Here is a 108,615-nt window from a genome sequence, read left to right on the forward strand (position 1 = left end):
TGGTGCAATCTGGTGCCTTGCCCAACTTATCTCTCATCTTTCCAATGTTGATGGAGAACTATTCATCAAACCCAATCAAGTTGATAGGAGGAGTATCTTCTTCCTTCTTTTTAGTATTTTAATGGCTATAAATACCAAGGTTATTTTCAATAAGAACAAGCTTAAAAATCCAAAACAGAATTCTCCTCTGCTACGTTTCTTCTTTGTTAAAAAATCCATTGCATTTCACTGAATAATAAATACCACATCTTCCATTTAATTTCTGGAGGTTCCCCATTTTATATTAACCAGCAACTGATAGATTCACAGAAAGGTACGTATTCCTCCTATCCAATCATAATCACGAATAGAATTCAAGATTTTCCAATGAAGGCTCATTCGCAATTCATAATTCAGTTGTTGTGGTAGTATGAATATCCAATGCCATCCCTCCTGGATTCATTTTGTAAATCAAAACCCACAGAATCCTGTTCTATATTTCAAATTATTTGGTGGACCGAAGAAAGAAATATATTGCCGCATTGCTTGCCTTCCCTGTTCAATGGCCAACCCATACCTGCCGGCCGACTTCATCTCGTCTAGAGTAGATAGCAGTCATCAGCGCTTCCTCCTTTTCCTTTTCCTTCCCTTGGCCCAACCAATTAAACAACATTCACAAAATACCCTCAGCCGACGTCGTTTATGAGTTCCCTATAAATACAAATAAAGCAGGCTATTTTATCAATCTGCGGGCCCCTCCTTCTAGAGAGAGACTAGAGGAAGAGAGAGAGAAAGGAGGACAGAAAAGAAGCGAGGAGTGGACTATCTATCGCAAGGGAGCACACAGCAATGGATTCCCAGACGCAAAACACATCTCTGCAGCGCCTTCAAAACGTCGAAAAGGTAATTTATTTGTTTAATTGATTTGACGACTTGAAATTTGGTTAGCAGAGATTAGTTATTTGTTTTGGATGGGGGCAACAGACAGTGGTTAGGGTTTTGGAGGTAGCAGGAGCAGTAATGGATGAGCTTTCAAATCCAACAGGTCCTCGAAAAGAATTCATCAACAATCATTGCCGTGACTTCATGCAAATGATCAAGGTCTAACCCCTTCTTCCTCTTTTTTTTTTTAAAAAATTTTATTTTCTTTCAGTTATTATAATTTAATTGCTGTAACGAGCAGGATATTCAGTTTACTTTGAGGAATGAAATAAAAAGTGCTTGTGAGTATCGTCCCTTCGAGAAGAGTGATTACACTTGTAGAATCTCTAATGAAATCTGTCTCAGCAAATTGGAACACATCCTTTCTCAATTGGATCTCATCACCCAAACTATCACTCCTCAATACCACCATGCCCATGATTCTACTGCTTCTTCTGCTTCCTCTCCCATGGATTTCTAGGTACTCTCTATCTCCCTGGGCTCTCACCTTTACTTGCTTCTTTCCCTCAATGCAATCTTTATTTTGCAGGTCTTGGAGAGGAGATTCTACTTTCTGGTTTTTCCAATATCTGTAAGCAAGTGCCTTTGACTATGCTGATTGTTTCTTGATCATCAGCTACTTCACATGTGGGGTCTCAATGTTGTCAAACAATCACCCTTGTTCTTTTGTTACTGCCACCTTATCTAAACCTCCTGTTTAAATTTTCTTCATCTATCCATCCACTTTATTGTAAGTTTTCATCTTAGACATGTGCTAGCTCCTCGATAGACTAATGAGCTTTTTTCATACATTATTGGCGTGTACTCATCTATTTATCTATTCCATTTCTGATATTGATTTTTCGAGTTGCCTAAATTTTTCAAGCAAGCTCACCTTGTCTTTCCCGGTTCTTTTGGTTTTCCATTTGAATATAAGAATCATTTGTTTATACAAATAGCTAAAGAGTGTAAATTAACTAATGATGATTGTCATTCAACTATCCTTTTCTCAATATTCTCTAATACTCTATGTAGTAACTACAAATTGACGACTTTAGGACTCCCCTGCATTCAGATGTAGTTCCAGTTAAGTGTGGGGCTGCTCTGAGCTGACACGGGGGGGTAACAATGCACATGATAAAACCTTTTGCAAATCATGGGGCTAGCTGGAGATTGTTGGTGTTTGGGTTCTAAGAAAATGAGATCGGGGATCACAATGCGGATATGATGAAACCATTTCGGTTGCAGTTATCGCTCTGCAAGAAATAGCTTTATGGCCTTATTGCAGCGGCTGCAAATCATGGGCCGGAGATTGTTGGTGTTTGGATTTAAGAAAATGAAAGCTAGTATTTGGTGAGCCAAGTTTTGTAACCATCCAAGAGATAAGCTACGTTTGCGCTGTCACATGTTTGTTTCTATCAGCAAAATAGCTCTGAAACTTGCTTATATCTGCATATTCATTTCATGGAGCAAGTGGAGCAAGGTGAGCCCGTTTTGGTACCCATTTTTTTCGTGTCAACACCCATTTCATGGAGCAGAGCACGCGTTCCATCAAAACTCACATGGCATTTTGAAATATCAGAAGGCCCTTTTGTATGTAGGTGCGAAACCGTCTTGATAAGGTTAGTCATCCAGCCCATCTTGTAGAAAGCCAGACTCGATTGCTTGAGGCCTTTGTTGTATGGATGGATGCATGCAGTCACTAGTTGGGTGCCTCGCTCAACCAAAAAAATGAAATGGTACTTCTCTTCATTAGAAGGCTTAATGGTTAATAAATCTCAGGGGCCTTGATAAATTGTAAACTGGTGAGAGTGAACCCATAGGACTGGTTTCATTGTTGGGGCAGAGTGAGTGTATAGCAAGAAGACCATGGCACATCGACCCAGTGAGGATCTTGCTCGGTCCAGAAAGGGTTCTAATAGCCCAAACTATTACACAACAGAGAAAAAAGAAAAAATGGAGACACCTTTGTTGCAAGTACATTCAGCTTTGGTTGCAGCCAGGTTGCCTCTTCAAGCTCGGTGAGTTCCTACGGCATCAATCATGAGACCTGAGTATTCTACTCTAAAAGCTTTAAGCACTTTTCGCTAGGTTGTTAAAATCGTGATTTTAACACGGCACGAAAAATATAAAATAAATTCGAATCATAAAAACAGATCGTAAAATTATAAAATCGTAAAAAATTTTAAAATAGATATGAAAATGAATTAAATTAACAATTTTAATTATTTTGCCTTTACAAGAATCATTCTTTGCTTCAGTTAATTTCATGGCAGACCCTTTGTATTTCTTAGTTTTTTGTCTTGTATTGATTCTAGCTGCAACTGCCCATAATCTTCAATCCAGTGAAGAAGGATACATCTCTCTAGTATTATCCAGCAAGGAGTTGACTTTGCTGAACATGTACTGATAAATAAGGCAGTAGCCACCATAATCCCACTTCAACTACCTGATATTAAAAAGTCTGTCAAATCCCACTGATTGGCAAAGTACATTTTTAGCATCGATATTTCTTCTTCAAATGTTGAAACTAGAAACCCGGGTTCTGTCCTTGTTGTTGAGTTCATTTTCCTAAGCTAAAAGAAATCATCAGAATTAAGTTCATTTCCCTATACGGTCAAAAGAAACCACCCTATTTGTCTCTTCTGCTCTGTAAATCCCAATAGGCGGTCGACACCTGTCATCAACATTGTATTTTTATCTTATGCTGGTACACTCGTTCAATCGGTTATGAAATCGTGATTTTACACGATTTCCTGATTTTAATGATTTTACCTGATTTTAACGATTTTCGAGTTTTATGAACGATTTAGCACGTAAAACCTATATTAACTCGTAAAATCGTATGATTTTATGAATTGAATCGCGATTTTAATAACCTTACTTATCGCTTCTTCGTATGCAACCATGGTCCAAATAGCATGCTAACCGTAACGGTTTTTGGACTAAACTAAACACATCTTCACCCCCTCGACGTGAAGTCCCTCTGAATATGTACGCTTTTTTTTAGCGAAGTGATAGAGGGTGTTTTTGTTTTGGTATAGAAAAGAAAATTTAATCATTTATGGTTATTTTTATTATATAAAAAACTAATTAATCATACCATCTAAACTTTTAATTTAAATACAGATTTTTATAACTATGGAAAATAATAAATTTGGAGAGAAAAATGCTTAACGGATGCAGCCGTTAAGTTTGGGTCACCATGGAAGACCAAAAACAATGCACCAGCTTCTGCTGACACTGACAACAACAAGAAGGCCAATAGCAATTTTTTCATTGACCCTCCTCTTGAGCACTGCTATATTCTTCATAACAGGTTTTTTTCCAGCCCAAAAACCCATATTTCTTCTTCTTCTTCTTCTTCCTCTTCCTCTTCTCAAACCATGGTTGCTTCTCGTAGCTTTGTACTATGGCTTCATGGACTGGGTGACTCGGGCCCTGCCAATGTACTCATCAAGACTCTCTTTACTTGTCCTGAATTTCGTACCACCAAATGGTCTTTCCCTTCTGCTCCCATTTCCCCTGTCTCCTGCAATGTAACCCCCACACCATATTCTTACATACATTATCATCATGTATTTTTTTTTAATTAACATGGATATTCAGGCTAACTTCTTTGCAATTTGACTAATTTCATGGATTCGAAAATTAACGATCATATAAGTCTATAATAGCCCTGAGGTTTGTGAGACTCGAACTGATGACCTCTAAAAAAATAAATCCAGAATCTGACCAGTTGAACTACACCTGCTTTTGTTTTTATTGTTATTAATTGTAGAGTTCAGATTTAATCTAGTTTGAGGGTTTCTGCTGGTATTGGTGAATTGAGTGAACTTTTATAGTTATTGGGCCTTCATTGTTATGAGTGACATCATTTCTTTCTTTCTTTCTTTTTGATTGATCTCTAATCTGTTGAAAATATTTTTACAGGGCCCTATTAGCTGATAGCGTTTGTATTTTCTAGACTGATAATGGCCGAGGATCGTGGTCAATTGCTTGAGAATTAACTTAGATTGATTCTGTGAACTTGTGAGGTAGAGTATGCTAGCATTTTTTAATATTGGTTGAGGATTCACAGGGAGTGGAAGATAGAAAGGTTGGAAATTTGATGTCTTTTAGTCAATTTATGAGCTGTTATTTTGGTGGCAGGGAAGAGAAAGCATAAGGTGAAGCTAACAAAAAGAATTAGTGTGAAAGGAAATCATGAGAAGCCTATTTTAGTGCTCTGAGTTTTCAGTAATGCACAAGATTCATTGCTTTTGGAATTTGAGATTGGACTGCACATTGAATCAGCAGATAGAATGCAGCGAGTCACCTGAAACAAACCAATTTAATGGCACAATTCACTAAGAGTTTAAGAATATCACATCATGTGGTACTTTATGCTGGTCCTTCCCTTTTTATTCTTTACACTGTTTTGTCACAATCCATCCGTTTTGTGATTGGTCATGCCAATTATATGGCTTATCACTTTTGGGTATTGGTTATTTGGTTTAGTTCCTCTTATGCTTACATCCCTTGTATAATTATGTGACTGTTTGTTGTTTTTCTTACAATCTTAGTAATTTCGGTGATTTAGTTAAAGAGTAACTATTTCATTTAGTTTGGGATAATTGAGGTCAGGGCTTGCTCAATTCAGCTAATCTCTGACTGGTGATCTGAATGGATTTTCTAGTTAGACAACTCGATCATTGTTGTGGGTTTGGGGTTTTTTGCATTCTAAGGAATTGATTTGCTTTTTCGTGGTTCCCTCTTTATGTGGTTTTGAATAATATTTTCATAGGGCTTTATATGAGAAAATTTGCTGAACTCTATGTGTGTGCAAAATTGTTTGAAATAGCTGTTGCATGTTTGTTCAAAATGGTTAGGCTGGTTATGGAGGAGAAAGGAAAGAAAATCTCTGGGCAGCACACATTCTCTAGAATTTCTCTTAGATTCGAACCCGGGCCTCTAACAGCTGCCTTTTCTTCCTCGAGGGGATAACTCCCAATTGGTGTTGTTGCTGTTTCATTACCAATGGTTTAATTCTGTTTGTTACCAATCGCTTATCAATTAGGAATGTCATCAGATGAATGGCGTGATATACAATATTTATCGTTGTCGATACTGATTCATTAGAATGTTGGAATTTGGTGGGGATTTGACAAGGACGAGAAGTGAAAAGTCTGGAAATGCCATGTCTTTTATCAATTTACTTGTAGGTTGTTGTTTTAATCTACAAATGGAGAGCACAAATTGAACCTAACAAGAAGAGTTAGTGGAAAAAGATGTCACCGGGGAACCTTCTTTCCTTTTAGGTACTGTGAAGATTACATAGGACATTGGATCAGATACATTGCTGTGATTTCCCAGAATCAAATTAATTCGGTGGCACAATTCATTAATGGTTCAAGAAAATCATATCGTGTGGTGCTTTCTGTGTGTCTTTCTTTTTTGTTGCTCTGTTTTTGTTACTTTATTTTTCTGCTTTATGATTTTTCAGAACAATCAGGTGGATTACCGCTCTTGAAATATTGATGTATTCGATTTACCTCCACCTTCATTGTTTTTGGTCACTTTTATCTCCAATTTATAATCCCCTTTTGTTTTTTGGGTGAAACAGGTTTTAACATAGTGCCCATCTTTGTGGTTTATTGATTATAGAGTTTCAGATCATATTAATCTTCCTAATTTCCTTCTTTTGGTTGCTTAATGTACCCTTGCCCCCTTCTTTTCAAAATTTTTAATTTTTATTCATGTATACCCATAGATGAGCTCATTGTGTATGCAACCTTACAAGTTGTTCATTTTAACAGTGAGATACTTTCAAATTTCTTGCTTCATGCAACCCATTTCTCTACGAAGTAGTCTGTGGCTTGTCCTTGTAGATGGCGCTAAAATGCCATCATGGTTTGACATCCATGAGATATCTGTGACAGCTGCAAGAAAATTTTCTACATCTTTTCAGATTGGTCTCTCCTGACTACATTCCAGACCTCTTGATCCCAATTCTTCTGTCTTATCTTATAACATTTAACCATTGCATTGGAAAACACTTTGTTTTTTTGCTGGAAATAAATGGTGTTCACAATGGATTTATTGTTAATTCTTGTGGTTGGATATTTCTTTTCCTTGATTTCTGCAAATTTGCTAGTAGTGAAGGCAAATGTGTCTTCCGCCTATTGTTCTTCTTCTTAGGTATCACCAGCCAACTCTCCATCTTTTCCTAAATAAGCTGGAAACTCTTTGTATAGCAATTTCTGTGATAAGCTTGTATATTGTTGCTGCATGGTGTTTCTGCATCAACTTTTGATTGTTCGCAGGCCAAATTATCTTAATCTTCTGATACTGAAAGAATTGACCTATGATCTTTTGATATTGTAGCTGCAGCTTGATTGAATTATTGCCCCTATATTAATGCCTATAATATCTTTTGTTTCTTTGTTTGTTTCTGTTTTAAAATACTAAATTCTGTGTTGGGATGATACACTCACAGAGAGTACCCATGTATGGAATAAGTTATGCAAGCCTTATGCGATGTTGCGTGATAAAGAAACACATTTAGTTTATTTATCCATTTTCTTTTACTCAAATCTTGAGATGATCCTTACAGTACTTTCCTCAAATATCCAAGATGAAAATGCTGGTTGCTTTTGATGCCATAACAGATAAGTTGCGGATTTTGTGTGTTGTAGTTAAGTTTGTTTTTTCAACATCCTTCAGGATTCTCCAAAAGATGAAAGCCGTTCGTTGAAAGCTGTTCGGAATGTGCATGCAATAATAGACAAGGAAATAGCTGCTGGGACAAATCCTGAGAATGTATTTGTGTGTGGATTTAGCCAAGGAGGTCTCTTTACCGACACCACTTTGAAAAATGATCTTGGTTTTTTGGGGGGACTTTCAGATTCTAACGTCTTACAGGTGCCTTGACCTTGACTAGTGTTTTGCTGTACCCAAAAACTTTAGGAGGTGGCGAAGTCTTCAGTGGATGGGTTCCCTTTAATTTTTCTATAATGGAACAGATTTCACCAGATGCAAAGAGGGTACTTCCAGCAATAAACACAAGTGCTATCCAATCTCAGAGTTGGAACATGTTGATTCCCCAGAATTCTATTCTAATATGGTTTCCACTGCTGTCATCATATTTCTGTGATAGGAATATCATATTTCTGTCATCGTATTGCTAGCTACCTTGATCTTAGTTACAACGTGTATCGCTCTCCAATTGACTTGTAATTAGGAATATCACTTCTTGGCATAAGATTAATCCAGCTTTCAACTGCGTGCAGACACCGATTCCGTGGTTGCATGAATGGCTGATCGAACAGTTTTGTTTGAAGCTGGACAAACAAGGCCTCGTTTCCTTGAACAAGCTGGTATAAGCTGCGAGTTTAAGGTGATATATCTTGATCTCTCAAATTTTTCTGTTTGTAATCATTCAATGCATGAAAACCTTTGTTATCCGAAATTGTACTGGTTTATCCTGGTCTTGGTCAGTCAATAAGCAACGAGGAGTTAAAATACCTGGAATCGTGGATCAAGACTCGTCTGCCAAGTTCTTCATAGAACTTTGGGTACTGTTGGACTTGCATTCGTTTACTGTCATAGGTCTAGGACCTTTAGGAGAGCCTGTCACATGTATGGGGGGGGGGGGGACAAATCTTCAGATATGATGCATGTTGTGGCAAAATGATTCCAGTTTGAAGCAGTCAACTGCTGAAACATTCTGAGCATTTTCATATACTGATGGTGGATGCTGTATTTCTTTGAACTTTTCTTCCGTCGACTTTTGTGGGTTGACGGGGTCATAAAATAAAAGGGGAACGCAAGTTAGTGGCTTGAATTGAATCATGCTCCAATTGTTGAACTGAACTGTAGTAAAACAATCCTGCTCAGGGATGGACTTGCATGGAAGGCAGGAGGGAATTGATAAGCTGGCCCCAATTAGAGCTTGCGGTCAAACTGTTATGCCTGAAGTGAAGACTATGGAAGTGCAAAACGCGAAGGACTCACCAATCCAAGACTCGGCTGTCAACAAATTTCATGGAAGCTTGTTATCACTTAATAAACCATAAAAAAAAATTAAAAATAATTCGAACATGGTCAAACCGTCCAAAAAGGTTAAGCCCAGATAAGGTAAAGGTAAGATAGGAGTTTTTTTTTTTTTTTTTTTTTCCAAACTTGCATACGTGTAAAAATTATTTCCAAACTAGCATAATTCAAAGTGATACACACGTCACGGCTAGTAGGCTCAGATTTTTCTGTTGTGGACGCGAATGGTACACGCAGAAGAAGGGTGAAAATTATTTGTTGGTACGTATAATAAGTGACAACAGGTGAGCAAGTCACGTGACTTACTTAGAATTTGAGTTAATTTTTAGTTTTTTGTTTTTTTAAAAAAGAAAAATTAGCCCTAATCTGACCATCAAGGCCACCAACTCTAATTAATTGAAAAGTGGCGTGTAAAGAGGGACATTGAAGTGAGTAGACAGGAACCAAAGGCAAGGTCCCATCACATCAGTACTTGCTGCTTACTTTCTGTCTTATGATTCACTCAAAACTCGGAGTACCGAAGACAGGAGTACCTCTCTCCTTCATCTGACAAATATATAGCACTGCCCACACACTAACTTGTACTCCTCATGTCCCTCCAAAACTATGTCACCAACCCCTATGCTATCATAGTGTGTGAGGGTGTTTTATAATAACCTCTCCCCTTCATCTTTTCAAGGTCTTTTAACTTCCAGTCTTTGCCTCTGCTAGATAACCCCCCTCCCTTCTCTGCTCTCCTCTCCTCCCACAGCATCCATTCTATCCAGCGTATCAGCTATGAAGAAGCTATACCGTAAAGGCAAGGTGCATCCATCAACGCCAGTAATATCAGACCACCTGTCCTTTCTTCCGGTCACCATCCTTGCCCTCACAGCTGCTCTCTCCCCAGAGGACAGAGAGGTCTTGGCCTATCTTATCTCCTGCTCTGGCAATAACAATATCTTCTACAGCAACTGGTCCAATATTAATAGCCGCAAGAGTAGTTGTAACCAAAAGACAACTTCTTACACCAAGAGCAGCAGCAGCAGCAGCAGTCATGACCACCCTCCTATGTTCAACTGTGATTGTTTTAGGTGCTACATGAGTTATTGGATTAGATGGGACTCGTCTCCTAACCGGCAGCTCATTCATGAGATTATTGATGCTTTTGAGGATTGGTTATTGAAACAAGGTAAGAGTAGTGCTACAAGCGGCAACAAGAACAGGAAAGACAGGAAAAGGAAGGGAAACAGTCGAGGTTCTGGTGAGTTGATCAAGAGGCCAGAGTTGCGAATGAAGGACAAGCAGCTGGATGAGTCTGATTCACTAGTGGATGGAAATAGCAGTGGTAGTGGTGGGAGTGAAGGAGTTGGTGGTGGTGGTGAGGAAGGGACAGAGAAGGGGTCTGTCAGGAGGCTGGTGAGCTTCATCGGGGAGAGGATTTGGGGTGTTTTGGGTTAGTGAATTAGATCGAAACAAAAATGGAAAAGGCCTGGTGGATTTGATTTGTCGTAGAACCTGCAGGCTACTTTTCTGGCATTTCAATGTAAGATCATAAAGGGAAGGTTCTTCTTCTTGTTGTTTTAATTTCCCATCTTTTTTCTAATTTATAGTGTACAAATATGGTGGCTTAGTTTTGAACCATCAACAATTTTGATGGTTTTTTTTTCTAGCGAATTCACATACTACATCTTTATCTAGCTAGCCTTCTGATTTACTTGATCAAGTTAGGTGGTGGTTCTCATTGGTATTAGTAGTTTTTGTTAATTAATGCTTAATATTAATCTTGGAGTTCACTGCTCCATTCAACATTCAAGAATTTGATTTAAGAGGAAAACGATTCGAGAATCAACCCTCTTCCTTTTTTGCCATTACATTTAGAGAGTTTTCACCCAAAAACGGCATGCAAATCCATGAAATTTAACCTGGAGAGGCATGCCTTGGCAAATGGTTTCCAAGTTTGTAAATTGTGTGCTGATGGCAGAGATGGTAGGGCAAGTGTGATTCCGTGAGTGATTAATAAAAGCCTTCAATCAATGAAGAGAGCTTTATAGGTAGCTGCTAGCTAGGCGGTGTGAGTGGTGATGTTTGCTTGCTGGGGGGAACGGAATGGAATAAGTAGGTGTCATCGTCGTAATCGAGGTCGGCAAAAGCATGCCAAAAGAAATCTTCGATTAAAGCAAAGGGAAATGCATGGTCTGTAATTAATGGTTATTGCCTTGAATGGATGGATCTCTTTTTCTTAAAAAAAAAAACAAGAAGAAAAGAGGTCAGGCCACCCTAATCCACCATTCGTGTCACCACTCCCGTCCAAACCTCTTTTCGGTGTTCCCTATGGCCTCTAGTGGCATTCCCTTCTTCTTCTTCTTAATTTCTACCCTCGGACCTTGTGAACCAGGCCTAGAGCCCAAGAAATTAATGGGTTTGGTATGTAGTTTTACACCACATGCATGCATGTTGATGCTGGTAATTAACTGGCATTTAGCAGCGGGTGCCTCCCCGATTGGAACCCCTAGCAATACTTCGTTGCGAAGCACCAATCACCATCTAAGATGGTGTCCTTTCGTATGCAGTGATGACTGGATCTGTAAAATAAAGAACACAAGTTAGGTGCATGCCATGGCTTGACATGCTCCCTCCCTTCCACTACTTGACAAGTCATTTCGTATATTTTTCTCAGTAAAGGAGAAATCAAAAGGATATCGGATAGCACACCTAACCATCCTTTTTTCCACCATGAATCCAAGATCTCAGTTTGCATCAGGATTTCAGTATATATATATATATTCCACACCACGCTTGATATTAATTTTAGCTTTGGTGGGGGGGGGCAGGCATCTCTTGATAGACCAGCAACACCTAACAACCGAAAACATGAATGATTGGGTTGTAATGAAGAGAGAAATGTATCTTGATTTCATGGTGTGAGGGACCTGGTCAAGAGTCAATTCCAATTGTCATTTCCCACTGAAGCTCATCATGGCTTGTGTCATGGCGTCAAAAAGGTCTCTTTTTAGCTGATGATATTCGCACCCGCAGCTCTGTTTGTTTTCTCCGTATAAAATTGTTTTTAGAGTAATTTCAATTTAATTTCTTTAATTATTTTTAATACGCTGATGCTAATCGAGTCAATGAGTTTTATAACTGGAATGCGAATCTCTGCCTCCACTGTGTTTGCCCCTAATCTCTTCCCCTGGACATGTACACAACCCATACCTTTAATTATACTAAATTACTACGGCGCACTGCTTTTCAGATCTTTTTATTTTTAATTTCAGTATATTAAAATTATAAAAACTAAAAAATATATTAATTTGATATTTTTTTCCCAGCAAATATACTCTTAAAAAAAAACAGAAAGTATTCAAAACATTTTCTTATAATTAAATTATACATGAAGTCGTCATAGCAAGTGGCTCTCAGTCATTTTTGAAGCGTGTTTGTTAATTGGAATCAAAAGTTTGAATTGATTTTGGAAATGGTAAAACAAGACCCGATGATACTCAAGGCAGTATCTATCCATCTATGACACGATGTTACACATTGACTCTCTCTGTGGGTAGGAATCAGTCCAGTCAATACTTCGGTGAGAGTCGACGGCCACAAAGCAACAAGAAGCTCATCCACATTTACCTTACCTCCTTTATCAGCAGCTAATTACATCGCAGCTGATCTTTGCTCCCATTTTTGTGTGTGACCCACCTTGAGATAAGTTAACCTGCCTGGTTTTGACTTGGTTTTCTGGCCTTATCTTCAAAGGAACAAAGAGTGGTCACATTCCATACAAAAAGCCCTTCATAATTTACTACAGTTCATAGATCAAGCAGCTTGCATCTCCATCAATTTCCTTCGTTGGATAAGCCAACTTCTGGTCTCATCACAGTCAAAAGTTGAGAAATTCATGCATGCTTAGGATTTGAGGTTGAAGAACTAAATATTGTAATCTTCTCTGAAAAGGGTAACTCATGATGCCCATGCTCCTACTGCAAGTGTCATATCGTCCTGCTTTTCTCAATGGCATGTGACCAAGCAGCCAAAAAGGCTCTTTAATCGACACAAAAGCATATTTACACCATAACCCATTATTGCATAGACCACCTTCTTTTTTGTGTGGATTTTAATTTATTTCTCTTCTCGGTCATAAATCAACTCCCAACTACTTTAGTGAAGCAAAAAAATAAACAGTTATGAAGAAGACCAATATGGAGACATAACATGGTCATCAAAAGCAACGACACTATGTAATGTAAAGAAAGAATCTAAACTAGAGGATATGAAATTATTTAGAACGCATGGGAAACAACTAACAACTGCTTGGATGATGTTACCCTAGGACTACTGATGAGAAAATCATGGAGAAAAAACAAAAAAGAAAGAAAGAAGAAGAAGCAACAAAAATGCTATAGGTATCAACTATTTTTATTTTTAATGGATGCTACTTGGACATAATCGATTTTCTATCATGATTTAGGGCTAAACCTAACTTTACTATTTGTATAGAAAATGATGATCAATTATTACGGTTGAAAAATGGTGGTATTAGGTGGAGTTTCCTATAACTGGATTGCTAGCTATCATAGTTCCAGCCTGCCTAACATTTCACCTGCTAGATGGGAAGCAAGCCTTCAAATCCGGGATACAAACTGCAGAATTATTTATTCACAAGATCGACCCCCCGATGTAAAAGAAAACAATGATGTATGAGCTTAATAAATATTGAAAACAACATTGTTATTTATACATTAATGCCAGGCCTATGATTGAAGGATCTAAACATAAAGTTTATTTTTTTAAGCTTCCAAGGATGGTCCATAGCATACCGGTACAAAATAGATACACCACGTTATCGAACTTATAGCATCACAGCAGCATCCATATCCAGTACTCTCTTCCCTATAGAATTTGGCGTTCATTATAGTTCTTAGGAAGTGAAACAACCTTCTTTGGTCAATCCAAAGTAGGAAACTGGGACCCATTGAAAAAACCTTATTGATTGATATGCCTCCACCAGACCATAACCTCAGATGACTGGAAGAACATCGTGTGCAAGTGAATGGCTATAAAGGACTAGAGAGATGGCAATACCTTGAATTGGAGTTAAGCATGTACAGTTACAGATGAGCTCATGGATACACAGCCTTTCAAGCGTTCCAGAATGACATTCCGGTTGACAAGTCCCGAGTGTGAAGTAAGAGGAAGGCCCTCTTTGACACATTCATCGTACTTCTCCAAAGCAGAAACAATGTAACTGAAATCTGGTCGCTTGGATGGGTTGGCTGCCCAGCAGCGCTTTATCAAGTGTGCAAGTGCAGGCTGGCAACTAGCAGGCAGTGGAGGCCGCTCGTTCTGCCAAAGAAAAAAACTAGTTTAAATAAAGCTGGTGTGAAGCTGTCCTGTTATCCCAAGTTCTGATTAATTACATTTCAGGGAAAAAGCTGTTCTGGGATGTTACACCTAGCAGAGGTCCTTCATATTTCAAATGACCATCAGGTCATGTTCTTATGGTTATAGCCCCTAACATGACCAACCATGAGGTTCGGTTTTTATCAGCCTTCAACATGGTTCAATTGATGCCAACAAATCCTATTCTTGAATGCACAGATCAAATGTTCTTTCAGAGTACTACAGAGCGGTACAAGTTCTAACCAGTAACCTCATAGTCTTGCCCCAAACACCAATGGTATTTGTCTGCAATTTAGATTCTTCATTGAAACAAATTTAACAGAGCATTAACTGTCAAGGTCACAGCGCATGGCAGATGAAAAACATTCAATTTTGAAAACAGTAGTGCCAACAAGTAGTCAGAAGCCCAAATCTTTTTACAGTATCACGGGGAGAACAGAATTAATCTATTCTTCCCGAGGAGAAAATGTTTCAGATAAAGAAAGAAGATGATTCTGTTTACAAGCCTCAAGGATAGAGATCACTAGAGCGGAAAATCAACATTGTGTGACACACACTCTTCGAAACTTGTATTTCAAATTGCACTAATCTAAGCAAGTACTGCCGCAGTAGTTATCAAAGGGATAGCCATATAAAGGCCAGCATTTTGCAGTGATTTGTTTATAGCTACATCTGGAACTGTTATTTCTCACCACTTCTAAGCTCTCAGAACTTTCACTGTTAGGACTAGAAAACAACACCGTCCAATGTTATTCTTCAAAGACAAATACGAAATCAAATGAAGCCCTCCATTCATTATTACTGGTATTGGTTATCCAATGGTCACCAATGAGTGATTTCACAAATAATTTCAGATATCATCTTAATAGCAAAAATGAGTGCAAAAGGGATGTGTTCCTAAATAAGATATATATTTTGAAATTAGCAGATGATCAAAAGCATAGCTAAACTACAAGAACAGATAAAATCTCTTTCCTTCTCCAGCCAATTTTTTTCATGCAAGAAGAGACAATCTTACCATTTTAGATGATTTTTCTCTGAGATTATAGATCTCTACGATTAAGATGGGACGCTCCCACTGCTTCAAGTTCAGTATTTATTTTTCATTATGGAAACATCAAACTTTAAGAAACAAGAAAAGCATGCAGGAAAATCTTTTTCAATGAAAGCTTGTAATTAGCAAATGCTTGTTGATGTGAACAGAAAAAATTTGCATACCTTCTCTGCTACAGCAAATGCAGCTTGCACAGGGGTCATTCCTTGAAAGGGAAGCAAAGCTGTAGTTAGTTCCCACAACACAATCCCAAAACTATACACATCAACTTTCCGAGTACAATGTTTCTCCTTGATCATCTCTGGTGCCATCCAGCGGTAGGTTCCCTTGTTCCCTTTGGTTTCTTGGCACTGTGTTTCTAGACATGATGTACCAAAATCAGCAACCTTAACCCGCATTTCATCATTTAGAAGCAAATTATTTGATTTCAGGTCTCTGTGGATGACTCCCTGTGAATGAAGATACTCCATTCCTCGTGATATATCAAGAGCCAATCTCAGAATTGTTTCTGTCGAAAGTGAGTATGGCTCTTTCTTGTTGAGATACATCCTCAGAGTTCCTTGTGACATGTACTCTGTGATGATACAGTACACGGGTGGCTTTTTACAAGCTGCAATGAACTGTAAAGAAGGCAGTTAGCCATCTTGCTATAAAACGTTCCAATTTTGATAAGCTATCACAAAGTGACAATGAGATCAGTTATTAATGGAACATGCTTCCTCCACCTAATGGCAATTGAATAAATCAAGATCACTGCTATACTTTGTTCTAAAGCATCAGTAGCATGAGAGATCACAAAATCAGTAAAGCTTCAGGTTGAGGTACGAAGAACAGACACGGATAAGAAATATGAGGTTTTTATCAAGCCAGTCCCGCGGAAATTTGAGGCTGTTTCCAAAAATCAGGTCACCCAGTATGACATCTTCCAAAGCTTGAAGACAACAAAGGATGAGAAAGAAAGTACAGTAAATTAACAAAGCTTTCACATTGGAAAAGATTTCCTGCTCAAAATCAAATTACAAAATTAAGCATGTTAGACAAAATTGTTTTATAAAATTAAGAACAAGCACTTGTACAGCAAAAAAAGAAGAAGTATCTAGCCAGTGCCAGGAACCACTGATTACATTTATCAAATAATACATACATGAAAAAAAACTAATATCTAATTGAAAAGAATGCAAAACAATCTTAACAAAGTTTTCACATTGGAGCACAAAACCAAGCATGTTAGACGCAAGAAACAGTTCCATCAATTTAAGAACAAGTAGCTATTTCATAGTTTAGAGAACAAGGAAATGCTGCAGGATTCAATTATTACGTTTAATTATTTATTAGCATGCTAATCACATCAACTAAGCCATTAATAATTAAAAAAGAAATTCTTTCGCTTTTAATTAAATTGGAATGCAATACCACACATACCTGCACTATATTGGGATGAAAGAGACGCGAAAGCAGAGCAACTTCACATTTGAACTGCTGTTCAAGGAAAGCTCTAGTCTCCTCCTTTTGGGTTGGAATTCTCACCATTTTGACAGCAACCGCTCGCTGCTTGTAAATTCCACGATAAATCCTACTATGAGCTCCAGAGGCAAACTTGTTGCCTATAAATAACTGCGAAAGGTCAGCAGTCCATTCCTCTTGGTCCTCCTTTGGTGCCTCCCAAGTCTCTACATTCTCAGATTCCAAAATCATTGACCATGACTCCAAACTGTCAAATCTCTTCCTCTCCAAGTTCTCCATTTCAGAATTCGAATGGTATTTTGACGAGGAAGAGATTTTTAATGGTTTGCTCTTCGATCTTCGAAGTCGAAATGCATGGAAACATGAACTCGCCATTGAAGAACCTCACTTGTTGTGTTTGATATTAGCGCCAAAGATAGGGTGTTTTTTTTTTTTTTTTTTTGAAAGACGCAAAAAAAAAAGTGTGTCAAAACAAACAATCAAAAGGAGCTTTCCTCCTGAAAGTGTGAATTGATTTTAGAAAGTGCATGAACTGATTCAAAAACATGGGTTCTGTAGAAAATTGAAAAAGAAAAATGGGTTTTCATGAATTGATCAAAAACAGTACAAGAAACAGTCATGCACCCATTCATCAGGTTTTTTAGTACATGAAAAAACCAGTCAAATGACGACTTTCCATGATGAAAATAGAGAATATAACTACCGAAAAACAAACAAGCAAAGGCAATGGAGTTTCATGACATGAAGAATTGGAAAGTAAAGAAAAGATAAAATTCATGAAAATGCAGGGGTGTTATTGTTGCAAAAAAGGAAAAAAAGAGAGAGAGAAGAGAGGTTTTCACGGCAGGGTCAAGAGATTAGGTCGTTTGGCAGTGGAAAGATTGATGAATTCAAAGCAAATATTTCAGGGGGGTCTCGTGACTGCTCCGTTCAAAAGTAAAGGAAAAGGCCTTTTAGTTTCTTGAGATAGCTATAGAAGCAGAGAGAGAGAGAGGGGGGGGGGGGGCTTTTTTCTGGACAGAATCCAACTCCTCTGTTTCTGCTGCGTCTTCCTTGCTTGTTTCCTTTTTATCATCATTAATGCTAAGTGGCCACAGTTGCAGAGATTGGGTTTCGATCATCATATGAGATCAGATGATCCTGATTGAAAAACATCATTACTCCACTTCTTCAAGCAAATCCTTGCATCCCCATGTTAGGATATTGAAAAACTCGGACTTTAGGATAGATTCCATCTTTAAATTACTACTATTTATGTACCACACACAAGTGGCATTTACAGGTGGGCAACCCTTGATAGGACAAGTGGCGCATCATTCACCATCTGACACCACTTTCTGTTCTTAACTATTTTCTCTTCTTTCGGAGGATATGGTCTTTGCCACAAAGATTTTATCAGAGACAAACAGTTTTCAAACATTCAACGGCGTGTTTTGCCGGGCGGTTTACGCTGAATTAAAAAAGAAGAAGGTATTTTGTAAATTAATTGCTACCGCAGATACCATCTCATGAAGGTTAAATAATTGATGATAGACTCGTATGTTATGGTCTCTTATGAGTACGATCAGGTGATGTAATGGATGTCTGAAACTGTTCTTGGCTTAGGATTTAAGTTAACTATGGATTTTGATAGCTATAAATTGTAAATGGATCAGTCGATATGATAGGAAAATGAATTCAATTAACGTAGGCTCTAAGCCAAGGGCTATTGGCAACGGCTTTCGCAGTCTGCATGTGATTTGCAACGGTAAACGATCGATGTTACGTCCCATAGGCGAATCATCTCATCTAACACCACTAGCTAGCAAGTGGCATGCGAGATAATTAGTTCATACTGATGAACATATATATCACTTCATACTCTGATTTTATTTTATTTTATTCGTATTTTAGCTAATGTTTTTCGATTTAATTACGCTACTTCTCAATTAACTCTACCTAAAATTCCCACGTAATTTGGAAGAAAGAAAGGAAAGGGCCAAGTGCATATACCTTGGATAATAATGGAATTGTACTCGTGCTTGGCCAGACCCATGATCACCACTTTATTCCAAGCCATTGGAGCTTGTATTAATTTGAGGTGGAGTTTAAAAAACAAATTAATTAAAAGTATAGCTTCTCTTTCGTTTTATTATGGTACAAGTATCAAAGAATCAAAGCAGGAGTTCTTCTCCCCTCCATGATTGGCTTATAAGCTAAGTCTACTAGTATTCCATGAGTGTATAGGATAGGCACTGTGAGCATAGAATAAGGTTAAGCAAAAAGCAATGAAAGGGACTTGCCCACCTCATTAATTCTCAAACTCTCTTTCACACACAGAAGTATTCCTTTCCTATCTTTTGATCAGAAACAAAGGGAAAAGATTTTATGATTTGTATCACAGTGCCAAAATAAGTTGTTCGTCAATTTTACTTCCTTTTCTATTCTAGCTGCACAGTTCTCATGAAACAATTAAGATTGATGTGGATGGTCATTGAAAAAATCTCTTGCCCATGCGCGCACAGTTGCTTCTCAACTCGTATGGAAGTGTATGGCCAAATCCATTTGGGACCCCAGCTTGATACAATCCTTATTGCAAGTTGTGGCTGCTTGCCTTGTCTGTGTCAGCTATTCTGCCATTGTGGACTGGATGGGTCCTGGGATAGTGCTAAGGAGTCAAAACGTGTTTGCAATAGAGCTCGCCCTTTCATTTGATGTCAACACGCCGAGGCAGGACCAATAAGAAAGGATAACAATTCAATTTGGGCAGCTTGAAGAAAGGTGCAAATTAATATCACTTCTAGTGGCCCGAAGCCTGGGGTGCTGTTGATAAGCTTAGATCAAGATGCAATGCTTCTCGAATCTTTCTTCTTTTTAGGTTTGAGGCCAACGCATCTGTGCCAAGTCCAGCTAGCTTGACCTTAGCCCAGGAATGACAAATTAAGGGATCCGTTGCTCTAGACCTACGACCATCATTATTATTAAATTGTTAAAACTCATACGCTACCCTACCAAGACATGATAAATATGTCCTTGAAATCATCCAAAAAACCTATGTATGGTTCAGAGTGTAAACCTCGTGTTAATATCTACAACTACTGCAAAATCATACCATCCATTTCCAACAATGTTGGCGGAGCGTAGCAATGGCAATAATCATATTGTGTGCCTATTAAAATCATGTTGGCTGAGCTGAAAGTGATTCTATTACTACACTTAAATCCCGTTTGGTACTGGAGAGATTGCGGTTGTATTTGCCTTTGAGTGTAATCCCTAACAGCACAAGAACACAAACAGCAAAGCCCCACATAAAAAGCTAGCTATCGCTAATTAAATGGAGGGTTGCAAGTGAGATTTGCAAATGACAACATATATGATCACGGTAGAGAACCAATAATGTGATAGTTTTGTTTGGCAAAAATGGCTAAGCACAAAAGGAAAAGAATCTGGTGCCATTAAAAGGGATATTGGAGAGAAACAAGAACACCTTGAGAGAGAGAGAGAGAGAGAGAGTTACAATTACATAGCAATACAAATCTACTACAAGAAAACTACAGATTCCTTTTGTATTGCGGTACGTAGTTAGTTTTTATGATGGTTGCGGTTTGAAAATATAAATTTAAAATATATATATAAATTATAGTTTTTTTAACAAAGAATTATTACTGAATTAGAATTCTAAAAACAACAATTAATTGAAAAGGTCTCTCTCTCACACAATCTTATTATTGACTAGCTACAATAAAAGAAAATATATATAAATCTCCAAGTCTTATGTTTCCTTGACAGGATCTTGATAACGAGCACTTAATATATATATATATATATCAAATTATCTCTTCTAAATCAAAGAGAAAGTGACCCCAGTTCTTGTAAATACATCATTTATATATGTTTATACGTGTGTGTATGTATATATAGAGAGAGGGTGGTCCTGGCTCTGAATCAAGAAATCCCAACATCTCTCGGAAGAGGAATAAGACTTGATTTTTCATAACGTGAGGTGGAGACCATCTTCCACAAATTAAGTTATAGCTATCACCGTTTCCTAGCCAGCTTAGGAGGAACGAAAATGAAACGACATGGACAAGAGTTTGTACATGATTTTCAAAGGTAAAAATCACCATCTTAATTAGAGATCGATATATGGGCCCTGCACTTTCTATCCAAACAGAACAAATTAATCGGGAGAGATGGAGTTTTCCTAATTGCGTCAATCTATATATGCTGGTTGCAACCATAGGAGCTAGCCCCAGTTATATTAGAAATTTTAACTTTTGTTTTTGAATTTTTTTTAAAAGAATGTTTTTCTTAAAAAATATCAAATTAATATTTTTTTAGTATTTCAATGATTTTAATATGTTGATTGTTGATGTTAAAAAAAAATATATGTAAAAAATTATCTTAATATATTTTCAAGTAAAAACTACATTTGAAAGCATATCACACCACAATTCTAAACACATATATAGAGGTATTTGGGATTGTGGTTGAATCACGCTTTTGAAAAGAATTAATTTTTTTTATATTTTTGATTAATCATCTTGATGTACTAATATCAAAAATAAATTTTAAAAAATAAAATAAAAACATTATTTTGATGTATTTCTAAGCGAAAACACTTTAAAAAATAATCTTTACCACACTCTCGAACACTCACTTAGTCCATATCAAGCAAGTTAGGTGACGTCTAACCTAATTCTTCTACTTTGGTCTATTATAACAAAAGTTAAAAGAATATAGTGTTTTACTGTGCAAATTGCATAGTGAAACAACGATATGGCTATTGATTGGCAAAATCAAACGACTTTGTTTTAGGAGCAGGGAGTTTTTTTTTCATAAGATCTATTAGTCATTACAAAAAAGAACGGGGTTAAATTGTTTTTTTGTATTATACAATGTAATTAACTTATTACCCTTGACAACAAAAACACATTAAGCCTTTGGTCAAGAGGATTTTTAGTCATTGACTTAATTTTTAAATAATTAAATTATATCATTGTCCTTAGAATGTAAACAACTTTGTCTTTGATGGAGGGGTTATTTTGTCTTTTACATTTGGTTATTTGGTAGTTATTGGGTGTTATTAGGGGCAATAAGGTAGTTTTGTAAATAAGCAAAAAACAACAAAAGGTTTAAAAGCGCGTTAACAATATCCAACGAGTTCAGATGGCGCGTGCAACACCATATGTTGGTCAAAACCATGCTTCCAAGGCAACAACCAAAGCACCTCGATGTCCCCTCCATGTACAAGTGACACGTGTGGCATAATTGTCGCCGGTGTGGCGTGTAGCCTTTTTGTTTTTTTTTCTTTTCCCTCTCTTACTCGATTTTCATCCTGGCCTTGAAAAAAATTTAAATCAGCCCCTAAGGTTGTCCTAAAGATTTCGTCTATATTCTCTTTATTATAATTTTGTTTATTTAGAATAATTTATGAAGTTATGATTTTTTTTAATTTCATCTTCAATAGATATTCTCACAAGTCAGATTTGATTAATATTTTTTATTACAATTTATTTTATTTTAGATCATTTTTGCAATGGTTTTTTTTTTTTATATAATTTCATCATTCTTGAGTTTTTTTTCCTGTGAAATTTAATCCTTTTTTATTATTATATTTTTTTCCTTGCAAGATTTTTTTAAGATTGATTATTTCATCATCTAATATTTAATTAGCTTGGTGTTTAGTTTCTTAGTTGAGTTCAAGTCTTAAATTTAACTGGTTGCAAGTTTAAGAGATCATTAAGCTCTTTTTTCCCATCTTCCAGCATTTTGTTATTTTTTTTCACTTTCTATGGGATTTTTTAGTCATCTTGAAAATAGGTTAGGTTGCTTTGGTTTTTGTTTTTCAGGTCTTTGTTAAATTTAGCTTTTCTAAAGGAATTTTGATTTAAAATTATTTGATTTCATCATCCAACATTTAATTTTTTAAGTGTTGAGCTTCTAGGTTGAGCCCAAGTCGAGAATTTAATAGATTATAGGTTTGACAGTTTAACCCAGCTTTACAAGTTTTCCTCGGCCTTGCTTGGTTTTCTTCTTCTTTTTTAAGCATTTTGTTTTGCAATTTCAGCATCCAACATTCTTTTTATTCACTTTCTATAAGGTTTATTAATTAAATAATAAGGGTGCGTCGGGTTTTTTTAGGTCTTTGTTATATTTAATTCTTTAAAAGAAATTTTGTTTTCTTGATTAAATATAATTTATTGATTTCATCCTTCGTCATTTAATTTGACGGGGGTTGAGCTTTTTTATTTAGTCAAGATCTATAATTTTACAGATTACGAGTTTGAGAGATTAACTTGGATTTGCAAAGTTTACCTCGGTTGATTCTTCCATCAACATTCTGTTATTTTTGTTTATTCGTTTTCTATGAATTTTTTCTGTGATTTTGAAAGTAACAAGGGTTATCTCGATTTTTTTCTCCAACCTTTGTTGAATCTAGCTTTTTAAAAAGAATTTTTATTTTTTAATTAAATGAAATTAATTGTGTGAGATTAAATATGAGATACTTGATTGATGATTTTTTGTGCAATCTCTTTCCGTTATAAAAATTTTAGAATTTTTTTACTCATTTTAAAACGTTGATATCACATGAATATTTTTTTTTAATGCTGGTAAAAAATTAACCCGGCCTGTAGTTAAATGTATTTTTATATAACCTAACTCCAACCATTTCCCATTTTTATAAATTATCAACTCATTTCTCTCGCTCTTCTGGTTCCTTTTCCTCTCCGCTGGGTAAAGAATTTCACGCCATGTTATAATTAAGTGTATTTTCAAGCAATACAGTTTAATTTTCACTTGGCTTGTCTACCGGAACAAAACACCATTTCAAGCCAAAAAACATAAAACATGATGTAATTTAGCTTGAAAAATATTGCAGCAAATCACGTAGATAAAATGGCACTCAGCCACCCTCCCTGTTCTACCTGTTACTGATTTTCTCTTTTTGATCAATAGATAGCAGTTAGTTTAATACCCCTAGGATTCTGTCAGCAGAATGATTCTTTAAACTGTCTCCACAACAAGGATATATTCGTCCAACTTTGACAGCCATTGGAGCTGCCTGCCATCTCCATCACCACCGACGTGGTTGAATTGCAATCTTCCAACATCGCCACATTCCCACCATGTGTAGCTTGAAGAACTACCACCATCCTGCAATAAATTCTACTGCCGGCCGTAGAGAGTAACTACATCTTGATTTTTAACAACCTTGTCATCTCCAGACATTAACCTATTGTCTGCTAACAAATGTCTGATTTTCTTTTCCCCCTTTCGATGATATTCCCACTTTTGAAAATTGAAGCCCTTTGCATTAACTAATTGATTGAAAATGTTACTGTTAATGTTATAGAATTTAGTGATGAGGATGATCTATATGTCTGACTTAACTTCTATTTATATTTTAAGATGTTTTCTAAAAATATTTTGGATTTTAAAAAGTATTAAATTGATTTTTTTTAGTGTTTTTATAGTTTTTATATGTTGATATTAAAAATATAAAAAATTAATTTAATATTTTTTTAAAAAAACTATTTTAAAAAACAAACAGTAAAAGAAAACCTTACACCCCTGTCAATGAATGAATGGATGGATGGATGAATACTCGGTGGTATTTTGCAAGGTTTTACTGGACCCACTTCACCTTCCAAAATTAATTTCTTTTGGCTATCTGATTGTGATTGGATTTATCCTAACCGTTGAATATGCCTAATCAATTTGCACAGGAAATGATACAAAATGTACAAGATCTTCTGGGAAGCAGATCTACAATGTAGGACCTATTATCTAACAAACAACTAATTCCTTGTAGGACCATGTCCTAGGCACCCTGACGATGACAGATGATGATAAGGAGCTTTCGCTCTATGGATAGAAATCGCTTCGTGGGTACACCAGTCCAATGCCATGGACACGTTCCTCTGCCCTCGCAAATCCACAATTCACTGCACTCCTACACACTACTACTGGTAGCTAGCCTGCTCATTTACAGCTCAACTAAAGAACCGCACGTCCATAGCCATCCATTTGCAATCAAGATCCATTCCCATGGGGTAACTCCCAAAGAGATGTTGCTTTTCCACAGGGCTGTATGAACGATATATAAGATGAGTTTAACGCCACCTAGTTTGGGAAGGCACTACAAGCTATAAATGAGATGAATGGAGCCATTGCCAAAAAAGGGAAGGCAGAAAAAGAATGGAGGGAGTCGATATATAGAAAGCTACTCGGTTCAATTTGGTAGAAACTTTAACACTGTAACCTAAACATTGAGCAAACTCGACCAACAATAAATAAGAGAAAAAAGATTAGAGAAAGGAAAATCTGATCAGCTCTCATTGCTGCAGCAGCTTTACTGTGCTCATCCTCCTTTTCCACACCCAGGCCCTCCGTCTGGGAGTCCATGCAAAAGAAGCATTAGCATGGTGATGCAAGTATCAAAAAGGATCAAAAAGGAGGAGTCCACTTTTCTCCACTGTCACTATATGCATGGATAAAATGGTCAAATAACTCAGCCGATTGTAAGCACAATCAAGCTCGTGACATCGAATCATCGCTTCAAGTTCCCACACCCCTCTCTTCAAAAAGAGGAAAAACCTATATAGTCCCATTACCATACTGTATTATACCGCCCATACTACTACTAATTGAAACCTCAACAACACACAAAAAGAATGAAAAAGACTCAATAGTCCCATTCTCAACACACAAAGACATCATTATCACATTTCCCAGACCCTTTCTTGTCATTTTACACCCTCCTCTACACCCTCTCTCGCTCCCATCACCAAAACACACTTCTCGACCACCATCACCAAGTAACTACTAACCCCATCACTCTGTCTTCCAAATACCCTGTAAAGTCTCAAACTTTAAGCCAATGGGTACCCGAATTCAGTCTCACCAGCTCAAAAACGGGTTGTTCGTGTCTGGTCGACCTGAACAGCAACAAAAAGAGAAACAACCCACCATGGCAGCACGCGCAGTGCCTTACACAGGCGGTGACATTAAGAAATCCGGCGAGTTAGGCAAAATGTTTGACATCCCAGCAGTGGTTGAACCACCAAAGGCACCGCCTTCACGTGCTTCTACTTCTTCAAGTGGATCCATCAGAAACTCTTCTTCTGGTCCTATTAGAAATTCTTCAGGTCCTTTGAACGTTGTCCTACCGACAGGGCTCTTCACCTCAGGTCCACTTGGTTCCGGCCCATTGGGCTCTGGCCCACAAAGAAGATCGGGCCAGCTTGACAACAGCGCTGTCGGTTCGGGTACAGGATCCGGATCAAGCAAGGCACTTTATGGGTCAGCAGTGACTAGCTTGGCTGGTGATGTGAAGGTGGGGTTTAGGGTTTCAAGGCCAGTGGTGTGGGTGGTGATGGTAGTGGTGGTGATGGGGTTGCTTGTTGGGGCTTTTTTGATGGTTGCAGTTAAAAAAGCTGTGATCTTACTGGCTGTTGGGGCTGTTTTGGTGCCTTTGATTGTGGGGTTGATTTGGAATTATGCATGGGGAAGGAGAGGGTTGTTAGGGTTTGTTAGGAGATACCCTGATACTGAGCTTAGAGGAGCCATTGATGGACAGTATGTCAAGGTTACTGGGGTAATCTCAATGTCTCTCTTTACTACTACTATTGTTTATTTATTACTATATGTGTTTCTCAATCTCTGTGTTTAGTGCTAATTATGGTAAGAGTATCAATTAAACTAATGCCAAAAAATTACCATACCGTCCATTATTGTTTTATTATCTTCTGGTCAATTCTGGCGTTCATTAGGTCTATTTTCGTGGTATTTTCTAAACTTGTAAGATTTATCATAGATACGGAATTTGTCATTATTGAATTTCATTTCAATGGTTGGTGATGAAGAAAGGCAGCGATGGAAAGAAAACTGAAAACTACCAAAATGAGAGATTTATGGAACAGATTTTGGATGGGAACTTGAATCTTATATATAAAGGGTTGATTTGGTGGCGTGTTCCAAAGGATTATGTGTTAAATTTCATTGAACATAATAATTTTGTAGAAAGGTTTTTTTTTTTTTTTAGCCGGAGGATTTTAGAGGTCTTGTGTATCAATCAAAGGACTCATCTTTCTGGATGTAGATGCAAACTTGCAATAGTATTTGGGTGGTATAGAACCCTTTTTGGCCTGGTTGCATTATCCAGGTAACTAGTCTGGAGTTGTTTTCTGGGCATTCACCAAAGAGGAAATTTTGGTCAACTTGATGGGTGGAGTTGAGCCATCTAAGCTATTACGAGTTATTTCTTGCATGTATGTCGGGGTGGTGAGTGTACCATAGTCTACTTCTTTAGGGGCTAACGTATAGAATCCTGAAAGATGTCATAGTTTGCTCGATGAATTATTGCGAAGTGATTGTATTTTTACATGCCACTCTAGGAATTTACATTTTTGGTGGAGAGTCAAATTTGTTGGTGAGTTAAGGAAATTTCTTGGAGGTTTTAAATTCACATAACAACAAATGTTGAGGAAATGCAGCTGTTACGGTTGATTTTTGTTGTTGCATGTGCAAAGTTAGAATTGAAGGGAACCAAAATTTGCTTCTGTCAGGGTTAAAGGATAAAAAAAAAGTGAGATGACTTCCAAACTTGCTACGAGAATTAATATGAGGTTCTTATTCTTTCTCTAGAAGAGCAGTTGAGTCTTCACCTTGAGTCCCTTGTATAGTCTTTGGATTATATGTTACTGCAAGTCAGTTGGTTTATATGGAAATATGAGGAGGAAAAATGCCAAGGACTTCTGTGGTGTAGAAACAATTACTCTGAGAAGTCTCTTAGAGGCTGTTGCAGAGTCTTGTGGAAAAAAAGTTTTCATTACCAGGAATAGGGGATCAAGATGGTACGACAGATTTGTTTAATATGTCAAAGATTTGCTGAGTTGAAGTTACAAGGGCATTTTTAAAAATAGGCAGGGGTGGACTGGGTGGTCTCCAGCTCTTTTTATGCAAATAGTGGAGGCTTGATTGAATAATTTCCTTCTTTGTTGTTTTAAAGCCATGTGAAGATGACAAAATGGATGCCTTGTCTATCAATCCTATTAGTGTCTTGAACATTGAAGGTATTCTTGGAGACTTAGCTTCAACGTGGAAAGTGGAAATAAGTCCTTGTTTATTTGTACACTCTGTAGACTTTTGTTAGATGAACAACCTTAATGATTTAATAGGGCCAACGCAGTGCAAACTTCACTGGTTGCTATAGAAACTAGTCATCCCTTATTCTATTGCCTCCATTTTTTGTAGAGTATCACATCCTGAGAGTTTACATTTATTATTGCAGTGATGCAATGCGCAACTTGAATGTAAAATTTACGATGCCAAAATTAAAAGATGAAAAGGGGTTTAAGAAAGTTGAACAAAACAAACGGCTAGTGTCAAAATATAAAATATTTTTGAGGGGGCAACATTGTACAAATTTGAAAAGCCTTAAATGTTGTTTCACAGTTTAAGCTACCATTTTTAGCACTTGCTTCAAATTTGTACTTTATTCTTGCTATATTATGTCACAATATTGTGTCTGGTTTATCTTTTTATGTAGGTTGTCACCTGTGGCAGTATACCTTTGGAGTCATCTTACCAGAAGGTACACAGATGTGTATATGTTTCAACAGAGTTGTATGAATTTAGAGGGTTGGGTGGAAAGTCTGCCCATTCGAAGCACCGCTTTTTCTCATGGGGATCCAGACATTCAGAGGTGAGTTTGCTCACGTTGATTTGTGAAAATATTGATGTGAAAAACAGTTAGCAAATGATGATTCAGCTTCAGCTCATGGCACTTGGGTTTTAGTAAACGATAGCACAGAGTTAAATTTACTTAAATGCCTAAGAACGTTTGAGCAATAAACAAAGCACCTGACACTTAAATTATGTTCCTATACTGAGGCATGGCCGCGTGGAGCTGACCGAGGAAATGTAAGTTACTGATTAGGGAATAAAAATCAGGTTCTGGGCAAGTTTATATGAAATTGGAAGTCAATATTTACCTGTACTTCATGTTTCACTGAATGCCTTAAGTTTGTAAACACATGCATGACGATAAGGTAATAAGCACAAGGAGTTCTTCATTTGATTGGGCCACTGAATGTCTTAATTAGTACATAGCTATTTAAGAAACCAGAAAATGCAGATAGTTCTAATTGGTGTGCCATTAATGAAAAAACATAACCTGACTCCCTATGATTATTGAAAACTGGGAATACTATCTTTGGTGTCTCATAATGCAACCATAGCTTAATTGTGTGCATTATTTACTGTAGCTAATGTTTTTTTTTTTTTGTGGAGAAAGCCTATAATTCAGCATTTGTTATGACGCGTTGCTTCTGGTGAACAGATGTTTGTTGCTGATTTTTACATATCAGATTTCCAATCTGGACTAAGAGCACTAGTAAAGGCGGGCTATGGAGCCAAGGTGGCTCCATTTGTCAGGGAAGCTACAGTAGTGGACGTGAAAAAGGAGAACATGGACTTGTCTTCCAGCTTTTTACGCTGGTTAGCTGATCGCAACCTTTCAAGTGATGACAGGATCATGCGTCTCAAAGAAGGGTATGGCTTAAGAAAAGGGTTTTACGAACTGATTCCTTGATTTGGCAGTTCTAGTGAGTTTTCTTGGTTGGGATACTTCTGAGATATGTTTGCATCCAGGTATATCAAAGAAGGGAGCACTGTAAGCGTGATGGGTGTTGTTCGGCGACACGATAACGTGCTGATGATTGTCCCCCCCCAAGAGCCTCTCTCAACAGGTTGTCAGTGGTTCCGATGCCTCCTCCCAACCTATGTTGAAGGCCTTGTTTTGACATGCGATGATAATCAAAATGCTGACGTGGTTCCCGTGTAGATATTTAGCTGTTCATCTTAATCTAAGTTTTCTTTTGAACTGGATTTCACAAGTAAATATTTGAAGGGTGCCAAGCAAGGCAATAATCAAGCACCCTCCAAACCACTCTGTACGTACCTTCCTTTAAGGTTTTAAAGGAGCATGTAAATGGCACAGAAGTCGCAGAGATGGAAGAACGATGAGCGTGTAGTAGTCAAGCATAGTCTAATTTATATGTGCTGTGGATGGAGAGTAGTATGCAATGGGGAAAAAGAACACCCAACGGAAGATGCTGAGAAATGTTGTAGTGTGGTAGCGCTAAGCATTTTGATATTGGCTGATTTGTGTACATAAGTAGCAGAGCCGCGCTACGGGGTATGGAATTGTTGCCTTCTTCTGAACTATAATCTAGCAAATGCACTGTAATTGTATTTGGGTTCCTCTTATAAATTATAGAGGTTTCCATTTATGTTTGTTTAATAGGGACGCACCTCTTGAAAAGCATGAAATTCATGCTTTCGGTGAGGTGCGCCATGCACCGCACACAACCACATTCTTTGTGTTTGTGTTTGCGGTTTTTTTTTTTTGGGATTGTTTAATTTAATTTAATTTATTTTTTTGTGTACGATTAGGGCCTTGTATTGCCTATTTGCTTGTATTGTGAAAATGGCATCTACGTTAACATTCTGTTGTGCTCTGTAGCGTAGAGGCACGTATATTAAATTCAAGGGGCAATTACCCTGTGAGTTTGAGCATCATCGTAAAATTTTCTTATCTATCAGGTTTAAGCTGGCACTGAAAAACTAAAGTATGTTTCCTATGAGGGTAAAGCTTTAAGATAGGGAACTTAGTCTGGACGGCATCCCTCCGGCAACCACCAAAGTTTCTCTTGTTATGTAAGAAGCATCATCGGATGCTGAAAAGGCAACTGCAGAGACCATGTCGTCCGTGGTACCAAGCCTGTTGAGCAAGGTCTGATCCTCAATTGTCTTCCTCTGCAACAATTAACAATCTAGTCCAGTCCAGGACATGTCAGCGACTGTTCCTTTTTTAAATTATTCAAACAACTCGAAGACAGAAATCTGAACTTACAATCGTCTTATTGCTTGTAATGAAATCAGCAAGGTGTGTTGGTACAATCCCAGGAGCCATACAGTTCGCACGAGTGTATTATGCACAAAAATGACCAGAACAAAAGCATGGTGTGTCTGCACAAGCACCTACAGTCTTTCAAACAAGGGTAACAGCTTCAAGTTCATCATCATATTTCAGACATAAATGGAAGAACACAAGCGGACAATACCTTGGTAAGCCCCAATATTATGGATGGATGAGGATGCCACCTTCTGTTCTGTAATCTGATACACACCGTAGCATGTCTATGCCTTTCTGTTCATTTGAAACATCGTATAAACGACTTCCTTGCTTGCTTGCTTTGACATCAATACTGTTTCTGACAACGAGTCAACGACACTTGCTGGTGTCAGATTATTGGCCCTTCTATTCTTAATTTTATCATACTTTGATCCTCTTACTATTTTGTTTTGCTTCCACCCCCTGTGCTTACATGAGACTTTCGCCACTGCCATCAAAGAACTTCAGGAATGGTGATAATTAGCTCCTGTCAAGATTTGCTACATAAGTAAACATACATGGTTGAAATGATAGTATATATAAATTTGTGATCATAGAGGCAACACCTATTTTAAGGAACAATATTAACTTAATTTGCATTTTATTTTTCCATTAATTCTAAACTTTAGTATGGTACTACTATCTGCGGATGATTTACCTCCATGAAGCATATAAAATTTATTGTACACAAGTCAATATATTTTTACAATATTATAAGATTGTTTTTTTAAACATATTATCAGTATTAAAATGGACCTACTCTTGTAACTACAAAGTATTTTATAAGAGTATTTTTTATTTAAAAATATATTAAAATATATATTTATTTTAATTTTGACTTTAGCATAAAAAATCATCGGAAAAAAAAAACTAAAAATCATTAATTTGATATTTTTTAAGTCAAATACATTTTTAAAATATACTTATACATAATTTCAAATGCAAAAATAAAATGATATGATTTTTTTTCTTTTCAGTGGCGATAACAAAGCCAATAGCCTAGAGAGAGATTAAAATTTTTATAATGTCAAATGAGTTTTGATAGAGAGATGGACCGTGAAAGAGAAAAACACATTTGAATACACTAAAAATGATAATAATATTTTCAACTAGATTAATTTTTTTCCTTTAATTTATATATGTTGATTATATCATCAGTATACATAACTTTCTTGAATATATATATTGATTTTTTTTTTCTAAGTACTCATTAGTTTATTGAATTTATATTCGCATTATGTTGATTTAATTATATTCGGTATATTATTTATTTGCTTTGATATACATATATATATATATATAAGAATATTTGTTATGTCTAAATATGAGGATGCTTGCCAAAAACTTTATATTAACAAAGAGTAGTTAGTCTATATATACTTAATAGTCTGTATACTTAACTAGTGAGAGAAGTATCAACTTGTGGTGACTATCCTTCCACAGTGACCGAGCTAGGTTGCAAACCTCATTTATTTTCAAGGTCGCAAACCTCGTATATTATTGAGGCTGCAAACCTCGTTTGTTATCAGAACTTTAAGGTTTCATCTGTTATCTAACATACATTGATAACATACATTCTACTATCATACACTAATATGCTTAATATGTATTTACACATCTGTTTGAGTTTTTATATTATTATTATTATTATTATTATTATTATTATTATTATTATTATTATATCACAATTTATGATCTATAACTTATAAATATCTATAATATATATTAAATGTTATTCCTCCACTAAGTTAGTTGAACTTACTTTTGTTTTAATATTATTTTCAGGTTCTTAGTTTTTATTAGTAGGTTGACTGTTGAGAGTTTTTTGTTTTTTTTGTTTTTTTTTTTTATTGATATGCTTTACTTATTTCCAAGAGACTTTCTTTTTAGTTTTAATTTGATGTATTAAAGTGCTCGAATACTATTACAATGTTTTAGTTAAAGTTTGAATTTTTATATTATAATAAATATTATGAATTATTATTTATTTTGATTAGTTTTAAAAATATTTTGAAAGTTTATGAGATGATATAATTTTTTTTATAACACCCTCATGCGTTGCTCGTCACCGGCCTAGAATTAAGGATAGACAAAACGGTGATTGCAAGGAAAGCACAACAATCAATCAAAACAATGAATGAATAAGAAATCCAAAATTTCTGCAACGCATCATCATCCGTTTCAAAAACTGGCAATCATGCTTAAAATCCAAGCAAGCTTTTCAGCAAAGCTCGAAATGTTATGTTAACAAGCATGTAATAAAATATATTTACATAAGACAAGTACGCGTTACCACAGCACTTCTTGCAACGAACACCCTTCTGCCTTCATCACACCACTCTGTTTCACTTCTGAATTTGCAAATTCATCTTCAAGATTATTGATAAGGCGTTTTTGAGTCTCAGTCTTGCCCATTAGAGAAGGCATCTCCTTATTATGTAGGCATGGATCTTAGCAGCTCTAGCACGCTTCACAAACTCATTGATCTGGAGGATGCAGATACCATCTCACCATTAACTAGCTAGTAGTTTCAATAAAACTATAACTGCCCAGGAATTAGATATATACAGATATACAAAGCATGCATTATAGAAACACAGACACATGCACAAAAATGAGAATCACATACAGATATGCATGTCAGGATAAGCAGAAAACCACAAAAATTTTAGTTGAAAATGGTGAACATACTCGACGATCACAAGCTTTCTTAGGAATATCAAGCAAGTCCATGAGAAGGTCATTCTATTCTTCTTCAAAAAGATCACAGAACATTGGGCTGGAAGTTTCTTCATCAATATGTTTGTCATTGAATGAGCTGCAAGAAAAACGAAAGACTAACAGATTTAGAATCTACAGTTGCAAATAATGCCAGGATCTCTTAAATGACATTGGATTTGAACAAGTAGAACATCTAGGGTCGACCATGTAGATATAAGTTCCACAATCGACAGAAATCAAACATATATGAAAGGAAAATCTTGCAGTAAAATGATAGAAATTAATCAGAAGAATATAACGAGAGAAGAATAGGCAGCAGCAAATGAAATGGTCAAGGGGGCAGCATGGCAGTCTAAGGAGAGGTTAAGACTTTAAGAGCAAATAATGCATGAAAGATCAGAAAGGGCATATACCCAATATAAACACGAGAAACTTCAGGAGTATTCAGAACTTTTCCAAGCGACCACATTAGTGCCCCATAAACTCTCATCAACTATAAAATGATGTCAACAGATAAGCAGGTTTCATGGCCCTGTTGAACTCAGTTTTTAAAAGTGAAAGTAGGAGAAAACAAGCATCTAACCTGTTGGGTATTGACTTGGTCAGCCTTGTTCAACACAACACGTACGTATTTTGCCATCATTGGCTCGTAAAGATGCAATTACTCGCTTAAACTCATCACTGATATCAAGTTTATAAAGTTTATAAGGATCAAACAAAAGAGAATCAGATCACCTTTTTCTGCAAACCATGATATAACACCAGTAAAATCATAACTCCTTCGTGCTCGTTGCTTTTCTCTAGAGAGAACCCCAGGAGTGTCAATAATTGTGATTTCATTTAGTAGCTGTATGTATTTAATTTTTATCAAATAAATAGAAATTATAAGATTTAAACTCGTGATCGTTTCATCATCAAAGCTTTGATATTATATCAAAGAACCATCTCAACTCAAAATCTTAAACTATTAAATAAGATTTTAAAATATAATTTATATTATTTTCTAACATAATATCTTTTATATATGATAGTGGAAAGATTTAGAACAATAAAAAAAGAAATTGAATACAAAAAATACAGTACTGGAAGCACAACCACCAAACTTACTTTTTTGTAACACAAGGATGAGATATGATGCCGATACTAGAACATCACGAATGCCGATACTCTTTTGAATTTGAACAAGTGATTGCATCTCCCCCTCCATCTCTTTCGATCCCTCTTTTAATTTAATTTAATTTAATCAATTTCAGGAGGTGCAACACAAGCATAAACTATGATCCCTCTGTCTCTCGTTTCAAGGGAAGTAAATAAGAACGAAAATTAAGAACTATATACCATTAGCAACAAATTAAAAACATAACTGGCTAGCTAGCTAGGCCTATCTTCACTTTGATTTACAAACAAATATTTTGAAATGGGGCCATTTTCGATTTTTTTTTTATAAAGGAAATCTCAATATAGCTACCCGTTATCTCATATGAGTTTCAAACATTAAACAATGCCACTCCCTCATTCATTCGTTATCAGTTAAATATTCTGCTTAATTTACACGTGTTTGTCAAGTGTTTTTATTAAAATAAAAACCAATATATCATAATAATTAATCTTGGTATAAAATTATTATAAATTTTAGTCTTACACAAGTACTAGTGAGTGAAGTGAAGAAAAATAAATTTTAAAAAAACTTATTATGGTCTGATGTTGAAATTAATGTCAAGACATATTAAGGCTTGTTTTAATTTGATGTCGTCTTGGATGGAAGCATGCGCCTGTTTGATAAAATATTTAATTATCACTAATTAATAATAGATGGAGGAGGGTAATACTGCGTACGTACACCTCCAAATCCATGCATGTAGCCACGAAGACTAGTAGCTAGCTAGTAAAACGTCAGAACTAGGCAGATGCAATTAATTCATGCAGATACTCTCATATATATCTATCAATACCCTTTGCGTTGAGGCCGGAATCCAAATCCAAGAATCCGGATGGAGAGTTGCTTGCCTTCTCCAACTCATCAACCCTAATTCCAAATTCTTCTTAAGCTCTTCCATTGAAGCCACATACCGCTCAAGCTCCTCCAATCCCATGTCTTCTATACTTAGATCCCACCAAAACCTATCCCGTCCAAACCCAACTGTCCCACCTTCTTTCATCGTTTCCACTCGCTTCTTTTCCTCCTCCTTCTTCGCAAGGGCCTCTGCATACTGCTTCCTGCTCTCCTGGACCACTCGATGATGACTAGCACTTGTATTCACTGATCTTCCCTCTTCTGTATTTTCGCTTATATAGCGGTCTATAACGGTGTCCACAGAGGGAAAACCAAAGGCAAAGGCCTTCTTGCCCGGAGAGAATGCAATAACTGCTGCCTCAGCTCCGGTTAGGATGCAGAGCTCACTAGCCTTGTTAAAAAGACCTTTGCGACGCTTTGTGAAAGTAACTTCTAGGGAGCTTTTGTTTTCTATTTTCTTGATCTCGATCTTTTGGCGGCCGAGGCTTTGCTTCTTCACTTTGGTGGCCATGACCTTTGATTAATTAGCTTGGAAGGGATTAGGGTTTAGGTTTCCCTTCTTAATTTTCTTGAGAAGGAATTAAAAAGCAATAAATTTTCTTACGGAGTTAATGCTAGAGCTTTATTCATGAAGGCAGGAATATATATATATATATATATAAGGAAGTTAATTAATTTTATAAGCTTATGAATATCTTGTTATCTTTTTTAATTATTAAGAAAGATTATTTCCTTTTCTACTTCTGTCAAAATTTGGAAGTTTTTAGCCAAGAACTCTCAATTTCACTCCTAACTCAATCTTTGTTTTATTTTTTAAAAAGATTGTTCAATTTTAGTTACGAGTTTTCAATTTCACTTCAGAATCAATTGTTTTTTTTTAAAAAATGCTTGATATTTGTAGGATTATATGTGCTCATAATTATATAATTTTTTCTTTTAAAATATATATATATATATATATATATATATATATATATATATATATATATATATATATATATATATAATAGAAATTTTAAGAGCCAACATGTACCCCCTCCATCGATGATTTCTAGGACATCTTTGAGATCATAGATGTGCATGGGTTGGGCAGCAACTTTAGCCCATTAGGTTTTGAATATTTCAAATAAAAGCCCGGTCTAGATTTGATCTTAGTTCAAACTAGGCTAGATCGTTGGGTTTATATTTGTTTCTTAAAATATAAAAAAAAATTAAATATATTTTGAGAATAACTGAACTAATTAGTTTTTTGGATTTTCTTTTAATAATTACAAATTTGAATCTTATCAGGACCATTAGAGATTTACATTATCGTTAACTTCAGAACTTGTATAATTAATCGAGTTATGTGTAAATTGACCTGGATACTCATATTAATAAAATAAAAAATAAATGAATTTATCATGTCTTCATCCATCTCAACTACCCTTTTTATTTTATTTCAGGACCGTAACTAGATACGTTGAATAAACTAGAGATAGCCATGTTGAAACAGGACTCATGAGCCACAAGGATTTGGTTGGCATTTGAGCAAAACAAATGAACAATTACATGGGAGCAACCTGCAGCAATAATTAATATCACTGCCCTATACAGCTGCAACAAGGATGACCCAAAACCAGATTGGAAAATCCAGGATAGAGACAGCCACATATAACCTTGTGATTTTTGGTAGACTATCCCTCAGAATTCAAACCAATTTTTTCTCCAGAAAAAAAAACAATTAAATGAAAAGGACAGGACAGTTTCAAAGCTTATACTGTAGGAAATTATTTCCTTATATTCATTTACGGACTATAATACTAGGAAGAAAAGCTTGACATGCAACCACATGAAAAATGAGCTAAATCCAACATTTCTTTTCTCTTTACCGCATTTATAATAAACAAAAATGTAATGCAAAGAGTAAAATCTTAAACTACAGAATCCTTGGGCACTAATTGTGGGAAACCATTGATATATGCATTGCATCAAACGAAATGATCTTCTGCTCTTAAGCAAGGTTGTAAGAAGCTGAAGTAGCCATCTAGTCATTCATTTCCCCCTTCGGAAAGCAACAGCAACAGAACTGCATGATCATAGTAGTATTGTTTTCATTACTGAGACAGATCAAAATGGAAGCATAGCAGAGGAGAATATTGAAGTTTATAAGTTGTTAAGAGCTTTTAGATTTGAAATTGTCTTAGAAAATTCTCTCCAATAACTAGTACATCTGCTGCATGCTGCAGAATATGTAATATGTTATGGTTATGAAGTTGATCATATGAAGTGAATTAGCCAACACCTTAATTACCTTTGATCGAGAGGAAGAATTTCCCTTGTTTCTTAGACTTACTGGTTGGGTTGGCACAGAAGGAAATGTGGTGGATGCAATTTGTTTTTCTTCTTTCACTCTGTTGAAAATCACAGTAAAGCCTTCCCCTGACCTGGGGTCTGTTTCATCCCATGCTCCAAATTTGGGAATTGATGCTGCCCTGTGATGCTGCCATCCCCATTTAACTTAAGAAAATTAAATCAAAGTTGCAGTAGCAGAACGACTGCTTGCAGTATGAAAATGTCAAAAGGAAGAAAAGAGTAATGATGTCTATTGGTTCTGCTGCTGAGGTCTTTAAAATTTCAGGTTAGAGGGAATTCTACAAATATTAGGATGCTATCAGAAGACTTACACCCTCATGATCAAATGGATGAGTACTTCCATCAACAGCCAAACCAGTCTTCTGAGCCTGCAACAGTGAATGGTCAGAACTACTTTTCTCACTTCCTGATTCTGATGTCAGGTTATTGTGCCTTGCATTCTTTCGATGGTCAGAAGGGCTCATCGAATGTGCATTGTGCCCTTTGAGTCCCTCAATGTTCTGTTTTTCTGAGTTGGTTCCCTCAAAGGCTCCGGAAGCAAAATCAACATCATCTTCCATGCCCCCTCTAGCATACATGAAGGCCTCTGGATTCTCCTCCGGATCATTTGGGTTCATCCTCACGCCGGATTTCCCTTTCCGTGCGTTATCAAAATAGGCAGTGTATGGCACATTATCTTTATCCCAGCCGCCGAACTTTGGGACATGGGACCGTTGCTGTGAAAGAAAATCATGGGAAAGAAAGGGGAAATGTTGAGCAAATTCTTGATTTCAATCTCGTTACGACCGTGGACTAATGTATGCAAATACTTAGAGACTACAATCTAACACAACAGATTGTTAATGTATGCAAATACTTAGAGACTACAATCTAACACAACAGATTGTTATACATGAAGATTGGAAGCCTGTTAGGGTTGAAAGGAATCGATGGATGAAGATTTTTCAAGGCCAGCTCCTGGCCTGGGTTGGTAATTGTTTATTGTTCGGAAAGCTGTCGTCATTTCTTCCCTCTAATAGTTTGAATTGAAAGAATAAAAAATGATAAACAACTACGAAGCGTCCAAGTTTAACACATGCAATATATATATGCCTCATCAAATCTATTATCAAAACCATTTAAAATCCATTACAGGAATTTTTACTTGAATCAATATTTTTCAAGCATCAAATCACCAAGACATAGCATAGCATGGCATAGAGTGCCAAGTGAGTGAGTGGAACAGCTTTACTTCATTTGAACATGGTATAGATTATGGAGGGAGTGGTTGCTGACAACTAAATCATCTTATTACGAAATACCATTTCAAGCTAAGATTGTTCAACATGGTACAAGTTTTATCAGAAAATTAAACCTGCTGCAAAAAGGGCTTACTAAGATGCTTAAAATCTGGACTGATGAAACATATTACATCATGTAGGACTGTGAAAAGAAGATCCCAATACGTACTGAGAAACATCATTAAAACATAAAAAAAAAAAGGGGTGGTCATGAAGAAAGAAACCAAATACTATATTTTAGTTGGAAAATCACTTACAGACATTGATGGATCAGATGATTCAAAGTGGTTGAGAGACGAAGCACTGGAGAAGGAAAGGACAAGAATGATAACGAGTTTAGCTTGGAGGCATTTAATTTGAAGAAGTCCAGGAAATGCCTAGGAATGAACCTGCTGTGATGGCAAAGTTTGACACAATAATTCGATTATTACAAAGTTGACAGAGCCGATGAGAAGACATGTGGAAACACCTAAAGCCAGTAAAAACTTGAGGCGGCAGCCTTCTAGAAATACAGAATCTTGTCCATCATTTGCTATGAATCAATCTCTTTTGTCCTCATCCTTGCAATAAGTAATGTTTGTACATATTGTGCTAGACTTTCTTACAAAACGGGAAAGAAGTTTTTAAATTTGGCAATCTTTCTAGGACTACCAAAAGAGTTTTTTTTTTTCTCTCGGAGAAAAAAAACTATTACAAGAGTACTGTAATGAACATGTTTGTTTTATAAAGATAATGGATGTTAGAGATTGTGATGAAAGAGGGTTTTAGGAAGGATAGGAAAATCTAGAGATTTCGAGACCGTGGGGACCTCTGTAAATGCTCGAAGAGTGCAGTTCTTGCTTACAATGCTGGCCCTATTGAAGTGTTAAATTAAGACAAAACACTATTGAAGTCAAACATTATTCATATATTAATTAACGTGAAAACATTATAAGAAATTGAAATGATAACTACAAAAATTCTTAGTGTAGAAGACAAGGACAGACATTCAATTTTAATAAATTGGGGGGCTTGGATGTTCTCATCATGGGATGGTGACGCTGTGTCCAATTCACATGGCGTTGATCCCTATGCCCAAATAAACTTGGCAATTTTACTTCTTCCACGCCAAACCAACGTGATTGATTTTTTAGTTTTTTCTTTTAAAACAAAATTATTTTGAATTAACTTCAGGCATTAATTTTACTTCCTCGTTTGTACAAAGTCCCATTACCTCTTTACCTGTGCCCATCGAACCCCAAGTCGACTGTGACAGGTGAACAACTATGTCTCTTTTTGCTTCTTCTTCTTTTTATGAATTTAATTTATCTTCACATTAATTTGTTCTTCTCCATGGTGTGTAGGATCCAACCTCCTTTAGAGATGTTTGATAGTGTGGTGGTAGTTATTTTTTAAATAATTTTTTGTGCCAAAATACATGCTAATGATATTTTTTTATTTTTAAAAAATTATTTTTGACATCAGTACATCAAAACGATCCAAAACATATAAAACTTATTAAATTTTAATTAAAAAAAGAATTTGAATTTTTTAATAACACCCAAACACGGTTTCTAATAGAAGAATAAACTAGAAAGTGTAGCATTGGATTAAAACTAAAAATACACACACAGATATATAAGATAACAATAACATGAGAAGACAGGATTTGAAAACAAAGGAAACAATCATTACAATGGAAATTCAAATACCCTCTTGAATTTTCCATGATTCAAACTTCTTATATAATACAACATGATGCTCTGCTGAATCCTAGACTATTGTATTGCTTCCAATTAGATGTGCCACCTCCATTTCTCCCTTCATTTATGAAGCTTGGAAGGTGATCGAGCTTCCATCAACTCAAGGTGGTTTCATTTCCAATTCACTGTAAGAAAACACTCTTCGATATATCAGCTGGGATTGGGAAGAATATCGGTTTTTTACAGCAAGAATATTTCGTTGCTGTGATTTGTTACACTGCATTTCTCACCTGACGGATGAGGTGGAAATACAAAAGGAAAAGGAAAACTGAAGGGTTAGCATTCAGTTAAGACTACAATGTTGGCAACTAAGTAAAGTCTACTTTCAGCCCTCAAATCTAGAGCACTTCTACAAGCTTCTGCAATCTTTGCAGCTCTCAATTCTCACAACTTCCTTCAAATTTTCAAAGCAGCATTTATGAGGGAAATCACATGGGATCAGACAGCAGTTATTTTGTTTTTTTTCCAGACACAACAACAATGTGAAGTTATAGCTAATTTGTTTTGGATCTTACTTGTACAAATGCGGTTTATTTTCAAAGCTCAATGGAACATTTTCTATTTATTTATCATTATAACTCTTAATTATTATGTTGTTTTGCATCTACCATGAGAAATTATCCAAGTGGATATCAATATGAACTAGGACTTAACCAGAGGATTAAAACCAACAAGGATTAATCAAGGATACCCTTTACTTCTATAAATACTGCAGTCCTTCACCTCATTTGAGGGATCTTCTTGTCAATATACTCTGCAAAACCAAGAGAAACCTAAAACAGAGAGCTTTGTTTCTCATTTGGGAATTTTGCTAGATTCAGGATCTGATAGCGGAGGTAACTGCATGGGAGCGTGAACACATATATGTGCGATTGATCAGTGATCAGGCAAGGCTTAAACTTTCTACTCTCTTGATTTCATCATGAATAAAATATAGTGTGTGATTGACATAACTGGCTTTGGGCCTGGAGTATACGACACTTACAATCTCAGGGCTGATATGGCCAGCCAGTTATTGCCACCAGTTTTATTTTATTTTGGATATTCATATCCATTGCTTTATTCTGCCAAAAAGCCGTGTTGTATTTTTACATTGATTGTTGAATTGAGCTTATAATTAATTGCGGGATGATCTTGGGATTTAAATCTATGACCCCCCACCCCAGAAAAGAAAATCTTGGATCAAGCTGTCAAGTACACGTTCCCAGGAAAAACACAACTGAAAAGGGGCATTATGATCATCATCTATATGATATGGTTGCAAGTCTTCTCCTTTCTTGTGATCTTTTGAGTTCTAGATACTAAAGAATATCCAACCTGTCACAGATTCAATGTATATACACAATGACAACAAATACATGAATGAACAGTGGCAGATGCCGACATGGATTATAACACTTACTGTGAAAGCTTCTGTATTTAACCAAGTAATAAAGGAGAAATCGATTTGATCGGCAGCGCCACATGTCCTAATGTAAAGGCCAAGCTTAGAAAGTTTCTTTTCGGTCCTCTTTTCTCAGTTGTATTATTAAAAGGGTTCATTCATAGATTCAAGGGGAGACTGGTATGCTAAAACAAAAACAGAAGAAAAAAGGAGTGGTGGCTTGGGGCATAGCATCAGCGGTGTACTTATCCACACAATCGAGGCTAGCTAAAATCAATAAATGAATCATAAACACGCACCCTGCTCCACTCTACAGTCCTTTCCTGCCTTTTGATTAGGACCCTTCCCTTTTGTTTCCCTTATTTATTTTATTTTTGTATTCAATTATCTTGTTTCTTTATGCTACTTGCATGCATGAGCCTAGTGGTGATATTATTATTATTATCTAAAAAAATAAATTGCTTCGTTTACTGTACCCCAATCTACAGTAAAATATGTTTTAAGCTGTAGTAAAATTATCTTTGTATCCTTTGGTCCAAAGAAATTAAGCCTTTTGGGTGGGGTGTTGATGTTTTTATTATTTTTTTCCCAATAATCCTTAAAAATAATAAAATACAAAATTGTTGACAAAAAACTTTCCTGACTTTGCATAAGCTTCTTAAAAGTAAAAAATCACATTTTCTCCTAGAGTAAAAAAACTATTGTGCTGCTGAATAAGAGTGTTTTGGGGCTTTTGATTTTTAATGTACAGTGTAATTATATTTTTAACCTTGAAAGAAACAAAACATAAGTTTAGCATTTTGGGGTATTTTGTTTTTACTTTCATATGGGTATTTTGTGTAATTGTCGGGTTGTGGGGGGTATTTTGGTATTTTCACATTTTTCTCAAATTTTTTAATGCCTAAAGTTGTTGGAGTGTGCTCAACACGTGGGTGGCATCCGTGTTATTCAAACGACGCGTGTGATGTCAACTAATGGACATAATTGGCCTTTCATCATTTTTCTATATGCGTCGTCGTGTCCTCTTCCATTTGGAGTGGCTTGTGGCAGCTGACGGTGGTCGGATTGTTACCAGTGGTCATTTGAACTTCCCCCCTTCCTTTTTCTCTCCTAACAGGTAATATACACCGTTGTCCTCTTTGTTTCTTACTTTTCAATTTCAGTCTTTATTTTATTAATTTCTTATTTTGTTTCTTTTCTATTTATAGAAGTTTTTATTCTTTTCAATTTAGTTCTTCAATTGCAATTTCTCATATTTTGGTTTTTCATTTCAATCTTTATTTTTTAAAATTTCTAATTTTGTCAATGACACTTTTGTTGAAGTTTTTTTTTTTTTTCAATTTCATCCTTCAATTAAGTTTTATGTTGCTTTTTTTTTTTAGTTTGACCATCATTCTTTTGATTTTTTTTTCCTTTTATTAAAGCTGGTTTTCAATTCAATTAAACCCTCCAATTGAAAATTTTTATTTCTTTAATTAATGTTTTTTTCTCACCCTCATTTTTTTATCCTTTTGTGTAATTAATTTTTTTTTCTGATTTCATCTTTCGACATTTAATTTGTTGGGAATTCGGCTTCTGCATTAATTTTTTTTAATATTGGTTTTGTGATTATCTTCAAGTTTTTTCTATGGTTTTATCTCGGTCTCATGAACTAGATCACATTTTTGCATGTCATTTTTTAATATAAGTTTTTTTTAATTTTCATGTTCCTATTTCATTTTTCAAGTTATTATTTTAATTCATCTATAATTTTTTTTTATACAAATGAAGTTTGTTTTTTAAAATAAGAAACATTCGTTTTTAAATTATATTATTGATGCATTCGGCCTTGCGTAATACTTTTTATGGTGTGGGTTTATTCGGTCAGTTTCATTTGTATTTATCTTTTAAGTCATAGGTTTTTTAGGGTATAGATTTATTTTTTATTTATTTAAATAAATAAATTCAGTAAACATGATTGGATGCATGTCTTATTTATGTTATGAAATATCTTGATCTTGTTTGGATAGGCTTTTTAATTTATACTTTGAACTTTTTATGTAAAAACACATTGACGCAACCTGCATGCCCAATATTTTTTTTGAAAAAAAATTATAACCCGCAATGAAGTGCAAGTTAAATGGCTAGTACATAAAGCTAAAATGTGTGGCGTTTTTACTATTCATAAAAACACTGTTTACATTCTCACATTTTACCATGGATTACAATAGTGCATTTTTTGAAAGTTTTGAATTTGATCATCTGATTTTTTTTTTCCACAATTGAGCCTTTTTTAGACCAAATTAGATCCTAATTGCAGGTTTTTCTGTAAGAGAGTGTTGAATTGAAAGAAAAGGGACTGAAGTGAAAAAAAACAGGTAATATAGGTGGCGGATTGAAAATTTTGATCAAAAATTCATTTGAGTACCCAATCTTTCTTAGCTATTAGGTGACTAATTCCTTGGATTTTACAAAATTGGTGAGGAACTTTGTTTTTTGGTACCGAACTTTATTTTACTTATTTTCAATCTTTTTTTCGTTGGAAGAGAGAGAGGATGTCGCCGAATTTTGACTTAGAGAGAAAGTGTCTATTGGTGAGGAATTCAGCCATTAAAACAGTTAGTTTTTTGTGTCAAATGGTTCCATATGATGATGGGAGTTAAGATTATGTATTTTTTTTTACCTTGAAAACACCTAAAAATCGTATATGAGATTAGGAATTGTTTTTTATTTTGGGTGGATTTCGGGATTTTATGGTTGTTTTTTTTATGTTTTTTGTGGTTATGGATTCGTTTAAAAGAGTCTCTGAGGTGTTTTCTAGGTGTTTTGGGTCAAAAATAGATTAAAAATAAGTTTTTTGCTAAAAAAAAGACCCTATTTTTCTGGCCACTATAGTGGCCGGATTCTGGAAATGAACATAAAATGCATCATTTTTTTTTTCCTGATGCATGGGGCGGATGATGTATTGTCCACCCCATTAAACTTAAAAATAATATAGGCTCGCATATGGACCGTTGTTTAATTAGGCCAGATATTGCGTAGCCAAATTATTTTTTTAAAAAAATAATGCATTAGTTGATGATGAATTTTTTTTAATGATACTGAGTAGTTGGAATTGCATAAGAAAGGGTGAACCTTACTGAGGTCAGCTAATGCATTAAACTACTCAGGGGTTCTTTTTGAATTGCACAAGTGACCATTGAACCTTACTGAGCCCAGTTCCCCTGTACTACGGGAATGGTGCCTGAGCTAACTCGCGTAAGCGATTTCTCAAGCGGCATCCAGTAACTCAATGGTTGCTTGGTATGAATAGGGGATTCGTATGGCGGGGTGGGACTTCAACTTTTAGAGGAGATCCCACCTGTTTCTCCTTCCTTCATACTTAGGCGTGACGATAAATAAAGATGTAGGTATGATTTATTTGTGATTTTTTTTTTAATTTTATATATATTAAATTTGTTTTTTTAATATTGATTTTTATAAGATTTTTCTTATATGCATCCTTGTATATTTTTTTTGTTTTTTTTAATAAATTTTATGTATGTGTCTGTTTCTATTACAAATTTTATGTGTTTTTCTATTACAAATTTATTTTGACAGAAAAATTCATTAAACACAACATAATAAATTACTTGTGTTGCGATGTTAAATATTTTGATCTTTATTTATCATTTAATTTTTAAAAACATCTCAGTATTAAATTGGTATTTTATTTTGCGATCGTATATTTTTTTTTATATCATGTAGTTAAGTAAAAAATAATTTTGAAAAAAAAATATAATCTCACTGAAGTCCATAACCCGGTTGACAGATTTAGTGTGTTAGTCCGGGTTACCCGGTTCATAAGTTTGGGGAGTTCACCCGCTAACCAAATATGTTTTTTTAGTTTTTGGTTTGTTAATTATTTTTAATAGTTCTTTCTAAATTTTATCTTAAAATATTGGATTGATTGGAAAATAAACTGCATGATTTTTTTTTTTTTTGCTTTCTTTAGGGCTATCACTATTTCAAATAATTTTTTATTTTTAAGTTGGTGCTCAATTTTGTAATCATATAATTAAAAAAATATTATATAAAAAAAAATTATTAAACTCAATGGAGTACATAACACAGTTTGCTTAGGAACTGAAATCGATCTGTCATTATCTTAATAGTTTTTGTGAAAAAAGTTATCATCTTGAAATTTTGTTAAAAATTAAGCCATGTTTTTACTATTAATTCAAATTGCATGTTGGTCTCTGAAATCAATCAATTTAATTCGAGTCAACTACCATGTGATTTCGTTTGAAACTCAAGTTAGACAAAGAACTAGGTTATGAGATCTTAAAATTCATCTATTAAGTCAGAGTTACTAACACAATAAAAAAAATATCACACTCTTAACCATCTTTTTTACATTTTAAAAAATTACCACACCCTTAATAATTTTTTTTACATTTTAAAAAATTAATCAAGCTTGTAACAAAAACTAGTATAAGAATACAATCTTTGAATGGTTAAGAGTTTGACAAATCAATTACCATGTCATAAATATTTTGGGCCGTTGTTGTACTAAATATATTTTATTTTATAAAAATACCATACAATGCATTAACAAATATTAATTTTTTTCATATCTAAATTTTTATCCTAAGTTTAAACAATAAATTAAATAATTTTTAAAATTATAGTCAAACCAAAAATATCTCAAAACACACAACTAGATACCAAACGGAGCCTGTCCGAATCCAACCACAAACATCACCATTACTATGTTTCTCAATTTCACAGTTCCCATCCCATTTCCATTTCCATTTCCATTTCCTTACCTTAAAATAATAAAATCAAATCAACGCACACTTTTCTTCTCTCCCTTTTCTTGTCTTTTAACAATTTGATAACCCCCCCCCCCCCCCCCCCCAAAAAAAAAAAAAAATATGATTCTCTCTTCTTCTTCTTCTTCTGCTACGGTATTCACAATCTCATCCTCTTCCTCTACTACTAAAACCAGGAGATATATTGCTAAAACCCCACAAAGCCCTTTTCTTTTCAAACGCAACTTCAACCCCACTTCACTTCCATTCCCTCCTTCCACAAGGAGGTATTCTTTTATTATTTTATTGTTAATCAACTACAATAATCATCAAATTCTTCATCTTTATTTACCTTACTAATAAAAAGTTTTTATCTTTTCTAGTGCAAAGTTTTGTAGAGTTCAAGCAACTGTATTCAAGGAAAATGAAGATGAGAAAGTTGTTGTAGAGGAATCATTTAGACCCAGCACTTTCACTCATGGCCCGGAGAACTCACCACAACCTTCATCCCCTACTGAATTAGACAAGTGGGTTGTCAAGCTTGAACAATCTGTCAATGTCTTTCTCACTGTAAGATTTCCTGAATTTGTTTCCATATTACAAGGGCTTCTAGTTTGTTCTTGGCATAATTGATTTAATTGTTCCCATTTTTATTTCTAGTATTTTTTTTAATTATTATTATTATAGGAGAAAACACTTGGGGCTGTAGAGTATCAAGTATGTATTTGACTGTTGTTTTCGTTTCTTGATTTCTTTTATGTCAGGACTCGGTGGTAACGATTCTTGATGCATTGTATCATGGCCGTGATTATGCTAGGTTCTATGTTTTGGAAACTATTGCTAGAGTTCCTTATTTTGGTGAGTACTGCTCATATTTATTGATTTCTCTTTCAATTTTAATTAAACCCATCAAGGGTTTAGTAGTTTGACTAAACAAGTTTATGTTCTTAAATGTTAGAACTAAGTTTTTTGATGGGTTAGAATTTGGATGGTCATGCTAGTTACTGATAAAATGATCTTTTTGATGTGGTCTACTTTCGACAAGAGAGAATTTGACTCCCCATTGATTCATATAGACATCATACTTCACTTCCAAAATGCAATAAGAAATCATTGCAGTTCATCAAAATTGGACTTGGTTTTGAGGTTTATTGAGTTGCTCTCTTTATGCTATAGATATATTGAATTTGATGGTAACTGCCAATTTCTGAACTATGGCAGCCTTTATATCTGTTCTTCATTTGTATGAGAGTTTTGGGTGGTGGAGAAGATCTGATTATATCAAAGTGCATTTTGCTGAGAGCTGGAATGAAATGCATCACTTGCTTATTATGGAAGTAAGTAGTTTTCGTAGTTTTACTGGTTACTTGTTTCTTTTATCGATTCTGTTAGGAGGACATTTTTTCTTTTTTCCTGTTGGTCATGGTCTCAAGTTCACTAAATGTTGTTATTTTCAAACCCTTCACTGTTTCAGTTTGTGATTCCTTCCATGGGATGGCATTTGAATAATGAATGGTCTGTAAATTTAATATAGATAAAGTAAAGTTAGCATGAGAATAGTCTATAGTAAATTGAAGAAGAAAATAGAAACTGCTCCTTTTCCAATGAAGATTGGTTGTAAATACAGAATACACAAACTCAACCTATGGCACACTCATGAGTCATAACCATGCATGCATGCATGTGCAAGTACAAACCTTTGCAGGTCCAATCTATTTATATGCGGTACAGTGGCTCCAAGTAAAAAAATACCATACCAAAATCCTCATGATTCTGATGGCCTTGTAATTTGGTTGCAGGAATTGGGTGGCAATTCTTTGTGGTTTGACCGCTTTCTTGCTCAGCACATGGCATTTTTTTATTACATCATGACAGTCTTAATGTATGCATTAAGCCCAAGAATGGCATGTAAGTACTTGCATCTGGATTTTGCTGGTTATGAACTGTCTTGCATTATAACGTCCCACTCATTCGATCCTCTTGAGTCATGAGAGATTAAATGATATGAGAGTTTATCATTTAATGAGAACATAACTGAAAAAAATGATGAACCAGGTGTTCCTGTATAAAATTTTCAATTCTGACATATTTTTGGAACTCTTGCAACCATTATTTGAATTCATAGAGCTCAAAAAAGTCCCATATTTGTTGATTTCTATTGTTTTGGATTTTTTTTAGTTTGGAAGAGGATAAACTTCATTTGCTTTATAGCTACTTTTAATTTTTTTTCTTTTTTACTGTTTTTCTTTATGTTGCTTCAAGCCCACTGGAAAAGCACCTTAAATAAATCATCTTGTAGACAGAATTATTGCTGAATAAGCCCACCCTCAGTCGTTTATCTCAGATTGGTGAGTAATGGGTTGTTTGGGACTCGAACCCTGAACTAGTTAGATGGGGGAGCAGAGAATTTATATGTCAAAAAAACTTGATACTTATTTCAAAATTTCTGATTTTGGTAACTTTAATTTGCTTGTATTGCTTTATTCCCATAGGAAAAACACCCAAAATAAATTGTCTAATAGACAATTCCATTGCAGAATAACCCACAAGTCATTTATCTCAAAATGGTGATTTTGATAAATTCATTTTGATCATTTTTTCAGATCACTTCTCTGAATGTGTTGAGAACCACGCATTTGAAACTTATGACAAATTTATCAAGGCACAAGGAGGTATGCTATGACTTTCATATGTTCGTAGATGATATTAGAGTAGTTTCTTGCACATCCATCATCTGCGAGTATAAATGTTGAGAAAAAAAAACATTTTGTCATTATCTAGCTCTCACTTTTTGCTGGTCAGTTGGCCACTATCACTTCATTTGTTCGTCTTGTACATGTTTCCTTTTCTTATTTTTTGAGAGGAATTATGTGAATAGTGTTGCCTAACCCATAAGATGACCTTTTATGTGAATAGTGTAATATGATCAATCACTTGGGAGTTATGACACCTCTGGATGCTATTAATCCATGGGTTGATGATACTTAAAAACCTTTATATGTATGCAAATGCATTCAGGCCATGGGGCACCCCAAAAATCTATCAGGATGCAGAACAGTTTGATGAAGGATCTCTATCATATGCTTAACATTATGGAATATAGATTCTATTTCGTCCAAAATCAATGGACTTATTCTGAGTTATTCTGGTTGCTTTGCTTCGTTGTAGAGGATTTGAGAAAAATGCCTGCACCTGAGGTTGCTGTAAAATATTACACTGAGGGTGATTTGTACTTGTTTGGTAAGTTTTTATGTAACAAACTACAGTTGCATCATATATGATGTGAGAGCATGGCATAACAACTCTATTATGATCTCTTCCAGATGAATTTCAAACTTCCAGAGCTCCCCATTCTCGTAGGCCAAAAATAGGTAAAATAAATTTCATTTTTCGAGAATTTTTATTTTAAAGAGGATTTTTTTTTTTTTTGGGGGGGGGGGGGGATGTTAAATTTACATAGAGACTAACAGAACTTTTGTTCTCTGTTTTTAAAATTTTCCTTTTCTTTCCAGAGAATTTGTATGATGTATTTCTGAACATCAGAGATGATGAGGCTGAACATTGTAAGACCATGGGGGCCTGCCAAACTCATGGAAATCTCCGCTCTCCACATTCATATCCAGAGGATGCTTTCGAAGATGATACTGGCAGTGAGCTTCGCCAAGCAGATTGTGGAGGTGTTGCTGATTGTTTAGAGAAATCTGTAACTTCTCCTCCGTCAAAGCAAAAGCAAAATATTTGAGGAAAGGAGAACAAGGAAACAGTATACACTTAGGTGATGAATAGTGAGAAATTGTATACACAAATATAACAAAGTTACAAATTATACAGGCCTTTAAGAGTTATATATGAAAATTCAATACCCCTTAAAGTTGCGTTTTTAGAGTAGTTTCCTGGATAACAGAGTTGCCCACTTGATATGGTCCCCTGTTATTGCAACTGCCTAGAAGGCATAGACTCTGATAGAATTTAAATCCAGAAACCTGGCTCTAGTGCTTTTCCCGGATCCCTGTTGGATTGACTGGAACACTGAACATTTAAAGCTTCTCGACGGTCACAGGTCAAGTAAACCGAGCCTGTGCAACCATCTCTTTAAAATCAAATGGACACAGCAAGCCTGGTATCTTCAACACAGCAATACCAATGCCGTCACAAAAACGTCATTTTGCTTATTGCTTGGTCTAGGTGGGGCTCACGGGCATGCGCAAATTTTGTTGCAAATAAAACAAATGAACAATCAGAAATGAAACAAGAGTTCCTGTAGAACAGTTTATGTGATGACAGCTTGTCTTACTGGTCGCTCAACGAGTTGATTTCTATTGTGGCAAAGGAAAAGAACCAAGGGGAATGCTTATCAATGGTGTGTGTTTAAGATTGTTCAAGGACACTAAAAAAAACCCAACAACACTCTAATTGGTCACAACTTGCAAGTCCACTTACAATAATCAAATGAAACTAGACTAGAGTGGAGTGGAGGAATACATGAGAACAGTAGCAGAAACAAATTAAGACAAGAAGATTAACAGAAGACAAGTGGGATCCACTGCTTGATAATAGACAAGCTAAATTTAATCTTATGGACAAGAAAGCATGTATCACTTTTTTTAAAATAAAAAAGAAGAAGAAGAAGAAGAAGAAAGAATGAAGCAGGGTCAACCACGTCGTTTTGATATGAAACTTCTCTACGTTTTGAGACCAAAACTATCCCCCGCCCAACGTGGGCAGTTTGCACCCTCACAAAGCACATTCTTTACTCTCTCTAGTTAGCTAACAGCCACCTTTTCTTTTTCTTCCTTCACCACAAAAGAAGGGCAAAGCATTTACACCCTTCAACAACTCCTCCTCCTCCACATGATCACATCACTCACTCACACCCACCACACACAAAAAAAACAAACAAACATGGGTGGAGAGAGCTCTATGGGGGCACTTGTCCCCTCTGTGAATTCTGAGGCAACAACCTCCAAAATGCAACCACCAACGGAGGAGTTAGACAAGGATATTCTCTGTCCTATTTGCATGCAGATCATTAAGGATGCTTTTCTCACTTCCTGTGGACATAGCTTCTGTTACCTGTGTATTACTACTCATTTAAGAAACAAGAATGATTGTCCTTGTTGTTCTCATTACCTCACCAACAACCATATCTTTCCTAATTTTTTGCTCAATAAGGTTTGTTCTTTCTTTCATTCTTTCTCATCTTTGCCAAATTTTATTTTTATTTTGTAATTTTCTGCTTGATATGATAGTTTTAAATGTTTAGAAAACTAAGCTTTTGCGTCCACAATTGTGAAGCTAGCTTGTTTACAGCTTTATAAGTATTGAATGATGTAGTTATTGGAGAGAACTTATGCTCGTCAAGCAGCCAAGAATGCATCACCTTACGAACACCTTCGCCAGGCATTACAACAGGTCTCTTGTTGTAGTTTTGATGGTTAATTGGGATTCAATATTATCTACTTGGATAAATTGTTGGCCACGTCTTCTTGCTCTTTTGGTTTTCTCTTTATTTTTTAATGATTTTCTTGGGATTCTTAGACAGGGTTGTGAAGTCTCAGTTAAAGAGCTAGATGGCCTTTTGACCCTCCTTGCAGAGAAGAAGAGAAAGATGGAGCAAGAAGAAGCAGAAAGAAATATGCGGATTTTACTTGACTTCTTGTGCTGCCTCAGGAAGCAAAAGCTTGATGAGCTCAATGAGGTTCCTGAATTTTTATGGCTTTAGGTTAATTTGTAATCTGATTTTTCTTGTAGTCGAGAAATTTTTGTAGGCAGTGCTACATTTCTATAATTAGAAACTTAAAATCATATGCATTTGGTACAAGAGAATATCTAACTACATTGATTGTGTCTCATATTTCTTGTCGGCACTAGTTTGATTGCTTACTGGTGTTTGATTAATCTGCAGTTGATAGTCATTTGTGCCCTTTGCAGATTCAAACAGACCTGCAGTACATTAAGGAGGACATAAATGCTGTAGAGAGGCAAAGGATAGAGTTATGCAGGGCAAAGGACAGATGCTCACTAAAACTTAGGATGTTTGCTGATGATCCGAATTCTCAGTTTGTTACTCAATCAGGAACAGTTGCATCTAAAAAGAAATGGGCCCAAGCACAGGTAAGTGATTTTTTGAACTTGCATATGTGCTAGTCTCTTCATGTTTTTAGTGGTTGTGTGATTGCATAAGGGTTTCCCATTTGTTCTTAACACTTGGTAGGCCAAAATAATAACCGTCCCAACCTCCCGGGCTTGCAGCAGACTTGGATCATATCATTGAATTTCTTGCAGTAGTAGCTATGCTGTTTAATTTGATTGGATATCCAAATAGGTCCTTATTCATCTTCTCTCGCTACAGTTCAATGATTTGCAAGAATGTTACTTGCAAAAGCGGCGAAATTGGGTTAGACAAGCATACAAAGAGGAAGAAAAGGATACAGATATTATGAATAGAGAAGGATATAATCAAGGTCTTGAGGATTTCCAATCTGTGCTGACCAATTTTACTCGATACAGGTGGATGGATTTCTAAGTGTCTTTTGTTTTACTTGCAATTTGAAAACTTGCTTTTGTCACTTATAGTTCTGGTTGGTTGTTGTTTTAGTCGATTGAGGGCCGTTGCTGAACTGAGACATGGTGACCTTTTCCACTCTGCTAATATTGTGTCTAGGTTAGCTAGAATTTCTACCACTCTCTTGTAATTTCACATGTTTTCTGCTTTGCTCATAAAGTTTACATTTCCCATGGTTTTTCTTTTCCCACTTTTATATATACAGTCTAATAACTTAATCATTGCAAAATCACATTATGCTGCAGCATAGAATTTGATCGTGATGATGAACTGTTTGCTACTGCTGGAGTTTCTAGGCGCATTAAGATTTTTGAGTTTTCCTCGGTAAGTGTGGGAAAGAGGGTTATAGAATTGAGTCGTGAAGTTCATTCTTCTTCTAGTTTGTAGACCAGTGAAAATTTATGGACTCGAACTCTTGTCATTCAACCTTTGTGATGTGGCTAAGATGTTATTGAGGATGTGTATAATATTAAAGAATGCAAGTATGCTGTAACCTAGCCAGCATTTTACAAGTTTGTTGTTGTGTAATGAGATTTTTTGTTTCATTTCTTTCTAGGTGATGAACGAACCGGCAGATGTGCATTGTCCTGTTGTGGAAATGTCCACGCGATCTAAACTTAGTTGCTTAAGTTGGAACAAGTATACTAAAAATCATATCGCTAGCAGTGATTATGAGGGTATAGTAACTGTTTGGGATGTAACTACTCGCCAGGTACATCATGATACTTTATTTTTGTTGTTCCGCCATATATGCTCATGACAGACTGACACCAGTGAAGGAAACTCTGGATATAGTCCTACGCTTTAATGTTCTAATATGAAATCGATGTTGTTCTCAGGCCTGAGACCTGCAAAGCTGGAATGCAAATTTATGATTTTTCCGTTGCTTTGTAAAATGGCCTTAAAGTTCCATAAACCTGTCATTTCCCTAATTTTTTTTTTTGGATCGAGGTGCTAAATTACACTTAACAAAGACTCTTCCCACCAGAGCATAATGGAATACGAGGAGCATGAAAAGCGAGCTTGGAGTGTTGATTTTTCACGGACTGAACCTTCAATGCTTGTATCTGGCAGCGATGACTGCAAGGTATTATTGAAGTGATCCAGAAACTATTTTTCTTGTTGGTTATAGACTGAAGACTGGTTTCATTATGCATCCCTGCTGCTTAGATATGATTCTATGTTGAACAGGTCAAAATTTGGTGCACACAGCAAGAAGCAAGTGTTCTTAACATTGATATGAAAGCAAATATTTGTTCTGTAAAGTATAATCCTGGATCCAGCATTCATGTGGCGGTATGTCTCTGTAAGATTCTCGCTAAATGATTCGTGTTCCTTATGATCTTTTCTAGCACAAAATGAAAATCTTATGCCTGAATTTTTTCCTTTGAAAGCCCGTGGCCTAGAAAGATCCACTAATATCATATTTTCCATTAAAATAAAAGCAAAGAAATAAAACTCCTTTTTCTTCTTTTCTAATTAGAGAGCAAGCAAGAAACTTTCCAGCGCCTTTTCAAGCATCCAGTTTATGTTGAAAATCTAACAGGATGGAACACATTAGATATTCTTCTGAATGAATTCATGCTTAAGAGAAATGACACTTGATAATCTGCAGGTGGGATCTGCTGATCATCATATTCACTACTATGACTTGAGAAACATTAGCCAACCGCTTTATGTATTTAGTGGGCATCGGAAAGCTGTTTCATATGTGAAATTCCTGTCTAGCAACGAACTGGCTTCTGCATCTACGGACAGCACATTGCGCTTATGGGATGTAAAGGATAATTTAGCAGTAAGTTATGATGGTACTTTCCAAGAAAGAAAATACAGTCCTCTGAACATAGCACTAGTTTCATTGCTTTCTATGGAAATGTGATTGCATCTGTGTTGTACTATTTTCCATTTCTCACCATGGCGCTTTGATCTTGAACCTATTTCAACTAACTTCCAGATTTCCATGATCCTTTTATTTTTTCAGTTGCGGACATTTAGAGGCCATACAAATGAGAAGAATTTTGTGGGTCTCACAGTGAACAGCGAATACATTGCTTGCGGCAGCGAGACAAACGAAGTGTTTGTGTATCACAAGGTTAGAAAACATTTGAATTGGTTTCTTTGGCATAAAAAAATCCTTTAATAACACAGTTTTGCCAACAATTGCAGGCTATCTCTAAACCCGCAGCTTGGCATAGATTTAGTACGGATTTGGAGAACGGTGAGGATGATGCTGGATCGTATTTCATTAGCGCTGTGTGTTGGAAGAGTGATAGCCCTACAATGCTAACCGCAAATAGTCAAGGAACCATTAAAGTGCTTGTTCTTGCTGAATGAATGATCTAACTCTTTAAATCCTACTCAACATTGACTTCTGTATCCAGATGGAGAATGCGTTTTACTGTACAAATTAACTGCCAAGTAACATGCCTATCACTAGGCATGAAATTGGCAGGGATTAGGAGAGTGTGCATTCCCACCTACGAAGAAGCCTTCAGTTGTGTTTGCAATATCATTTTTTCTTGCCACTCCAATATCATACATGTCAGAAAACTCACTTCTTTCAGCTCAGTTGCCAGAATTTCCTTTGAACAGTTCTATTCAGGTCTTGGCACTTTGGGGAACAAACTTTAATGGGAAATTGCCAGGCTCAATTAGCAATCTCAAATCCTTGAGAATCTAAGACCTGAGTGGCTGCAAATTTTGTGGAGTTATCCCATCATTACTTGCAAACCTTACCTAGTGAGATTAGAAACACATTTATTTTTGTGTTTTAAAGTATTTTTGTATTTTTTTTATTTTGAATTAATTTTTTTTTAATATTTTCATATCATTTTAATATCCTAATATTAAAAATAATAATTTTATTGAAGCACAAAACAGTTTCACTTATCTGAATCTTTCCACCAACAAAATTCAACGTTATGTTCCCAGCTGGATAGGGAAAACAACTCTCCAAACCTTAGATTTGTCCCACGATCCAATTGATGTTTTTCCTAAAGCTCTTCCTTTTACCATGCTAAACAGCACAAACTCTTCTTCTCCCTTGCTGCAGCTGTTGACAATATCTTGCTGTGACTTAAATAGCTTTCCAGATTTTAGAAAAAATCAGAAGCGTTATCTCGACCTTTGAGGAAACAAACTGAGTGCTCAAATACCCAACTGGATATGGAATTTGAGTGTATCATATCTTAACCTTTAGGAAAACTCCCTAGAGTTTTTGAACCAAACTTCACCAGTCATTCCAGTTAATTCCTTAGAAACTCTTGATCTTAATGCTAATCTATTGCATGGTTCATTCCCTAAACCTATGTGCAATTGATTAAGTTATTTCTGTGAAGAAATATTTATACAATGAGTGAATTAATTTTTTTTATGCAGGTGGAAAGCACTCGTTGAAATTCGACTCTCTTCTACAATCATTCGTTGATGAAGCAGCTTTTGGAATAGATGAATTATAAAATTTAGTCTTGGGATGGACAATAATTTGGTACAAAGTTGTGGAAGCCAGGAGGTATAACATTGGAAATTAAACTCCAAAATTAACAGAGCTTGCTTTTTAGCACGAGGGATGCTTTGAGATGCTCCATTCTCTACTTTTGGAAAACCACACATTTAGAGCTTTTAAAAAGCTGCAAAGCCTTCAATTAATTGTGGTCCTAGCAAGTGACGATGATTATTATTATCAGGATAGACTTGAAAAATGAAGATGCTGGTAGCCTTGAGATTTCATTGTCAGGACTCAGGAGCTTCCTACTTTTTGGGGAGGCTGATAACCCACATGGAAAAAAATAATCGTCTCATCTCAATCAAAGACTGGAAAATGCTATGAAGGGTGTCTGCCCAATTTGCACCAGGCTTGCCCCGGGATAAAGATTAAAAAGAAGAGTTTCACAGGAAAATCAACGGGTCGAGGGTTTGGTTCTGACTGGATTAAACTGGCGTCGATCAGGTTAACGAATGAATCTAGATTTCTGATTAGGACAAACATGTTGTTTTTTTTTTATATTTTTTTTTTAACTCGGCCATAAGCCGACATGTGCTTCCAACTATGACTCGGATGTATTTTTAACTAGAGATGGGGGGTAGATCAAGAAATTGTCCTAATGTGTTGATAGAATTAAGCATGTCTTTGATTTATAAACCGATATAACAAATGCTAAAAAAGCATGAAGAATAAAACATAGAACAAAAGAGCAGATGTCCTCGCCATAAACGCATGCCGACACTCTTATCCTAATAATATGTTAGTATCAGAGATTAAATAATTAATGAATCCTTTCTCTTGCATGGTGAACTATATACATATATTACATAAGCTAGCAAGTAATCCTCCACCGTCACGTCCTCAAATTCATTTCTTTAAGCAGCCACCACCACCACCACCACCACCATTAATGGAGGCTCCCATTAACCTCTTTTATCATTCTATTAGTATTGGCGCTGACGTCTTCAGTACTTTTGCATATTTATATATTAAAGACTTGTCTATTAATTAATCCACTTGATCCGTCCATTTTTCTTGATGAAGTCTTATACATACTTAAGATTATAGCATGAAAATATAGATAATAATAGAAGAGTATTCAGCCCATTTTGCCGATATTTCATACCCTTATAGACCTGCACCCAAAGCATACCCTGCCGGCCGTTTAGTGCCCAAAGAATAACAGCTAAAAATAGTTTTTTAGTGCCTAGATTTTTAGAAAAAAGCTATTTTGATCCTTATGTTTAATATTGTTTTATAAATATATCCCCAACAGGAAGGTTTTTGGGTTTTATGTTAAATCAAATTGGAGTTGTTATGCTAAACTCAATTTATCTTACAGGTTAAGTGCTATCTAATCAAAATCAAAAGCTTTAATTTGAATTAGTTTCATAACTAGTGTAGTGTTTAATAGTGATAGTGGTTGTTTCTAAATTGTTTTTTCTTTGAAAATATATCATAATAATATAGTTTTTATTTTTTAAAATTTATTTTATGCATAAAAATAATCTAAAAATATTAAATTTAAAAAAACAAATTTTTCAACAATATAGTGAAAAAAAAAAAAAAACAAACACTGCCTGAATACTTAGGCAAAACACGCGAAAATATTTCAAAGAAGAGGAAAAAAAGGGAGCATGTTACACACTTGTCAGTCCATCATTGGGTACTAGAGTTCAAAGTTGTGTGCAATCTAATCTGAAGAATCCCATTGATGGGGCGAAGCACTCCTGTCTTTCTGCGATCCCTCCTTTTTAAGGAAACCCCTCTTTGCAGATTCATTCTTATAATTATATAAAAAAGATCCTATCTTCTCTCTTTTTTTGGCGCGAAAGCGGAAAATGAGAGTTGGTAGCAGGAGTGATTTAGGAGGGGGGGAGAGAGGGAGTCTGATTGAGGTCTCGCCGGCAGATAATAATCGGCCGGCCATGGGAGAGGAGAGGGAGGGAGAAGAAGAGCTGTTGGTGCCACCGCTGAATTTTGCGATGGTGGATAATGGAATATTTAGGTCGGGTTTCCCTGATTCTGCTAATTTCAGCTTCTTGCAATCCCTAGGTCTACGTTCCATTCTGTAAGCATCCACCACCTTCATCTACTTTACTATTTTATTTTAAATGGCTTTAATCTTCTTCATCATCATCTTCTTCTTCTTTATAAAGATATTTGTGCCCAGAACCATATCCAGAAGCAAATTATGAGTTCTTGAAGGATAATGGAATTCGGATTTTTCAGTTTGGAATTGAAATGTGCAAGGTACTTTCCTATTTTTTCTTTTTAAGAAAAAGTATTTGCTTTTCTTAAATTTTTTCAAGAATAATTACAATTTTGGATTTTCAAATGTTTGGTTGATTAATCATAATGAGTAAAAGTTTGCATATTTAGTGTTCCATAATCTCATGTTGATGTAAAAACATGACTAAAAAGATGGTATCAGGATAGCCCGGCCATGAAATTTTTAAATAATAATAATAAAAATTTCACCAGGAAGAAACTTCTTTATTGTGCAATTGACTAGGTTTGAAACAATATTGGCCTTCTGCTCTTAAGAGTTGAGAATTGTAGGATTATATTCTTTGCATTTGAAACAATATTCTTCTCTCCAAGTTGATGGCAATTGATAATGCGGAGTGGACAGGAATCTTTTGCAAACATTCCAGAGGAAACAATCCGCGAAGCATTGAAAGTAATCCTTGGTATCTTGAAAGCTTCCAACTTTTTAGACTTGTCGTTCGCAGTTTGCTTGTTTTACAATATGCTCATGCTCATGCTCATGCTCGTCTTTTTGCCATACCAGATGTAAAGAATCACCCTGTCTTAGTTCATTGCAAGCGAGGAAAGGTACCTTGCTTATATTACTTTGCTCTGCTTTCTTAGAAAAAACGTATGTGCTTGTGCTGATAGTTGGATCTTTGGTCTATTTCCAGCATCGTACTGGATGCCTTGTGGGATGTTTGAGAAAGTTGCAAAGATGGTGCTTGTCATCTATATTTGATGAATACCAGAGATACGCAGCAGCCAAGGCTAGAGTGTCAGATCAGAGGTTTATGGAGTTGTTTGACATTTCAAGCTTTAAGAATTTACCATTGTCCTTTTCCTCAACCAGATCTTCTGCAAACAGATAATATATAAACCTAGCGAGGATAAGAGTGTCTGTACGAGATTGACGAGTGCAGAAACTGATTCAAGTTCAATGGTACCGGAAGCTAGAGGATATCAGTATTCCTAGTGTTCTGTTTCTTCTTCCCCCCATCTTATTGTGTTGTGCTGTACCTGATGCAAATGTCTAAGGAAATTGGACCTGAAACCCAGTATCTTTACATGGTTCTCACTGTCCTAAGCAAATTAGTACAAACTTGAAATCCAGTATCTTTCGAGAATTTTTTTATTTTTTTTGTTGTGTTAAAAATAAAAAATAAAATAATATTTTCATGTATTTTTAAATAAAAAAATATTTTAAAAAGAGTTTTCCAAGTCAAAATTTGAATCAAGGGCATCCAGTTCCAGTTATGTTGCTGATTCTTGTATCCGAAAGACGCTACATCGGCGGAACTATATTAGAAGACAATTTGAATAAATATTTTCAAAACCCAAAAGGAATAAACCAAATCCTCAAATATGATTACCTCCGATCTGTTCAAATGATCGAAAAAGATTATTTTTAATCACAAAAAGAATCAATTCAATAAAAAAAACAATTCATTGTAAAATGAAAGTGAAAGAAATGTGGACGAGCAACAATCGAATCGTCAATCAAAGAATGACGACTGAAACGATATCTCGGCCATTACATTTGTTCTACCTCTGTTCTTTCGAGCGAAAGAGACACTGTATCCGTCTCTCATCCCATTGACAGAACTGAGGCTTTGATGCTAAAGATCTTCACTTTAAGCAAAAGAAACACGACCCCTTGAAGTATAGACCAGAAAACTCAAGTTTTGATGCATAAAAACGTTGCTCTAAACAAAAACTAAGAAAACAGAGCCCCTTGTAAGGGTCAGGGAATAAAAAATGTTGTTTCGATGTTGAAGATCATTGCTTCAAATTCAAAAACAACAATCCATTAAGACACAGGCAGAAATTTTTTTGAAGTGACACCGCTAGTTCCTAGGGTCTGCGGGATGGTTTACATGAGGTCACAGAGGTTTTTATAAAGGAATGATAAAACCCTAGAAGCCTTTTTACTATTACCATATCACCCTTTGAAATTCTCATATTGACGTATCTGTGCTACAACGTGTTTATCTCCCACTAGACTAGATCCTCTGGGCCATGCATGATGTGATGAATATCCAATTGGGTTGCTAGCCCAAAAGTCGGATTTTTCTCTTCTAAAGGGTCATCAGATCAAACGGCTGACAATAACTTCACAACGGAGTCCATATTAGATTATTGGATCCAATAAACTGATCCCTACCAGCATCTTCTAGGGTTTTCTTTGAAGGTCCCCAAAACCCCATCTAATCCTACACTGAACTGAACTCCAGCTCAACGTTTCTCAAAACCCTTCTCAAACTCAGCTCTTTTGAGCCTTTTCATGCTGTAAAGGCATCGACTTTAAGTTTTTCAATAACTGTAAGTACTCTTTTCTCTATGCCCCTTTATAATCATAGCTCAAAGATTGCGGCTTTCAATGTTATTTTGATTGAATTTAAGCTCAAGTAAGTAATTTTCCAATTGGGTTCTTGAGATTTTGTGAGTTAGGGAAGGTATAATTATATGGGGAAATCTGGAGGTAAGAAAAAGAAGGGAATTGGTGCTGGTGCAAACCAAGCATTAAGTGGGGAAAATAATGGTAATTCAAATTCAAAAGCTATCCCAAATGCTAATGGGGGTATTGGTTTAGACTCTTCAATATTTTTGAAAAGAGCCCATGAGCTTAAAGAAGAAGGGAACAAGAGGTTTCAGAACAAGGACTATGCAGGTGCTCTTGAACAATATGACAATGCCCTTCGCTTAACTCCCAAAACACACCCTGATCGTGCTGTGTTTCATAGCAATAGGGCTGCTTGTTTGATGCAAATGAAACCTATTGATTATGATACTGTTATTGCTGAGTGTACTATGGCACTTCAAGTGCAGCCTCAGTTTGTAAGGGCTCTTCTTAGGAGGGCTCGTGCATTTGAGGCCATAGGGAAGTATGAAATGGCTATGCAGGATGTTCAGGTTTTGTTAGGGGCTGATCCAAATCACCGTGATGCTTTGGATATTACTCAGAGATTGAGGACTGCGTTTGGTCCTCGCCAAGAGGCTCAGCAGGACCTCCAGAGTCGTCCATCCCCCGCTGCCTTGGGGGCATCTGCGGTGCGTGGTGCCCCAATTGGTGGTCTTGGGCCTTGTTTACCAGCCCGGCCAGTTTCGAAGAAGGCAGCTGCACTACCTGGGGGATCTGTTGTATCTCCTAGTAATAAGATGGAAAAGCCTCTGATGGATTCGATCAGTGAAAATGGTACTGTGACCAAAAACCAGTTACCGAAACTTGTGTTGAAGCCTTTCAGTGATTCTTCAAAAGCTTCTGCTAATCCAGGAAAGGATAGACAGGGAAAGGAGTCCCTATCTTCCTCAATGTCGTTGCCTAGACAGGTTTCAGAGGTGGCAGTTCGATTAAGACCATTGAAACTTGTCTATGACCATGACATAAGGCTAGCACAGATGCCAGTTAATTGTACTTTTAAAGGGCTAAGGGAGATGGTGAGCAAGCGTTTTCCATCATCCAAGTCAGTTTTGATCAAATACAAAGATACTGATGGGGATTTGGTGACTATAACATGCACAACTGAACTCAGATTGGCAGAGTCCTCTGTAGACAGCCTTCTGGTAAAGGAGCCTGATGCAGATAAAACTGATTCAGTTGGAATGTTGAGATTGCATGTTGTTGAGGTGAGTCCAGAGCAAGAGCCAACATTACTGGAAGAAGAGGAGGAGGAGGATGAGAAGCCTCTTGAGAGTGAAGAGAACAAGGGGGGTGAAAGTGGGTCGCATTCATCTCTTGGTGAATCTGTGTTAGAAGTGGTTGATACTGAAATTGATAAGGCAGAGAAAGAAACTACAAAGGAGCAACCAGGAGCTTCAGAAGATCCAGAAAGCAAGGAAGTAGAGATGGATGATTGGTTGTTTGAGTTTGCTCAACTATTTCGCACCCATGTTGGTATTGACCCAGATGCTCATATTGACTTGCATGAACTTGGGATGGAGCTTTGTTCAGATGCTCTTGAGGAGACAGTAACAAGTGAAGAAGCTCAAAGCCTTTTTGACAAGGCTGCCTCAAAGTTCCAGGAAGTGGCTGCTTTGGCTTTTTTCAATTGGGGAAATGTCCATATGTGTGCAGCAAGAAAACGCATACCCGTAGACGAGTCTGCTGGAAAGGAGGTTGTGTCTGCACAGCTTCAAGCAGCTTATGGCTGGGTAAAGGAGAGTTATTCTTTGGCCAGGGAGAAGTATGAGGAAGCACTCTCGATCAAGCCTGACTTTTATGAGGGTTTGCTGGCATTGGGGCAGCAGCAATTTGAAATGGCCAAACTTCATTGGTCATTTGCTCTTGCTAATAAAATAGATCTCTCAAGCTGGGACTCTGTGGAAACTCTTAAACTCTTTGACAGTGCAGAGGAGAAGATGAAAGCAGCAACTGAGATGTGGGAGAAGCTGGAGGAGCAGAAAGCAAACGAGCTAAAAGATCCAAGTGCAAGCAAGAAGGATGAAATGTTGAGAAGAAGAAAGAAACTAGGAAGTAATGTTGAATGCGAGTCCTCTGAAAGTGGTGCTCAGGGTGAGATTACGCCAGAAGAAGCAGCTGAACAAGCAGCAGTGATGAGATCACAGATACATCTTTTCTGGGGTAACATGCTTTTTGAACGATCCCAAGTTGAGTGCAAGTTAGGAATGGATGGTTGGAAGAATAAACTTGATGCTGCAGTTGAGCGCTTTGGGCTTGCTGGAGCATCTGACGCTGACATTTCAATGGTTTTGAAGAACCATTGCTCCAATGGAAATGCAGCTGAAGGAGATGACAAAAAGGTTCAGAATTCAAACACTGATAATGTTAATGGAGCAGATAAGAGTGAGTTAAATAAAGCATGATAGAAGTATAGACTGATGTTTCCTTAGTGTGCAATGGCATCCATGAATAACCTCCTTGTGCTCTCATTAATGATCATAAAGCCGGGGGAAAGAAGTTCTTTTCTCTCTGCTGGAGGATGAATTCTGGAATTGACTGTTTGGGTCTCAGCATTGAAAAGGAGTGTACCTCAACAGATATTTACAATATTTGCATTGCAAAGTCTTCATGTTAACTTTGGAAGTGATGTTTTTCTGTTTGAATACCAATGAGTTTTCCATAAACAATTTTATGCTCCTAGGATTTTTGACATTAGCGTGGTCAAATAATGAATTCTTGATTTTATGGAACACGGGCTATACTGGTTGTAGTTGTTGCAGATGGTTGTGCTTTAATTATTGATTCTCTTAGTGTTTTAATTTGTTGATATTCTGGTTGTAGCATGTAGGAATTTTTTTTTCTTATGATAGAAATGAAGATTTGGTGTTGAATCAAGTTAAATCTTCTTCCTCTTTAAAAGGAAGGAAAGGATTCCATGTAGTATGTCATGTTAAGGTACCCATGAGCATCCAAGCAACCCTTCTGCATATCCTGTTTCTGTTACTGCTGTCCATCCATTAGACTGAGGATTTCTACTCTTTTTTTCCCTTGATAAATAACCTGGCTGTACTTTAACTCAGTCGCCAAGGATGAATAATCTGTTCTAAAGTTTTTGAGTTTGCTATAATACCATGTTCTTCATTTGTGTTGGTGGGTGTTACCAGTTGTCCCTCCTAGAGAGAGTTTGGTTGATGCCACCACTGTAATCAAGCGGCACATTAAAATGGACTGATGCTAGAAGACCTAAACCAAGAGGTAGTGTGAGAGCTGCTGATGGTTGCTTACCCCTCTCCAAATTACCACCCACCTTCTATCTTGTTAGTTGAATTGGCGAACAGTTCGTTGAATAATCACATGATTGTAGTCTTGCTATGGCAAGTGAAACTAGCCGACATTTTTATTTGATTAGATTCGTTCAATGATTGCAACAAGTCACTGTGTTGAATAAATGAATAGTTTGGAGTGATTGGCCATCTGTCGTTTCGAACCTGTAGGCATGACCATGCAAATGAGTTGGATTTTTTCTTTATTGATGGTTTGACATGACAACACCTGTATTTTGTTGAAGATATTCAGATTGCATGATACATATTTGATAGCGAAACATATGGCAGAGTCGTCATGAACCATGAGCATTTGCTTGAAATGAAAGGGGTAGGTCAATTCTGTGCATGTTTCTCGCAAACTGTTCCTCGTGGCTGGATTCGTTTAGCCTTGCAAGTTGCAACTATCTTTCAACTATTTTTTCAACACTCGGAAGATGGCGTTCTATAGGGTTGTCCGAGAAAGGAGCTTCGATGTGAGACAAAACACTCCCTAGTCTCTCTGGGGGTTGCGTATAAACCATTACCATCATAATTTAAGAGGATGGCTGGTATATACGCTGTTATTCAATGAAATCAAAGCACTTTGTTGCCATTAAATGACAATAATTGTTGTTATAATAAAAATAATCGATACTTTTTGTGTTTTTATTCTTGGAATGGTAATGGATATATTACATTTGATTCAAAAATTTATGTTCTATAAATACTTCGGGATGAGTTTGAATCGGGTTTTGATTTCGAGTAAAATTGTAATCCTAACATGTAAGAAAAGCATATTAATATAAAAGGTTCATTTAGAATTATTAATGAATTCACGATGACAGCAGCCACGGTCTTAATTTAATATTTGCCAACTCTGTGATCTGCGACTGCAAACTGCTATTTAAAACTATGATCATCAATTCTCATGCCAGCTTCCTCCCCCTTGTAAACAAAACAAGAAAGAGAGCAAAAATCTTGAACGAGTTTCGCCATTGTTGCCTACGGAGCTCAAGGTTGAGAGTAAAGACAGCAGAGAAGCAATATTTTAAAGCAGAACACTAGCACATGGTATTCAAGGACAAATTACATGTCAAAGTCTCAAGGAGGATTTTGGAAATGTTCTTCTTTCTACAACATAAACTCCTGTTGAAACCTTAACCACCCCAACCCCTTACACATGATCACATGAACTACGTACTACATATATAGTCCAGGCTTTCAGCTTATTCAAACACTATTAAGTTCCACGCTAGAGCAATATAGATAAATTAAGACTTAATTAATCCCAACACTAGAATCTCAACACTCCTCATCAGCACAAACACAGCACCCACTTCCATTTCTCTAAGCAGTTGCAATTGGACCCATGTTGATTGTGGATTCTACAGCCTTCATAGCTTCAAACCTTGGCTCCTTGGCTTGGAACTTGAGGCCTGCATAGAGCTTCATATAGTCCTCAAACACAAATTTCGGGTAGATTTGGCTTTCCTTTTCTTCTTTCTCAACCAGTTCTGGTGCTGGGTAGATGACAGCATCACTTCCCGGGTTGTAGAATGATGCTATGGACATCCTGGTACCATCTGTTTGAGCTAACACACGGTGCAACACACTCTTGTATTTCCCATTGGTAATTACCTATATTAACCACACAAAAAAAAAATTAATATTAACTCATTATAGCCGGTTTAATATTAACAGTTATTTTTTAAAATATTTTTTTATTTAAAAATATATTAAAATAATATTTTTAAATTTTTTTTAAAAAAAAAATTTTACTCTTAAGTATATTCATCGACCTAAAAACATAAAAAAAAATTAGAATATCTTCAAATTTTTTTTAAAAAAAAAACTCTTAAAAAAAAAACAAATAAGATCCGTTCATCCACACGGGAGTAAATAAAATAAAGAATAATTTTTTATTTTTTTTCTTCTTGAAACAGAAGAAATCATGTAGACAAACAGACACTGAAAACTAAACCATGATGCCAAATTTCATTAAAGTTGTCTTCCCTTGGTATTCCTGTTAAAACATAGTCGCCCATTGTTCATGATTTGATCAGAACTACATATTCTCACACTTTAAAGCCACAAATTGAAAGCGACCAAAAAGAATGGAAAGTAGTGGTCACGATTAAGGGAGAATAGTTGTACCTCAAGTTGGTCACCTAAGTTGATAACAATGGAGTGTTTCATGGGCGGAACATCGATCCATTGGCCATCCTTGAGCAGCTGGAGGCCACTGACCTTGTCATCTTGGAACAGTAAAATGATGCCCCCAGCATCAGTGTGGGCCCTCAGACCTTTGATCAGGTCTGGTTTAGGGCATGGAGGGTAGTTGCTGACCTTGGTTCCAAAAGTCGGTCCCTTGGAGCCACAAAAGACTTTTCTCAGGTACCCCTTTTCCAACCCAAGATTCTCACACAGCAAGTCTAAAAGTTGCTCGGCGAGTCCTTCCAATTCCAGTGCAAACTCCTTCATTGTCTTCCTGTTATATTCAGGAAAACAAGTAATTAAACAGAGAATATTAATGAATAATGATCATCATTCATCAAGATCTAGCCCAGTTCTTTTCCTGGAGCTACCACAGAAAATTGAAATCAGATGTAAATGTAAATGTTGTAACCTGTAATCTTCTCCAAGATCAGGGATTTCAGCCAAGTTGGATTCAGGAAGGTGGCGCAAGAAGAAAGTGCTTTCCCAGTCAAGGTCATCGATTTCAGATTGAACAGCCTCAAGACCCTTGCTAGCCACCATCTCCTTAAACCTTTGCTCCATGCATTTCCTATAGTGCTCTTTTGTGAGTCTCTCCACAGCATCCAAGAGATCATGAGATATCCCATGGTTCACCAACTTCATTTGCAAGTAGTGAACATCAACAAACACATCAAAGAGACTGTTAGTATAACTAAAACGTACAAGCTGCTTCGAAGATACTTCAAAGAATTACATAGTTGATAAACATATACAGGTTAAAAAACCTTCAGATACCTCAAAGAAACCCCAGTTCTCACAGGCATCATTGATCACCTCCATGGTTGGCTTCCTCTCTTCACCATTAAGCTTTGACAAGTCAATAACTGGGAAGGTCTCCATTCTAAATTTTCTCTCTGACTATATATCTACTTCTCTGACACGAAGTGTAAACTCTTTCCACTCTCTGATGTTGCAACTCTCTTATGTGTGAAATGAGTTGATGGGAAGATGCAATTTATAGACCCTGAAAATTAAGAAGCAAAAAAGGAATAAGCTTAAAAGTTGGGGTAGCTATAAGAACTTGAAGAAAAAAGAGAGAGGGATCAAGTAAATTACTAAATCCAAATCTCAGGGAAAATAAAATAAACAGAACTCGTGGAGCATGTATGGAGATCACATCACGATGGACCCCTACAACTTTTGTCTTGAAGGGTAAGCTTAAGCTGGCTGGCTGGCAGGCAGGCTACTGCCATGATTTTATGATATTTTGTGACTTGTGAATTTGTTGTAATCTCTCTGGCTAGCTATGACCTATGCTTTTATGGGGTATGACAGTACCCCACCTCTCTGTGGCTGTACACTTCCTAGCTGACGTTCTTTCCTTCCGGACTTGACCAAGCAAGGGCCCGACCAATAGTGGCAATTCTGCCAATTCCTTTTTCCATGCATCCCCATCTCTTTCTTTTCTTGTGTTCGAGTGGCTGAAAGATCAGGCCACGTCCATGTCGACTGGCTACAGAAGGTGTCCACGAAATTGCTTCTTCTTTATGTTTTTTTTTTATTATTATTATTGAGTAATGTTAAGGGGATATGTTAATAATAGAATATTTCACTTTTTATAATTGAGTGGATTCACCTTCTTCATAGTTAAGTGAAATCCTAATCCATAATTTATAGGTGTGGCCAGCTAGAAATGAGTTAAATATCTACAATGAAACTAGCTAGGTTGGATTGTGATAGCATTGCTAGTATGTTTTTGCCTACACTTGATTTTTCATAGTGTGGCTTAATGGCCAAGTGTATGGATGAACCAGAAATGACCTGCTTCGTGGAGCTGAAAGCATCAAGCTGTGGTTAAATCTTGCTCGGCGACCATCTTTCTGTAAAGCACTTCCTCAAGGATCTTTGAGATGAAACTCGAATGGATCTTCTCTGGGAAAGCTCGGGAATAGGTGGCCATTAATTTGAGGGATCATGAAGGAAGAGTTTTGTGTACCCTTTTCCATTCCAACATTAATTCGGATTAATGAAGCGGAAGTGCTTGCTATTAGGAAAGCTTGCCAAAGCCCCTTGCCTATGGAAGTTGATTGGATTCTCGAGTGTGATTCATTAATTTAATGTGATAAGCTAGTTAAAAGATTCTTCAGGCCAGTAAGATTCAAGATGTCTTTATCGTACCCTAATTTTCTTAGCTTAGGAGATGTCAAATGAACTTGTTGATGGAAACTAATATAAATTTTAATATGATTATTTTGAAATTTTACTAGAATATTCTATATAATAAAATATGTTGTCTTTTCATTTCATTCTTTTAATTTTTTTTATTTAATCCCTTGATTTTTTGTTATTTCACTTTTTAGATAGGGTTAAGTAAGGTTAAAACAATGACTACATGAAAATTCCTTTTGACAACAAGGTTACTATTTAAATGGGCCGACCAATTTGTTTTTGGTCTGTTTAGATCAAAGAAATCACGCTAACTTTTTATTTATCTATTAACGCTTATAGCGATCCATTAATCTTGTCTTGTACACTAATTAAGTTTTTAATTTTTATTTGAAATATTTCATTGCATACAAGTAAAAATAACAACACTCATATTTATTTATGTAATTATTAGCTTCTTAGCCGACTCGCAACTAAGGGAAAACTCAAAGATTGTTAGATTTGTGATATTTTTTTTTAATTCAAGTTTTAATTAGCTAGGTCAATTAGCTTGTTATTTAAAACAATTTTGTATATTATTGGTATTTGACATTTAGAGTTTATTAAATCGAGTTTTTTTTAATAAAATTTAGTTATAATTTTAAAATTTATAAAACTTTATTTTTTGTATATCACGTAGATTTTTATAAAGGCTTAAAACAAGTTAGCTTCTTAATATTCCAAGAGAAGCAAAACATGGTTTGAACAAAAGGGAAGCTGAGTTAGTTATTTGGTTGTAATTCTTTAATGTAAAGGGACCAGGTGGGCAGGTACGTACCACCTAAAGGGTGACAGTGAGCAATGTTGACCAGCCTTAGTCAGTGATTAATTATTAAATTAAAATATTACTATATTAATTAATTACCAGAGAGAAGCTATTGGCTTCTTTCTCACAAGAAATCAAAGAAAGAAAGAAAAAAGTACTGATGGGAGATGTTAAGTTGTGATTAATGTTTTTTAGCTCAATTATATTTGAATTCAACTACTTCCAAGTTTCTTCTTGGATTGTGAGATAACAAGGGAGAGTTTGGTTGTGTTATATAACCGGGTGTGTATTAAAAATATGTTAGAAACTAAAAATTAATTAAATTAATATTATTTTTAGTTTTTTTATGATTTTGATGTTTTAATATTAAAAAAATTTAAAAAATATTTTAATATTTTAAAAAAATACTTTTTGAAAACATCAAAAAGTATATCTATAGATTATTACACATACCCGTCAAAACTTATCGATGATGAATATTTTAGAAAGAAAGTTGTTAGATGCAAGCAAAGAAACAATTCCATGGATGAATCTCGATCACGGCAATTCCACTGAGAAAGAACAGAGAACACAGGAAGAAGACGTGGGTGTCTAGGGTTTTTGGGGATGGGGATGGGGACATGGGCTAATTAATTAATTAAATTAAAGTAAGTGTGTGGATCATCATCAGTCATCTCTTTGAAAATTGATCTAAGACCAGTACCTAATTAAACATGAGTAGGAATTGACCATCCAATTAATTGTAGCAAGAGTACTGGAAATCAACAACTTCATTAGTTTATAATCAAACTTTAATATTATTAGTTTCTACAACTATAAATATATCCAATAGTATTCCATTCTATATATTATATATAATGAGCATTACATTTGAGAAATTTGTTTTTTTGAATCTAAGGGTATGATTGGTGTTGTGGTACATTTTACAAATATAATTTAAAAATGATGGGTTTAAGAAAAAAAAATTTAGATAAAAAAAAAAGTTAGATGAATAGATATATTTGGATAAAATTGATGTTTAAGATGTTAATGTTGAACAATTAAAATGTATTTGGTTAAAATTATTGTTTAAAAATAAAATGACTTGTACTAATTTCATAATTAAATTACATAAGATTAAGGATGTTATTATTAATATATAATAAATATAGCAAAATAACATTAGGTACAAATTTCTTTAAAAAAAATTACAATATATATATATATATATATATATATATATATATATATATATATGCCACTTAATTCCAGGCTGAGGTTTGGATGTTTACCAAATAATATATATGAAACACAAGTTGGGGGTAAACCACATGTTGTGTCCTTACCCGGCCCGAACTGCTAGCCATTTCGATCGTATTAATGTTTAATTTATTTTTTTGTAATATGTTAAAAATGTAAATCGATATAAAAGATATATTCCTAATTAAGATTATTTAGAGATCTAATGATTTAATCTCTAATAACATGAAAAATAAATAGTCTGAGAATGAATACCTCGACATGCACGCACGCCTATAATTACTCCAAGTCAACATTAATTAGGCAATTAGATATTGTTATTTCTATAAGATTTTCTATTCTTGAGATAAAGTTTTCAACAATATCTATGTTGAAATAAACACGCAAGTCTCCACTAATTATACATATATATATAGCTAGTGTGTTATTACCTAATTGAAGATAAACGAACAACTCTCGATCGAGCAATATTAGATGCCGGCCATACTAAATTAACTCCTTAATGAAAACACAGCACATGATCGATCAGCCATTAATTGGAACAGGATGCATGTGTGGTCTCTTGGATGCATCTCCAAGTTCCATGAATATTAATTCCCCTCATGCATGCCCTGCTAGCTACCTAGCTTTGTGTTGTTGTTCCTTTGTGGTCTCCGTCGACCGTACGTCAAAAAGAAAGAAGAAAAAACCTGAGCTATATATATGTCATCCAGACTATATACATGTAGTTATCCATCCCTAGCTTGTCCTACCTCTTAATTTTCTCCTCCTTTTGGAATTTCTTTTTAGTGGGACACTATATATCATCATCAACAATTTCACGTAAATGTTTTTGTGGATGACAGATTCCCATAAACTTAATTATTGTGTTGTTTTGGCCATGGATATTGCACCCTCGATCGGCTTGCTTTGCTTACAAGGAGAGATCGGAGACCAAGACCCACATTTCTGGAAAACCTCTTGGTCTCTGTTTGACATGATCAGTCTTTCCTGGTGCACATGATATGTTCTGTTATTTCAAAGCTGGTGAGGGTGTGGTCCATGTTAAACCCAGTATTTTATGATCATCATGATACACTTTCCATTTCTCCTACTCCTCCATTTCCTACCAATTAAGTATGTATAGTCAGAAGTCAACAATGAAAAATATTATTTAGTTAAAACAATAACGCATAATTATACTACTGTTATAGAATAAGCTCGTGTTTTATCTTTATGATCCATTACCCTTTCTTAATAACGAAAGATAATTAATTTATCGTGCTTGCTACATGCAAGTGTATTTTTCTCACCACTTCACTAATTTCTTTTTAGATTACAAGTTCTTAACCTAACCATAAAACTAATTTAATCTTTATATACAACCTGATGATTCAAAGACACTTTTCTCATCATTCCACCCGCAGTCTTCAATGGTGGCCACCAGTTTCGTTCTAAATCAATAATTTGAATGCTCTGATCGATTTTCCTTAATAAGAAGACAAAAAAAAAAGCATTCGATTAAAATAATATTGTCACGTAATATATATTGGCTATGACTGATGGTGAATTTCTGCATATATATATATATATATATATATATATATATATATATATATATATAAAGAAGAAGCATGGGTCAAGTGGGTAGATATAGGATGTAGACAATATTATTCAATCTCCAACATTATCTATGTCATGAAACTAATGAAGATGACACATGCATGAACAGCTAGCAGCCATGCAGAAACATATATAACCCTACAAAAATTATTATAAAACTGGAGTAGAGTTATCTTTTAAGGATCTAGTTCATTATAACTAACGAACTAACAAATGATTCTCGATTAGACAAATGGATAATTAAATTAAGGTTGAATTCCAATTCCAATTCTTGATCAATGGACATCCAATTCTCCCGAAATTAATAGTTATAATATTATTCTTTGCGTATGATGAAGCCCTTTACGAAGTCTAAAAGGCTTCCATTTATAAATCATAATATAATTTGGCATAATTAAGACGATGGCTGCATGATCAGTAAATTATTGTTCTGTAAGCGTTTATGCATAGAGTAGGGATTATATTAATTTCCAGTCAAGTTCTACTTAATTTTGGGTAGAATATTCAAATAAAAATTAATATATGCTCCATTTGATAATATGTTCGAGCTTTGTTTGAAAGTATTATTTACCAAGCGCTTGCTAGCTACAATTATCATTAAAAAATATTTTTCTTTTAAATCCCATTAATTGGTATCCATTTTCCAATGATCGATATTACCAAAATTAATATATAAGTGGATACCAAGTCAAGTTGCACAATCTAGCTCCTACATGGGACATGGATTTTATTGATCACATCATCATTATCATCAAAATGCCATACAAGTTGTGACCGAACCGCAATTCCTTGCTAAAAAGGGAAAAAAACATCAAGAATTGAATGACTTGTGTTTGTGTCTCTTTGCCTGGTCAAGATCAATTCAATATGATGATGATGATGATGATCTAGTTAGGTTAGGCATGATTGATGAAGCGGCCCGCAATTACCGAAGTAGAAGAAAGGGGTCCATTGCGCGATCGATAATTAATGGTCTAAAATTAGAATATAGGTCACACATGATCAAATCATGGAACCATTTGATTTTGTAGATCTTTTGATGTAAAATGATACGAAAATGGGACCCTTTCCCAATATAATTCACCAAAACACATCGTTTCTCATTCAACATGTGATTTTTCTTTTATATAATAATTGAGTATGTTAATTACAAGATAATCATTTAAAAATTGATTTTTGAAAAGTTAAATGATTGTTTATAGAAAAATAAAATATCTATGATGTATTTGTTTGCAAGTGATATAAGAAGAAACATAATAAAATAAAATAATTGAATAAGTGATGTATTTATTTCCATTCGAATATCATATGCACTATAAATAAAGTTGTTACTTGTGTAGCTAAACTTTGATTTACTACACTTTAATCAAATAAATAGTTCATGCAAGATCAAAAAGAAACTGAAATCTCAATCCGGCTACACCGTGTTAAAAACTAGATCATTTTTTATTTTTTATGAGTCAAATACTTCATATTATGCCAAAGTAAAGGAAATTACTTTAACTAAAGAAAACCACTAATAAATCAAGAGTATGAGAGATGGATTGCCGAGTACTGAAATAATGGAATAACAAATTATTTGAAGTCTCCCACTCTACGACATAAAAATGAACATTTGGATTGCTTTATTGGTAATAATCAACCTCAGAGAATAAAATCACCTGTAGAAAATTGATTTTAGATCGCCAACCACATATATAAATGTATTTTAGGTTGAGCCATTTTAAATCATAAATTAGATTTGGAATGGCTAGACCCTAAAAAAAATCCTTTCAATGAGAATTGCATTATTTGACCAAGTAGTTGGCATCCTTGTCTAAGCTACAAATATTTCAATCCTATTTATTATGTGAAAGGTTCCCTCCTTCTATAATAAACAAATCATTTGTATGCATGCCCATGGGTCCTTAAGTAATCCGAGATTAGAACTTAATTAATCGGAGTTTCTAGTTGGTTAATTGCAAATTGAATAAGGTACAAGCTCATGTGACCACAGTATAATTAAGAAGCAAGCCCACCACTCATTACTTGGGACCATTCTTTAGTGGAACATGAGATGGGTTTTTTGAGGAGTACCAATTGTTGTTAAAGATAGTACCGTATATATTATGAATTTGAATATTAATATGGCTATAAGAAGAGTATATGAAAATTACTATAATCTAACTTTGATTTGGGACCATATAATTTCATTCAATTTGTCAAGAATCGAAAAGTCTAAATCAAGAGAGAACTAACTCTAATCCAAAGCTATAATCTGATACAATATATATGTTGTTGTTATAATTGCGCATATTTCATTCTAAAAATAATAATAAACCATGTATATATATACACATGTGCCCTTCATTAACCCTATTAATTACCGCACGGTGCACCGGGTCCTTGGAATAACTACATGTTGTTTAGATGTGTATTGGAAAGAGAAGGGTTTCGATATGGGTTCGAATCAAGCATCCATACATGTTCAAGGTTTTCGGAAAGGTTGGAAAATGACAAGAAAATAGCAAGCACTATTTAATTGTTCTTTATGCGAAAAGCATAAACATCCAAGCAGATGTATAGCTCATGACAACACAAACTCGGATAGATTTGCATTTGCGTGTATCTATCCATATAGAGTCCAATACAGTGAATGTCCGAATTAGCATTCGAGGGAGACCTCATGACTACTCAAGTAAAATTCGAGATGTTTTTGCCGTCTTTTTGCCCCGTCCCTTTACTTGTTCAACACTTTGTTCTTGTTCCTTTACTTGAAAAAGATATATAAGAGAGAGATGGCTATTAAAAACCATATATATATATATATATATATATGCCCCGTCCCTTTCCTTGTTGTTCAACACTTTGTTCTTCGTGTTTTTGCCGTCTTTTTGCTTGAGATCACAAGTACCTCCCCATGGCTAATTAATTAATGCTTATCCACTATATGGCGCGCTAGCTCTTGAGAACGTACGTGTGTGATATGTCGTCCATGCTTTTAATCTGACCATCAAATGTCAGTTTATCGAGATGTTTGAGAGCTTGTACGATCATATCTCAAATTAGTTCTTCGATATCTCTCCATGGAAAAGGATAAACTTTCGGATGATATATATATTTGATAGCCAATAAGCTCTCAATATATCCCTTTCGTGGCCTTTCCACCTTGGTGCCATTTCAGCTAAGCCCATACTTAGGGTTGCTGTAAGCAAAGCCCATTGAAAATGGATGGTGTTGCGGTCCAATGTCACTGAAGGTGCTCTGCTCGCCAAGATCATTGCCTTCGATTGGGTAAAAATATATAAATCCTTGAAAACCGTATTATTTTATTCTTTGACAGATCGATGAACTTTGACTGCGTTCCATTTCCTATCTTGAGATGGTTTGCGTAAGCTAAGGCAGATTCAACTCTCTCTTAGAATAATAGTCAACTTGTCTTTTAGCCCGGACTAGGTGTCTAATTGACGTGGTTGACCCGGCAAATCAACCCACGATACAATTAATATGCTAGTTTTCACAATAGATAAATGCTAAACAGAGAGAGTGTAAGAGCATTTGTGATTAATGGGTAAGAAAAGATTTATTTATTTATTCATTACTACTCTCTGTGACAGTTTCTGATTTGCGAAATAGTAGGGCCACACATGAACCGATCAACAAAATTCATAGAGAAATAATTTAATGTAATCACGGTATATTATATTAATTTATACCACCACTTATAATCCACACATTGCAATTACAACTAACAAATTGTATGTTGATTTCCCCCCTGTTATCAAAATGATCAATATATCATGAATCTCGAGGAAGCATCACACACTTTATCAGCAACATGATCATGATGATGATGGACAAAATGGCAGTGATCATCATCAATTTCTTTTTCTTTTTCTTTTTCTTTTTTGGGTAGAAAGATCATATCATCAAATTAAACATTAGAAAATGTCGAGGATTTCAAGAATTGACCGGTTGCAAAGGGGACAACTACCTCGATTCAACCAAAGCTCCCTCGAACACACCCTGCAAAACGTGTGCCCACATGGGATAAATGCTGCTCCTTTTTTCCTCCCCATGCACACGCAACACACTGTATCATTCCCCACCGTCGTCTCCGTAATTACTCCTTCTCCTCCTCCACCACCTTCCGTGCTCTCCTCTAACAGCCTCATCAACGACACCCTTAACGGCGTCCCCGTCAAACCAACATTTGCGGTTCCCACATCAGTGACACTGGTGGGCTCCATGATGTTACTTCCTGCCTCCCTGAATTGTCTTTCTGCGGCCAAAGCAGCAGCTAAGTTCATACCCGAAGAGTGCTGTTGGTTCGGACTCGGGTTCGGATCCAAACAGCCCGGATCAGAAACTCTCTCCTCCTCCTCCTCCTCTTCCTGGCCCGTGTTTACCACAGCCTCTATCTCTTCCCGTTCTTCATCAATATCGAGATCATCATTGGTGACGATGGTGGTGGGACTGAAACCCCAAGTGGCCCCACAACAACCCAAACCTCTTAGTCCTAGCCGTTCCTTAAGACTCATTCTTCTTGATCTTCTCCTTGAAGAATCTACGCCGTCCATATGGTCACCCAGCAATGCAAGAATTGTTATTGCTTCTCTTTCTGGTTCCTGCAGTAACACACGGAGTTGACTCATTTTTCAACAAGTTAATTAACAAGAACCCAACACAAAAAACGAAAGCAACAGTGCTACTATGTGTTATAGATAGAGAGAGAGGGGGGGGGGGGGGATAAGCTTGAATAGTGTTTGAATACATACAGGTGAAGAGGGGTTAATTATAATCGTGCATGGGAGTCTCGTGAAGAGTTTATTGTAGAGTGAAGAGAAATTTAATGGACACCGCCTGGTTCTTGTCGTTGAAGATGATGTTGCTGTACGTGTAGGAGTAGTCAGTTGTTGATAATGGAAGTGAAAGTGACAGAAAAGAAAGGTAAATTCCATTGTAGGATTTGGGAGCTGATCATCACCATCATTAGCTTGATATTGGAAGATAAAGATGATGGGATTTATGATTTGCGTGTAGATATTAATTATTGAAGAATAGAGAGAAGGATGAAAGGACAAGATAGGAGGAAGACAAGGAGGTGTAGAGAAGAGGAAAGATGAGTTCTTTCCACTTCATTACAAAGGGCCGGATCAGTTGCTAGAAACTTTGGATTTGCAGAAGTAACGAAAGCAATACTTCGTTGTAATTAAATACCAATCCTGCTCGTTAATTGGTGGAGTACTATCTTTATTTTTCTAGTTAATAATGTTATAATAAAAGAGGAATGATTATTAATCATAGCCGTCCCATTAATCTTATTATATATAAAATTAATTATTACTTTTTTACATGACATATAAATAAATTCATTTTTATATGTGAATTCGTGATTTTCTCATAATTATTGGATTGTCTTATAGAATCTTCGGCTACAGGCCTGATCAGCCGTGAATAAATTGGTTCAACTCCTCCGGAATAATATCATTACACTGGTTTCTTTTTTAAATGGAACTACTTTATTTTATTTATAAAAACTAAAATGATGTTGTTCGGATAAGAATATATATATATATATATATATATATATATATATGTTTTTGGGTAGCCGGCCACGATAAAGTCAAAGGCGATAGGGGTTGGCGCAAGAATCGAGGGTCAAGGAAGGTAATTGGCAGTTCTCATTGGGTATTTTATGGATCGGAATCTATCTTTCGTCCGGAATACCTAATCTCGTCGTCTCCATATTTAACTATATATGCTTTCTGCTTAATTGTTTAATTCATCCCCACCATTGATTAATCTTTCTTACACGTCATCACTACACACACGTAAATTAATGGCTTATTTGCTAGAAATCAAATGTTATCGAATGCAACGTTGAGAAAAATTAAATGAATGCTACTGTCTTAATTTTTATAGACTATAGTTTTTTTATTTTAAAACTTATTATTATCATAATATAGAGTCAAATATCCATAAGGAAGATTTTTGGGTCAATGATTGTTCCATTATTTTCAACCAACTATGAGGCCTTATGTGGACTCCACGTGTATAGTACTGGGCATCCCTCTTCAGGCATTTCCTTGTTGTTGCACCATGGGGCCGTTACGTACGAGAAATGAGGGGCTTTTCACAATGGATGGTGTTTTGGAGAGGCTCCAATCGTTTGATATCCCATCCATGTTTGCTTCGAAGGCCTGGCCCGACAAAGCAAGGCCTGGCCCAACAAAACGAGGCCTTGTAGAGATGGAGACGTGAAGTGAAGTGTGTGGGTTCTTTGGGGGAAGGCTAAAACCTCATGATTCAAAATAAACCAGACATGTCAAAAATGTGATCTTCCCGATTCCCAGGAGGATGCCAACTCCAACACGACTACATTTAGTGCTGGAAAATAATACCATTTTTTTATTAAAAAAAAAACATTTTAAGATATTTTTGACACCAATAATTGACAAGCAAGAGAGGATTCTAGAGTTTTCGTCAACTCCATAAAACACCAAGATTTTCTCCGCCTCACAGCACCTTGCTTGGTCTCCCTCTCCTTCCTTTCTCCACGTGTCTATACCTGTAGACACTACCGAGTACCGACTGACTTGGCATTGCTACAATTTCAATATCTATAACAACATGCTTTGAACATTATGGATTAATTTTTATTTAGAGATTTTAATAAAAGTTTATATATACAACTATTTTAAATATTAAGAATTGAATTTCAAATAAAATTTAATCTTTAAAAATAATTCAAACGTTAACCTCTCTAATATATTACAATAAAATAAAAAAAGTAATGCTCTCTTGTAATAATACTCTTATATCTATCTCGTTCTTTAAGAAACATTTAAAGGGACAGGACGAAGCTAACGGAGATAATATACAAAATAAAATAAAATAAAATAAAATGGTAATTCCGAAAACGGGTGCAAGCTATTTTTATAACTGTCCGTATCTTTACAAGTGTAGGACAACGGGTGGGTGACAACATCATAGTTTAGTTGCCTGTCTTCGATACTCTGTTTCATAGAGAACAACCCACCTCTCTTCCTCTCTGTCTTGGAAACCAAAATTCAAAGAAATGGCAGCCATCTCTCAATTAAATCAATTTCCATGCAAGACTCTCTCTTCAAAAACACCTCTATTCTCCCACTTTACTTCTTCAAGACCCTCGATTATCCCTCTAAACTCGATCAAGAACAACCCAACAACCAACAATTCGATCTTGAAACCAAGAATTCTAGTAACCAGAGAACAACCCACCAAGAAAAGGAATCTTTTCTTGGTTAAGGCTGTGGATGAGGACGAGGGGAGTCCAGAAAATGAAGGCCCTCCGGTTGCTTTGGCTGAGAAGGGGGAGGAGGAGCTGAAAGAGCTGGCAGAGGTTGATCGCTTGAAGGGACAGCTGGTGGATACTTTTTATGGGACTGATCGTGGACTGAATGCTACCAGTGAGACTAGAGCTGAGGTTGTGGAGCTTATTACTCAGCTTGAAGCCAGAAACCCCAATCCTGCTCCCACTGAGGCCTTGACTCTGCTCAATGGCAAATGGATTCTTGCGTAAGCTTTTCTTTTTCTTTATATATATAAAACTAGGATCTGTTGTGTGTGTATTACTGAACATATCCAATGACATCTTGCTATGTAGTATTCTGGTTTGGGCGCAGCTGCCTACACCAAGATTTAATCATCTAATTATGATACAAAAGCTTATTGAATCCATACAAGTTTCAACCATAGGTTTAGTTTTGAGGCCCACCATAATGGTTTTCCAGGTTTCTACTTTCACTTTTCTTGCTCGTTCTGTATTTCATGCTTGTTGCAGTCCCGAGCTATGCTCGCTGCAGTGCCGACTGTATTGTTTCTCTCTCATTAATCATAATCTTCCTTGAACTAGTTCTTGATGTTCCCTCACGAACTAGTCTTCCTTACCTCCTTATGAAGCACGCATTTAAAGCTACTGGTGTATGGGGGAACAAATGTTAATTTGAGTAGGGTTTTTCTGCAGAATTCAATTGTGTATTCTTATTGCAGAAACAGGGGATTTATACATCACAATGTACAGCCTTCCTAGTTGTATTTGGAAAGGAAACAATTACGATCCCATGACAATCGGGATTTACATAAATAGAAGATAAACGTGACTATTACAGCTATAATTTCCTATTGTCTCTCGGTTTGTACAGCTCATGCCAACACTCCTCCTCAAGTTGGTGTAGAAATGTCTTTGATACCCAGCTTGTCAAGTGAGCTGTGAAAGTTTTTGTTTGAAACGGCTTTTGTAAGCATGTCCGCAAGTTGGTCCTCTGATCTGACGAACGGAAAGCGAATTACCTTTTCTTCAAGATTCTGTTTAATAAAATGCCGGTCTATCTCAATATGCTTTGTTCTGTCATGTTGGATTGGGTTCTGAGATATTTCTATCGCGGCTTTATTATCACAATATAAATTCATTTCTGAATTGGGTGCAAATCCAATTTCTGAGAGTAGGCGTCTGAGCCACAAAAGCTCGCAAAGCCCCTTTGCCATACCTCTAAACTCGGCTTCTGCACTTGATAGAGCTACCACCTTTTGTTTCTTACTCCTCCACGTAACCAAGTTGCCTCCGACGAATGTGAAGTATCCTGATGTGGATTTTCTGTCGGCCAAGTTTCCTGCCCAGTCTGCATCTGTATAGCCTTCAACATCTAAGTGATCATTCTTAGAGAACATAATCCCCTTTCCCGGAGCTGATTTCAAGTATCAAAGAATTCGAACAACCGCATCCATGTGATCTTTACTAGGGCAATGCATAAATTGACTGACCACGCTCACCGCGTATGAAATATCTGGACGAGTATGAGATAAATAAATTAGCTTACCCACCAGTCGTTGATACCTCTCTTTGTCAGTTGGGGTTTGATCAGGATACTCCCCAAGTTTCTGATTCTGAATTGTTGGAGTATTCGCCGGCTTGCAGTCGAGCATTCCAACTTCGGCTAGTAGATCAAGTACATACTTTCGTTGTGATAGAAAGATGCCTTGTTTTGATCTAGCCACTTCTATTCCAAGAAAATATTTGAGTCCACCCAAGTTCTTCATTTCAAATTCCATGGCCAAATGTTTCTCCAGTCTATAGATTTCTTCTGAATCATCTCCTGTGATTATCATGTCATCGACATAGATTATCAAGGCAGTTATTTTCCCTTGTCGTCGTTTTAGGAAGAGAGTATGATCTGAGTTGCTTTGTTGAAAACCATACTTTCTCATAGCCATGCTAAAGCGACCAAACCATGCACGCGGTGATTGTTTCAGTCCATACAATGCCTTTTGTAACCTGCAGACAATTCCTGTGGAGGATGACATATAGCCTGGTGGGATATCCATGTATACTTCTTCCTTAAGATCTCCGTGAAGAAAGGCGTTCTTCACGTCAAATTGGTGTAGGGGCCAATCTAGATTTGCAGCCACAGATAACAGCACCCTCACGGTGTTTAGCTTCGCTACAGGGGAAAATGTCTCCTGATAGTCTATGCCGTATGTCTGAGTATATCCCTTAGCCACTAACCTCGCCTTGTATCGTTCAATGGATCCATCTGCTTTGTGTTTAATTGAGAATACCCACTTACACCCCACTGTTTTTTTTCCAGCCGGCAGTGGGACAAGATCCCAAGTTCTATTCCGATTCAAAGCTTCCATTTCCTCTTGTATTGCTACTGACCATTTGTGATCTGCTAAGGCTTCATGGACTCCGCAAGGAATGTGATCTGAAGACAGCTTTTGTGCAAATTTTATAAGAGGATCAGACCAGCCTTTTGTTGTCATATGATTAGAAATTGGGTACTTGGATTTCTTCCCTGCTTCTCCAGGAGAGTAGCGAGCTGGAGCTTTGCCACGGTTACTCCTGAAAGGTAAGTGATAACCAGTTGCAATATCCAAAACATTGCTGGAAGGTGATGCAGAAGGTCTTACCTCAGGAATATTCTCAGGAGAAGGATTGTCACTGTCGGGTACTTCCAAAAGAGGGGTTCTTCTACTAGGAGATTCATCGTCAGAGTCAATAACCATGATGTCTTCATACAGGCCATTATCTGCAACTGGTGATGGTGTTCCTGTTGGTGTTCCCGTTACTGCTTCTTCCTCTATATGTATAGCAGCATCCGCTGTCACCATATTTTCATCCATTTGTGTAACAGCTGCTTCTGTCTCCTCCTGTGATGGCGCCACTGTCACCACGGTAGGGGCTGCTGTCACCATGGTTTCCTCCTCCTGTGATGGAGGAGCTGCTGTCACCACTGTTTCTTCAATTTGTCCCGGGGCTGCTGTCACCATGGTTTCCTCCTCCTGTGATGGAGGAGCTGCTGTCACCACTGTTTCTTCAATTTGTCCCGTCCACCACTTCTGCTCTTCATCCCAAGTCTCCCTCTGAAGAGAAGAAGCTGATACATGTGATGAATAAAACTTGTCCGATTCTACAAATGTGACATCCATTGTTATATATACCCGATTTTTATTCGGGTCATAGCAGCGATACCCTTTCTTGTTGGTACCATACCCCAAAAATATGCACCGAACAGCACACGGTTCCAGCTTGGTCCTTTGATTTTTATGCAAATGAACAAAGGCAACACATCCAAATATACGTGGCTTAATGAGTAGTAAAGATGGTAGAGTGACATGTTTTGACAAAACCTGTAATGGGGTGTTGAAATCCAAAACCTTAGAGGGCATACGGTTCATTAGATACACAGCCGAAGCAACAGCGTCATCCCAATGACGGCCGGGTGTATTTGATCCAATCAACACGGCTCGTGCAGTTTCTAAGATGTGTCGATTCTTCCTTTCGGCTACTCCATTTTGTTGTGGCGTCTGACTACACGATGACTCATGGAAGAGACCAGTTCTTTGGAAATATTCATGAAAATTGCGATTCATATACTCTCCCCCATTGTCCGTCCGAAGAATACGGACCTTTGCTGAATATTGGTTCTGAATCATAGCATGAAATGCTCGAAATACACCAAATACTTCATCCTTGCGTTTCAACAAGTATAGCCACGTCATCCGCGTACAATCATCTACAAAAGTCACAAACCATCGTATACCCGAGATAGTTGTAATAGGGGAAGGTCCCCAAACATCAGAGTGAATTAGAGTAAATGGAATATCACTTTTATTCATGCTAGTTGGAAAAGGTACACGGTGACTCTTGGCCAATATGCATGTTTCACATCTGAAATTTGAGTAACTCAAAGTTGAAAATAACTGCGGAAATAAATGCTTCATATAGCTAAATGAAGGGTGCCCCAACCGAGAGTGCCATAACCAAATCTGTTCTTCGCGTGCGCTAGATGTGCGACTCATGGTATTGACTTTGCCGAAACTGAAGTCGTCCATGTAGTATAACCCCTCTCTTTTAGTACCACGCCCAATGATCTCCTTCGTGAGAATATCCTGAAAAAGACAAAATGTTGGATACATTAGCACTAAGCAATTGAGTTCTTCGGTGACTTGTCCCACTGATAATAATTTACTGGAAAGAGAGGGTACTAAAAGAGTGTTAGCCAATGAGATTGAAGATGATATATCTACGGTTCCAGCTCCTGTAACCGGATACTTAACCCCATTGGCATTGAATATATTATTTCGCCTTGGCTCTGTAATTTCCACGAAATCATCTTGACAAAACGTCATATGATCAGTAGCTCCTGAATCCACTATCCAGTCTTCATTCTTGCCTGCGTTAGACACAAGTAAGGCACTGCTGTCATTACTGGAATTGTTACCTGGATTACCGAGAGAGGCTGCCTTGTCCTCCTTTGATTCAACAAGTGGGACGAGTGAAAGGGTGGCTTCTGGATTTATAGGGGCTGAATTAACCATGGCTGCTCTTCCAGTTCCACCAGCAGCTTCTTTTTGTTTTCGTGCCTTGAGTTCTGTCCACCATTCGGGGTAGCCATGTATTTTAAAACATGTCTCACGGGTGTGTTTCAAGTTCCCACAGTGAGAGCATCCATCGTTTCCTCCTTCTACATGGCCCTTAGTTTTTGCAGGATTAAATTTCCCCCCATGTGAAGAGGAGTTTCCAGTCTTGGCTACCTGCAATGTAAATTTGTTTTGTGAACCAGTTCTCATACCTCTAGAGATCATTGCAGCAGCATCTGGAATATTTCCTCTGTTGGACAGCATCACGGCCTGCCTTATGTCTTCCCTCCGGACATGGGCATACGCCTGTTCTACAGTTGGAAATGGTTTCAGTTGCAACACATCACTCCTGATTTTATCAAGCCTGTCATCTAATCCATCAAGAAAGGTGTACACCCGATCCTCTTGCAAGAGAGTGTTGTATTTTTGTATATCATGAACACAATTCATCGGGTTTGGACGACGAAAGTCAATCTCCCTCCATAAGCCTTGGAGATCATTGTAGTATTTTTCAATTGGTTCTCCCGATTGTTTCATCTTATTTACTCGCCTCTTTAGATCATACACCTGAGATGTATCAGTCCCATCAAAGTAAGTTACAGCAATTGAATCCCATACCTGTTTAGCTGTAGGGAATCGAATAAAGTTGCTGACCAAGGATGGGTTCATTGAGCCAATTAACCATCCTTTTACCACTGAGTTTTCTGTCCTCCACCTCCTAAACGAAGGGTCATTCGGTTCTGGTTGTGGAAGATCACCATTTATATATCCCAATTTGTCTTTTCCTGAGATGAACATCTCAACAATTTGGGACCATAAAGCATAATTGGTACCATCGAGTTTGATACCAATCTGTGTTGCAGTAATATCATGCATTACTGTTGGAGTCTGTGTTTGATTCTGGTTTATGGCTTGAGTCATTCTTGCCATAAGGTCTTCAAGATTTGCAGCCATATTTGGTTGCTCTAGTTCTGCTGGTGCTCCTTCCATTCCTTCTATTCCCTCCATTATCGTATGCTGCTATTGGTTCCAGCAACTTTCGTTGTAGCAATAGATCAATTTAAGGATCTATGCTCTGATACCATGTTAATTTGAGTAGGGTTTTTCTGCAGAATTCAATTGTGTATTCTTATTGCAGAAACAGGGGATTTATACATCACAATGTACAGCCTTCCTAGTTGTATTTGGAAAGGAAACAATTACGATCCCATGACAATCGGGATTTACATAAATAGAAGATAAACGTGACTATTACAGCTATAATTTCCTATTGTCTCTCGGTTTGTACAGCTCATGCCAACAACAAATTGAAGAGAAAAATAATGACGAAGAAGCCATTCTTTTTTAAACAATGTAAAATATATTTCTTGATATACTTCAATTCAGGAAGCCCATAATCGATTCTTCATTCTGCTTTAGTTACCGTGGCAAAAAAAAGCCAGTACCTGTTAATAGCCCTACAGAAGCGTGGACTATTATATATTTTGCCAAGCAATGACCCCTAAAAAGCGAGTAAAGATGATCAAAATAATTAATGGATTTTGTTGTTGATGGTTATTATAGAGTTCGATTCAGCATGAACTGTGATTGATGCCATCTCGTACTTAGTCTTCTTGAACGAAACTAGATCTGAATCACAAAACACCACTAGCTTTAGTCTCTCTTTGGATTTCGATTTGGTGACTGTTCATGTACTTAGAGATCTTGTGCTACTGCAGATACACATCTTTTGCGGGCTTGTTCCCATTGCTGTCAAGGGGTACATTGCCATTGGTAAAGGTTGAGGAAATATCTCAGACGATCGACTCGGAGAACTTAACTGTCCAGAATTCTGTGCAATTCTCAGGGCCGCTGGCTACTACATCCATTAGTACCAATGCCAAATTTGAAGTCCGAAGCCCCAAGCGTGTGCAGGTTTGTTTTGTACTACATGTCTAACATCCCCTATCTCCATTTTAATGGTGCAAAAACTTTAGAAATACCAATCAATCAACATGAAATCATTTCTTGAGCTTTTCAATGTAGAATTTCACTCTCTTCTTTGTCTTCTAAATGTTTCAAGATTGTCTTTCTACATTTAGGCATTAGACTATACTGGAAGCAAGACTTTAACCAGTGAAAGAATTACCACTTACCACTTAATTAACACTTGAAACCAATTGATCTTTCTAATTTTCTATTCAAAATATTCAATCAGTTCTCTTTTTTATTGGACAATATTAGTTTTTGAAAATTGGCCTGACATTCGTTGTCAATTTATTCATCTATTGATTTAGATCAAGTTTGAAGAAGGCATTATTGGGACTCCCAAGCTGACAGACTCAATAGAGTTACCGGAAAATGTGGAATTTCTGGGACAAAAGATCGACCTCACACCCTTCAGAGGCATAATCTCCTCTGTGCAGGATACAGCCTCATCTGTTGCAAAGACCATTTCCAGCCAACCACCATTGAAGTTTTCTATCTCAAACAGGAATGCTGAATCATGGTTGCTAACCACATACCTTGACGATGACCTTCGGATTTCAAGAGGTGATGCTGGCAGTATATTTGTGCTCATTAAGGAAGGCAGTCCCCTCTTGACACCCTGAACAAACCAAAAAAAGAAGAAATCTCCCTATCATTTTTCTTTCTTTTCTTCCCCATGTTTTTCCACCTTTTCGTACAGTGCTGCTTTGCGAAGGAGATATTAAATTATGTATGTAATAATTTGTGTGAAACTAGAAAACTTGATGAAGATGGTTTTAATGGATATGACAAGACTCCTTTCCCCATTTCAACAGGGTTTATACATTTTTCATGTACTTTGCCCCAAAGTTTCTGTTCAAGTAAAACTGCCTCTACGCTTGAAGAACCATGATAGCTGATGGAGCTATATTTACTTTTGTATTGAATTCAAGGACTGATCGTTTCCTTCATTTCTATGAAAGTGAGAAAACAGAAAGAAGCTACTTATTTGTGAATGTTAGATAATGGAAAACAATTTACAATAGCCTCTGTTTGGAGATGTTAGAAATTCTTTTTGAATTTTTGTAGTTTAAAATTAATTTTTTTATATTTTAAAATTATTATTTTTAAAATATTATTTAAATATATTTTCAAGTAAAATATATTTTAAAAAATAACTGTACCAATTGAAATTCATCCCAGCTGTGTTTTAGTAAGTTGTCTAAAAAGATCATCATATGAATAATGTAATAGAAGACTATGTTGGCCATATAAAACTTTTTTCATTTAATAAAAAAAATAAGAATTATATAAACTAATAATTCATAATGCTAATTAAAAATTAAAACAGGAAGTTCAATAAATTCACATGAAAACATTTGATTTTATTATATGTGAATCTTTGATTTTTTATTTATTATATGGAAATAAAAATAGATTTTTATCAGAATTGTAAGAATTTAAATTCTATAGAAAAAATATAATTGGTAGTATAAATTCTCTTTTTGTTGTTAACATATTTTTTTAACCAAAAATATATTTGACTTAAACCATGTTGTTTTATTGCAAGCAATTAAATTCAATATCCAAAAAAATCTTAATGATTTGAAATAAGTATAAAAGGGTATATTTTTAATAAAGAAAACTCTTTCTCTGAACTTTTTTTTTTACATAACTTTTAATTTTTAAAACAAAAAATTATCATAATCTTAAAAACAAATTTTTAATAACAATAAAAAAAAATAATGGATTGATAATTGTTACATGAATGTATTAAAAAATATAACAATAATAAACTTAAGAAATATTATATAAAAAATTTACAATAAAATTTACAAATTTTTTTCATCTAAATTTAGAAAATTATGCAAATGTTATTTTAAAATATTTAATGCATTAGGGTATATAATTATTCAAAAAATAATTGTTATTATTACAATAAAAATACTAAAATTATTTGAAAATAATTGCATAATTATTTAAATAACATTTAAATGAATTTATTTAAAAAGAATCTCATTGTAAAAAGTAAATAGATAAAAAATTAAAGGGTCAGGCATGTATGAGTTGGACATGCATGCCTAGCCCACATGAAAACCCATGCCGATGCATCTAGTTTTTATTTTTTTTTTAATTTTTAGAGGACAAATGAGACTTTTCATCTTAAAAATATATATAAAAAACATCTCATGAATCTTTATAACTCTGTTTTTAATAACAAAACAAATTTTAATTGAACTAAGAACTCAAAATCAAACTAAATAAAAAAAATTATTGAGATTAATTTTTTTTTTGTAATATCAGTGTGATGTAGTCGAGTGAGTCGAAACTGAAAGTTTTGAGCAGTTAAATAGAGATATCTCACAACTAGATGCGGAGCTGTAATAAACAGATTATGTGGATAAGATAAAAAATATTTTTATAAGCTATTGAGATAAAGTTAGGTTAAAAAAAAAAAAATCTAGTCACATCGGATATGTATAATAGCTAAAAAGCTATAGTTTTCGGTCTAAACATTGGACAAGACTCAAAATTTTTGTAAGAGATTTTCAAGAGCCAGTACCATAGCGGACCAACTTTGCTTGTCCATTTGCTACACAAATTTCTTGAAATTAGGATTAGAAGATCTTGCGTGGGCCAATTTTCCTTGATTTCATGTTTCATGTCCTTTTCTTTTATGTTTTAGGATTATAATACTATTACCTAGTAGATGTCAATTTTTTATCATATTTAAAAGAATTGTAAATCTCTTTTAAGATGTAGACTTTATTTTTCAAGAAAAAATCTACACTTGCAATTCTTTTCGCTCATCAAATCCATCTTTTCTATCTTTTCTTAGTGTCCTTGTTCTTCCCGTCTACATCACATTGAAAGTGGAAACCATTTTTTTTTTTTTAATTTTGTTTTTTTTTTTTTACTAAAGATTCGCTCAGGTAAAATCGACATGTCATTCATTCTTGAAAACAATCCTCAACATACGAGGCACGCGATCATACACAATCCGGAGAGAAAGGGAAAATCAAGGACAGTAACAAAAGGACTATTGAGAAACAAATTGAAAGAAACTGAAGTTGGATGACTAAATCAAAGAAAAAATATTCGAGGGACTGAGGAAGGGAATCTGCACAGTGAACAATGCCATAAACAGTAATCTGGATGAACATGGATTACACAGTAAAACCCATATCCTCTTTCACTTTCTTTTTAATGTTAATGTCAATTGATTAATAATAATGTTAATAATTGTTAATGCTAATGCTAATAAAGCCAAGGGAAAAGAAGGAACACAGCATAAAACATTACCTGTAGGCATATCAGGATTCTAGGTGATAGCTGCAAGCAAAGTAGATGCTATTGATTCGGAATCAGGATGCACTTTACGTCTATAAAGCAAAGAACAGTCATCTTCTGAAGGTTATACATGCTGCTAAACTACTGAAGTCACTCCCTGTGAGTGTGCGTGCGAGGTTGCAATCAAGAGATGGGAAGTATTGCAACAATAACAAAGCCCTATCGCGCTGCCATGAAAAAAGATTGGGAAAGCTTGAAAAGGTACTACGAGAAAAATCCTGAAGCTGCAGGTCTTCCGTTGACTGTCACCAAGGACACTGTACTTCACATTGCAGTACACAGTAATGACAAGAAACTGCTCAAACATTTTCTGGATAACGCACCACCATTCAGTTACAAGGTAACTGATGTGTATGGAAATAATGCTGTTCACGAGGCAGCGGCCACAGGCAATGTGGAAATGGCCAAGATCCTGTTGAATTTTGATAGAGAGCTCTATTGCAGCACAACAAATGATGGACAGAAAAACGGGTATTGTTCTGACGAGCTACTCCAAATCATGAACAAGAGAGGAGAAACTGCACTCTTCAGGGCTGCTGCATTTGGCAGAACCAAAATGGTGAGGTTTTTGTGTTCTAAAATTAAGAACAGGGATGTTCATCGTAGGAGACACGATTCAACCTCCATTCTTCATATTGCGGTCCTTGGCAAATACTTTGGTATTTCTTTCACTTAACCTTGGAAATTTTGTTTTCATTATTTTGTGATGCTCTTCTCGAATTAACAGCTATATGTTTTTAGGGAAGGCATGTAGCTTTAAATTTCTGTTTTTTCAATTAATGCAGAAATAGCATCGCAATTGGCAGTATGGGATGCATACCTTCCGGGGGCGGTGGATGAGAATGGCATGTCATGTCTTCAACTGCTTGCTAGCATGCCATCTGCTTTCAAGAGTGGATATCCCATGGGAATGCTGCAGAAACTTCTTTATTTTTGTATGTTTTGCAGCTTTTGTTATGGTTTTCAATGGTATCTCTAAGCCCTAGGCAATTGTTATAACTTCATGATTCTCAATAGGCCTTCCAGATATTGGCGGCGATGATGATAAGGAGCTTGGTGATAGTGATGGTGACAAGGAGCTGGATGATAGTGACGACGTCAAGGAAAGTGGAAAGCTCCATTCGAGTCAGGGACAAGATTTGGAGAGTGGCCATGGCAGGATTCTCTCTCACCAATCCAACAATTCTGGTTCAGGTTTTTTCTGTCCCTTCAGATTGAAAGAAAATACTGGCATATGCGATAAATTTACTTGACTTCCTCAAGAATCTGTCTTATTTCCAGTGAATCTCTTACAAAATAGGCATTCTTCAAGTTGTAGTTTGTTTTTTGATTGTTCATTCTTGTCATGCAACCGAAAATAGATCTCCTTCAGGTCCTCTATCTGGTTTCATTCACTGATCATATAAAAAAGGTTCTTGTTCCATTTTTAACTTGTCATAGATCTTCTTCGACTAACCATGTAATTTGATGAAAAATTGCAGCAATTTCAAAGATGTACCATGGCGTATTGAGGTGCATGGCTAAGGGTATGCATTTTCTTTTCTACAAATGTTATATTTTCATCAATGATCTGCAAGTATAAATAATCTCGAGCGAATTTTGGATGCAACTCAACTTTGTTGCTCTTATATAGCATGGATATTTTGATAGGATTTCCAGCTATTAGAAAATTGTGGGGCATAAAAAAGAAGCAAAAAGGAGTGCTTGAACTTGTCCAAATATTAGCTGAAACAGACTTGACATGGTGGAATGTAAACCATGGGAGGTCTGGGCCGTCTGGCTATGAAATCCTCTCTCATGACAAGGTAGATGAAGCAGAAAGAGAAGAAGAGTATCAGTTCCCTTCGGATCTTCCTGAGCAAATTAAAACCACCTCTCCTAAGGAGACTCCTCTTATTGCAGCAGCAAGACATGGGATCGTGGAGATTATAGAAGCTATTCTTGATGTGTATCCGCAGGCTATAGAGCACATCAATGAGAAGGATGAAAGCATTTTTCATGCTGCAGCCAGATGCCGTAGGAAAGAAATTTTGGACCTTCTTCCATCTTCTTATGCTTTAATGCCGAGGCTTGGGAGGAGAATCACTTGTAATGGTGACAGTATTTTGCATCAAGCTGCATACCTAGGTGAGACTCATCATAGAGACAGACCAGGAGACGCCCTACGCATGCAGTCCGATATTCAGTGGTTTAAGGTGCCTTATTCTCTCACTTGTTGCTTCAAAATTTCCATGTAGACTGCCTATCATCGCTTTTTTCCCCTTCGGTGTGGCACGTTCTGCTTTGAAGTAGCTTTTCTTCCCATTTACATTGCCTTCTAGTTACCTAGACTGCAGTTTATATGGCCACATAGGGACGTACAAAACAAACAAGTAAATGCTGCAATAGAAACGCAATATCAATTAGAAGCAGACATGCTAAACAGTTGCAAACTTTTGCTGTTTGAAGGCAGAATAACAGATATGGCCTCAGATTTTATGACACCAGATTGCATAACAAACTAACTTCTAGTTTTCCTTTGTCCAATTTATTTAGAGGGTGAAGAAAATTGTGCCTGCATATTTCGTCAATCATCGGAACGAGAAAGGACAGACAGCCCAAGAATTGTTCACCACTGAACACGAAAGGTTGGTGAAAGACGGGAGTGAGTGGCTAATGCGAACAACACAGGCTTGTACTCTAGTTGCAGTTCTAATTGCCACAGTTGCTTTCACCTCTGCCTACACAGTTCCAGGAGGTTCCAACTCAAAGACAGGCCATCCTTTGCTTATCGACACGACTCCATTTCATGTCTTCACAATCTCAGACACAATATCATTGTGCTTTGCCCTCACTTCGGTGGTGGTGTTTCTGTCCATCATGACATCCAACATGAACGAACAAGATTTCAAGACGTCTCTTCCTTTGAAGCTTGTCCTGGGTTTAACTACTCTGTTTTTTGCTGTGACGGCAATGATGGTTGCTTTCGCAGCAACTCTTGTGCTTATGATCAGACAGAGGCTTCATTGGGCTGCAATTCCAATTTACACAGTTGCTTGCTGCCCAGTGACAATCTTCCTTGTGCTTCAGTTCCCTCTTTATCTCAATATTGCTTGGTTTACTGTGAGGGGTATGCTATGGAGTTTCATTGACTCTCTACCTCGTTCACATGTATGAAATATTGTTGCTGATGAGCTTCTGGCTACAAGGTAGCAAGTCCTGTGGAATTTGTTGTTTCTCCATTTGATGAATGTTTTCAGAAATATTGTATGGAAATATCATATTCCTCCCCATAATTCGGTCAAGATTTTACGTTCTTATTTGTGGAATTAGCTAGCCTGCTACTTCCTGAACTTCTATTTGCACTGCACTACAAGTACTCTTCATCAGCAAACTAACAAAAAGATTGATAAAACATATACAATCATGCCACGAATTTGTGAAGATATACAGAATTTTTAGATGATAATTTAAACGAAGTTTAAAAGCTATAGAAGTTTTCTGCTTTTACATGTGAAAAAAAAACGATAACCTGCCATGGGAAAAAAAGTTCCATTACTGTAAGTCCATAAAATATTTGATGCAGAGAGAAACAACACATAAAAGGCAACACAAAATCCTGCTAAATAGAATTATTATGCAAAAAATTTAATTAAAAATTTTATTTTTTAAATATTTTCTCCAAGTAGTCTACCTATAATTTAAAACTCCTTGAATAAACTTACAAAAGACCTAAATCAACTATGTAACTTGAGAATAATAAAAAATAATAAATATCCTAAACTAAACCAAACTGTAACTTCTAGACCTAATTTGGATGTGTTCCAAACCATAAGTTGTTATAGCAAGCTGACTCACCTATAGAAATAGGCCTTGGGAAACTCCTAGCAAAACTTGAACATGATTCAATAATTGTATCGAAAGTTATGTATCTTTTATAAGATCAATCACTCCATACAACCCCGGTTTTTTTAAGCTTCGACTTGTCTCTTTTTTGGGCTTAGACTTGTACCATCAGTCTATAAATATTTCTTCAAGGCTTTCCACGTAACCTAGCTGTTCTTCAAGGCTATCCATGTAAACCAGTTGTTCCAGATCCGTAACTAGCGATCGATCATAAACACCTGCACCAATATTCTATCACAATCAAGTCCATAGCAGAAGGAATTAATGTGTCTCGGAAGGAAAAAGAAGAAGAAGAAGCAAGATTCAAAGCAAAAGGCAAAGCCTTCAAGCTTGAATAACACATCAAGAGCTTTAAGCAGAAAAGAATAAACTAATGGGCCATACATATTATTAAAGTTGCCATTCTAATGATTACTAATCTGAAGAAGGAATGAGAATTCTTGGAGAGTTTATATTCTAGTGATTAGTGCTCTGAAAAAGAAATGAGAAGTCTTGGTTTGTAATCTTATCAAGAGTAAACGGACTCCGAAAGGAAAAGTGAAGAAAGTAGATGTGATTCTTTGCTTGATTATTTAAAAAGAAGGAATGTGAAACACGATGAAAACCACTGATCATACTTGGTGTGTGGAATTTATATATTGCTGTATGAGGGAGAATTAATTGAACACATAAACGACTTGCTCACGAATTCCATCACAGACAAAGCCAGAGACATGGATTTCGATGAGTATCGTAAGTTTAAAGGCTTATATGAAAGTATGCGGAAGGGTGAGAAGACAGAAGTGATACATCAATATGCAATGATGTCCGAGGAACCATCAAGCAGCATGACTGTCTGTGAAGATACAGTCCTTCATATGGCGATCAATATGAGGCATGAAAGCATTGCCAGCGAAATCTTGAAGCATCACATCAAAGATCCTGGAACATTGACTCGGAAGAATGTGTTCGGAGACACCATACTCCACGAAGCTGCTTCCACCAACATGACAAAACTAGTAAAGGAATTGCTGGAGAAGGAACCACTATTACTATCCATGCCTAATAAGTACGATGAAATGCCTCTGTTTAAAGCAGCCCAATTTGGTCACACTGAAATGTTCAAGCTTCTTGCTGGTGAAGTGGAGAATGAAGGTCCAGAGAAAGCTAAACATCATCTGTCTAGGAGCGACAAAACTAACATCCTTCACATGACTATCCTTGCCGAGTTCTTTGGTAGGAACAACTATAACTCATCCTGCATATGCTCCTATGTTTGAATGATAATAATTTTTACTAGCTATTACATTGTCAAACTGTTTGTTATTGCAGATCTGGCATATATGATAGCTAAAAAGTACCCGGGCTTGGTTGCTGCGAAAGACGGAAAGGGGAAGACAGCGCTTCAGCTGCTCTCAAGTAATCCATCTGCATTCAAGAGTGGGAGCAGCTATGGTTTACTGAAGAGTTTCATTAATTATTGTAATGCCATCTTTCCTTCTCTTTGAATACATTCTCCAAGCCATGCACATTGTAAATGAAACATGGTCATGTACTCTTGTATACTAGGAATGGACACGCACTGTCGCTGATATAAGGTAGATAAAGGAAAAAATAGAAAGTGATATTGGCATAACAAATCAATGAGATGTGCTCTCTCCCCATAACATATTAAACCAGATTATTTGTTAACTAGTTTACTGGCGTACGATGGTGATATCTAGGTGTTCCCGATGATGATGCGGAGAGGAAAGACAGCAGTGGTGAAGAAGACAGATATAAAGGTATGTTAGATGTGGAACAAGAAGATGAGGATGGTGATAAAGCAAGAGACTCCAAGCTCCCCCAAATGCTTAAAGTTTTTGTCAACTTCTTCTTTATGATAATACAAAAAATTTCTTCAGGTATGCTATGTTCTTACAACTTCCATAAACATTTGCTGCAATGTATTTTGCCACATGTTTGTCCTGATGTTTTCCTACAATGTATTTTGCCAGGTAGAATTAATTTCATATATTTCTTATTCATTTTGCATGAAAAGTTGTTTGATGTTTTGAAAGTGTTTTTTTTTTTTATATTTGTTTACAGCTCAACATTTAGGTCTTATGTGTGATTATCAAATTTTGATATACAACTCCCATTTGCAGTTCTAAGGAAGATGAATCAATCACTTTGGAGCCTTTTTCGTAAAGGTGATCTCCTCCCTTCTCTCATTTCTCTCTCTTGATCTCTCTCTCATGAATGAAGTTGAACAGGTTGGCCAGTGATGGAAAATATCAGGAAAGAGAAGAGAAAACATGAATCTGCTTTAAGGCTTGCCAAACTATTGATTGCAGACGACACTTCATGGGAACTTATCAGCACCGAAGAAGACATAGGAAAGATAAGCGTTCTGAACCCTGAAGCAAAAGAAGAAGAAGAAGAAGGAGGAGGAGGAGGAGGAGAAATTAGAGGAGAGAATAAAAAACAAGGACGCAGAAAAACAAAAGGAAAGCAAGGAAAATCAGGAGCCTGTGTGACTACTGCACAAACACCGGAAACATCAAAAGCAAACAATTTTTTAGATGGTGAAGCTGGCTCGACACCAGCCCCAACCTCATTAGCACAAGCCCCAGATACATCAAAAGCGAACAATTTAGACGGTGAAGCTGAAACCTCATTGCTATTAGCAACTAGCAATGGAATAGTAGAGATTGTTAAAGAGATACTTGATGTATATCCTCAAGCAGTTGAACATGTTAGTCGTAAGGGGCAGAACATAATGCATGTGGCTATTAAGAACCGTCAAAAAGAGATATTTAACATGGTCAAGAAGATGGAAATACCAATGACCAGGTTGGTTCGACGGATCGACAAAAATGGCTACACCTTGTTGCACCATGTTGCTGTCATGCATTACTACAGTGGAGGAACCCTGCCTGGTCCTGCACTCCAACTACAAGAGGAACTGCATTGGTTTGATGTGAGCCATTTGTCTCTTTACATTCATTTGTCTTGAATATGTTCAATTCCATACTGATTTGATGATATGCAGCGTGTGCGGAAGATAATTCCTCCCCATTATGAAATGCACCGCAGCCGCTACAAGGATAAGACTGCTCAAGAATTCTTCAAAAAAACACACACTAAACTCCTCAAGGAAGCTCAGGAGTGGCTAAAGAGGACATCAGAGTCATGTTCTACTGTTGCTGTTCTCATTGCCACAGTTGCCTTTGCTGCTGCCTACACTGTACCAGGAGGATCCAATCAAGACACCGGTCTTCCTGTCCTCCTGCATGATCCTATTTTCTTGGTTTTCACTGTCATGGATGTTCTATCTTTGGCAAGCTCCTTGACTTCTGTTGTAATGTTCCTGTCAATCCTCACTTCCCCATTCCAGCTTCAGGATTTCCGCCACTCTCTCCCTCAAAAATTGATACTCGGTTTCTCTTTCCTCTTCTTCTCGGTCGCAGTGATGATGCTTACATTCACCGCGACCATTTTGCTCATTGTTCATTTGAAGAAACGTTGGACTACGCTTCTCATTTACACCGTTGCATTCCTTCCGGTCAGCATATTTGCTCTCTTGCAGGTCCCTTTGTATTTGACATTTATGAATACCTTGAAGAGCTCAGTCAATCTCATCAGGATTCCTATTAATTCCGTCCTTAGTTTGGTTAGGGCCACTCTGTCCTCCATTTGCAAGAGGCGTTGAGATGAATTATAAGCAGTCTTGCTACACTATTTTCTATCATTACTGCTCTCCTATCTCTTAACCTCCCTTAAAATAACCTTCCAAGGTGTTTGTTATCTATTTTGAGCTATCAAGCTTTATTAATAGAGTATCTGATCTCTCTGACCGCAAGAAAGTACAAATCCTTTCCAATGGCCACCATCTCTCAATTGAATTAATATACATGCAACAATCTCAGAAAAAAACAGCAATTCACCTCTTCAAGATCCTCAATCATGCCGCTAAGAGCTGATACTTAGTTTTCATTTGTTTTTCATATAAGCTGATAGAAACCGGGGGACTCACTACCAATGTGGCCCTTTGATTTTGCTTTCCATCTATTTGATTGCGAAGGAATAATAAGAAATTGGAGAAATTAATTTAATTTTCCAAATTGGGTTATTTTGTTTTATTTTAATTTGAGGATGGTGATGAATTAAGTGAGCTTTTACATTAGTTTCGCTGAACTTTGAAATAATTTGCTGACAGGCAAGGGAGGACTTTACAGAATTATTACGCAGAATCAGTTCATGCAGACCAAAATAGTGTGATTAATTGGTGTGTAATGCTGCACTGTTTTCTTATAACATAATGGCTTCCGATCATCTCATTTCAATTACCCAAAATTCTAATAGGTTTTGCTCTTTCAAGTTCTGTTTGTTCACTAAGAAAAACTTCGTTGTTAGACTCCTGTATTGCGTCAATAGTTGGGCTACCTGCTTCTAATGGTGCTCTACCACTGTCTCCAATGCGTAATACTATATTACTATTAGCCTTGTTGTCCTCAAAAGACATGTCAAATTACAGAAGTTTCAAAACAATTCTTAAACTCATTAACTGAGAACCCCTTTGGATGCTTATAGAACATGTTCAATCATTTGCAGTTGATTCGGCGGGAGATGGTGGCAAGTGTCAACCAAAGAAAGCATCAAGCAGCTAGCAGCTTTGAAATCTATGGCAAGATGCAAGCTGTGTTCATTGAAATGGACAGCAGTCCAATTGCAAGTTTTTTTTTTTTTTATCAATACAAACTTAAGCGTCTGTTCTGTTGAAATCAACATTACAAGTTGATGGCGGGCTTCACATCTCTGTTCCTCTCTGTGGCTATGATGATGGTAGCATCTGGATCAACAATCATTTTGACGATATACAACAAGGAAAACTGGGCCAAAGCGACTCTACACACGGTCTCTTTTATCCCAGTCTGCCACCTTGCACTAACTTATTTTCCTCTCTATCCATCACTATCAAAAACTTTCCTCTAAATAAACTTGTTGTTGTAGCCATGCCTTGTGTAATGATGTCTAAATTTTTCCAATGTTCGTCAAGTTCAAACCTCAGATTCCTACATTACAAAGTTATTGATTTGTTGATAATTGAGAGGATTTCAATCAAATTTAAACCAATTTCAGATGATCCTTGTTGCCAATACAGATGAATCCTTTGAACAAGCAAACAGATGAAAGAGAGAGGGAGAATGAAACATACCAACTAAGATTTATGGAAGATTATAAAAGTAACAAACAGCACGAACACCTGGCCTGGCCCTGCAGCTGCTTGTTCTTGCCCTTATTGAAAACCAAAACAGGAACACCAAAACATGATGTGTTTTTTTCTTTCTTTCTGTGGGGTAACTTACGCCTGCTCATCATGTTTAGGCAGGTATACTTGTTCCTAATCTGCAGCAGAATTCGGTTCTCTTAATAGTGAATTGTTAGGAAATTGCTATTATTGTGGCAAATACCCCACTCCCATTTGGTAGATAGTGGAGCATAATTAATGCCTCATTTTGTGGATCTTGTCTCACCATAAAATGCCTATAAAAAAGGCAATTATTTGAGAGCAAAGTGAGAGTGAAGAGAAGGTTGAGAGAGAGAACGTGAGAATAGAGAAAAAAGAGAGAGCTGCAATGGCAGCAGCCTTGCTGCCATTGCAGCAGATGTAATCTTCTTCCATGTATCTCTATATCTAATAAAATGAACCTCTCCTGTGGATGTAGGCGGTTTTGCCGAACCACATTAAAATATTGTGTCAGTGTGCTTTAAGCCTCCTATGAGCAATATCAGTACAACCCCAGTTCGCGCATGGGGGAGCCGGATTCCCCAACAATTGGTATCAGAGCATATGGTTTGAAGTGGTGTTTGATTTTTGCTCAAAAATGAAAGTTGTCAAAATTGTGTTTTGACCATACCACCGTGTAGAGGAGGACGAGACGAAGCCACTGGTGAAACCGGCGTCAAAATCGGACGTCGGACATGGCCGCACTCTCCATCACTCTCCGGTAGGGCGTCTGCCCACGCGCGCAGACGCGCCCCACGCGTCTTCTTCGCCCGGATGGGCTGACCCGACCCGAATACCAGTTGACCCGACCCACATGGCTGACCCGGATATGAATGACGTCAGCATGACATAATTGTGATGTCAGCATGCACAGTAGGCATGCCAGGGATGACATCAGCCTGATGTAAGTGTGATGTCATCATGCACAGTAGGCATGCCATGTCAGCAGCCACATCATCGACCAGTCAGCAGACACGTCAGCACAGTGGGACCCACCTGCCACATCATCAGCCGCGAGCCGAGCCGAGTTGAGCCGAGCCGTGAGCCGAGGGATAAGATTCTGTGCAGCAGAGTCTACGTGCAACCGGATCTGAGATTGAATCTGGGCCGTTCATTAGGCCAGAATTATTTTGATCAAATCTTAGCCGTCTGAAATGCGATTTGGACGATTTCAGACTTGTTTCCAGCTAATTTGATCGTTCTGGATGCAATGGTACGGTCCGATCATTGAGATTTGAGACCGAAAGTGGTGGTGGTTAATTAACAAAAGAGATTGCCCGATTAGGAGGCATTTGAAGGTCATCATGGTGGTCGATGGAGATGAAGAAGATGAAGGTGCACATGTTTGCCCAATTACATGTGCTGAACTGCTAAGTGGGGAGAATTTTAATTGCATTGAGGGAAGGTAAAATTGGGACACTCTTGACACCCGATCAAGTGGACAATTAGCGGTGTAGAGTGAAAATTAATGAAGACCAATCTTGACGAATCTAAGAACTGGTAGTCTCGCCAGATGTTGAGAAATCATGTATTAAACCAGTATATTCCAGATCACTTGTAAAGGAAAGCCGGGACAAAGCTAGCAAATGGTTGTATATACGGAAAGACAGTACGATGGATAGATATGGCCTAAGAAGTTCTGTCTAGGAGGTTGGGTTTTAAGCGGGACCAGTGTGACCCCTCCAATCTTTCCTGGGAACTTGCTTAGTGGAAGGATTATCCATACGGTACTATTTTCGTATATATAGCAGTTTGTAAGGAAACAGTTGAAGACTAGCAGGATGATGGCACAAGGGAACAGTTGGGTTCCGTATAATCAAGGATCTAATGAAGTGGTGATTTCTCCAAAGAAGTTAGATTCGGTGACTGTGATTTCTTGATGGGAGAATTGATGAAGACCCTGATAATGGAAGAGAAATACAGCAAGGGGATAAAGATTGGCACCCTATTTTGACTTGGACAGGTGTTATGACAGGATGAGCTGCTGTCAAACATAAGCAAGGAATAGGGAGAAATCTGGAGAACAGAAATTGCACGAGGGCACACGAAGATTGTGCAGGAGTACCCGTAGGATCCAATGAGGTACTGTAATGAGACAACAGGTGCAAGGAGAAGAAGTGTTCCCAGATGAAGCTCAGAGCAGAGACTGTTAAAGTTTGTACAACATGAAGTCTCTTGTGCTCTTAATGAAGACAACAGGCGAAGACCTTTCCAATGCATGCAAGGATGGAAAGAGAGCTGTTGCAGAGGCACCTAATTGAGGGGGTGCAAATGCTTGTGATACAAGGCAACCGCCTATGATGAAAGACGAAGACACCAAAGAGAGTTGGTGTAGGTGGAGTTGTCAAGCAGAAAAGCACAGAAGCTCCAAACATAGAAATCGAGGTGGAGGATTGCGAGGAGTATACCGCAACTTTCTCTTTCTATGTAGTCAGTGGCAGTAATCTCTCCCATAAGTGCACATGGTGGTAGAGACTTTTGGAGCCACTTTGAAGCATCTCAGCTGAAGGAGGATGCGGCCACCTATGAAAGGTGAAGACACCTTAGATGGAAGGTGTGTGAGGGCCATGAGAGGACCCCCAGTTCAGACCGCCCTATGACAACGGGCGAAGACACCTTAGAGAAGGTGTGAGGGCCTTGATATGAGCCCCAGATCAGACTGCCCTATGACAACGGGCGAAGACACCTAAGGAGAAGGTGTGTGGGCCACGATATGAGCCCAGTTCAGAACAACCCCAGAGCCAATGTAATGGCTAGATATAAGTGGACAGGTGTATAGCCAATGAAGTGGCTATGATGAGTATGGAGACAAATGCAAGATTGACTTTCATGGATATTGCCCCCATGCTAAAGATCAATGAGCTAGAAGACATTTGCCTTGGACAATAAGTGTGTGACTTGTGGAGCATTAAGACGCGGCTGCTATGAAGGAGCAGAGGGCATGCGCAGGTTCCGGGAACGAGTTGACTCTTGTCAAGGTGGTGAGCTCGGTAATGGCATTGTAATACTCAGAGTATGAAGATAGATATGGATCAACCTTTATGGGCTGCCCCCATGGTGAAAGGTGGAGAGCTACCTGGACTCTTACGACTAAGAGCGAGAGACTCACGGAGAAGTAAGGCGTGGTTCCTAGGGTGGAACAGAGGGCAGGCGCAACTCCTAGATGAGTAGACTCTTGGAAGAGTGGTGAGCTCGTGATCATATTGAGATACTCAGATAATGACTGTCGCACTTGGAATATTCGTTTGAGGGGGTGTTGCAAGCCTTGGTGTAAGGCTTGAAAAATCATTCCAGACCGAGCATGGTTGATACGCTCGAAGAGGAATGTTGTGTTGAAGACGCTCTTAGAATGGTAAGCTTGGAAGAGCTGCAGAATGCAAGCTTGTGCTGAAGAAGCAAGAGGACAATTGCCACAAATGGCAAAGGGGGTGATTGTTAGGAAATTGCCATTATTGTGGCAAATACCCCACTCCCACTTGGTAGATAGTGGAGCATAATTAGTGCCTCATTTTGTGGATCTTGTCTCACCATAAAATGCCTATAAAAAAGGCAATTATTTGAGAGCAAAGTGAGAGTGAAGAGAAGGTTGAGAGAGAGAACGTGAGAATAGAGAAAAAAGAGAGAGCTGCAATGGCAGCAGCCTTGCTGCCATTGCAGCAGATGTAATCTTCTTCCATGTATCTCTATATCTAATAAAATGAACCTCTCCTGTGGATGTAGGCGGTTTTGCCGAACCACGTTAAAATATTGTGTCAGTGTGCTTTAAGCCTCCTATGAGCAATATCAGTACAACCCCGGTCCGCGCATGGGGGAGCCGGATTCCCCAACATGAATTTGTATCATCACTACACGTGATTTTTGGCATCTGTATTGCAGTTAGCTTGGGTTCATTGGTTTTCTTCAGCCTGAAAACTCTTGTATCTTCTTCTCAACATCTGCTAATCAGGCAGTCTGGTGCTTTTCCTGAATTGTCAAGAAACGAGAGGGAGAATTTAGTATATAATTCAATTCAAACTATAAGATGTGGGCCTTTAGGATAGCATTGGACTGATGGAAGAAAGTGTTGAAGTTTGATACCAAAGCTGGAGCAGGATTCCTTAGTAGTAATCTACTGCATTGCTATCTATCTGTTAGCTGATAACATTATCTAGATTAGGATGTTTCTTTCAATTCATTTGTTTAAGCTTATCTAGGATTAGACTAGCTTGTTATACAACTCTTTTGATAAAGGAGAACATAGCTGGTACGTTTCTTTAGTGTTTCATTTTTCTGTAATGTTTGTTTCCTTCTATAAATAAAACATTGGGGATGACAGTAACCAACTGAGATATTTTCTGCTTCTTGTTCTTTCAACTATAAAGTCTTTGTTCTTTGTTCTTTGTTCTTTTTCTCAGTTCATAAACATTAGTCTGTTCTTTATATATCAATTTTTTACAACAATTGGTATCAAAGCTTCTCTGATCTTTGAAGGGTTTGTGAGTGAAAACACGATAGAATAGTAAGGTTAAATCAAAGCTTTGTGCTTTGAAGGGTTTGTTAGTGAAACACGAGAGATTAAGTGAGTTTTTTTTAGCAATGGATTCTGTAAATTTTCCAGCAAAAACACTAGTGTTCACAGGGCAGAATTATGGTGTGTGGGCTGTAAAAATGGAAACATATCTCAAAGCTTTTGACTTATGGGAGATAGTGGAAAGTGATAGGCAACCCACTCCACTAGGAAACAATCCTACGATTGCACAGATGAAATTTTTCAATGAAGAAAAGGCAAAGCGATTCAAAGCTCTTACCTGTCTTCATAATGCTGTGAGTGAAGAAATCTTCATAAGGATTATGGCTTGTAAATCTGCCAAAGAAACGTGGGATAAATTAAAAGCAGAATTTCATGGTGATGAGAAGTCAAGGAAGATGCAAGTTTTAAATCTCAGAAGGCAGTTTGAAGGTCTGAAGATGAGAGAAACCGATACCATCAAAGACTTCTCTTCTCAAATTTCAAAACTTGTGAATCAAGTGAGACTTTTGGGAGAAGATTTTCCAGATTCAAGAATAGTAGAGAAAGTTCTAGTAAGTCTACCAGAGAAATTTGAACATAAAATTTGCTCTTTAGAAGATTCTAAAGATTTCTCAGAAATGAGTCTGCAAGAACTGGTAAATGCATTGCAAGCTGTGGAGCAAAGACAAGCTTATAGACAAGAAGGAACAAATAAAGGAGCTCTTGTTGCAGTTTACAAGGAGAAGAGTCGGGCTAAGAATTTTTACATAAACAATCAAGAAGAAAAAAGAGAAAAAGGGAGAGGTTGGCAATCTAATAACTGGCAACAGAACAACAACAACATCTTTACTGAAGGGAAAGAGAAGAAAGAACATTTTCCTGCTTGCAAATTTCGTCAGAAAACAAATCATCTTGAAGCCTGGTGTTGGCTCAAGAATGCACAATGCCGAAACTGCAAGCAATTTGGTCACATCCAAAGATTCTGCAAAAATAAAGCAGAAACTGTAAAACAAGCTCAAGTAGCCGAGAGTTCAGAAGTGGATGAAGATCTTTTATTCATGGCTACAATATAGGAGATGTGTAACACAACCAAGGTAAACGACTCATCATGGCTTATTGATAGTGGCTGCACTAATCCCATGACTGTAGATATGAGCTTATTCAAAGATTTGGATAAAAGCTATCTATCTAGAGTCAGAATTGGCTATGAAGACTATGTGAAGGTTGAAGGAAAAGGAGCAATTAAATTAGAAACAATGTTAGGTACAAAAACTCTTAAAAATGTTTTTTATGTACCTAAGATCAATCAGAATCTAGTTAGTGTGAGACAATTAATTGAATATGGTTCCTCAATATTCTTTAATGATGGAGTCTGTGATATTAAAAATAAAAATGGAGTGCTACTGCTTTCTGCAAAAATGATGAACAGAAGTTTTACTGTTGATTGGAGAGAAGTATGTTTGAGTGCTAACACTTATGAGAACAATGATTCTGTTCTTTGGCACAAATGATTGGGGCACTTCAATTATGCAACTTTAAAGAGAATGGCTGACCTGCAGATAACTCACGGTTTACTAGATATACAGGAACAAAAGAGTATTTGTGAAGCCTGTCAGTTAGGAAAACAAACTAGAGTTGTTTTTCCTGACAATGCATTCAGAGCACTGTCAAAACTCCAGCTTGTACACACAGATGTGTGTGGGCTGATGCATAATGAATCATTGAATGGTTCAAAGTATTTTCTTCTATTTGTTGATGAATAAAGTAGATTCCGTTGGATTTACTTTTTGAAATCAAAATCTTATGTGTTTGCTGAGTTTGTTAAATTCAAAGCAACAGTTGAACTAGAAACAGGTTTGAAGATTTGAGGGGAAGAATTGGAATGTGTAGCTTTGGAACCAAGGAGGAGTGTTGAAGTTTGGTATCAAAGCTGGAACAGGATTACTTAGTAGTAATCTACTGCATTGCTATCTATCTGTTAGCTGATAACATTATCTAGATTATGATGTTTCTTTCAATTCATTTGTTTAAGCTTATCTAGGATTAGACTAACTTGTTATACAACTCTTTTGATAAAGAAGAACATAGCTGGTACGTTTCTTTAGTGTTTTATTTTTCTGTAATGTTTGTTTCCTTCTATAAATAAAACATTGGGGATGACAGTAACCAACTGAGATATTTTCTGCTCCTTGTTCTTTCAACTATAAATTTTTTGTTCTTTGTTCTTTTTCTCAGTTCATAAATATTAGTCTGTTTTTTATATATCAGTTTTTTACAACAGAAAGTTCGACTTCGGTCCTCGATTGGATCCTAATTATATGATACTATATGCAAGGTAAGATTATTCCAAATTAATTATGAGAAGTAAAGTCTGGTGTTCATAACATGGGTTTTTTCTTTTTATGGAAAGAAGATTACTGGAAAAGAAAGAATTTAGTTCCATGAATCAGCAAAAAGGTTATTCCACAATCCACATTCAACATAACAAGGAGATAAAGTGATGCAGCAGGAAGCTAAAAAGGTAGAAACGCAAAAGAACGCAGAACCATGAATTCATCATTTTATTCTTTGAAAATAAAATACCCGGAAGCTAAGAAGGACCAACTTTGACAGCATTTTTTTTTGGTATCAAGCAAAAAATTGCCACTCTCTTCTACATGCAGCCCCTGATGTGCTCTGGTACTATTGAATTCGATCCTAAATAGAAAATTTCTAATGACAGGAAACAAGTGGAGAGCTGCAGAAATTTGCTAAAAATTCAGGATCATACACTGCACGTAATAACAGTAAACGATAATACTGTACTTCACATAGCTACACGAGCCAAAGAAGCAGCCTCGGTAGAAAAATTACTAGATGAGTTGCCTACCATAATCTCGACAAGTTGACTCACCAAAATCGAGTAGGAAACACAATCCTCCATGAGACTGCCACAAGAAACCATGCTGTTTCCATTGCAATTAAACTGCTAAAGAGAGCCCCAGCATTGGTAGGCATGCGCAGCCACGATGCAGAGAAAGCTCTCTTTCGTTCAGCCAGGTACCGTAAAACTTGTATGTTTTAACTTTCTAGCTGCTAAGGTCTCTGGATACGACAAAGCCGGTCTGCAATTTTTTGTCCAGAGAAGTAATAAAACCACCGTCCTTCACATCGCCATTATTTCTCAGCATTTTGGTAAGCGATGAAGTCCTGAAAACTTTATATTGAATTGGGCTTTTTACGGGCTATGATCTTCGGCAAGTGGAGTGATTTTCACGAGCTTTCATGCAAAACAAGTCTCTTTTTGAAATACATGACCCTTCAACATTTAAGTTATTAAATATAGAAAGAGATGAGTACATTGAGCATGGAAGCAAGTAATAAAAAGAATGAGTAGTGTAGTATGTGAGTAGGAGCCAGAGCATAGAAGTAGTAATGTGAAGATGTGGCCTTGTAATGTGAGTACTTGTTTTTGTATTGTGTTTTTTTTTATATATATATATTCATTAACTTACCTTGTGATCTGAGATTTTTATAGACCTTGATTATATTTACTTACCTCGTGTGGAGTAGAGAGTAAGGATGCGGGTACCTTGTGGTGGATGGAGTTGCAAGTACCTTGTGGTGAGTGGCTTGTGATTGGTTGTGGTGTTTTATTGTGCCATTGTTAAAGAGGTTGGTCGCTGATTGGCGAGAGAGATAAATGCACTTTAAGAGAACATTCTAGCAGGAAATTACTGTTGGTGGAGAAAGGTGGTGTGCAGGTGTGCACTAATGGGTGGTGGTAAGAACCTGCTCTGACTTCTCAAGATAAAAAAAAAACAAGCATTGTCAATTATAAATTCATTTCTTCCTCCCGTTTTTTTAGGTGTCATCAGCAAGCATTGTCTATCAATTATATATTCATTTCTTCCCCACTTTGCAAGTTAATTATGTTTGGCTGAAATTAAGAATGCAATGTGATAGAAGAACAGAATCTGGTGTTTCAACAAATGAAGTTGTCATTCTGATGCTCAATTGTTTTCTTTTATTCAAATTACATCGGACTACAGCTTCGGCATACCAATTGCATGGGACTACAGACATTTAATCGGTGAAAAAGACGGCGATGGGAAGACTGGTCTTCAGCTTTTATCATGCAACCCATCATCAGCTTTTAAACAAGAGCCTGAAGATGGATTCGTTAAGTTTTGGTGTGGGGAAAAGGGAGTCCAAGAAAGGCAAGAAGTACTGCTGTCTATTAGAACTCTATACCAGATGGAGGGTGTTCAAGAAACTCTTTTGATTCTGGCTTTAAAGTCAGGCTGTGTGGAGATTGTTGAAGAAATACTCAAACTGTATTGAACACGTTGATGATGAAGGCCGCAATGTATTGCATGTAGAAATCAAATACCGCCAATTGCAGATCTTCGAACTTGTGGCAAGAATGGAAGTGCCCATGAAGAGGCTGGTAAGGAAGCTTGATAACGACGGGAATTCCAATGTACACACCATCAGAAGAAAGAGAAAGGATTTGTATCTGATGAGAAGATGGAAGGCCCTGCATTCCTATTACAGGAAGAGTTGCTCTGGTTTGAGGTGAACTTTATGACTTTTAGCTTCTTGCTATGCATATCTATCACAAATATTTCACATGCAAGCACAATATATTTCGACTGTCATATCAGTCTTGAATCCTGAAGCCATTGGAGTAGACTTGTGGAATATTTCATTCCATTTACACACATTTTGTTGATATCGTCGGATGAGTTTACATAATAATTTATCTTAAAA

General features: G+C 36.5%; 17 protein-coding genes, 1 long non-coding RNA gene and 1 other non-coding gene across 27 annotated transcripts; 12 read left to right on the forward strand and 7 right to left on the reverse strand.

The window, feature by feature from the left end:
* Positions 1-708: 708 nt before the first annotated feature.
* LOC18097318 (mediator of RNA polymerase II transcription subunit 11) lies at positions 709-1,777 on the forward strand. The gene is made up of 4 exons (XM_024599715.2): positions 709-882; positions 964-1,080; positions 1,163-1,381; positions 1,451-1,777. Exons 1-3 carry the CDS (start codon positions 829-831, stop codon positions 1,379-1,381), a joined length of 390 nt encoding a protein of 129 aa, XP_024455483.1. The 5' UTR covers positions 709-828; the 3' UTR covers positions 1,451-1,777.
* A 2,509-nt stretch (positions 1,778-4,286) lies between these two features.
* LOC18097319 (acyl-protein thioesterase 1-like) lies at positions 4,287-8,957 on the forward strand. The gene is made up of 5 exons (XM_024599496.1): positions 4,287-4,439; positions 7,606-7,803; positions 7,905-7,965; positions 8,380-8,520; positions 8,779-8,957. The coding sequence occupies exons 1-5, from the start codon at positions 4,287-4,289 to the stop codon at positions 8,955-8,957; spliced, it is 732 nt and encodes a 243-aa protein (XP_024455264.1).
* Positions 8,958-9,494: 537 nt separating this feature from the next.
* Positions 9,495-10,613, forward strand: LOC18097320 (uncharacterized). Its single transcript, XM_006383768.3, has one exon. The coding sequence runs from the start codon at positions 9,712-9,714 to the stop codon at positions 10,372-10,374; it is 663 nt and encodes a 220-aa protein (XP_006383830.1). The 5' UTR covers positions 9,495-9,711; the 3' UTR covers positions 10,375-10,613.
* Positions 10,614-12,263: 1,650 nt separating this feature from the next.
* LOC18097321 (serine/threonine/tyrosine-protein kinase HT1) lies at positions 12,264-18,254 on the reverse strand. 3 transcript variants are annotated; one of them, XM_024598698.2, is made up of 4 exons: positions 16,793-18,254; positions 15,535-15,990; positions 13,999-14,259; positions 12,264-12,664 (listed from the first exon to the last, which is right to left on the reverse strand). In XM_024598698.2, the coding sequence occupies exons 1-3, from the start codon at positions 17,207-17,209 to the stop codon at positions 14,011-14,013; spliced, it is 1,122 nt and encodes a 373-aa protein (XP_024454466.1). In that variant the 5' UTR covers positions 17,210-18,254; the 3' UTR covers positions 12,264-12,664; positions 13,999-14,010. The 3 variants fall into 3 exon arrangements, with proteins under 3 accessions (XP_024454466.1, XP_052308252.1, XP_006383831.1); XM_052452292.1 differs by lacking the exon at positions 12,264-12,664 and adding an exon at positions 13,595-13,806; XM_006383769.3 differs by lacking the exon at positions 12,264-12,664 and having other exon boundaries at positions 13,595-14,259; positions 16,793-18,245.
* Positions 18,255-24,950: 6,696 nt separating this feature from the next.
* Positions 24,951-30,111, forward strand: LOC18097322 (uncharacterized membrane protein At1g16860). Its single transcript, XM_006383770.3, has 4 exons — positions 24,951-26,414; positions 28,368-28,523; positions 29,160-29,371; positions 29,471-30,111. The coding sequence occupies exons 1-4, from the start codon at positions 25,698-25,700 to the stop codon at positions 29,661-29,663; spliced, it is 1,278 nt and encodes a 425-aa protein (XP_006383832.1). The 5' UTR covers positions 24,951-25,697; the 3' UTR covers positions 29,664-30,111.
* A 2,837-nt stretch (positions 30,112-32,948) lies between these two features.
* On the reverse strand, positions 32,949-34,196 carry LOC18097287 (uncharacterized). The gene is made up of 4 exons (XR_002981225.2): positions 34,081-34,196; positions 33,911-33,990; positions 33,468-33,594; positions 32,949-33,262 (listed from the first exon to the last, which is right to left on the reverse strand). It is a non-coding gene; the product is annotated as an uncharacterized LOC18097287 (long non-coding RNA).
* A 1,126-nt stretch (positions 34,197-35,322) lies between these two features.
* On the reverse strand, positions 35,323-36,105 carry LOC18097288 (agamous-like MADS-box protein AGL62). The gene has a single exon (XM_024598621.2). The coding sequence runs from the start codon at positions 36,020-36,022 to the stop codon at positions 35,411-35,413; it is 612 nt and encodes a 203-aa protein (XP_024454389.1). The 5' UTR covers positions 36,023-36,105; the 3' UTR covers positions 35,323-35,410.
* A 1,166-nt stretch (positions 36,106-37,271) lies between these two features.
* LOC18097289 (RPM1-interacting protein 4) lies at positions 37,272-41,135 on the reverse strand. Of its 4 annotated transcripts, XM_052452003.1 has the most exons (5): positions 40,878-41,134; positions 39,404-39,538; positions 38,178-38,582; positions 37,805-37,993; positions 37,591-37,733 (listed from the first exon to the last, which is right to left on the reverse strand). In XM_052452003.1, the coding sequence occupies exons 2-5, from the start codon at positions 39,407-39,409 to the stop codon at positions 37,677-37,679; spliced, it is 657 nt and encodes a 218-aa protein (XP_052307963.1). In that variant the 5' UTR covers positions 39,410-39,538; positions 40,878-41,134; the 3' UTR covers positions 37,591-37,676. The 4 variants fall into 4 exon arrangements, with proteins under 4 accessions (XP_024455010.1, XP_052307963.1, XP_052307964.1 ...); XM_024599242.2 differs by lacking the exons at positions 37,591-37,733; positions 40,878-41,134 and adding an exon at positions 37,272-37,579 and having other exon boundaries at positions 39,404-39,946; XM_052452004.1 differs by lacking the exon at positions 39,404-39,538 and having other exon boundaries at positions 40,878-41,135.
* A 5,879-nt stretch (positions 41,136-47,014) lies between these two features.
* Positions 47,015-50,915, forward strand: LOC18097290 (ubiquinol oxidase 4, chloroplastic/chromoplastic). The gene is made up of 9 exons (XM_006383775.3): positions 47,015-47,331; positions 47,428-47,614; positions 47,809-47,902; positions 48,266-48,381; positions 48,844-48,952; positions 49,648-49,716; positions 50,213-50,284; positions 50,368-50,415; positions 50,557-50,915. Exons 1-9 carry the CDS (start codon positions 47,168-47,170, stop codon positions 50,784-50,786), a joined length of 1,089 nt encoding a protein of 362 aa, XP_006383837.1. The 5' UTR covers positions 47,015-47,167; the 3' UTR covers positions 50,787-50,915.
* Positions 50,916-51,735: 820 nt separating this feature from the next.
* LOC18097291 (E3 ubiquitin-protein ligase COP1) lies at positions 51,736-56,172 on the forward strand. Of its 3 annotated transcripts, none has more exons than XM_024599702.2 (13): positions 51,736-52,216; positions 52,379-52,456; positions 52,587-52,742; positions 52,976-53,158; positions 53,397-53,554; positions 53,643-53,708; positions 53,855-53,933; positions 54,166-54,321; positions 54,598-54,696; positions 54,801-54,905; positions 55,225-55,404; positions 55,591-55,701; positions 55,776-56,172. In XM_024599702.2, the coding sequence occupies exons 1-13, from the start codon at positions 51,896-51,898 to the stop codon at positions 55,941-55,943; spliced, it is 1,860 nt and encodes a 619-aa protein (XP_024455470.1). In that variant the 5' UTR covers positions 51,736-51,895; the 3' UTR covers positions 55,944-56,172. The 3 variants fall into 3 exon arrangements, with proteins under 3 accessions (XP_024455470.1, XP_024455472.1, XP_024455471.1); XM_024599703.2 differs by having other exon boundaries at positions 51,739-52,216; positions 52,583-52,742; XM_024599704.2 differs by lacking the exon at positions 52,379-52,456 and having other exon boundaries at positions 51,738-52,216; positions 52,583-52,742.
* Positions 56,173-58,706: 2,534 nt separating this feature from the next.
* LOC18097292 (probable tyrosine-protein phosphatase DSP4) lies at positions 58,707-60,478 on the forward strand. Of its 2 annotated transcripts, none has more exons than XM_024599868.2 (5): positions 58,707-59,164; positions 59,253-59,346; positions 59,698-59,776; positions 59,888-59,931; positions 60,018-60,478. In XM_024599868.2, the coding sequence occupies exons 1-5, from the start codon at positions 58,935-58,937 to the stop codon at positions 60,213-60,215; spliced, it is 645 nt and encodes a 214-aa protein (XP_024455636.1). In that variant the 5' UTR covers positions 58,707-58,934; the 3' UTR covers positions 60,216-60,478. The 2 variants fall into 2 exon arrangements, with proteins under 2 accessions (XP_024455636.1, XP_006383839.1); XM_006383777.3 differs by having other exon boundaries at positions 58,711-59,164; positions 59,729-59,786.
* A 336-nt stretch (positions 60,479-60,814) lies between these two features.
* LOC112327392 (small nucleolar RNA snoR111) lies at positions 60,815-60,943 on the reverse strand. Its single transcript, XR_002981608.1, has one exon. It is a non-coding gene; the product is annotated as a small nucleolar RNA snoR111 (small nucleolar RNA).
* A 503-nt stretch (positions 60,944-61,446) lies between these two features.
* Positions 61,447-64,569, forward strand: LOC18097293 (protein CLMP1). The gene has a single exon (XM_024599865.2). The coding sequence runs from the start codon at positions 61,810-61,812 to the stop codon at positions 64,165-64,167; it is 2,358 nt and encodes a 785-aa protein (XP_024455633.1). The 5' UTR covers positions 61,447-61,809; the 3' UTR covers positions 64,168-64,569.
* A 1,526-nt stretch (positions 64,570-66,095) lies between these two features.
* On the reverse strand, positions 66,096-68,349 carry LOC18097294 (1-aminocyclopropane-1-carboxylate oxidase). Its single transcript, XM_006383779.3, has 4 exons — positions 68,041-68,349; positions 67,676-67,902; positions 67,204-67,537; positions 66,096-66,687 (listed from the first exon to the last, which is right to left on the reverse strand). Exons 1-4 carry the CDS (start codon positions 68,143-68,145, stop codon positions 66,397-66,399), a joined length of 957 nt encoding a protein of 318 aa, XP_006383841.1. The 5' UTR covers positions 68,146-68,349; the 3' UTR covers positions 66,096-66,396.
* Positions 68,350-76,705: 8,356 nt separating this feature from the next.
* On the reverse strand, positions 76,706-78,262 carry LOC18097295 (uncharacterized). Its single transcript, XM_024599225.2, has 2 exons — positions 77,815-78,262; positions 76,706-77,664 (listed from the first exon to the last, which is right to left on the reverse strand). Exons 1-2 carry the CDS (start codon positions 77,995-77,997, stop codon positions 76,978-76,980), a joined length of 870 nt encoding a protein of 289 aa, XP_024454993.1. The 5' UTR covers positions 77,998-78,262; the 3' UTR covers positions 76,706-76,977.
* A 1,615-nt stretch (positions 78,263-79,877) lies between these two features.
* LOC18097296 (plastid-lipid-associated protein, chloroplastic) lies at positions 79,878-87,720 on the forward strand. The gene is made up of 3 exons (XM_006383781.3): positions 79,878-80,596; positions 86,659-86,854; positions 87,217-87,720. Exons 1-3 carry the CDS (start codon positions 80,118-80,120, stop codon positions 87,529-87,531), a joined length of 990 nt encoding a protein of 329 aa, XP_006383843.2. The 5' UTR covers positions 79,878-80,117; the 3' UTR covers positions 87,532-87,720.
* A 2,439-nt stretch (positions 87,721-90,159) lies between these two features.
* LOC18097299 (uncharacterized) lies at positions 90,160-93,529 on the forward strand. Its single transcript, XM_006383784.3, has 6 exons — positions 90,160-90,897; positions 91,024-91,173; positions 91,256-91,432; positions 91,720-91,764; positions 91,889-92,433; positions 92,774-93,529. Exons 1-6 carry the CDS (start codon positions 90,369-90,371, stop codon positions 93,392-93,394), a joined length of 2,067 nt encoding a protein of 688 aa, XP_006383846.3. The 5' UTR covers positions 90,160-90,368; the 3' UTR covers positions 93,395-93,529.
* Positions 93,530-94,651: 1,122 nt separating this feature from the next.
* LOC112327211 (uncharacterized) lies at positions 94,652-98,219 on the forward strand. The gene is made up of 6 exons (XM_024599216.2): positions 94,652-95,338; positions 95,435-95,584; positions 95,827-96,006; positions 96,250-96,294; positions 96,358-97,064; positions 97,137-98,219. Exons 1-6 carry the CDS (start codon positions 94,837-94,839, stop codon positions 97,794-97,796), a joined length of 2,244 nt encoding a protein of 747 aa, XP_024454984.2. The 5' UTR covers positions 94,652-94,836; the 3' UTR covers positions 97,797-98,219.
* A 5,730-nt stretch (positions 98,220-103,949) lies between these two features.
* Positions 103,950-104,936, forward strand: LOC112326081 (uncharacterized). Its single transcript, XM_024593362.1, has one exon. The coding sequence runs from the start codon at positions 103,950-103,952 to the stop codon at positions 104,934-104,936; it is 987 nt and encodes a 328-aa protein (XP_024449130.1).
* Positions 104,937-108,615: the final 3,679 nt, after the last annotated feature.

The sequence above is a fragment of the Populus trichocarpa genome, chromosome 4 (assembly GCF_000002775.5).
Source record: "Populus trichocarpa isolate Nisqually-1 chromosome 4, P.trichocarpa_v4.1, whole genome shotgun sequence".
In the NCBI taxonomy this organism is placed as follows: domain Eukaryota; kingdom Viridiplantae; phylum Streptophyta; class Magnoliopsida; order Malpighiales; family Salicaceae; genus Populus; species Populus trichocarpa.

What these genes read in the sequence shown, in the direction of transcription:
- LOC18097299 (XM_006383784.3), top strand. Translation starts at nt 90,369, where the DNA reads ATGGGAAGTATTGCAACAATAACAAAGCCCTATCGCGCTGCCATGAAA. An exon ending in GCAGAAACTTCTTTATTTTT is followed by an intron (nt 91,174 to 91,255) that starts GTATGTTTTGCA and finishes GATTCTCAATAG; the next exon opens with GCCTTCCAGATATTGGCGGC. An exon ending in ATTGAGGTGCATGGCTAAGG is followed by an intron (nt 91,765 to 91,888) that starts GTATGCATTTTC and finishes ATATTTTGATAG; the next exon opens with GATTTCCAGCTATTAGAAAA.
- LOC18097322 (XM_006383770.3), top strand. Translation starts at nt 25,698, where the DNA reads ATGGGTACCCGAATTCAGTCTCACCAGCTCAAAAACGGGTTGTTCGTG. An exon ending in AGTATGTCAAGGTTACTGGG is followed by an intron (nt 26,415 to 28,367) that starts GTAATCTCAATG and finishes CTTTTTATGTAG; the next exon opens with GTTGTCACCTGTGGCAGTAT. An exon ending in ATCATGCGTCTCAAAGAAGG is followed by an intron (nt 29,372 to 29,470) that starts GTATGGCTTAAG and finishes GTTTGCATCCAG; the next exon opens with GTATATCAAAGAAGGGAGCA.
- LOC18097295 (XM_024599225.2), bottom strand. Translation starts at nt 77,997, where the DNA reads ATGGAATTTACCTTTCTTTTCTGTCACTTTCACTTCCATTATCAACAA. An exon ending in TAATTAACCCCTCTTCACCT is followed by an intron (nt 77,665 to 77,814) that starts GTATGTATTCAA and finishes GTGTTACTGCAG; the next exon opens with GAACCAGAAAGAGAAGCAAT.
- LOC18097319 (XM_024599496.1), top strand. Translation starts at nt 4,287, where the DNA reads ATGGTTGCTTCTCGTAGCTTTGTACTATGGCTTCATGGACTGGGTGAC. An exon ending in TTTCCCCTGTCTCCTGCAAT is followed by an intron (nt 4,440 to 7,605) that starts GTAACCCCCACA and finishes AACATCCTTCAG; the next exon opens with GATTCTCCAAAAGATGAAAG. An exon ending in CAGATTCTAACGTCTTACAG is followed by an intron (nt 7,804 to 7,904) that starts GTGCCTTGACCT and finishes ATAATGGAACAG; the next exon opens with ATTTCACCAGATGCAAAGAG.
- LOC112326081 (XM_024593362.1), top strand. Translation starts at nt 103,950, where the DNA reads ATGGATTCTGTAAATTTTCCAGCAAAAACACTAGTGTTCACAGGGCAG.
- LOC18097291 (XM_024599702.2), top strand. Translation starts at nt 51,896, where the DNA reads ATGATCACATCACTCACTCACACCCACCACACACAAAAAAAACAAACA. An exon ending in TTCGCCAGGCATTACAACAG is followed by an intron (nt 52,457 to 52,586) that starts GTCTCTTGTTGT and finishes ATTCTTAGACAG; the next exon opens with GGTTGTGAAGTCTCAGTTAA. An exon ending in CTGGCAGCGATGACTGCAAG is followed by an intron (nt 54,697 to 54,800) that starts GTATTATTGAAG and finishes TATGTTGAACAG; the next exon opens with GTCAAAATTTGGTGCACACA.
- LOC18097320 (XM_006383768.3), top strand. Translation starts at nt 9,712, where the DNA reads ATGAAGAAGCTATACCGTAAAGGCAAGGTGCATCCATCAACGCCAGTA.
- LOC18097290 (XM_006383775.3), top strand. Translation starts at nt 47,168, where the DNA reads ATGATTCTCTCTTCTTCTTCTTCTTCTGCTACGGTATTCACAATCTCA. An exon ending in ATCACTTGCTTATTATGGAA is followed by an intron (nt 48,382 to 48,843) that starts GTAAGTAGTTTT and finishes ATTTGGTTGCAG; the next exon opens with GAATTGGGTGGCAATTCTTT. An exon ending in GGGTGATTTGTACTTGTTTG is followed by an intron (nt 50,285 to 50,367) that starts GTAAGTTTTTAT and finishes GATCTCTTCCAG; the next exon opens with ATGAATTTCAAACTTCCAGA.
- LOC18097292 (XM_024599868.2), top strand. Translation starts at nt 58,935, where the DNA reads ATGAGAGTTGGTAGCAGGAGTGATTTAGGAGGGGGGGAGAGAGGGAGT. An exon ending in TTGGAATTGAAATGTGCAAG is followed by an intron (nt 59,347 to 59,697) that starts GTACTTTCCTAT and finishes CTTCTCTCCAAG; the next exon opens with TTGATGGCAATTGATAATGC. An exon ending in TTCATTGCAAGCGAGGAAAG is followed by an intron (nt 59,932 to 60,017) that starts GTACCTTGCTTA and finishes GTCTATTTCCAG; the next exon opens with CATCGTACTGGATGCCTTGT.
- LOC18097321 (XM_024598698.2), bottom strand. Translation starts at nt 17,209, where the DNA reads ATGGCGAGTTCATGTTTCCATGCATTTCGACTTCGAAGATCGAAGAGC. An exon ending in TTCATCCCAATATAGTGCAG is followed by an intron (nt 15,991 to 16,792) that starts GTATGTGTGGTA and finishes CCTTCTTTACAG; the next exon opens with TTCATTGCAGCTTGTAAAAA. An exon ending in CATTTGCTGTAGCAGAGAAG is followed by an intron (nt 14,260 to 15,534) that starts GTATGCAAATTT and finishes TTTCTTTGGCAG; the next exon opens with AACGAGCGGCCTCCACTGCC.
- LOC18097318 (XM_024599715.2), top strand. Translation starts at nt 829, where the DNA reads ATGGATTCCCAGACGCAAAACACATCTCTGCAGCGCCTTCAAAACGTC. An exon ending in GCCTTCAAAACGTCGAAAAG is followed by an intron (nt 883 to 963) that starts GTAATTTATTTG and finishes TGGGGGCAACAG; the next exon opens with ACAGTGGTTAGGGTTTTGGA. An exon ending in ACTTCATGCAAATGATCAAG is followed by an intron (nt 1,081 to 1,162) that starts GTCTAACCCCTT and finishes TGTAACGAGCAG; the next exon opens with GATATTCAGTTTACTTTGAG.
- LOC18097294 (XM_006383779.3), bottom strand. Translation starts at nt 68,145, where the DNA reads ATGGAGACCTTCCCAGTTATTGACTTGTCAAAGCTTAATGGTGAAGAG. An exon ending in AGAACTGGGGTTTCTTTGAG is followed by an intron (nt 67,903 to 68,040) that starts GTATCTGAAGGT and finishes TTGCAAATGAAG; the next exon opens with TTGGTGAACCATGGGATATC. An exon ending in ACTTAGGTGACCAACTTGAG is followed by an intron (nt 66,688 to 67,203) that starts GTACAACTATTC and finishes TGGTTAATATAG; the next exon opens with GTAATTACCAATGGGAAATA.
- LOC112327211 (XM_024599216.2), top strand. Translation starts at nt 94,837, where the DNA reads ATGGATTTCGATGAGTATCGTAAGTTTAAAGGCTTATATGAAAGTATG. An exon ending in AATACAAAAAATTTCTTCAG is followed by an intron (nt 96,007 to 96,249) that starts GTATGCTATGTT and finishes TCCCATTTGCAG; the next exon opens with TTCTAAGGAAGATGAATCAA. An exon ending in TTGGAGCCTTTTTCGTAAAG is followed by an intron (nt 96,295 to 96,357) that starts GTGATCTCCTCC and finishes GAAGTTGAACAG; the next exon opens with GTTGGCCAGTGATGGAAAAT.
- LOC18097289 (XM_052452003.1), bottom strand. An exon ending in ATCCATTTGATCATGAGGGT is followed by an intron (nt 37,994 to 38,177) that starts GTAAGTCTTCTG and finishes TGGGGATGGCAG; the next exon opens with CATCACAGGGCAGCATCAAT. An exon ending in ATTCTTCCTCTCGATCAAAG is followed by an intron (nt 37,734 to 37,804) that starts GTAATTAAGGTG and finishes CATATTCTGCAG; the next exon opens with CATGCAGCAGATGTACTAGT.
- LOC18097296 (XM_006383781.3), top strand. Translation starts at nt 80,118, where the DNA reads ATGGCAGCCATCTCTCAATTAAATCAATTTCCATGCAAGACTCTCTCT. An exon ending in AATGGCAAATGGATTCTTGC is followed by an intron (nt 80,597 to 86,658) that starts GTAAGCTTTTCT and finishes GTGCTACTGCAG; the next exon opens with ATACACATCTTTTGCGGGCT. An exon ending in GAAGCCCCAAGCGTGTGCAG is followed by an intron (nt 86,855 to 87,216) that starts GTTTGTTTTGTA and finishes CTATTGATTTAG; the next exon opens with ATCAAGTTTGAAGAAGGCAT.
- LOC18097293 (XM_024599865.2), top strand. Translation starts at nt 61,810, where the DNA reads ATGGGGAAATCTGGAGGTAAGAAAAAGAAGGGAATTGGTGCTGGTGCA.
- LOC18097288 (XM_024598621.2), bottom strand. Translation starts at nt 36,022, where the DNA reads ATGGCCACCAAAGTGAAGAAGCAAAGCCTCGGCCGCCAAAAGATCGAG.